At 35.8% G+C, this 144,179-nt stretch overlaps 1 protein-coding gene across 2 annotated transcripts; it reads left to right on the top strand.

The window, feature by feature from the left end:
• Positions 1–26,286: 26,286 nt before the first annotated feature.
• LOC123868877 (lachesin-like) lies at positions 26,287–140,233 on the top strand. 2 transcript variants are annotated; one of them, XM_045911536.1, is made up of 9 exons: positions 26,287–26,418; positions 47,716–48,073; positions 74,502–74,629; positions 75,091–75,276; positions 107,157–107,346; positions 137,034–137,165; positions 137,903–138,031; positions 138,571–138,741; positions 139,307–140,233. In XM_045911536.1, exons 2-9 carry the CDS (start codon positions 47,962–47,964, stop codon positions 139,660–139,662), a joined length of 1,404 nt encoding a protein of 467 aa, XP_045767492.1. In that variant the 5' UTR covers positions 26,287–26,418; positions 47,716–47,961; the 3' UTR covers positions 139,663–140,233. The 2 variants fall into 2 exon arrangements, with proteins under 2 accessions (XP_045767492.1, XP_045767494.1); XM_045911538.1 differs by lacking the exon at positions 26,287–26,418 and adding an exon at positions 44,870–45,049.
• Positions 140,234–144,179: the final 3,946 nt, after the last annotated feature.

The raw sequence follows: 144,179 nt of genomic DNA, 5'->3' as shown, positions 1-144,179 counted from the left end.
TATATTTTTGATTTCTGAATTGATTAAGGTCTGGTCTACGCAGGATTATGGTGTGCTTCGTTATACCACTCTATCGTTAAAATCAGGCCACTAAGCGGTTTAGCATGCTGGCAAGATGCCGCGTAGAAACCCATATATTTATATGGGTTTAGTATAATTGCCATATTCCATCCAGGTTAGCCCTCTTCTAATTATTTATTGTCCTTATATTTAAGTTGTTTATTGTTTTACCTTTACTTCTTTGTCTTTATGATGTTGCACAATAAAGCATATTTCATTCATTCATTTATTTACCAGGTGAGATTAAAGTTAAGAGCTAAGTTATCTGTGAGCAGTATAAACCATAGCGATAGGATTAGATAGATTAGGTCCTATAGCGGATACTATAAAGGTTTCGAAAGAAGCATTGTGCCACGACAAAGGAGCGTGGACGAAGCACCATGTAGGTCTTCAATTTATCTTCACGATCTGTTATTCTAAGCACTGCATGAAAATTTCACACTATTCAGCATGATAGCAACAACGTGGTTTTTACTTAATCTCTGCAGTTTAAACACTTCCGTATTATCAGCTCTAGTGATCTTGTACAAGCAGCTTCATTAGTCTTTGCCATTCTTCTTTATTTTTGCTCAAGCCTTAAGCCAAAGAGGGCTCTTACTTATAATGTAAATATCAACATAATTATAGGCCTGTGAGTAAACTCAATATAAACGATAACGACGTACCTGTTTATTATTCGTTCAACAACTTGTAAAAATAATAATTTAATTTACATAATGAGTATGCGTAATATGTACTTAATATAAGTTTATTAAGATAAGTTTTATATCAACACTCATATTAGGCATGTAAGATAATATCAGTTCTTAAGTAGCACTCGCTGAAACAAACAATCCTACAAGTCCTAGCCTGCAATGGAGACTCTTTGCCAAGTTAAATGTTGTGTAAACAGAGCTAGTTATCACCACACTGAGTGCTACTAAATCTCAACTAGCGTTCACTACGAACTACTAAATCATATCGCGACCATGGCGAGCTTCTAATAAAATATTATTAAAATTAAATTTTACGGGTACCTACCTACTTAACGTATACAAAGAATTCATCCTATTCATAGAAATTTTAAGAATTTCGATGCCTTCATTTCAATTGATAAACGTCCAGGCTTGAACGTAGGTTTCTTATTATGCCTCTTTCGAGGGTATTCATAGAAAAGATCAGTTCCAGGTCCTTAAATGAATTTGATGGAAATCGTCTGTCCATATTGAATTCAATCATACCTAATTATTTCACAAACTGCTGATGTTGATTTGTAAGCTTCACTCGATACTTATTTTTAAAAGTAGGTTTCTATTTTCTGTGTCATTTCTTATTCTTAACAGGGCTTTCTCCGTCACTCGTTTCATACAATCGTAGTTCCAATTTCATTTGAATATTAAGCTACCAAAGTACATGAAATTTTGCAGACATATTCTAGAAACTAATATCTGTGTCTCTTAATTTTTATTGCAATCCAACAAAATCAAATCTTAATGATGAATATAATTTCTTTTCTTTCTTCTTTTTTTACAAAATAAAAAAAACAGTGTTTATAACTTATATAAACACTGTATTGAATTTACATGTTTTGAGTTTTGAACGATAACAAGTAAGCCGATGAAGCGCGTAATAATCGCAAGACAAAATATAAAGTTACGCTATTTTCGTTACTTACTTAGTGTCTGAAGTCAAGTTTTGTTCATTCACGCCACACTGCAAAGGCGCTTTTAACAGGGAGAAGTTGAGCTCTGCGCAAACATCGTCGCGAACTCAATCGACAGCTCTCAAAAATGTTTTAGAGGACATTTTATTGTTTACTAGCTGATGCCCGCGACTTCGTCCGCGTGGATTTAGGTTTTTGAAATCCTGTGGGAACTCTTTGATTTTCCGGGATAAAAAGTAGCCTATATGCTAATCCTGGATATTATCTATCTCCATTCCAAATTTCAGCCAAATCCGTCAAATAGTTTTTGCGTGAAGGAGTAACAAACATACACACACACACACACACACACACACACACACACACACACACACACACATACAAACTTTCGCCTTTATAATATTAGTGTGATACCTATGTGGACAGATTGAGTATCCTGAAATAAATGTACATGTAGATATTGTTGAGATTGTAGGACATTTAAAACTTCTACGTTTTTGTTTTGCTGCCAAGTCGTTTCAAGCTGAATTTTATGATTTTGAGCAGAAAATTCTATCAAAAACAACAAAATGTATGTTTCACATTTATATATCCGGAAAAAGCTATAATATCAAGTTATTTAGAGCTTAGCTTAGCTCATCAAAGTTATTTAGAGCATTGATTCGGTAAATTCGGCTTAGACTAAATTAAATTAACAGGTCTAAATCTAATCCTGTCTTTTCCGTTAAATGGATAGCAATATATTTAGACCTGTTATTTTAGTTTAGTTTAGACAGTGTGCACAGCAAAATTAGTCAAAATAAGTGTGTTGTTTTTATCGTATTGAGTGTCGCCTAGGCTTGCAGTTACACTACTTTACATAATCATCATGGAGTCAAGTGTAACTAAGTTAGTCAAAACTAACACTGGAATTCATAGTCAGATAATGGCCTATTTAGGGCTTTTTTCTGGAGACGTGGCGCGTTCCGCGTCGCTGTCGTGGAGTTAACTCAAACATAGTATGGCTAAGTGTGAGAGCGAGAGCGTTTTTGACGAAGCGTTTGCTTGTTATAAATATGAGACTCACGACGAGTAGCACCACGAGAATTACAACGCGCCGCGTCTGCAGAACAGAGCCCTAAGTAGACCATACAGGCGACATTGAATAATATATTTTAACCTTTGTGTAATACATTAAGGTTGAATAAGACACATATGCTGTTGGTGAATGGTCTCCTAAAGAAACCCCTATCTTGACCATAAATTCCAGTGGAACAGACACATAGGAGCAGGGTGACAGATCTTTCTATGTTCCCATGTATATTTTGCAATCTCGTTCTGATATCTTTTCGAAAGCGGAATCAAATCAGAATACAAGTTGTTGCTTCAATAGGCAATAGGGTAATATTTCTAACAGCGCGATGTAGCTGCGCATCTGTCGGAAAAGGCTGGGGGTTGGTACATAATATTGCAATCTCCGTCTACAAACACTCGCTGTGCGTTAGAAAGCAATACAGATAATGTGTCTTCCTATCATACGACACGAATGCCAAAATCGTGACGACATGAGACATGTCGTCACGATTTTGGCATTGACTCATAGGCCTAATATCGCAACACATTCCGAAATTCATCGCACTAAAAATAATAACTTCGTCGTCCAACTATAGTAGCCAAAGGTTTATATAAATACAGATTTCTGTGTGAACCTAAATGGCTCTACTTCTGCATGGAAACCTTATAGCAATAAGGCCGCCTTTGCATACAACTGTTTTTTGTTTTTTGTTTCTTTGTTTTGTGTGTTTATTTCATGTTTGTGTGCAGTTAAGTTTTCTATCTCTATATCTTATAGCTTACTACCAGGCTAGACAGACTTCGTGATCACAGACTTCGGTGATTTTATGTATGAAAATATTATGTCAGGTACGTACATCGTATGATTGTCGTAGCGGTGCGTTAAAAGGAGAGCATATCCGCGCCGGCCACTCGCGGTTGAACTTTCCAACGAACAGCAATCCCCTCTTTCGTATCTACCCACTCGCGGTTCTATCGTCTTGTTCAAATGTATCCAGTATTTACCATGAGTCAAAAATAAGATCACTGATAACATTACAGGTCCTAATCTTTTTCTCGTGTACCTTCTCTAGAGAAGGTTGGCCATCGTTTGATTTAATGCATAAACAGCGTAGAGGTTGTCTACTAATTTCTCTGAATCTAATTGATTCAAGGAAAAAGTGTTAGTCAAAAACACTTGTAGCTTTTCTAATTAAAATTAAATTATTTAAGTTTGTCAAATTATTTAGAAATTCCGACAAAGTTTTGGTAACGGGTGTTCTTTTATGACGTGTGTTATCTTTAGCGTGTGTGTATGTGGATTGTTTCCCCTAATCAAGTTAGAGGTGCAAAATTACCATTAATTATATTGAGCTCTCTGTCCTTGTGATAAGAATCATTTTATGTGAGTTCATTTGTTACAGGTGTAAAAGGGTGGTGTGTGAGACTGGCATTGTGGTAGTGCGCTTTGTTTGCGGGTGGCGCCGATATATCTCGAAAGTTATGCTGTTATTCTATGCAGCGACGCATCCCAAACTTACTCGTTGCTAGTTACTATCATAAATAAAACAAAGGAAGAGAAAATAAAAAAATGATATGCGGCAATTAAAGGAAACAGCAGACTGGTCTGGTTCATTTGTTGGTGAAAGGATCGGCCTAGCTGTTCAGTGTGGAAAAGCAGCATTTTTAGCCATAGAACCTTTTTCGTTTTCAAGGCTAGATACCTGAAAAAGAGGCAAAAGCGCGTTAAAAATCTTTTTAACTCCCGACCCAAAAAGAGGGGTGTTATAAGTTTGACGTGTGTATCTGTCTGTGGCACCGTAGCTCCTAAACTAATGAACCGATTTAAATTTAGTTTTTTGTGTGAAAGGTGGCTTGATCGGGAGTGTTCTTAGCTATAATCCAAGAAAATCGGTTCAGCTCTTTTCTAGTTACTGTAACCTTCACTTCACGGGGGTGTTATACATTTTTAATTTACTTTTGAAATTATTTAAAATGCATATAACTCTGAAACGATAAAGGTGCGTGCCCGGATTGAACATCAGACCTTCCAAATAGGAGGCCAACCGATTTTGTAATTACCGCTCTATGAACCGACTACTTTTATTTGCTTTATTAATTTCTACAGTCTCCCGGACTCTGTATTCAAATAATCTTTCTCCCCCAATATACGGCAACTTGTATCGCTGGCGGGTATATCATCTTGCGAGTTTCCGGAATTCGCAAACTCACTAGAACTTTCTCAACAGCTGTTTGCTTTTTCGGAATATGCAACTTGACCTTACCCGCATGCGTTAGTTGTACAGTCTTATTATTTATGTTTTGGAAATAAACGTAAGTATATTTTGCTTGTTGTCATTCATATCCATACTTCCATATTTTGATATTAAAAACCCGAAAGATGTCTGTCTGTCCGTCCGTTACCCTTAGACGGCACAACCGCTGAACCGATCTTGACGAAAAGCATGGAGACAGCTGACATCCATCCCGAAAAATATATGGGATGAGAAACCACGGAATTAAAAATCCAGATTATTAGGGATGTAGTTATATTTGTAGCCTGATACCTGCTGATGCACTAAAAGAAATGAATAGGAGTGTTTTCATGGGAATCTCTTATATTTTAGCAAAGGTGATAATTTCTTTTTTTTTAAGGCAGTATTAGAAACTAATGCCATGTAACTCATTGTGAAAAAATAAAGAAGAAAATGGAACTATTTAATAAAATTATCAAGGTGCAGGTGGTATACATATCTAAGTAGAATATTCTACTGGTTTCCAAACTATTCCAGCTTTAGCTCATTATGTCTCGTTGCTTCGACGAAAAGTACATTAGCTTAGGGGAGGGAAAACTCTAGATCCCGCGATATAATATTATAACACGTAAGTATTATCAGTTTCAACTTGAATTATGTTTGCCGCTGATCTACACCTTTTATAAGGTGCCAGAAGGGGCCCAATAAGAAAGACCCTATTGCTAATTCTTCGTTGTGTGTCCGTCCGGAATTTTCACTTCAAAAATACTTAAATAATAATTCATACAAAATTGAACAAAAAGATCTCATTTCAATGAATGCTGTAAAACTAGCCAATGCATTGGTAGGATTTATTAAGAGTAGCTCAGTAACGGGATGGGATTGAAAATTCCATTGAACTGTAAACGAATGCAGACCGTGGAAATGTAACTAAAACGTTGAATCGAATGTTTTTTGCTTGTTTGTCCAGTAACTCAATCCGATGGAATTCATTACTTCACTTTAGTTTTTGAACATTTATTAGCGCTTAAGGCTGGGGACAAATCTAGCAGATTCTCGCAAAAACGCAACGCGGAAAAATACCTACAACGAACAATTGTTTCGAATGTGAAACTCAATTACATTATATCACAGACATTAGATACTTATGTTACGAATTTTACTCACTGTACTCCGTGTGTGATGGGTAAGACAGAAGTTACAAAAAGTTCCTACGAGAGCAGAAGATATAGCACTTTACAAAGCCAGTGTTTCAGTTTTAAGTCTTCACTTTAGAGACTCATGTAACATACCTATATCCTATTTATTTAATCAGTGGTTGTTTGGTTGTAAAGTGATTAAGAGTTATTACGCACTGTCGACTAGTCGTCTGGTGACACAGTTGACACAGTTGGGCTTGGAGAATAAAGAGTATGTCTAGGCTGGGAGACTAAGAGTAGGTACGTACGATATATTTTCAGCGCAGACAAGACGTCGCCGACCGCGTTTATCCGCACGCCTGCGATTATACCTTGACGCAGCGGAAAGTTCACATCCTTTATTTACTGCAACTGCCACTCCTGTACCAAGGTTGTCGTAGAATTGTGAAATAGAAGTGAAATGTCCGCTCAGATTTGTCCCGTAGCGGTGGAAGTGGAACTCAGCGTGCTTAGTATGTGCTTAGTTTTATCTTTGGCCTGAAGTCTTGTTCCAACTTGGTAGAATCCAAGCAGATTTCCGCTCAGATTTGTCGCGTAGTGGTTGGAGCCGAACTCAGCGTGTTGAATTTTTGCTTCGATTTTTCTGACATTAAAAAAAATTAAAAGAAATTTAAAAATTCACAAAAATGGCGCAATTCACGTGTAGTGAATTTAATACATAGTTTAATGTTTACTATGCAGTAAACGACGAGTAACACAATTCGATGGTTGCAGAGGGATTAAAGCAAAATATGGCACACTGTTCAGAATAAGCCTTAGTTATAAACATTCCATAAAGCTTACGGAATAAATAAGAGACGAGTTTAATGAAAATTGTTGCAAAGCGTCTACCACGTAGTTTGGTGCTTTTAACTATTGCAAATTATGAACCTAAAATGAAATGGACACCTAAGTATATGAACATGCGTTGCACCATCCATATCTTGCCGCTATTACACATGCAGGCAAAGTAAACAACAACGTATGTGGTTTCAGCTAAAGTGTTAAATTTGTTACCAGGATTGTTTTTGAACTAATAAATAAAAAAACAAACCAGCAATACGCATACTATTTACGACGAACCAATACCCAAATTCGCAAAACATTAAATTGAGACCCTTGGTCCGTGGGGGTCCTAGCGCTATAAGGCTTTTTAGGGAAATTTCAAAAAGGTTAGTCGACATCACAGGAGACCGAAGAGCTGGCATTTACCTCGGACAAAGAATTAGTCTAGCCAGCCAATGGGGGAACGCTGCCAGTATCTTCGGAACCTTGCCTAAAGGGACTTTTTTATTTTAGTTATAATATTATAGGGATTTATTTTAGTTATTATATTATATTTTTTAAGGTTTTTAGTTTTAGGTTCTTTGTTTTAATAATTTATATTTTAGTTTTTAATTTAATTTAATTATTTTTATTAGTTTTTAGTTTTAACTCAGATGTAAATTACTTGAAAATAATCTCGCTCTCGAAGAATTATTCACACATGTTTTCGTGACTCTATCTTCGATAAAGAATTACATTTCTATATCGATGCTCTACCTAGTTCGGACATGTTGAATTCCTTTTTAATAGATACTTGTATCTACTGAGTGCCGGATCGGGATGTTGCAATGTTTGTTCCAATTTCCTTCGTCGGCCGACTACGCCCGTTTTCTATTTTACGGAGCCCATTTCGAAGCTAGAAACTAGTGTTGGAAGCTAATGTTTTGCTATCTGCACTGACGGACGGATTTTAATTACTAATCCTGGAGTGCAACGTTTTCGCTGTGGAATATTAGCAATTAAAATTTTTGATGCTGTTTTGTTGCGGTTGAAATAGAACGAGTTAATTTCGGATTCAACTTGAGAACACAAATTCTACGAAGCAATTTTACTAATGAATACTTCCTGAAGAAATTATTTTTAACTAGTTAAGCCTATACCTACTAGTTTAAAATAGATCAGTGTAAAAAGTGTGGTAGGTATAACCTTAATTATATTAGTTTGGTCTGCTAGGAGGTTTCGGCCGTGGCTAATTACCACCGGCAAAGACATGCTGCGTAGAAAGTGATTAGGGGTATGTGATTAATTATTGCACTGCCCATTCTGAGTAAATCTATCTACTTCCGTCTGAAACTGCACCGTCAGTTACCATCTCATCGTAAGATCGCGAAGATGGGCTAACTTGTCTAAACTCACCACGGAGAGAAGTTGATAATAGGACTCTCTCTGTTGCGTAATCCCATAGAAATGACAAAGACAAAAAGTCAGTGGGCGTTAACAAGTGGGCTGAATTCATTTAAGCGGGCTGACAAATTTATGAAAATTTTCTCTACATTGCGTTCGTATCAACCAATGTATCAATGTTCCCGCGATTGAAGAGGCGTGAATTTATGATTTCATAAATAACCGATATCAGTTCGCTAAGCGACGTGTTCCATTTATTTCCCCAGTGGTATTACAAAACGCGGAAGTATCTTGTATTTCGTGCAATTTCCATTACTGTTTAGCCCATCTCGCTGGCTACGACGATCAATCGATATCTGGATTCCGTTGTATGGTTGTATGGTTGTAATCCTCACAATATCCTTAAACCACAATTATTTCTGTTTTTTGTAGTATAAACGTAAATGTATTTGAAGAAGACGTACACTACTAGTAAGTAGATACGAGTGTAAGCTTATTGCTACGTAGCAACTGAATTCGTGGAATTCTGTGATGTGACCTTGAGGGTCGTATCTGCAAATCAGGGCTTTCTGCTCTTGTGTTTGTGCAAGACCATGCGACATTATGCTGAGCTGAGAATTTTTTTCAAGGTGTACTAATTAATATACATGACACTGTTTATTACAGCGCTTCTTCTGCTTGGGGCATTAGCCATTTAAGTCCAAGTGGTGCAAGCGTCAGGATAACCTTTAGGTAAAACTGGTGACGTTTGGCACAGTTTTTCCTGGTTTTTTTCTGGTTCCTGGAAAATCATTCATTTAATGACATGAAGCCATCTGAATTTCTTTATAAAATCTGTATTCAATCATTATATCAGACCCTTCTGCTTCTCCAAATCACCTGAGTTAGACAGATTGGAGAACTTGGTACATAAGAGGTTGAAATTAATGGTAGAACAACTAGTGAAATTGGTACAGTTTAATTTGTTGATTTAGGAATACTACTCGTACAAGCGTGGGTATACCATTGAACTTTATTAACGGAGCTCAGAAATAATTTCATAGCTTTATAAGTTTAAACCGATACAATATTCTTGATTTATCGATATCCAGATATGAAAATAAGTTTCATTCTATATAATACATACTACAATAAGATTTCCCACAGTGGACCTTTCCAGGTATAAGTTTGTACTTAGACCCTAACTTACTCTAAATACTATCATGGTTTTATGCCCATGCACAATGGCTTATAGAGGAAATTTATAGTAATATGACCGCTATTCCAGAAGTAATAAGAGCTACATGTTTCCTTTTAAGGCTGCTGTCGCTTGTCATATCGTGTACGCAGTCAGTGGAAGGCGCGTTAATGGGTCCTCAAACGATACCTGTCAGATGATTGTCGCTTCCAGGAACGGATTTGAGTCGCCAACGTAGCTTCCAGTGGAAACATTTTGCGATAATGGTAAATTGTAAAATGATGGCAAATAAATAACAATTTATAAGGGTGTGATAAAAAATGGAGTTTTTAGTAAGGCATAGATAGAGTCAAGAAGACTATGCTCTGAATCAAATCCAATCCAATTCAGTCCATCAGATTGCATGCGTTTACTGCAGGTTGGACATAGGTGAGCCAATCAAGAGCTCCTCATCACAGTTTTACTCAAAGATTCTCTACATAATTGGATTGGATATGAGAAAATCCGAGGAAGATCCAAAGTGACAGATATTCAAATTCAAATTCAAAATGTTTTTATTCAATTAGACTTTTACAAGTTCTTTCGAATCGTCAAAAGCATCTACCACTGGTTCGGAATGCCTTTCCTACCGAGAAGAACCAGCAAGAAACTCGGCGGTTGCTCTTTTCAAAGATTTGATATACAATATTATGCCATGTATAAAAGCAATTGAAGTCCTGCGCATTGCTGGAGCGAATCGAAGTTCAAATCCACGCTTTTTTATCATTTACATAATCTTCGATAGTATAATATGCTTTTCTCAGGAGCATATTTTTAATAGATTTTTTGAACCTGTGTAAAGGCAAGTCCAAAATTGACTGAGGAATTTTGTTATAGAAGATTATACCCATTCCCACAAATGACTTTTGGACCTTCCTGAGACGGAGCGTAGGAGTCGCAAGCCTGTTACGGTGTCTAGTCAGCCTGTTGTGTAGATCGCCAACCCTCTTGTAACTAAGAATATTTTGTCTTACAAAAATTATGTTGTTGTAAATATATTGAGAGGCTACGGTAAGGATACCTATTTCCTTAAATTTTTCTCGAAGTGAATCGCGTGGTTTTAAGTTATAAATTGCGCGTATTGCCCTTTTCTGTAATACAAAAATTCTCCCAATATCTGCCGCTCTACCCCATATTAAGATTCCATAAGACATAATACTATGAAAATAAGCAAAATATACTATCTTTGCGGTCTCCACGTCAGTTAATTGTCGAATCTTTCTAACCGCGTAAGCAGCAGAGCTTAGTTTGCCAGCAAGAGTTGATATATGGGTGCCCCATTGCAGCTTCGCATCTAAGGTTATAGGTAAATTGTCCTTATTTCTATCGACTTTAAAAATCAAAGACGTATCGTCAGCAAATAGTACGATATCGCAAATATTTTGGACTACATATGGTAAATCGTTTATGTATACTAAGAACATGAAAGGACCTAGAATAGAGCCTTGAGGAACACCCATTAGTGAGGCTGATCCGGATGACTTCACATCATTCACACATACTGTTTGAATACGATCACTAAGATAGGACGCAATGAGACCAAGCGCAGTGTCTTTGATTCCATAGTGGCTCAATTTAACTAAAAGAGTCTCGTGCTCAACGCAATCAAATGCCTTGGATAAATCACAGAAAATACCAATGGCATTCTGTGACCCCTCCCACGCATTGAATATATGCTTTAACAGCATTGCGGCCGCGTCGGTTGTTGATCGACCTTTAGTGAAGCCATACTGTTCAGAATGGAGTAGCTTATTTAAATTGAAATGCTGAAGCAGTTGGTTGAGCATGATTTTCTCAAATATCTTGCTCAGTGTTGGCAAAATTGAAATTGGCCTGTAATTGTTTGGGTCACTTTTGCTACCCGATTTAAAAAGAGGTATCAATTTACTACATTTCATGAGATCTGGAAAAGCGCCTGTATCCACAGACTCATTAAAAATTAAGGCTAGATATGGCGCAATAATATCAATAATATTGTTAATTATTTTTACTGATATTCCCCACAGATCTCCGGTTTTTTTGCTTTGTAAAGATTTGAACACTTTAACAATGTCATATGGAGTAACGTATTCAAACCTAAACAACACACCGCATTCAGTGACATTGGCCCTGAGAAGATCATAGGCTTCTGTTGGTGAAGAGCTAAGGGAACTAGTAGTGATGACTGGAATGTTCTGGAAAAAATTCTCAAATGTATTTGCAATTTCAATATTGGAGTCAATAATACGGTTATTAATTTTTAGCTCCAATTTATTGTTATGCACTTTTTGTTTCCCAGTTTCATCCGTGATGATATCCCAAGCTGCTTTAATTTTATTATCAGAATTAATAATTTTTTGCTTTATGCAGAGTGACTTTGCTTGTATGCAAACCTTTTTGAATAATTTTGAATAATTTTTTACATATTCAACAAATGTGGGAGTGTAGTTATATTGTTTTTCTGCATACAAGTCGAACAACTTATTTCTACTTTTATAGATGCCAACAGTAGCCCAGTCACTAAATTTAAGATTTTTAAACAGTTTTTTTTCTACAATTTTAAAGGTAGAATTAAACTGAGAGTTTATGAGATCAAAAATTACTATATTAACTTATATTATAGATATATTAACTTAGGGAGACGCAAATTAGAGGCGGTTGGTAAGAGGTGGGACAAAATAACATATAATATTCTACAGGACCCGCCCCTCTCCCCTAGTAGGTACCTATACCTAATAAATAATTAAGCTCACACGAGTTGCAGTAAACGGATCGATCACAAACGGCAAAAGACCATGGAGTGTAGAAATCCTTCCAGAGACCACGTCCAGCTGTGGACGTCCTTTGTTGGACACAAAAATGACTATGATAAAGAGTCCATATTATACCTACATAATAGGTAGATAGATAGAAAACTTTATTGCACACAAAATATGAAATAACCAAGACAAAACAAAGAACTTAAAAACAATTGCATGCAAAGGCGGCCTTATTGCTCAGAGCAATCTCCACCAGGCAACCTTTGGTGAAAGGAGAAACTTGGTAGCTTTACGTATTTTACTAGCAAGAACAAAAATCTTGTTTTATCAATTCGAATAGTAGGACAAGCACTCCGTATTCAAATAACTAAGTATTCTTGTCTCAAACTTCCGAAACATTTCGGAATCTTGTATCGCCTAAGGCTTAATAATCTCATTGGTTATATGGTTCAAACTTGTAAGTTTAATGAAACTTCTTCAAAGACTGTTTGCTTTTTGCCAATATCTTACTTGACCACTTGAGAGGCTGTGGGATCACAGTTGTGTGTTGTCAATCTTGATATTTGTATTTTGAGGGAAACTTAGATGAAAAGTAAGTTGTTTGAAATACGTAGCTTATGAGCATAAGGAGGGACTTTAGTAGCAGATATTAAAGTTATTTATTAAGTGGCTCTGATAGGTAAACAAACTGAATCAAATGAGTCGAATTGAGCTGCTCGATTCAGGAAGTCCCTACAAAGGACCTATTTCCAGCCGTTATATATTCAATTCAATTCCATTTATTTCAGATACAGATACATAAAGGTGTTCATACATCTCTACCGACGTCTATATCTATTCTATTTCCATAATATTTGGTTTTGGATCATCCACGTTCTGCATTAAATACCAAAATTTCAGGTCTGTAACTCATTTAGTTTATGAGCTAGATACCTACGACACGCGGATAGACAGACAAATGCACAGACAGACCGACAGACAGACGGACATGCAGACGGACAGACAGATGGACAGACAGACGGACAGACAGATGGAGAGACAGACGGACAGACAGAGAGCAGAGTGACATTAATATTATAGGGCTCCATTTTTACGGAACCCTGGTAAAAAGGTTCATCGACTTATTATTATTACAGTAAGAGTAGGTACATGGCAATTGGCACGCCCCTGGACTACTAATTTTTGATTCTATAGAACGAATTAGGTTGGTACTCACAAGGTACTCACATAATGAAATAGTCGGCTCATCCATACTTAATATTATAAATGCGAAAGTGTGTCTGTCTGTCTGTCTGTCCTTCTGTCTGTCTGTCTATCTGTCTGTCTGTCTGTCTGTCTGCTACATTTTCACGGCCCAACAGTGTAACCGATTCTGTCGAAATTTGGTACAGAGTTAGCTTATATCCCGGGGACGAACATAGGCTACTTTTTATCCCGGAAAATCAAAGAGTTCCAACGGGATTCCTAAAGATCCATCCACTTAACCGATTTGTATGTTTGGTACCGAAGTAGCTTGCGTCCCTGTAATCAAAATAGGCAACTTTTTATCCCGGAAAATCAAACAGTTCCCACGGGATCTATAAAAGTCTAAATTCACGCGGACGAAATCGCGGGCATACTCTAGTAGTAAATATTTGGAATTAGCGTGTCCCGTATATTAGATACCTGTATCCACTATTCACTTTATGTTTACCAGAAGCCTAGCAACGGTGCAACTATTTTCATTATCCGAGGTGCCCATTTATTTGTTCCGTAAGCTGCATAGAGCTTATTTTGACTAGTGTGCAGTATTTGGTCTAAATGAAACAAACGGGTAATGAACAAGTGTAAATTAAAAATTTATAACACCCCCGACAAGTGAAGTTTACACTTTACAGTAAATAGAAAAGAGCTGATAACTTTCAAACAGCTGAACCGATTTTCTTGGATTATAGCTAAGAATACTCTCGATCAAGCCAAGCCACCTTTCAAACAAAAAAAAAACTAAATTAAAATCGGTTCATTAGTTTAGGAGCTACGATGCCACAGACATATACACAGATACACACGTCAAACTTATAACACCCCTCTTTTTGGGTCGGGGGTTAAAACATTTTTTTTCTTTCTTTCAATAATTATGGAAAAATAACTAAATTATAAATACCAAAATTTCAGGTTTGTAACTCTCATTTCATAATTCCACGCGGCCGAAATTCTCATCATCTAGTCTGTTATATTATTTTTCATGTGTGTAAGTATATAGGTACATTACAACTCTTACGAAGTTTGGGTTCCCTCCTTCGGATCAGATGCCCATTATTTCCAACAATCTAACCGTACAATTTTTGCGACCAAGTAATTCGGTCCTGACCCATTCGCGGCATTTCACTGGTTGGAATAAAACATTTGATCATAGACATCAGAACAAATGGAACGATCTTATATTATATTACTTTGAATTGCTACAAGAATTAGCTTTATAGCTCTATAAAACCTCTAATGATATACCCCTAATTCTAATAGCCTGTTCCCGTATACATAAACAAATGCAATACTATTATTTATTTGCATAAAATAATATAATGTTTGTAGGTAGGTACATAAGATGTTAAATCTAGAAACAGACTCCAGCATATTAGTCATGTCAGCGTATAGCTATTAAGATATTATTGAGATTATGAAAACACCAACACCCAGCTCAATAAACTCAAAGCACTTGTAAAAGTTTAATTGAATAAAACCATTTTGAATTGAATTTGAATTGAATTGCTGAACATCGCTGAAGGTATCTTATTTGTATGACTAACCGACATGCTTAGATATCGAGAGAGCGAGGATAGAGTCGTGATTTTGTATGCGATGCCACAATTTGGGAACACAAAGCGAAGCGTTAACAACTAGATACACTAATGGACTTAATACATAGTTCGACCTAATTCCGAATGCACGATGCAATGTTACACGCGTCGGTGATATGAATTCACTGTTATCGCAAACAGTTGACGATTGTGTTTAGTCATAACATTATTTTATTTAATCGTAGGTATCTATATAAATATGAGTACAGTCAAGTACAGTGAACGGCTGTAAGTAGTTTAGCATATTGATGAACATATTCGCGTGGCACGGTTATGCATATGCGTTAGGCGTGAGTGGCGTTTTTATAGAAAAAGGTCATTAGTGCGACAGGTTTTTTGATACAATAGTTTCGTGGAATTGCTACTCGAATTCTGAGGCCGACCGTACAAGACACTCTCATCAGTTTCAAATTCAAATTCAAATTCAAATGTTTTATTCAAAGTAGGTACACAAATGGTAAATGGTAAATGGTATGGTAGGTAGGTGTACAAATGTACACTTTTTGATTTCTGTTCTATTTATAACGTAAAGCTCTAACTGCTTGGTCTACAAACCTAAGAATTTGCATGTAGATTTCTCTTTAATATACTAGGTATATGAGAATATAAAAAGACCACTAAGAAAGGATTTTGTGAAATTCTTAAGAGGTCCTTAAAACACCTAAATCTACGCAGACGGTGTCACGGGTGTCGTTTAGTGATAAGTAATTAAAGTCTTATAAATTCGTACAGAGTAAGTACATCCTCAGATCTTCTTTTAAGTAAGGCTCGATTTTTAATCATCAAATAACCTTCAAATAACTTATAACAAGCTTAAAACTTAAAACTTAATTATAATTTTTGTGACAGAGTTTTTGTAAAAAAATCTGTCAAAACGTCAAATCTATTCGTCAATTAAAATCTGATGATTAAAAAATCAACCCTAAATTATTTAAGTAAAGTAAAATTGTATTGGGGCAAAATATTCTTCTTGATTGCTTAACCTTTCTGCCTTTACTTAGTATACTTTTTTACCTTTTTTTATTTGACTACGTGGTTTGGAATGTCTCTTCTAGTGTGATGCAGATGTTCAGTGATTCCGGGCTACTCGGTCACGTTCCGAAGTGCGGAGCGATGTACCGCGCAACCGCCATTCCATTGTAAAAAGACCTCCGCCATTCTGATTTGAATAATATATAGCAACTCTTTAATTCTTTGCAGAACCTACCTACCCATATACGTACGTACGACTGTGCGTTGCAGACATGTTTAAAGAATACTGCAAAAAAACCGATCAAGTGCGAGTCGGTTCGCACACGAAGGGTTCCATTACAAAAGTATGGGTCCTGTTGGAACCCTTTGGGTACAGAATCCTAAAAATATGAAGGCACGCAAGAGCTATAATATATCCGTATAAATAACTATCATGTTACGAGTACCTTAATGTGAGGCTCCGATAGACACAAAACGCTAAAGGCACGTGACGTAGAAGTAGATCCAGAAGAAAATTAGTAGCAGTGCGTTGCTTCTTAGATTGGACGGAACAGCCAAGCCAGGGTACGGGCCTCAAAGCATGGCTTGCTTACCCGGGTGGGGCGCACCGCGCAGGGCAACTTAGTGACCTGGTGATGGACTTCTAGCGGGACTTCGCTGGCTATAGGACACGCTAACACACACGGGCACAGAAGAACATGTACGTCAGCCATGCTGTTGCTTTCGTGCGTCGTGTGCACTGCCATCCTATATCTAAAAAGCGAATAACTGCAAAAAAATTGTTTTTGAGTTATCACCAAAAATTTTCGAAACGAATCTTTCCAAATATAATGCTACGAAGGTTTTTAGTTAGTTTTAAATTTGGTCCAACGTAGTAAATTTTTAAAAAAAAACAGGTTTTTTCTAAGTTCTTGGTTTTGGCGATAACTCTTTCTTTACATCATTTATTAATATAGGACGGCAGTGCATCATGCCTGAATACTATTCATAATTTACTATTATAAATGCGAAAGTTAGTTATTCTGTCTGTTACCTTTTCACAGTTCAACCGCTGAGTGATCTTAATCTCATATAATATGATAGCTAGCATCTTGCATACTGACATAGAAACCTTTTTATCTAGGAAAATCATAAAGTTTCCACGGACTCCACGGTTTCGGTCTCACGAATGAAGTCACGAGCATCAGAAAATTGATATTTTTTCTATAGAGTACACTTTTTCTGGAAGTATAAGAATCCAATATGGAAATTCAATAATGCATCTCCCATATCAGACAATAAAACGAAGCCAAAGATATGAAAGGACACCATAAATAAAAGGCTTGGGTATAAAAGTATTCTTTATGAAGTGTCGCCGTAGTCGGCAGAGGCCACCGCCGCCTGTCGTTGATACCTATTTGAAAGTCCTGTAATATTGGGTGTTGCTGCAAGTGCGGACTATCGACAAATCTCTTTTGTTTTTAGTTTACTTACTCTATTTTGATGTATTCAGACGTAACATGTACGGTCGGCCTCAGAATTCGAGTAGCGATTCCGCGAAACTATTGCATCAAAAGCCTGTCGAACTCATGACTTTTCTTTTCTGGTGCTGTAAATTGGCATAGGCAGCAGTAAAAATTTAATAATGATAATATAGTACAGGAGCAAAGGAAATTGTCATATGTTGCCATACAATTTCAATCTTTTCTGTTCCTTTTAATAATAATAATTAATGACAGATTTACAAAGTTTACGTTAACTTGAAACTCTTATGTTAACTTGAGATTATGGTATAATATAAGTAAAATTAATTCTATAAGAACTATAGTGTCGTAGAAATATTATATCGATGTCGAAAATATTGTTTTTAATAATAAGGAACATCCCTTCGAACGATCGGACCCAACCGACAGCGGAGGGTCGAAGTTGGAGGGAGAGACTAATAAAATATGTAGATTTGATGACTTGTCACATTTTTTGCGACAAATCTCAGATTCAATGTTTTTACCACTTTACCAGTGCCGCCTTTTCTTTTATTAAGAACTTGATAATGAGTTTCTGTTATTGTGCAAATGTCAGCAGCTGTTCCAAAAATTTGTATTTGGATGAGTTTGGACAATGGACCTCTCCATTTAAATACGCTTTACTAAAATTTTATTTTCTTTAAGTTAATTGCTTTATTTACCTTTTTAGGAGTCCGTGCCCGAAGGGTGCATATGGGACTCTATTACTAAACCTCAGCTGTTCGTCCGTCCGTCTGTCTGGGCTGTATCTCGTAAATCGTAAAAGGTAGACAGAATGTGTATTTCTACTGCTGCTTTAACAAAAAATAGTAAAATTTTCAAAATGGCCACCACGAAAATTAAAAATAAAATAAAAGTGTTATTTCATGTCATCGAATAGTTGAGGTGTGATTCAGCAGCCTAAGCACAATCAGGGTATCGACGCTGTCTCGCGGCATTGCGATCGTTATAGTACCTACCTATGGCAAAAGCAGTAAAAATGGACCAATAAAAATGACGTAAGCAATTTGATTTGTCATTCAGATTCCTACATCAATGCAATGGTCTCATCTTATCGCGTGGCTATCGTTTTGGTCGCGTGTTATAATTATTATCTTTTATAACATAAATTTTATATACCAAAACATACATACAAGGAAATGTGAAATGTAAGTTGTCAGATGTTGGAAAAGGCCAAGTGCCCACCAGACCATAACTAATCGCTGATAGAGTGGGTAAGCGGTGGCTACCGACTGAAACTATTGATTCGTTTCAAGGCCTTTCATGCAGGAATATGGAAGAAATATAATATCTACTAATCTCTATAACGTATAAGTATTTAAATATTATGCTTTTGAAGATTAATTATTTTCTAAGTGTCTGCCAATACATGAGGTGATTTTTAATACTATTCTAAAGAAAATATATAAAAAATTAGACTTTATACTTTGAAATAAGATTTTTTTGATGCTTATTACCTGTTTTCTCCCAAAGCTACCATGATCCAAACTTTATACTTGCTGACCGTTATTCTCTGTGCTGGGGTCAATACGCAGAGAAACTTTCAGCTTTTATAGGATTCGATTTCTTTTATAATGAAAGAAAAGGCTTCATGCTGAGTATTCAGGCGTTAGTAAGCTCGAAGCACCCACCTGGATGAAAGTAGGGCGCTCCTAAAAAGTGGGTGCCGTCAATTTAAAATAAACGTCTATCCATACTTAAGCGTTAGCTCCAATCTATCGTCGGTTCACCAACAAAGAATCGGGCAGCCCCATTATGGTAATGAAAGTGACTCCCGTTTGTCTTAAAGTCGTAGCTCAATTTGCAAGGCGAGAGATAAACGCTGTTAAACTGTCGAAGTTCGTGACAAAGCCTGAATAATGCAGATTACACCGAGAAAAATACGGCCGCAGTCAAATCTACATATTTTATTGGTCCCTTCGTCGTATCCTTTATTTCTATCACCGTTCAAAGGACGCGATGGCTGCCCGCGAGTCGCGCTCCCGTGAAATTATGTATTTGCTTTCATATTAAATTTTTGTTTATTAGATGAAAGTATTTGTTGGTATAGCCAGCCCAATGACTTCCGTGTAGTACAAGAGTAGGTACCTACCTACGGTCGGCCTCGAAATTCGAGAAGCAATTCCGCGAAACTTTTGCATCAAAAACCTATCGCATTTATGACCTTTTTAACCAAGGCCACCACCCAAAAAGAGGGGTGTTATAAATTTGACGTGTGTATCTGTTTATCTGTGTATCTGTCTGTGGCATTGTAGCTCCTCAACTAATGAACCGTTTTAGTTTTTTTTTTTTTGTTTGAAAGGTGGCTTGATCGAGAGTATTCTTAGCTATACTCCAAGAAAATCGGTTCTGCCGTTTGAAAGTTATCAGCTCTTTTCTAGTTTTCTTATAGAGGTTTTTGTGTCGGGGGTTTTTTAAATATTGAGTTATTGATTCAAATATCAAAATCTCACAACCGTATGTTTTATATTTCATATAGAATTTATCACACTAATATTATAAAGCCGAAAGTTTGTATGTGTGTGTGTGTGTGTGTGTGTATGTTTGTTACTCCTTCACGCAAAAACTACTGGACGGATTTCGCTGAAATTTGGAATGGAGATAGATAATATCCTGGATTAGCACATAGGCTACTTTTTATCCCGGAAAATCAAAGAGTTCCCAAGGGATTTCGAAAAACCTAAATCCACGCGGGCGAAGTCGCGGGCATCGGCTAGTAAATTATATTATTGTTATGTGATTTACTGCAACTAACAATATTTCACAAATTCACATTATCGAAAGTAATTAACATTGAAATCGGTTTACCCAATAGTACAAATATATTTGGGATCTATTTGCTTATTTACGTTTGATTTCACCGACCTGTGCCTCCCTGGACCCTTTCAATGTAGTTAAATTTTACGAGTAATTCACTTCAAAGGCATAGGTGTGTAGATATAGGTCTATATTATTACATTCGTATTATATGGATTTAATTGTAGCTTCTGAAAAAATGTGAGGTTTCAAAATGTACTAAGTGTAAATGTATTTAAAAATCGCTTGATTTATTATTTATCAGACCTTTTCTTTTCATTTGTTTCTATTTCTTCATCTGATATGATATCTACTCTCTTTTATATTATAGAATTACTAGATTATGCCCCACGACTTCGTCCGCGTAGAGTAAACCAGTTTCAAATCCCTCCTGGGTTGAATTTTCAAAAATCTTTTCTTAGCGGATGTCTATGTTATAATATATTCTATCTGCACAGCTTTCAGCTGATCCGGCCAGTAGTTGGAGCTGTGCATTGATAGATACCTTAGACTTAGATTGAGACTTACCTATATTAAGATTTTTGATTTTATAGACGGAAATTTATAAATAAAATGTAAAGATAAATCTCAAGAAGAATAGTAGGTATAGTCGTTATCTATACCTACTCGTGGATGATTATTCAAAATTTTATAATCAGTTTTTAACCCCCGACCCAAAGGAGGGGTGTTATAAGTTTGACGTGTGTATCTGTGTATCTGTCTGTAGCATCGTAGCTACAGACAGATACAAGTTTAATTTAGTAATGAACCAATTTTAATTTAGTTTTTTTTTGTTTGAAAGGTGGATTGATCGATAGTGTTCTTAGCTATAATCCAAGAAAATCGGTTCAGCCGTTTGAAAGTTATCAGCTCTTTTCTAATTACTGTAACCTTCACTTGTCGGAGGTGTTAAATTTTTTTAATTTACAGTTGTATACTGGTTCATTTCATTAGGTATACATATACCAATTTGACATGTTTGCAATATTATATCCATCAATTTCAAGGAACTTTTGGAATTAAGTAATATAACTACACTCTTAGTGATACCTACGTCATTCACCTTTAAACACGTACTGATCCGCTTTAATGATACTTTAAACTTGAAAAGGCCAAGGACTTCAAAGTTGTTATTCGATTGACTTTTAACATGACTTTGACGAAGGTTCAGAGCCGACCTAATTTGGTTGAAGGGTTACCTGTTTAATCGCTGGACTAACTTGTCGCGTTAACGTTAATCTAATTCGGGAGCCAAAACGAAAATAAATGGACCATTCAAATGTGGCTCAATGAATAATGTGACGTGGTTTATAGGTTTTACTCTCATTTCAACAGATTGTACCCTTTGCCGCATTTAATTAAATCAGTATTTTACACAATAAAGTCTTTATACATTCAATTTCTATACAAAAATCTTTTATACGATACGTTTTCAACACCAGCAAGCTCGTAGTAGTAAAATTCGGCATATTAATTTCTAAGTAATTAATGTGAAAGTGTGTCTGTCTGTCTGTTCATTTTGCATGGCCCATTTGTTTAACCAATTTTGACGGATTCAGAGATAGCTTGCGTCCCGCGGACGGATCTTATAGGCTACTTTTTATGCCGGAAATTCAAAGAGATTTTAAAAGCCTAAAACCACGCAGATGAAGTAACGGGCAATATCTAGTTATTTGTATAAGAAAAGAAAATGTTTTTAGTATCATTACGTTTTTTGTTGATTTGCCAACATTTTGAAAAACGTCAGGCCTCCTTTGTAAATATTCAACGCAAGTAGCCTTTTATTTCTCCATGCGAGTATACAGCGGACAGCAATTTAAGGCTAAAAGGTATTTCGCAATTCGATGTACTTTTTTGCTGCCTTTTCATCTTTTAATAGGATTTACTTAATATTCATAACAATATTATAAACATTTCAAAGGGATTCTTCCGAAGGTTTTGGCGGTATCATTCTTCAACGCGCGCCTGCTGTCCACATTTTTCTTTATCTTCACAATCTCCTCTCAAAGGACGTCAAATGCTCAAGGGCATTTATTTATCCGATTATTTCTTTTCCAGAAAGTCAGTAGGAGTATTATTAAGATTCTAATATCGTGTTTTTCCTTATAATATTTTTATCACACGACTGCCAAAAAAAGTGTATGTGAGTATCTTTATTCCACCATAACTTCTGTCTGAAAATATTTGGATGTACCTACTCACGGCATTTAAAAATCCTAAATCCACTTGAACGAAGGCTCTGATGTCATCGGTTTGGCACAGCCTTCTAGCCTCTTAGTATACCAAGCGACAATTCAAGCGACAGAGAAACAATTTTACTCTAATATTTCAGCGTTTATTAAGGGCTCTCTCCGTCACTCGTTTCATACAATCGTAGTTCCAATTTCATTTGAATATTAAGCAACCAAAGTCCATGAAATTTTGCAGACATATTCTAGAAACTAATCTATGTCTGTGGTTTTCCAGATTTCTGTTAAAATATTCGGTTTCAAAGTTACGCGGTCTTAAAAATTTTCATACAAATCTTTGAGCCCATGTAATTTTAAAACTACATATTTTTAGAAAAATCTAAAACACCACAGACACAGATATTAGTTTCTAGAATATGTCTGCAAAATTTCATGGACTTTGGTTGCTTAGTATTCAAATGAAATTGGAACTACGATTGTATGAAACGAGTGACGGAGAGATCATTTTAGTCCCTCGGGCCTTCACGTGTCTTAGTGTTTTAGTTTTCAATTTTATCTTGTTTAAAGTTATTGTAATGCAGACGTGACTCTTTTTTCTGTAGTCTATATTTCTATCTATCTGCGCTTTTGTAATTGGGTCACTTTTAAAGGTTGTTATGTCTAGCTGTGGATGCAAATAATTCCTTCTATATCTTGCACAAGTTTATTAAACTTTTCCATTTAGTTCTAGTGAGTAACTTTTTATTAGGGACTTATGTTTCACTCAAATTAAAATTGAAGTGCTTTTAGGGCCGGGGTTCCTATTTGGTAATCTATGTTGTACTGTTACCAATTCTGCTGTACACATTCTCTAAACCTAAACTAAAGTGTTATGTCTAAATCTGGTGCCATCATTTTCCTCAGGGAGCATTATGAAAGGGATAGCAATTAGCAATGTATTTACACTTGTGATTTTAGTTTAGAGATTGTGTATAACAATCGCAAATCTGAAACGCAGTTGACGACGATACATGGCACATACATACAACATAACCTGCCAATTTGGAACAGATCGAAAAATAAACAATTTCATTTCATTTGTAAACAGAATTAGCCATACCTATTATTATATACTTTGTGCGTGTGATATATAGTCTTAAGCTTTCTTTTTAAATTCAGACCCAAAGAACTTCGAACAAAATAAATCTTTGTAATATTTAACACGTGAAGGCCTGAGGGACTGTAAAGAGCAGAAAATACTTTTTAAATAAATTTTCTGCCCGTATTTTGTATCTTTCTGGCATAATGGTTTTCTGTTCAATTTTCGGTAAAGCTCGGTCTTGGGTTAGATGCTATTAGCCCAGCTATAAATAAGGTCTTACATGTTTCAAAGGATTAAGTATTAGCTTGTACTGCTCTGATGAAGGTTCATGGCGATTAAGCGTAGATTTTATTTTCACAAGGCCTTTGTTAAAATTATTTAAATATCAATATTTACTAACGGTAGAAATATATTAAAAATATGTTTTAATCATATATTTTACTGTCGTAAAAGCGTGCCTACCTACCTAATGATATATTTACTAAGCGGTTATGTGATACTGACCATCCAACTTTTGAAAACCATGGTAGGATTGCTTATATTCAAATTCAAATTCAAATTATTTTTATTCAATTAAACTTTTACAAGTGCTTTTGAATCGTCAAAATAATCTACCAATTATGATAGCATATTATGATAGCAAGGAATATACTACTCCCTAAAGATATCTGGTACAATTTTCAAACCTAATAATAAATGGCTCATTGGATAGATACGAGGCAATTTCCGTTTAGCATGTGAATTTGTGTTATTGTTATGTCCTGCAATTAGCTATGGTAAAAAAAAACTAAACGATATTAATAATACATATGTATAAACAGTCTACTTTTTCCATCTTTTTGTTGTGCGCTTCCTGCTGTGCAAGTAGTAAGTAAATCATACCTAAGAACTACCTATATTTTCTACAATCGGATACAATAACCCAAATACGAAAGCTTGAAAGCTAATCTATTCTCGGACTCGAATTATCAGATCGAGTTAACAGAATTCGGAATATTATGCTGTCGGATGCATAGTCTGAATACAACTGATTTGAAATTCGATCTAACTTTGTATCGAAAGGGATAGAACACCCAAGTAATCATCTTACACAATAGTTATAACGAATATTATAAATTGTAGAAGTTTGAATTTTTCGACGTTTTGTTTCTCCTTCACAACGATTTGGCTGAAAGGAATGAATATAACATGATCTTAGATTCAGGAACTATATACCAACAATATTATATACCACTGACGCCCGCGACTTCGTCCACGTGGATTTAGGTTTTTCGAAATCCCGTGGGAACTCTTTGATTTTCCGGGATAAAAAGTAGCCTATGATATTATCCATCTCCATTCTGAATTTCAGCCAAATCCGTTCTGTAGTTTCTGCGTGAATGAGTAACAAACATACACACACACACATACATACACACATACACAAACTTTCGCCTTTATAATATTAGTGTGATAAATCATAAATTAACTTTTTATCGAGGAAAATTAGTTCCTGTGTAATTAAAACCTTTATCCACGCAGATGAACTCGTGGGCACCATTTATCACACTAATAGTATAAAGGCGAAAGTTTGTTTGTATGTGTGTATGTGTGTGTGCAAAAACTACAGGATGGATTTGGCTGAAACTCGGAATGGAGATAGATAATATCCTGGATTAGCACATAGGCTACTTTTTATCCCGGAAAACCAAAGAGTTCCCACGGGATTTCGAAAAACCTTAATCCACGCGGACGAAGTCGCGGGCGTCAGCTAGTTAAATATATAAATATTAAAAAAACTCATTTTGGGATCCGGCTGCGTGATATTCTGAAAAGCTGTAGGTATACTTAACTACCTACTTTTGTTAAAAGCGGTTATATTATACTAAAGAGTAGATTTTTTTGACTAATGTATTAATAACCCGCAAAAATTGCTTGATTGATAGAAAAAACGCATGTTCTAAGTAAGTTTGCTCCATACTTATGAGAAGGACCGAACTAAAACCTTGGAAAATCTCAATCAGTATTTGAAAGTCTCCACTGTTTTAGCGATTAAGTACTCAAAAACAGTACTTTTTGGGAATTAACCGTTTTTTAGGAAAAGAACGTCATTATTCAAGTCTACAATCTACATGTACTTATGATAATTTAATCCGGGATCTAATATACAAATTCAATGATAGTTAGAACAGTAGTTACTTATGTACTTAATATGACTAAAACAATTTTATTTTACGAACTGCAAAAGTTCAATCTCAATCAGCCCTTGTTAGATACACGCACTAGCATAATATAAACAGACAACCATAACAATATTAGGTATAATAGTAGAGAGAAAAGATAAGAGGCAATTAAAATCAGGATTATTAAAATATTTCGGTAATCGTCACAGAAGTAGGTATAGGTATAGCAGCGAGAAAATTAATCAAATTCAAACTCAAGTGCGCTCCATAATATTCAAGGCTGCGAAATCTCGCGATGGCCGATTGTCGCCAGATTCAGCCGATTAACCGTATTCATAGCCTTTACGTTTTGACGGCGACGTCAGATGCAACAGGACGGCAGAAGGCCGCGGCGCATGCGGGAACGGGGCGCGGGGCGCGGGCGGCGTGCAGCCTCCACGCTCGTTGGTAATGAATCGCCGGTACCCGCGGGTCGCGCTGTGTTCCAGCGAACTATAAGCGCTGGCAAAAAAGTTGAGAACCGCTGTCTCCCTCACGCCTCGAGCCACGAGCTACGACCGCGGGTGTTGCAGGCGCCGTCGATTCCGAGGTAAGAATTGCTGTTCGATTCACCCCCATAACCCTTGAGCACCACCGAAAGTTGTGATTAAGTTGCTTTGTTAGTAAACATTCGTTCACATTTTTTTGATTACCTACCTATTAAGACTAACTTTGTTTTTTTATTAAGTTTACATTTTAAATTATAAGATAATATTACAGTTTTTACATGACTACCCAAAAAAGGAGTGTATTGTTTCTAGGGTTCATTGTATTGTGTATGTAAACTTTTTTTAATTCCATCATAACTTCTAAATGCTCAACTGAACAGATTTGGATGTATGGGGTATCGTCAGAATGCTTACTCATTTCGAGTCACACAGGAATCAGGATATCAATTTTGAAAAAAAAAAAAAAAAAAATTTACAGGGCACTCGTGTTTTTGATTTTTTATAATTCAGTAGGTATTTTTTGTTAAATGAATAAGAGAAAAGGAAGAACAATAATCTTTTTTTGCGAAAATAATGTTTACAAAAACTTAGCTTGACTATATTTTTGTGTACCCTCTCTCTCTCTATTATAATAACACTAAAAGTGATTTTTTTCAATACAGGTACCTGTTGTAAAGGAAAATTGAATTGTCATTCACCTCTGAACGTTACAGGGTAGTTAAAAGGTTCTTTCAGAGGGCTTCACAAAATGATTGTAACAAATTTGTGTGGTGGTTATTGTTCGCGGTTACAATAGATCTGTCAATGCTTCAGTTGAGATGAATGAAGTGCCGATGAGCAACAAAAACCCTCCACTCACTCGTGCGACAGTTTTATGCAAAAAAACTGGCCAAGTGCGAGTCAGACTCGTGCACCGAGGGTTCCATACTCGGGTATTTATTCCGACATTTAGTACGATAAATCAACAGCTTATTATGCTTAAAAATAAATTAAATCTGTTTCAGAATGTACAGGTAAAGTCCTTTCATATGATACCCCACTTAGTTTAGTTATTTTAGGATTTCGTGACAATCAAGACAGACGGACAGACGGACAGACGGACACACACACAAAGTGATCCTATAGGGGTTCCGTTTTTCCCTTTGAGGTACGGACCCCTATAAATAAGCAACAAATGACATTCAATTTTATAATTTTACGCTGGGGTCCAGAAACTTTGTTCTGAACTGGTACGAAATGACCCAAATGACTTCCCAAATTCTGGCACCCTTTACACTGGTAGCCATGACCAACCCGATTCAGATTAGCTTGAACTTTTCTAAAGTTGAGCGCATTTGTCATCGTTATTTAGCACTTGGTTGTACGATTTCCATCAGCATCCGAATGCTGGTAAATGTCAGTAAACTATTTACCATAGATTATTATAATTAGAGCTAGAGCACATTATCTACATAGACCTTAGAGTACTTCAAAGATGTACTCCTATAGTAATCACGAAATTTTCCGGTGCTCTATGCACGAAATTTTCCGGTATTTACTCTATAGAAACGTTTGGTCTTCCCGTAGGACGTAAGAGACACCCTACGGGTAGCGATATCTAGCGATTTTGGGCGAGATGTTTACTCTCTAATACCCTATTAGCTTCTAATTGAAGTTTAACACTTGACCACAGTCACACCTGATGTAAAGTAATGGTATGGTCTAAGATGGGACGTGTTAATCTAGAAGTAATACCTCAACGTCAGCCATAAACATAGTCGAGTAAAATTCTGATGACTCTATATTTACGTTAGCCTTTTTAGCGTAGAGTCGTTCAAGGTTGTTTATTACCATATACCAAGCAATAATACGCACTCCAGGATTGAACATAGGAAGCATAATACTTGGTCTGTCAAACTAAACAGTTTATCTGTTTATCATCTGCAGATCTAGAATGTGATGATTGTAATCACCTTATATTAACTGACATTTGCTTACTATATTTGGCAAATGCACAATTTTAGCAAGAATACTACAAATTCAGCCAATTACAACATTTGCAATTTTTTTTACTAGGGTGCTACAGTAGGTATAGTGATGCGAATATAAAGATGAATTCAGGTAATAATATTCTAGCTCTATGATTCACGTTCATTTGTGGTTCGAAAAAATCTTAATTAACATTAGCCTGGGTCCTATCGGTGGCCTAGTTACGTTACCGCCTTCCACCGATCCACCTTTGCCGATAAATTTCCATGAAATGGGTTATCAAATGAAATGCTATTTCACGAGCAATGTTAGAATAATTACGTTTATACAGCTGCGTAATATTATTGTTTGTGTTCTCGGATGGAACTCTAAAATTTCCACGGGTCATGGATATTCAATCAAAATTGGAATCGGTTCATCTTCAGGGACTTACTTACTTTGCCGTATCTACATTCTACACATCATTAATAAAAACTTGGACTCAGGGACCGAATTACTGGTATTTTTTTCTCCTTCATTCAGCTTCACTTACTCGTTTTTACGTAACTAATTTTCGTTTCGCTATAATTGTAAGCAGTTCACTTCGCTCGCCACTTCAACCCTTCACTCCATTCGGCTTCGTAGGTTTGCTTGATTCAGCAATTTTGTGTGCTCCAGGCTTCGCGCTTTGCAAAATGCTCAAGAGATAAGATAGACAAGATTGTGTGGAGTCGGGGTGGTCAGTTTTAGTTCTTGACCGTATTCGACACATTATTTACATAATGACGATATTTTACTTTTGTGAAGTACCGATTTTCTTCACTATAACAGTTTATCCTTAGATTGCAAATTGCCTAGGAAATCGACGACAAAAAAACTTTTCGTACTTTAGCGGTCTCAGAGTTGGGATTTACGAGTAAATGTCAATTCTAAACGGTTTACGCGCTTCACCGGTAACACCTATTCTAGTTGAAGAATTTTTGAGTTAGAAATCTACTTTCTAGACTGTAATACGACTAAAATAATCCTGTGTTCTGTATTCGGTCAATTGAATCAAAATTCAATAGCAGACAAAAGCCTAGAGGCTTTTCGCTGTGATACCATTGACCGGAACAACAGTACTATAGTGCAATAACCGTTGAGCCAACCTCAAGCTAAATGTACGAATAGTTTCTACAAAGAGTACTCTTGCAAACAAGGGAATTTCATAAACTTTTAGAACCGTAAATCCATACAATTAACAATGTTATAAGTGTTTCTGTCTGTCTGCTAAGTTTCACGTCCTATCCATTAAACCAATTTTAAGTGCAGGGATAGCTTGTATCCCGCGGAAGGGTTTTTATCTCGGAAATTCAAGAATTTCCAGGGGAAAAGAATTTTTCCCGAAAAGAATTTTCCAGAAAAGAATTTTCCAGAAAAGAATTTTTAAAAACTAAACTTAAGCGGACAAAGTCGTGTGCATCATCAATTATATTCTTGGTAATATTCCTTTGCTGGCTAGTACCTGAAAATGATTATCTAAAAAACCAAGTTGACGAAGGATAGGTGATTTTCTAGGTTAGCACATTGTCACCGTCAGTGGTAGTGGTCACCATGTAAAGAAACATCGTTGGTCTCCAGAAAGTCAAAAGGTTTTCCAGTGAAAACTGCATCTTGGTTATCAGTATGGCACGCTCCAACTAGATGGATGGCATCGATCGGATGTGAAAGCCGAGGAAAGAAAGTGTTTACGCTACTTAAAATACGTTTACATAATAATATTGTGTCCAACAGTGGCCATACAACAGTAAAAGCTGGTAATGATAATATGGCAGTAATCTTGTGAACAAGGGAATTATAAATTCTGCAGTGCAGACATATTCTAGAAACTAATATCTATGTTTGTGGTTTTCCAGATTTCTGTTAAAATATTCGGTTTCAAAGTTACGCGGTCTTAAAAATTCACATACAAATCTTTGAGCGCCTGTAATTTTGAAACTACATCTTTTTAGAAAATTCTTAAACACCACAGGCACAGATATTAGTTTCTAGAATATGTCTGCAAAATTTCATGAACTTTGGTTGCTTAATATTCAAATGAAATTGAAACTACGATTGTATGGAGTAAGTGACGGAGAGAGCCCTGTTAAGAATTAGGTGCGCTTTTGTCATCGCTATCTTAATTCACCGAACAAAATTCTCTTTTATTATGAAATCTATTTCATAATAAAAGAGAATTTTGTTCGGCTGAAACTATGAAAACGGGGTTCGCCTTAAAGGACATAACTGCTTTTGATTTTTTTAACAATACCGTCTCTATCGCTAGACTATTTAATTAAGATAGCGATGACAAAAGCGCACCTAATTCTTAACAGGGCTCTCTCCGTCACTTACTCCATACAATCGTAGTTTCAATTTCATTTGGCAACCAAAGTTCATGAAATTTTGCAGACATATTCTAGAAACTAATATCTGTGCCTGTGGTGTTTTAGAATTTTCTAAAAAGATGCAGTTTCAAAATTACAGGCGCTCAAAGATTTGTATGTGAATTTTTAAGACCGCGTAACTTTGAAACCGAATATTTTAACAGAAATCTGGAAAACCACAGGCATAGATATTAGTTTCTAGAATATGTCTGCAAAATTTCATGGACTTTGGTTGCTTAATATTTAAATGAAATTGGAACTACGTTTGTATGGAGCGAGTGACGGAGAAAAGCCTCTTAATTTAAAACAAATTTTAAGTTTACTTTAGAAATGCTGTCTTGATTTGACTGACAATTCTCTATTGTAGTACATCTTGTTAAAACTTAGCTGTAGCGGATGTAAAATAAAACTAAATTGCTAGTGGGTGCTTATTAGTAGCTGTAAAAGGGTCATATATTTTTGAAAGCATTTTTCATGAAATTATTTGTCTTTATTTTACTCCTTTATTTAAGTTCATCTACTTGAGTAGAAGCTGCAATTTTAAGCCATTTACTAGCTAAACTCTTTAGCGGTGACGAGATGTATGGATCTTTTGCTTTTAGTATAGGATAAGTTTGTTACTTTTTGAAAAGGAACTATATTATTCTTAATAGGGTACAATACAAAATTTTCCCTGTATTTTTGACAGGAATCTTTAGAAAATACCGAGCCTCCGAAGTTTAAATTTACTACATCATGATATCTTGCATATTTATCATAGTATTATTGTTTCAGACATTCAGAAATTTCTTCATTCTATCAGTTTAGATTACATTTTAGGTATAAATGAAACTTCGTCTGTGCCATTAGCTTTTAAAACAAAGTCTTAGAGAAAGCTTTCTTGATAAGCTTCAATGTTCAAAGAAAGCTATGTAGAGATGCACCGTTTAATCTGATAAAACTAAAGGTGAATTGTTCAAAGTGTAAATAATATACAAGTATGTACCAATAGCATGCTCTTTTGTTTGTAATAAAAATAAACTTAGTATGAATATTACCGTTTTCAAGCGGGCAGTAAACATGAATATGCGAAAAACTGAAGTTAATAATGGCAACTTTTATATTCGCAATGTTCGCAGGAGGATTTTATTGAGGCGAATGTAAAATTTATTTCAATAATTCCATGGTATATGTGACTCTGAGCTGATGCTATATATCAGTGGTAAGTTATACCAACACCAGCAGACATCTGATATTTAATGTTATGTAAATTTTATGAACATTTGTCACCCTCAAGAGCGTCTGTCTGCTGACTGGGATAGACTTCAAAACACTTGCGAATGGCTTTATACTTACGATAGGTTTGTTCACGCTACATTGAGTTTTAGTAGTGCTAACCGTTCTTAGTGGTGATGGTGTTTAATCGCAAAGTGCAATAGCGTGATCGGAAAGTAATGAAGCTTGTCTACGTGTGGCTTATACCGACTTTAAATTGTAATTCGGAGTAGGTACTACTCATATCGTAGACAAAGTCGATTAACTCGCTATTCGGTAGGTATATAATGCAAGTACGTATCTCCCGCGTGCTTCAGTATGACGTACTTATTAGGTATGTATAGTTCCTTATTGGTATAAGCACTGCGTGACCCAAATTCACACTACAGTACCCTAATGCTTATCTGTGTCTACTTTAAAGTTATTTAAATATTCCTGCTATATTTTTAACCCCTGACCCAAAAAGAGGGGTGTTACCACCGATGAACAGGTATACATTATATTATAACGTTTTTTTCTTCTTATCATCTAAGCTTTGCAACCCAATAGAACTCTATGACGCTCGAGTTAATCCCCATTTAGCATCGTGGGCTCCCCTACTATAAGTGTGTATCTGTGTATCTGTCTGTGGCATCGTAGCTCCTAAACGAATGAACCGATTTTAATTTAGTTTTTTTTTAGCTTGAAAGGTGGCTTGATCGAGAATGTTCTTAGCTATAATCGAAGAAAATCGGTTCAGCCTTTGAAAGTTATCAGCTCTTTTCTAGTTTTCTTATAGAGGTTTTTGTGTTGGGGGTTTTTAAAATTTTGAGTTATTGTATTATTATTATTGAGAATTTGTACCTAATTAGTTTTTCTAGAGCATTTCGTAGATATTCAAACTAAAGAGTATTAAAGTTGGGTTTATATTTTTTTGTATTATATAACCTACATCCTCAAAATATAGCTCATCAGAGTTTGTACAATGTACAAGTTCAGAATTGCAGTAAGTAATTTGTTTGGACTGCAGCCGCTTTTAAGCTCCAGTAACGTCTCTTTGTCTAGCAGAGCAAGCATTTTAATTATGGAAAATTTTAAAGATAACGTTGTACTCATTTTTGTAGATTTTAGTTAAATGCCAACCGTCTGGTGTAGTGGTCAAATTGACAAAAGGAAAATATAGATATAAGTACCTACAGTGCCTGGCAAACAACTTGATTATTGACGCGATTGGCTGGCGAACGGCGGGTGCACGCGATTGGTCGAATAGTCGGCGCGGGTGCATGCGATTGGTTAATACGTCGACTTTCGCATCCCGGATTCGCCAACTTTCTCCCACTAAACTGCTCCAGGTCCATGTTGTTTGCCGGGCACTATATTGAGGAAGATGAAGGAACTGTAGGAAGATGATCACATTATACTGCGGAGTGTGCGTAGCGAGGCCGGTGCTGCCCTCCGAATCTGCAGAGACTTATCTGAGTGCAGACTTCTTTCATGTAGTTCCTCATACCTGTATATATATTTCAAGTAGAGCTAATAACTGGTATACAAGTATTTCCATTATTTCCATAAGTTACTTATTTATATCTGTGTAAAAGGTTCTCTGTAATTTTATGTTTCCATTTACAGCATCCATTAACTTATTATTAAGAAGCGCAATTTGTTAATGAAAACCGTTATCAGGAATCCGGTTTAAGATAAGTATTAAAAGCTGATAAAACAGTATTTAAGACTTATAAATTCAGCGATCATTTCCGACTAAGCTGAAATTAACATGAATTTTCATTAACTCATTATCATTTATATATAAGTTAAACTTTTTGTCGAGTTTTCTAGATGGATGAAGCGTGTAACTTGCGCGTGGTTTGTTTGCTCTTAGTAGAGTCAATTGGGCATTAAAAGTGATAGCTTTTAGTGTCTGAAGTCAAGCTGTTCGATTGTACACCAATCTCTAAAGAAAATTTAAGTAATATAGGAAGGTATAAATGAAGTGCCATTTTTTCCGCTTTGCAAAACGGATAGTGCTTATTTGAGACTTATTACTTCAGTTTCGTTAAAAGATTTTTTCGACACATTAGGCACCAATATCCTCTTTCAAATACTAAGCCAACGAAGTACATAAATAAACAATTTTATGCAAAAGATATTTTTAATCGTAAAGATACTTTCAAAGTCCAAATTACATTTAAATTAATAAAGCATTGAAAGAAAATTTCGTATTGTTTAAATTTTTGTGAGGAGAAATACTCGTGAAAGAATTCACAGCCTGAGGATGATTTCATAAATGTTTGAATTGCCAATTTCGGGCCGAAACACGAAAAAGAACAGTGAATAAGAGTTTGTTTCAAAAAATACCGCAAACATGAAATAGCACTACCGAACATCTATACAATGTGGAAACAACACGATTTAATCTTGAAATCCCGCCTAAAAGCAGGACTATAGCATTTGCCCGGAATGTTTCGGATGTTGAACTTGGTCGGCCTGTGTGTACTGTGTACTATGTAACAAGCAGTATTACTTGTGGACTATTGCGTCCTACATACGCAAATACTGCCTAAAAGCCTATTTGTTGTACTTAATTAACATTTGACGACTCTGTAGCCAAAAGATGTGAATACATCCATATGTATAAGTCTTGGCTTTAACTTTTAGTTGGAGAAAATATATACAAAGTATATCTCATCTACAAAATCAATAGAATTTGTTTAAAATTCTTAAAAAAATAATATTCCATTTTTTTAGAAGTACTTTTGAATCGTTAAAAGTATCTACCACTGGTTCGGAATGCCTTTCCTACTGAGAAGAACCAGCAAGAAAGTTAGGCTTAGAATGAAATTATATTTCTTCATCAAACGGATTATTAAGTTAAAGACAAAAATAATAGGAGGAATTCCTTCCGGGCTCAAGTGAAGATGGTATTTACTAATAAAACTTCAATAAGTGTACACGGGATGGGTATTAGCGCTGTGAATTTTCCTCCTTGTGTTAATAATAACTCAGACATTTTCCAATACATGCCCCTATGAGAGGCCCCTACGGCAAAGCTTCTTCCCTATATCGCAACATATATTCACAAGCTTCCGAACTATATACATGTATAATGTATATAAAAGGATATGTGAGCAAAATGTGTCTATTAACATCATTATCACATAAAGCAAACTTTCTTAACCTGGGGTCCCACGGAGAGGTCCATGGAATAAGTGCTGGGTATCCATGTCAGTTAGAAATAATGTTGTGTGATGTAAACAAATCATGATTAAGTTCAGCATAAATGCATCACAGTTATGTGCGTAGAATGCAGGTTGCTATTTTTCAGATGAAACTACCAATAATCCATACTAATATTATAAATGCGAAAGTGTGTCTGTCTGTCTGTCTGTCTGTCTGTCTGCTACGTTTTCACGGCCCAACCGCTGAACCGATTTGAATGAAATTTGGTACAGACATGGGATACATCCTGGGGAAGGACATAGGCTACTTTTTACCCCGGAAAATCAAAGAGTTTCCATGGGATTTTAAAAAACCGAAACCCCCCCGGGCGAAGCCGCGGGCATACTCTAGTTACTAATAATATTAATAAGTACTAAACAGCTTTCATTCAAGTCTTCAAGGTAGGTATGAAATACGAAAAGTCTGGAATGAAAATGGTATAAGGAGTATGAAAACGTGATACGGGATTTCTCCAAACGTAAGAACAATGATTAGGTCCATTGTGTTCCGAACAAACAGTGTCAACAGAAATAAAGGACGAGTCTGGGTTTCACCGCGGACCTATTATTAAGCTCCTAAATATACCGTTATACTACTGGTACCTACAACTGGAAAAACGAGAAACTTACTACTAAGGGGGCGCAAATACTTTTGAAAGATTTGTTAATTTTATGGACCCTATTTTGTGTAATTCCTAGAGCGTGATGAAGTAGATATTTATTGGCAGGTTACGATGGTAAAATTAAAAAAAAAAGTGCCGAATTAGTAAGCGGCACTCCCAATATGATCCACCTACTAGCTGATGCCCGCGACTTCGTCTGCGTGGATTAAGTTTTTGAAAATCCCGTGGGAATCTGAGTTTTCGGGATAAAAAGTAGCCTATGTCAATCTTCAGGTCTTAAACTATACCCATGCAAGAAATCACGTCGATCCGTTGCTCCGTTGTGATATGATCGAAGGACAAACCAACAAACAAATAAACTGACAAACTCTCTGAAGCTCGTTACTAAAACAATAATATCCCACGATATGGGGAACTATGCTTTTTGATTTTGGTGTAGTCATTAATATTTCAATTATAAAATAGTAGATGATTTCAACCACGTGGATTTAGGTTTTTTAAATATCCGATGGGATGGGAAACTCTTAGATTTTTTGAGATAAAAAATAGTCATCTCTGTACCCATCTAAATTGGTTAGTAGACTATTAAAATGTGAAAGTTAGACAGACAGATACAATTTAGCTTTCATAAAATTGTAAAGGTTAATGATCTGGATATAATATGTAAAAATATAGGTTTGTAAATAAAATTTCAAATTGGAATTTACATGGAGTCGGGATGCTTAAACTTTTGTACATGTTTTTTTAGCTCGACCCATTTACATAAAAGAATGTGTCCCTCAAGTATATTGCTTCACAGAGGGCCGATTAGAATGTATTTTCTGAATTGTCGATAGGAAAATTGTGGAAAAACAACGTTGACGTCGGTTGGCGGAAAACAATAAATTTTCTGTATATGTTAAAGACAGGCAACCAAATTACATATGTTACAAGTGTAAATTAGAAATTTATAACACCCCCAACAAGTGAAGGTTACAGTAACTAGAAAAGAGCTGATAACTTTCAAACGGCTGAACCGATTTTCTTGGATTATAGCTAAGAACACTCTCGATTTAGCCACCTTTCAAACAAAAAAACTAAATTAAAATCGGTTCATTAGTTTAGCAGCTACGATGCCACAGACAGATACACAGATACACACGTCAAGCTTATAACACCCCTCTTTTTGGGTCGGGGGTTAAAAACTTCTTTAGATTGCTAAGTTCATAATATGTTAAACTCAGGTTGAGTACAGACAAAACATTATTACCTATATGTTAATTTTTGGAGGCAACTAATATTAGAAATTCTTTTAAGTTAAGAAGATCAGTCGAGTTCTGATCTTGTTAACTTAAAAAGAATTTCTGTAAATAAGCAATCATAAAAGCTATATTATTGTAACAAAGGTCATAACGTTGTCATTGTAAACTTTTACCTTGATTAAAATTCATTATTCCGTATGATTAAAACCGCCGCATTGTGTATTGCTGTACATAATAGACTTTACGATTGGCATTGTGTCCTTTGTTTAGGCTCTAAAAGAGCTATTGTGGTCGTCTAGACGAACCCTTATACAAACGTATCCTATATTTTAAGTATAAACAATTTAAAGACTTTTTTATACTTTACTAGCTGACGCCCGCGACTTGGTCCGCGTGGATTTAGGTTTTTCGAAATCCCGTGGGAACTCTTTGGTTTTCCGGGATAAAAAGTAGCCTATGTGCTAATCCAGGATATTATCTATCTCCATTCCGAATTTTAGCCAAATCCATCCAGTAGTTTTTGCGTGAAGGAGTAACAAACATACACACACACACACACCTACAAACTTTCGCCTTTATAATATTAGTGTGATACCTACAGTTGTGTTTTTCATTTTGTCTTTCAATGTACGATTCTAGCTAGTATCTAGTAGATACGTATTAGAACTTAGCGTGAGTAGATTTGTGAATTTTGTCAAATAATTATGTTATTTACGTACGGTTTATACAGAAGTGGCAAGTGGCGGAGACATGATGCGATCACTTTTTCGTTAGAGCGCTTGCTTGTAATGTTACAGCTCGGATTAGAGTGTTACACAGAAGAGTATGTCAAGCTGAAAATACATTGCGCATTATTAGGGTTCCGTACCTCAAAAGGAAAAATGGAACCCTTATACGATCACTTTGTTGTACTATCTGTCTGTCTGTCCGTCCGTCCGTCGTGTCTGTCAAGAATAAATTAAACTTTGTTTCAATTTTCAAAGTAAGATAATATACCAAGTGGGGTATCATAATATGAAAGGGCTTTAATAATTGTACTATACATTCTAAAACAGATTTTTATTTATTTTTAAGCATAATAGTTTTTGATTGTTCGTGCAAAATGTCGGAAAAATATCCGTGTACGGAACTGTCAGTACGCGTGTCCGACTCGTACTTAGCCGGTTTTTGTAAGAATAATGAAAGTACCTACTTCGAAAATTGCTGTAGTGTGTGTTATGTGTTATTATAAGCGAATGTCAGTACTGTACCATTATAATGTAATCCTCAATGCTCAAAATCAAATTTCAAACTCGTTTCTTAAGAGAGCTCTCCATCTCACAATTATTTAAAAAAAAAAAGATTTTTAAATAAATTTTCGTATGCAAGTGACAGGGCGGCTCTTTATAAAAGTTTGGCAAAGGGATTCATCAGTAAATTGAATGAGAATTTAAGGGAATTGTTGGTTAACGAGCGAACTTCTGGCCAAAATGAATCTAATTAATTGAGAACTTTTTAAGTTCGTCACTGTTTGTGATAGCTGATAGTGGTTAAAATTTGAACGATTATAGTATCTATCGGAAACTTGAGTATCGTAACTTGTAATAATCCTAATTAGTCCATTGTTTCCTCGGACGAAAGAAGAGTTGAGTTTATCAGCTGATCATCGGTTTTCTCATTATTTTGCCAAACTACTCTTTAGATTTTACTAAACGAGTAATAGCTGGCTTCATAATAGCTATCATGCAGATAACCGATCCGTCCAGTGGTTTGAGCTGTGTTTTGATAGATCACTCAGTCAGTCAGTCAGCTTTTCCTTTTACATATCGTCGTCTTAGAGTGAAAACCTCGGGAATGCATTTTTGCTCAAATTTATTTTATTGCGTTTCTAGGAAGAAAACCTCGCAACGCACATCCTGATCTGACTAATTTGTTCATTCGATACTCGTGAAGCCATCTATGACATTAAATGAGAAACTCGTAAATACTCGCTTCTGTCAGTTTGGCGTGAAAACCTTGGAACGAATGTTTCGTTTCATATTATTATATATTTAAAAATTGCTTACTTGAGTTTATCTTGCTGTTGCTGTATAATTTAGTGTTTTTCGAAACAAGGTAAGTACTGTTCATGTTTGAAACGTATTTTTATACAGATATAACTAAAGTCCTCCTGAAAAGTTACTTCTTTTACACTTACGAGGTTTTCACTCTAAGCCGTCGATATGTGAAGATAACTATTGAGAAAATTACAAGTTTTTTTTATAGTAGGTAGGTACATTATTAAATTTTTTAACCCAATAGGTATAATGCTAGGGTATGTATCTACATACTAATAGTGAAATCACTTCTGCATTGTATGGGTTGAATATGTATGAAATGTGCTTGCTACACTACTTAGGTGTAGACTGTAGACTGCTTAGTCAGTAAGTCCTTTGATGCTGAGTCCCTCACTTTATCTATCAAATTAATTCAAGATTACTACCGTCTTAAGGAAAAACGTGAACTTCCTCCCGTTTTTATTCAACCCGCGTGACGGAAAAAGATAAGCTAATTACGTATTGTGATTTACTAGGTTCGTGGGAAAACCTGTTTTTCCTGGCAATTATGAATGAGTACCGCCTCTCAAAACAGTTGCTGAGTTATAGCTGGATTTTTGAACGGTGTACCTAAGGTTTTTAAATTAGTTAGCACTTATTATAGCCGTTATAATACCGGCAACGACATTGACCTGAAACTGGTTGAACATTCACTGGGTGATTTAGCCAGCTGCGTTTCATATTATGCTATCCAACGACTTGGTAAGGAGGCGCTGTTTTGAAGCATGCTGGTAGATGTCGTTTTATCCATAGGCGAGTAAACACCGCGTCAGTATCGATGTAGGTACTAGGCACCAACTTACCTACGGTATTATGTATTTTGAGCTACTATGTCGCTACGCACAGGTGTGCCACCAGGGTGTCACAACGCACTTTTTTAGGAGTAGGGGAGACCGGGGATGGTTGACTATAGGAGCAAGTTGCCTATCTTGGACTTTCATAGTTAATATCTTTGACACTATCTCACAAAATGTGCGTCACCCACCACAACACCATTGTGCTATTTACTCGGACAATTTAACTTTTTAATTACGAATTAAGATAAAGTGGGCCGCAGGGTGCAAAGGTTGGACACGGCATCGCAATTAATTCTATGAAAAGGTTTTTAATGTTTCAGGATAATAGCTTGAAGAGTTTAAATGAAATTGTTTATTATGAAGTATTTTTCTCTATGCTTTTAGATTAGCTCAATTAACACTGCGTCAAATAACTCTTTCTACAAATAATTTTATATTTTTTCATACCCTTTTACATAAAAGACGAAGTTATTTTATACTAGCTGTTTGCGCCCGCAAGTCTACGTGCCACGAGAGCTGTCTTTTCCCGTGAATTTTCCGATTATCATCTATATACCTTGTTCATTTACAATTAATAACAAACACTATAAAAAAGAATTATCCAATTTGGTCTAGTCGTTCTCAAATTATGGCGTGACCAAGGGAAATAGGGATTCATTTTTATATATAAGTCTAAGTAGATGATACCCCCAATTTCGTCCACGTCAATGTAGGTTCAATGCAAAATCCCACAGGTATTCTTGATTTACCGGGATAAAAGTAAGGTATCTTATTGCCCTTCCCCGGGATACAAGTTGTAGATTTCTTTACGATCACTGCTAAAGGGATCTGCCATGAAAAGTTAGCAGACAGGCAGACACGCTTTCGCATTATTTATAATATTGGCATGGATTATAAGTAAATGTTTACTATTACTAGCGAGTCAGTGCGACTTTTATTTTATCTCACTTTTTCATATCAAAGAAATTTAAGATTTCACGTTATTATACGTATCTACCTATCAAGTAAATAGAAGTACCTAATAGAAATAAATAGAAGTTTCAGTTCAAAGTAACTAGTACAGATCTTATTGCGGTCGCTTAATAACATGTCTTTCTATGAAACTAGCATTTGCTCGTAAGACAAGTTTCGAGTTTTAAGCTTCTATCTCATTTCAAGTTAGGGGAACTCAGAGAACTGAACTAGTGGGGAGGAACTTTTTTAAGCCAAATAAAGTGTCTAGAATACTTCTTTTGACTATTACGTTACTTTGGCCTCCTGCCAGGGCGGGATTTATGTCCCAATCGTTATTTCTTTGGATATTTTTTAATTTCCGGGTGGAGGCTTTATTACTTTGTCGGGATATCAATGTCTGACCTGATGATGTTAGCACATGTACAAGCTACTTGAATTCTCGGCTCGAGCTTAATCTCAGTGAGCTTTTTTTGATTTTTATTTCTTCAGATTTACCGTGAGAGTACCTACTATATTATTATGTAGTGTACTATTTTCTGAATGAAGAATAAAGAAAATAAAAATTTAAATATGGGCACTCGGTTATTTTCCACTAATTTTAATAACTGAGCTTTAGTTATTAAAATTGATAAGAAAATTGCTGTCACTGTTAAAAGTGAGCTAGTTCAGTCTGGTCACGCTGCACAGCATTTTTAACCCCCGACCCAAAAAGAGGGGTGTTATAAGTTTGACGTGTGTATCTGTGTATCTGTGTGTCTGTGTATCTGTGTATCTGTGTATCTGTGTATCTGTGTATCTGTCTGTGGCATCGTAGCACCTAAACGAATGAACCGATTTTAATTTACTTTTTTTTGTTTGAAAGGTGGCTTGATCGAGAGTGTTCTTAGCTATAATCCAAAAAAATTGGTGCAGCCGTTTAAGAGTTATCAGCTCTTTTCTAGTTTTCTTGTAGAAAAGAAGGTTACATAGCCGTTAGGTTCATAATATTATGTCAATTGACAAAATATGTCAAGCTGTCAAGATGGACGTTGCCTTGATACATAATTATTTATTTGAAAATGATGTTTTGGAAAACTCAGATACTTTGTCGGGGGTGTTATAAATTTTTAATTTACACTTGTTAACCCTCGACTCAAAAAGAGGGGTGCTATAAGTTTGACGTGTGTATCTGTGTATCTGTCTGTGGCATCGTATCTCCTCAACTAATGAACCGATTTTAATTTAGTTTTTTTTTGTTTGCAAGGTGGCTTCATCGAGAGTGTTCTTAGCTACAACCCAAGAAAATCGGTTCAGCCGTTTGAAAGTTATCAGCTCTTTTCTAGTTACTGTAGCCTTCACTTGTCGGGGGTGTTATAAATTTTTAATTTACACTTGTAGTTATCAATAATGATTTCGATCGAGTTATGAGCAACGAAAAATCATTTTGTTGAAAAAAGTCTATGAACAATTCTATGATTCCTTCTTTATGCTATTAAAATTTGTAATCCAAATTTATATTAATTTTGGTTATATAAAAATAATAGAATTGTTTCTTAAAGACTGTTGTTAAATCGTCTTTTTGTGACTGGAAAAAAACATTACGAATAGCTTTAATGATTGAGGTAGAACCCATCATCAAACTTACCTAAAAATCGTGTGGATTCCCAGAGCAAGAGTAATTAATGCAATCAAAATCTGTGTATGAGCAATGTAATCCCTTGACGAACTTTGTACAAATGGTATTTGAAATAGTTCCATTCCTAGCTTAATCTTAATTCTGGTTTGAACATATTCAATGTAAATATGACAATGGAATGAGGAGCGGGGCTGGTTGGCCTCGTATCGGTGTATGGCACTCGTGAGATAACTGAACACGGCGTCTTTGTATACAAATGTAAAATTATTAAGCGACGAAGTGTCTTAAAGGAGATACCGTCCCTAATATTAAGGGTTAATACTCATTTTATGAATATAACGATCCGAGGGATGAGTAGGTTGGACGTAATCTCGGATTCGGATTTGAAATGCGGAGACATTGCTACGTTGGCCTACAATATTTTTTAGATAGAATATTACTCTTGTTTATTCGTATTCCACCTTTTGTAAAAATGGCACTAAATAAGTTTAGCGATACCAACATAAATCTACTTAGGTCAGTTTAATAGAAACGAGCTGATGGCCGTGACTTCATCCGCAAATTAAAAACCGCGTGGGGATGTTTTGATTTTCCGGGATAAAAATAGCCTAGGTCACGTGATGCTCCAGGTATTTAACTGTATAGGTATCTATCCAAAAATCACGCCAATCCATTGCTGTGTGATTAAAAGATAAAATAACAAACAAACACTTTTGTAATACTTAAGTATGGATAGTAGTAATGTACGTTTTAATTCACGAGCACTCTGAGATTACGAGGAGTTGGATAGGAAGGTTTCGGTCTGATTTTGCCGTTTTTGAATTTTATTGTCTCATAGCGTACCTATCTATTTCGTTACCATGCAACTTTGTCCGATGAAAATATTTCGACTCGTCGTTTTCATTAAAATTCGTGATGAGATTTCCCTTCACTTTCCGTGCGAGAATTTTTTCCCCACATAATTCAAGGGAAATTAAATCGTTCGAAACTTTGTTGGACACTTTTGTAGAATGAGTGCAGGATCGGCTGACAATACGAATTCGAATAATATAAAAGTTTATAAATTGAATTACTCGTACTTCTGTGAGAACGGCGAACGGTTTCGTATAAAGTAACCGCAGAGTAAACGCCATTCAATTTTATTAGGAAAAGAACGGGCTCCCTTCGAAAATCCCCGGGAGGCAATCCCGTAAATCTCTATTTGTCGCAACTAAAACAGGTCACGGCGGCAGGCTATTACGCTCCCTAAATGCTGCCGAACTCCCTGTAGAGCGCTCTAATCCACTTCGAACGGGCTGGTGTCAAACGCAGGGCAGGGTTGTTTGTATTGTTTATTGTCGCGATGCCGTACGCCAAAGACGTCGCCGCCACGAGAGCGTGTTCCAATTGATAGACCCGACCGCCCACTGTAAACTATTATATGCCTCGCCGCAAACGATACTTATCCGCACTTTACGAGTCTCACAACGCTTATGCCTTCGCACACCTACTACAGAGCTTAATACAGAATTTATTTTAAACTAGGTGATGCTCGCGACTTTTCCAATGGATTTAGGTTTGTAAAAATCCCAAAAGAACTCTAAAATATACAAATTACCAGCCAATGTCCGTTTCCGACGAATGACGAAAAAATAATTCAGACAGATACACTTTCGCTCACATTTTCGCATATTTTGTAATATTCGTTACTACATTATAATAATATACAGTATGAAGTATGAGAATATTATATTGAAACATGTTAGTCTGTAAAAAATCATAGCCGAGGAGAAAAATTACTTTTATACAGATGAAATATTAATTTAACAATATTCATTCAATCATTATTGCCGCTGAGCTAGTAACGCTCAATATTGTTTGAAATGATTCGATTGATTTCCGAATTCCCAAATATACAGAATGTAGATGATTTCACTTTGCTCAGATTTGAGTTCCAGTAAAAAGGAGTCAGATTTACGAGTATGTCAGCGATATAACGCTGTCTCGTTTTAACAATGTTTTTGAGCATAGTAAGTATGCTGTACAGATCGCAGCCTTGAAGTAAATCTAGTTAGCCTTGAAGTAGGTAAATCTAGTTAGCGCTTTTTGCCGTCTAGTTGAGGCTGCGATAAACCATAATTATACATATATAAGTATACATATAATAACGTTTTAATTACTAATCTGAAACCCTAGGAAGCTGATATTAATTAAGCAACTTACTGGGTCGTGCATTCGTTATTCATATTGCAGATACGCGTTTATACGCGGGGCGTACGTTCAACAGATCGGCATTTATACGAACACATCGGCACAGAAGAGCTGCAATGGAACAAAACACTTAAAACAATATACCGACAGAGCGGCAATCATTTCTGTTTTATCTCAGTTTGCTCACGCTACGCCGCGGAAACTGGGTGTAATAAAAAAATACTGCGCGCGCGTAGACGTACGTACGAGTATTTAAAATGTGCCTTGTATCCTTGTATGGGGTTGAATGTTGTTGTCACGTAGCGTAATACAAGTGATAACTGGAATGAAAGGAGGTTGCCAGAATCTGAAATCTGAAATCATTGTTGAAATATGCAATGCAAACATTGAAACAGAACATGAAAAATCAATTTTTGTTATAGCATATTTTATATTAAGTAAGTATATTATATTATGTTTATTTGTTATACTGTATTTCATAAGTGGGCGTAATGTCCCAGTTGTGGGCAATATTGTAAAGGAGGTTATTAGGATATTGTAAAGGAGGTATCCTTTACAATATCCTAATATTCTCCTTTACAATATTGCTATCTGTTGGTACGACAGCAGTGAAATCCATTTGTGTTTTACTATTGTAAATGTGGAAGTTTGTTGGTCTGTCTGTGTGCTAGTGTTTCACGGTCTATCCGTTCAATTCTGATGTTTGGTACAGATATAGCTTGCATCCCGGGAATTGCATATTTTATCTCAGAAAATCACAGTTCCCACGGTGGGTATTTTAAAAAAAATGTAAATCCACGTTGACGTAGTAGTGTCCCTGATATGGAGACGATCATTGAATCAAGTAAATTATTAAATTATACCCGTATGATCTCCTTGATATGGAGACGAACATCGATTACCTACTTTTTATCTCGCAAAATCGAAGAATTCCCGCGGATTTTTAAAAACCTAAATCCACGCGGACAAAGTCGCGGGCATCGTCTACTTCAAGAATACGGAAAATTTTCAGAAACAATCAGAACTCACAGAAGCTCCTTGTTAATTTAAATGGTATAAAATATCTTTCTGAAATATTTCATGTTTAGAAAATTTGCTAAATATTTATTTATTACTCGGCACTCAAATTAATTTGAACATCTCCCAAAAATGTAGACTCCTTATTTCATCGCTAAACCTCTTATATTGTCTGTTCCCTTTTTCGACCTCTTTATTCCTAGTGAGATTTAATATTTCATTTTTAAATTCTACGAAGCTAAGTATTCACTCGTTTAATTTAGTACCTACTGATCTAACTCAAATGGATTTTTATCCGCCGCTGGGCCTGATTAAAAGGTGTATCTGGATTAGGCAACCATTATAATGCAATTACGTTAATAATTAAGATTTTAGACTTAGATAAAACTAGAGGATGCCCGCAGCTTCGCCCGCGTGGATTTCAGTTTTTTTTAATCCCCTAGGAACTCTTCAATTTTCCGCGATAAAAAGTAGCCTATGTCCTTCCCCGGGATGTATCCCAATTTTGTATTAAATTTAATTAAAATCGGCTCAGTGGTTGAGCCGTGAAAACGTAGCAGACAGACAGACAGACAGACGGACAGACAGAAAGACAGACAGACACACTTTCGCATTTATAATATTAGTATGAATGAATAATATATGAAATATTTACGCTTAATATTATATCCAAGGTTGGATAAGGACCACTACAACAAAAGAGATATATCTAGATATTAGCACCGATTCTGTTGTCTTTCTCTAAACTATAAATTTAGAGTATCTGTATCCTCCTCCCGAGGTTTGACAGTTCTAAATGATATTTAAAACAAATACATGGGACTTTGTCTGTGGTGGCGTTTGTTGGCGCGCGTGTTGTGAATTTTTGGAGTGTTTTTTTGTTAGAAGTGGCCGGTTTTTGTGTCCCGCTGGTGTTTATTGGTGGTGGAACTGACCGAGGAACTGACTGAGAAGCGCTCTAAAGGGGCGCCGCGTGTATGTCGGCGGGCGCCAGCACAGACGAAGTCCATACTTATACATATAGTTTTCCTAACTTGTAAATAACTACACACTTGACATTGGCTAATCAGTGTAAAGCCAGACCAGAGAAGAAAAAAAAAAAAAAAAAACAAATACATAGAACAATCACATGTCGGTAGGAACATAATAAATGAATGGCAGGGTACTTACACACTCACTTATTTGGTTGCTTGGTACACGATCAGTAGTATTTTATGGTGCTTGGCACAAAGGTGAGATGCCCACTAGCCTAGTTGTCCGGACTCATTATAAAACTATTACAATACAACAGATAGGCAAAGCTCATACAGTTGTGTATTAAAAGAGTGCTTGTATGTCACACACACATAATATTATATCTACGTGTAGCAACACACTCTTGACCACGTAGACATTGGGGCGAGGTTAACGCACCGTTTGACGTCTACGGAGTGCTACATAAAATAGCTGCCGGTTACCTGGGTTGTTATTAATGAAGAGCCAATTCAAAGTATTATTTATGTAGTTATTACCTTACATTATAAATCCAAGACATTATAATCTAAATTAATATGTCTAGGTCAAGAATATAATAATTGCTCTATAGGTCAATAAAAAAGTCTCAGTAATAAATGAGAACAACAATTATTATTCAAAAAACAATAGATGTAAAATGAAGAAAGAATATTTGGATTGGAGTGTACTGGTTTTCTTGATAAGAAAAACTTGTTTTATTGTTTCAGATCAAACAAAGAGCAAGTTCTACAATGTGACAATAAAAATGTCTTCAACGTAATACTTGTATTTTGAGATTATATGAGTACTACGATGATCATTTGTAAGAACTTGAAATCCATGCTAAAGAAAACATTGTTATATAAACTTTTAAATTCTCGTGTGTTGACTTAGTTATTATTTATGTATTGTAGAAAACTTAGCGATCTACATATCGAGTTGTGAATTACTGACTTATTTTGACGACCTTTATATCATAACAATAATAATAAATAACATAAATAATAATAATTATAAATCTAAAATGAAAAGTAAAATTAGATTTTTGTAAAATTTTAGAATTAATATGTACCCATTTGTTTTATTGTTTCAGATCAGACGAAGAAAACAGCTAAAATATGACAACAATAAATCTTCATTATACTTTAAGATACGATAAATAAATTGAAATTTGATAAAAATGACAAAAACAAAGAGAAACACATAAAAGTAAGTCTTATACTAAGTAGTGATCTCGACGAGTTCCAATAAATATGTATGGAAGAAGATACATTTTAAATAATATAAAAGAATTCTTAACGAGCGAAATGTAAGATTCGGCTGGATTTCGAAATATCAAATGTCTGTTGACATTATGGCTGGGGAACCACGAAGACGAACGAGAGCCGTTGCCATGGAAACAGGGGGACTACCACTGGTTTCCACGTTTGCACTTCTCACTATAGTTGCAGGTGAGTGTCAAGTCGTAGTTTGAGGAAAGTTTTTCCATTTGTGGTTGGAAACGTTATTGGATCTTTAGGTGACATTCAGTTAGAATAACGATTATATTAATAGGCTTTAGTGTTAAGTTTCAAGTTAACTACGAATTGATTTCGTCCTTTAGTATATATAGAAAAGGAAAAGATAAAAAATTTTCAAAAGAAAAATAAAACCGACTTCAAAACCACAAACACTAAAAAGTAAAAAATAACTTTTGTTTAGCTACACTTGTAATGTGCCTAGGTATGAAGTCGAGCGAGCATATTATTGAAACAAAATTAGAAATCCAAGAGTGAAGCTCGCCCGACTTCATACCTAGGCACATTACAAGTGTAGCTAAACAAAAGTTATTTTTTACTTTTTAGTGTTTGTGGTTTTGAAGTCGGTTTTATTTTTCTTTTGAAAATTTTTTATTTCACAATTTTTAGTGGCCCCACTGTACTATAATATGCTATGCCCAGTTAAAACCCTACTGTTTACTAAGCTATTACACTGATCGCAAGCAATTTGCTCCTATCCATTGAGGAGTTCTGTTCTCCATCTCCAAAGATATTCATCAGATCTTCACCAAATTTATATGGGACCGCCTGCACAGTATACCCTTTCAAACAAAAAAAAAATTTCCAAATCGGTCCAGGGGTCTTTGAGTAATCGGGGAACATACATAAAAAAAAAAAAAAAGATTCCGACGAATTGAGAACCTCCTCCTTTTTTGGAAGTCGGTTAAAAATATTCGAAGTTATGGAGGGAGGGGGGTTGAAAGTAGCGTGAAATAGTTCGTGTAAGATAATTTGCACGGCTGGTGCTTCGTCCTTTTCTTTGAACTTGGCTTGACACTCTATGGTGTGTCTAGATTATAAATAAGTACTTAAATCATAAAGGGGGATGAAGGAATCAAATTAAAAAAATATTGTTATTTTCCTAAACAATGTTCAGGGTTTTGCGTCTCAATTAAGTTCTTTAATAAGTCAAAGGAATTCCAGTGAAACTGCCTAAATTCGTTAATTAATTTTATTTTATTACATCCCGTCGTTCAATATTATTTTTTAAACAAAAGGATATTGGTTTTATATTTTTATAAAGAAAATACTCTGTAATGGAAGAGATCTCTGTTTAGTGATAAGCATTTCCAATGTAACTTAATTAATTATTTATTACTTTGTAATTACAAATTTGCTACATGAAAAATAAAAATAAATAAATAAATACTTAAATGAGTAACTATAAAATATATAAATAAATAGGGTTACTTTAAGTGACAATTATCGAAAACCCTAAAAAAACAATTTTTCTGTAAATTCCTTAAAATGTTGTGATGGCATTGTTTTGTAATCTACTGAGTATATTTCATCGTCCTTGCCTTATATGCTTATATTATAATTAATCATTACTGCTTTTATTTTAACATGAACAACATTTTGTTCAAACATTGAGCCCACAGTTGCTAATAAAAAGGCTAGATCAGTTAAACAAAAAAAAATGGTTTTTTCCATCTTTAAAAGGACTAGTTTCCTTTATAATAATTACCTATGTGCACGAAATCTTATCGTTAATATTATGCTACGGGTAATGCCATAAGAACCAATAAATCTAGGTTTTTACGAACGTAAGTACAGTACAGTTTTTTAGAAATAAATTGGGCGTAATGACAGTTTTTGTATTGAAAACCTGCCAAAATATCAAAACTCTGGGATAAGACTTATTTTACGTTGGTGAAAATTCCAAACATTAATTTCAGAAACGCCCCCTATTCCAAACGTAAGAATTTTGACTGTCCATGAACATAAAACCGAAAACTCACTGCTTCTCGGTTCTCACGAATGCATGAATTGCAATATCGTAGCCGACAGCCTTCCTTTGATTCTAATAATATTATATTTATTTTCGAAATTCTTTTGCGGATTGTACTGAAGCTGCTGCAGACGGCGTTTGTGAGTTGAGAAATTATTGGATTTACAATGTTAAGAATTCATGTTTTTATTTAAGAAAGTTTCTTATGAATTATATTAGTAAAATTTTGCAATTATTACCTACCTCTATAAACCAGAACGGGGACAGAAAGGATGGACTTTACCAATGGGGGTTTTTTTTTTAGAATTTATTTATTTTTTCTGATAGCTACTGGACCTACATTTCTTCAAAATAAATTGATTTAGATGAGGATTTTCAAGTTTTAATAACTTTACTACTTACTTACTGTAGTTTTTAAAACACCATATTATGACGCTGTGATAAATCAAGAAGTTTCTCTAGAAGTTGACTAGTTGTCTACAAAAACTATTGGACTTCATTATTGTTAAGTATGCTATTTAAGGAATACATGGGAATTATTCTAAAACAAGTATAAAAATATTTTCCGGCTAAATTCCACCTGCAGCGGCGGTGGTCATGGCTTTAAAAAATATTAACAAAATTTTCAAGCTTTGCTAGATATGATGAAAATTTTAATTAATTGAATCACATTGAAGTATTTATTAATACTAATTTAGTTTTAAGACTGTTGAGATCCCTTTATAAGCGGGTATACTTAATATAATACTTAGCTTGAAAAAGACGATTTGAATAAAGTATATCTTAATTCGTTCGTATCTTAATTCCTAAAACATTTCTAATATTTCTTAATTAAAATTTCAAATAGAAACTAAAGCTACTCGGAATTCCGTAAATTGAAATAGATTCTAAGTAGGTGCATTAGAAATAGATATAGAAGCATAAAATTCTTGTTATTAAGCATCGAACACCTTTACGTAATTAGGTACATAAGATTTTTTTTATAAAAATGCAACATATTTTTTCTTGGATTCGCCTTTGTGCTTCCTTGAAACATATGTTTTAGTTTCTAAATTAAAACTATTATTTTACTTTACAAGTTTGTTTTAATAAACACAGTCGCTTTGAGGATTTGTAGTCGCTTTGCAGTAGCTGAAGAATATTATATTTAAGTAAATTTTAGGTACATAATATCACCGCTATCGTTAGGTATCTTTTCGAAAAATTGTTTATGTTGAACTATAGTTCTAACTAGCTGATGCCCGCAGCTTCGCCCGCGTGGATTGGTCAGATCCCCTGCAGCATCACGATTGAGGAGTTGGACTCCAAATTTTTTATGAAACAATGTCGCAAAGTTCCTCTATCGATTAAAAAAGAAATGACGCAAATCGGTTCAGAAATCTCGGAGATTTCGATGTACATAGGTAGAAAAACACAACTCCCTTTTTGAAAGTCGGTTAAAAAAGTAGCCTATGTTACGCCCTGGTCAATCCTTTACTTGCCTGTGAAAGTCCCGTCCAAATCGGTTCAGCCGTTCCAAAGATTAGCCTTTTCAAACAGACAGACAGACAGACAGACAGACAGACAAAAATTTTAAAAACGTGTGATTCAGTTATGGTATCGTTCAAATAACCATATGAGCTTAATATGAGGTAGTTATTTTGAAATTACAGACAGACACTCCAATTTTATTTATTAGTATAGATTAATAGTGTCCTTCATTCGTTTTCTTAAATTAACGTAACTTTTTAAAATATTTTGAGGAGTAAAGTAACTAAAGACGTTTCTTACTAATATAACCAGTACGACGAAAATCTTAATACCCCAGCCGGTACGTCTTGGCGCCTCTTTGAAAACATTCATTACATTTCCTAACGCTGAATAAATTAATGCGGGTAATGTGCGGATATTTTGAAGCTGTACACGAATTCCCAATAATATTCGTTTCAAGGCTTTAAATTTAATATCAGATATACACCGTTTCATTTACGTACCTAAGAAATTAATGGAACAGTTTTGTCTAAATCCATACTATCCACACTTATATCTTCTATCTTCGTCTGTCTGTCTTTCTACTAGCTTTTCACGGCACGTTCAACAGTTTTTGATGAAAGGTACAGAGTCCCAGAGGACATAATATGCTAGTTTTTGTCCCGGAATCCAAGAGTTCCCATTGGATTTGAAGGAAACCCGAAATCCCCAACGAAGAAGTCGCTGGCATCGTTCTGTTTAGTATAGACACGGCTTGAATCTTAGAGACGAGTATAGGCTACTTTTTATACTGGAAAATTAAAGGATTTTCACAAGATTTGAGGATTTGAAGAGGATTCAAACGGGGTTTGAGAAGTCACCGGGCGTTATGTAATCAGTTACTCGTTAGTTAAAAATTATAATTAATTATCATTTCTACATATATTAGCCTTGACATAATAAGTGTCTTTTACAGATTATTTAAATTGTAGGTAATAGCAAATCTAAAAATCCTTATGGAAAAATAATTATTATAAAACGTGACAAAGTATTTCTGTACTTTGCGTAGACAATATAGCGATGTAACCACAGTTTATGACGGTTTCTACTAAGTCGTATTTGTGTAGGGAAATACGTGCTCTTAATCACCACACAACGTAGATTTACACTAGTTCCACAAATGTGCCAATAAAACTAACTCCGCTCTACATGATCGAGCAAATTGTTGCACTTTAATGACTGTCTACACTCTACACGGACGGAAGCATTGCAGTTTAAAGCAATACTCCAGATTCTCTCACGTTGCCGGCACGCCTGACGTTAGAAACCCGCACGGAACCGTTGCCATAGCGGATTCCAAGTTTAATTGAAAACACTTTATATAGCGTTTTCTTTTAATTGTTTAAGGCCCTCAACTCATTTCTGCACCGTAAAAAACCCCACATAGTTTCATTATCGCACCAAAATTGAAACGACTTTAACACGCAAATTATTTAGTCCGTTCCACTTTGGATATATTTAGTAGTGGCTATAAAAGAATTACAAGGACCTAGGTATATCCAATTTCGATCAATTTAATACTAGGCATAAGGTTGTCAAGTATTTTACATGTGCTAACCAGTACACCTGCTTCGTCGTTTCGTTCAAATTCCCATTATAGTCGACTTCGCTAAGATTGTAGCTCAATTCATCAATGGCGTGATACATTGTTTTGTTATCGCACCAAAATTGAAACAGCTTTAACACGCAAATTTTTCGGTCTCTACCTGTAGGTCATGTAGGTAATCTTAACAAGATTAGTCCACTTTGGTTACAATCAGTTTTGGTTTTTGAATTGTGATTGACGTGTAATGTATATTATGAAGATTAAGAAAGGAAACTAGGACTAGATATACCCAATTTCGATTCATTTGATACCAGACATAAAGACTGTCAAGTGTTATGTCCCGTGCTACATGAATACTTAACATCGGTATATTCGAATACCCATAGTAGGACACCGCTAAGATTGTAGCTCAACTCATCACTGCACCGTGGAAATTCCATGTTGTTTTGTTACCGCACCAAAATTGAAACGGCTTTAATACGCAAATAATTCGGTTTGTAATTGATAGACATTAAAAACCGCACTGAATTAAGGCTAATCATTGGATAAATTGAATGGAAATTAGTAAACGAACGCGTTGGATTTAATGCAATTCTATCAGAATGTAATTATAGGCGTCGATGGGCGTGAAATACTGAATAATTGGAATGCGTAATCGGATACAGTTCCAACCAAATACGAAATGCGTTCAATGATATATTTTGATTAAACGTGTCCTACCTTATGGCAATAGGTGTGAATAGATGTGATTATGTGATATTGGATACCTTCGCGTTATATTAAATGTTAGCTATTACTTTTTAACCTCCGACCCAAAAAGAGGGGTGTTATAAGTTTGACGTCTGTACCTGTATATCTGTCTGTGGCATTGTAGCTCCTAAACTAATCAACCGATTTTAATTTAGTTTTTTTGTTTGAAAGGTGGCTTGATCGAGAGTGTGCTTAGCTATAATCCAAGAAAATTGGTTCAGCCGTTTGAAAGTTATTAGCTCTTTTCTAGTTACTGTAACCTTCACTTGTCGGGGGTGTTATAAATTTTTAATTTACACTTGTTCATACACACATTATTTAATAACGAATAATACTGAGTAGATACAATTGTTGAATATACTGAGTTGAATATTATTCAAAAGATTTCACTTTAATTCTATTTATTATGCATGTAAATAAAACTTTACATGTGTTAATATGACACAATTATTCAGTGTCACAAAAATCCGTCCTTTTGCCTCAGATTATTTTTCTTATAAATTTTAATAAAATAAATGAATATTTTATAGGTATTTTATTGACAAATATAAATGAATGTTTTATAGGTGTATGTAAAGCATATAAGTTGGTATATTTTAACTTTTAACTCAGTATATAAACGTTATTTTATCTCTCTTAGTCGTAGATCAAGACAAACGGGGTCGTCGCTCGTTAAAGTTACTGGGCCAGCCATTGCCTAGGGTTATTAATTTTCATTCGATGGTGATAAAAAGTTCTCTCGAAATGCTCTCTAGTTTCCAAAAGACATATGGTTCATGTTACTTCAATGTTTTAATAAATGGTTTTACATATTAACATTAAGGTCAAAACTAAAACTTGATTACTTTTCTTGTAAAATTAGCGACACGGATTTTTTAAATGTAAAATATTTGTTTTTCTATGTACAGTGGGAAAATGGATTTGATTTACTCATTACGGAATAACGATTCATATAATTATCTACATAATATTATTTTTGGAATTTATCTAATAACACAACTCTCCATACATTTATTTGCCTCAGTTATTTTTCTTACAAACACGTTCGCACGCACGTTTCAAACTGCAAGACTCGTGCACTTTCCGTAGTCAAGAAGATAACAACAACTTAAATAAGGCATTACGAACCAGTGGTAGATGCATTTGACGATTCTGCATTGCGTTCCTCATCCCGAGTTTATGACACGCAGTTGTGGCCGCTGCTTTATTTTCTCTAAAAATATCTGCCTGTTACCAAGAAAGCGACAATCTACTTATCTCTATATCGCATATCTCATTACTGAGGGTCATGACTCGTTTCCATTCATCACACAATAGTACAAGTTTTCTTAGGATAATAATGCCGTAGCGTGGGTATCTGACTATCAAAGTAATTAAAATACAACAAAGGTTTATTTAACTGATGTAGACATGTGACAAAGAGAAATTGTTTTTAAAATGCATACAAAGTTTTTCAATTTGCCAAGCTTTTTTATAAATATATCAAAAATTTTGCGCTCGCGCTTTTATTTTGTGTTAACGCGCTCGCTTCTTAGGTAGGTAAATTCACCCCGTCGAGTAAAAGTTTTTTTTCTCTTGAAAAGATTCGATTAAGACCCGGATAACACCCCCCCCCCCCCCCCCCCCAAACCAATTCCTGGCTACGGCCATGCCTATTATTATTATTGTTCATTACTGCAAGGTAGTAAATAAGTACTCACACTACGTAGAAGTATCCACAGCGACAAATTCAAGCTTTTTGGCTAAACATTTTGGACCATTTAGTTGTATTATCTTCATATTAAGTATACCGGGATTGTTGGCTAAATTGTGTTTTTAATAGACTGGAGTAGTTAGTTTTTAGCTCTAAAATTATAAGAATTTGTATTTATGGTAGCCTAGTGGTTAAAACATCGGTCTCCTATTTGGGAACTTGGAAGTTCGATTCCGGGCACTCACCTCTAATTTTTGGAGTAAATATCACTTGCATTAACAGCGAAGGAAAACATCGTAAGGAAACCTGCAACCTGACAGATAATGTTCTCAAAGATGTGTGAAGTCTATTAATCTGCACTAATTGGCCAGCGTGGCAGATTATGGCCCAAACCCTTCTCCTTGGGAAAGGGAATGATGATGATGTATGTGAAATCCACTTATTCCTAAGGTCTTGGATTCGAAATCAAACCAATTATTCAGTAAGCAATTACACCAATCGACGGTAACGTTCGCTCACCGCCGTGACAACAACAGAATGCCAGCGTAGCGTTACCGCCTATTTGTGCAATATAATTTATTAGATATCACATCTCTTCCTTTTTATAAATTAATTATTTATTTTAAAATCTAAATCAAAATCATTTATTCAAAATAGGTACTGTACACCTTTTGTTTATCCGATTTGTTAGGTTTGAAAGATGATATTATAGTGGTGATAATTAATTACGTAAACTTAAACTAAAGCTACGAGGGTTCCAAACGCGCCCAAGTCTGAGAAGAGCCCACAACAAACTCAGCCGGGTATTCTTTTTTACTATCACCACTTTACAAAATCACTTATATTCATTAGAACTATCAAAGCTGTTCTTTAAGCAAATGACAATATTTAGCATTTAGAAACAAACAATATTTTATACTTGAATCTACTTATCAAACTAAACTTCTTTATCGAATGTTTCTTCATAATTGATGATCTTCCATTGACCTTCTACTTTCTGTAGGTGTACATTACAATATTCCTCCTGTACTTCAGACCAGTTTTATAATTCTTTACATTAGTGTCGCTTCCTTCAGCGCTTATGACTGTATGAGGTATTGGATTAAATTCAGAACCTAATTTATTTATTTAATCATATTCTTCACTTACACTTTCTCTCCAATCACCAATCCTCTATCCTTTCTTTTTCTATCTTTTATTAATTTGTTCTTCTCTTTTTCTCTTTGTCTTACTTCAGAATTATTATAATTTTATTTTCAAAGTCCGTAAGAAAAGGTAGCTTGTCTCTAAGTTATCTTCCATAGAATAACTCTGAGGGAGATTTTCCCGGCAGTGGACCCAAGAAGTCAACAACCGTATCAACACAGGCTTTCGAAGGCAGTTCATGTCTTGTCATGGGTACTGACTACTGATGGATTGGGAGCCGAGACTAAAGTACACCCTCTGCAGTTTTTACAGTATTTCCGGCATCTTTGTCTTTTCAAACTATCAGACTTTTGTGCGTAACATAGCTATTAAGACTTATTTCCTCAACCTAGTGGGAATCACTATTTTATTGCCCCTTAACAAAATGCCAACTTGTAACCAGAGTTTATGTTGAAACATCTTGTAATTATATACTGAAGCATCCCACACGTTATTTATCAAAGCATTTTTTGACTAATTTAACTCATCATCATCATTAGATGCTTCAATAATCGATTTAATGGATAACGCTACTGGACGCGCGTATTAAACAATCTGGTTAACATAATGTTCATTTCAAAAGAACTATTTTGTGCACTGATACCCGTTGGTTGTTTGGTTGACTGGTTGGATCGGTTATATTAGATTTTCCAGGTTCATATATTATGACTTTATAATCATATGCTTGTAAACGGAGGACCCAGCGCTCGATGATTGCGCAAAGCCTTGATTTCATGCCCAAAATCGACCTCTAGAGCTTATGGTCTGTGACCAGCTCAATTTTATTACCATATGAAAATGTTCAATGGCCCACACTAAAGGCAATGCCTCTTTGTCTAGTTGACAATACCGATTTTTCACAGATGTCAAACTTTCATTTCCAAAAGAAATGAATCGTCGTCGTACTGAGTTAGTACAGTTCCTAAACCCACAGGACTCACATCAGCAATTACTTGAGTACGATCTTTTGGGGCATAGAAGTCAAGCGTAGGGATCTTTGAGAGACACTTTTTAATTGTCAAAAGCTTTTGATTGTTCTCTTTTCCCAAATTCCGTCATATTAGCATTTTGTTGAAGTAATTGCCGAGTGGGTCCCGTTAAGGTTGACAAATTAGGAATCCATTTCCCAACAAAATTAACAAATCCTTGAAAACTTTGGATTTCCTCAATGGTTTTCGGTGAACTAAATGTTTCGACGACTTCCATGTATTTATTGGGGTTTAATGCCTAATGATGAAAGTTTGTGACCAAGAAAATGAATTGTTTGTGCATATAAAACACATTTATTATTATTTAATAAAATATTGTTGTCCTTGAGAACTTTTAATAGGTGTTGAAACCTAGTACCATGTTCTTTTTCATCACGTCTAAAGACAACAATATCATCTTTAAAGTTTATAACTCCTTCGCATGGCAATAACATTTCTGCATAATTTTTTTAAAATGTTCAGGTGCGCACGATATTCCAAAAACCTTTTGTTTCGATAAAGCCCTTCGCTCGTTATGAAAGTTGTACTTTCTCTACTATTTTTGAGTTCAACCTGATATTAATTAATTAGCGTTCTTAATATCTAATTTTGAAATAAAATTTGCCAAATTTGCGAATGAATTGCTCCATGGTGGAGATTGGATGGTTTTCTTTAATGATGGCTTTGTTAGCAGCACGCATATCCCAATAAATACAAATATCATCGTCAGGCTTAAGAACCGGTACCATTGGAGAAACCCAAGAAGATGGTTTATTTACATTTTCAATGATGTCCAATTTTACCAGCTCGTCTATTTTTTATTTATCTTTGATTCCAAAGGAATTGGGACTCGTCTATAAGGTTGATAAACTGGGGAACTGTTTTCTCAATAGTAATCTCTAATTGGACATCTTGGAACTTGGAAAATTGTTTTTGTTCAATGAAATTTACATCAAAACTTAGTTTTAGTACTTTTAATGACTTCATTTTTAATCTTTATTTTACTATTATTTTATACTTTGCTAATATAAAGTCTATGTATGTCGTTCTTAACTAAATATTTTTTATTTTATTTAATTTAAGGTAATATTCAAACACCAGTTAGAGTGGTAAAATGTATGAGGCTCATCAGAGATTATTTCAACACATTGTATATATTTTATCGAATAAATCATTCATTCATTCATTTAATCATGACATAAAGTTTTCTTGACAATGATTTAGAACCTACTTTAATTTCTGTAAATGAACCTAATACTTTTGTGTAGTGGGTGGGTGTTTAACACCATACGCCATAAAAGTTTTGTCTGAAGACATAACCGTTTCATAAATTGCCAAGTTATATATTATACTATATTATTTATAATATTGGATTCACTACCGGAATCAATGAGCATTTTGATGTTGGGTAGGTGACCATTTATTTTTGCATCGTTGTCGATGTGGAAAATATAGTCTATCTATTGTTGCATCGTTGTCGATGTGGAAAATATAGTCTATAGATGTGATAGACTCTTTATGTTTTGGGGTTATTTTGGGGGTTTCCACTTTGGGTTTTAGTTTTAATTGTTGTCATTTGCAGAGGGGTTGGAATTTTCTTTTTATTTGCCCTAGTTCTACGGGGTTTCTGCCAATGGGCTTTGAAACCACATTTTACGCAATTTGCGTTTATTGTAGGGTAGGAACTGCTATCACTTTTGTGATTTTTAGTGCCACATCGGCAACAGATATAAACCTCTGTTTCAGAAAATTGTTTTGGTGTCAATTTTATTAAGGCTGGTAACTGTTGTATTTGCTCTCTGTCTATCGCTTTCAATCGTTGCTGTATCGCCAAGTAATAAAATATTCTTCCTTAACTTAGTCGAACTACACTTTCCTGTAATTTGGTCGATAAGACTTTCTGCCTCCTCAATCGAAATATATTCTTAAAAGTACGTTTCCAACTCCCCCAACGGGAACTAAAGGAAGTTGGATCACCTTCACAATCGAATGGTTCTGATGTCGGAACTTGTGATTGGTGCATGTTGGACGATTTGTAAACAAGGATGAGAGGAACTCGTTACTAAATACGTCCTATTTAAAATAAGTTAGATATAACTGTATATTTTTTTTTATAACTATTGTACAACATTTAAAATATCACAATCCATCACTGAATCCAAAGTGAGTAATTGTTATAAGTTTGACTAAAATAATCAAGTAAGGATACAACTTGTTTGAAGTAACCGGCTTTTGTTTAATAATTGCTGTCTACGAATGTGATTCTGTTATAAGATGTATTTACATAACGTAACTTAAACTGTAGAAATTTGGTGATGGTTGACGAATTACGTCATTGATAACGATAGACAGTGCAAAATACAATCGATTCGACTTAAATTTCATTAAGTAGGTACTATTGGCCTTAACAGGTTTTATTTTGGTTTTGTGACACTTCATCTATCTATTTAGTTTAACTATCGTAATACATTTATTTATCACTTCAAAGTTATTGAAGTGGTAAATCGGTACTTAGAGTTAAACCAGGTAAACTAACGATATTATCGTTGGAACATTTGGATAATTGATCGAATATTTCGATAGGCACTGTCGTATGTATTTAGTTTAACCATAGTACATTTAGTTTTGACTCCAAATTTATTGAAGTGGTAATTAGGTACTTAGTTAAACCAGGTACATTAACGATAGTAATATTATCGTTGGAACATTTGGCTATTTTGATCGAATTTTTCGATAGGCACAATGTAGGCATTAATTTGCGAACAGATTTGGTCAACAATACGTAAACTATAATCCTAATTGAATACTTCCCAAACACTGTTTTGAATACCCACCTATTTGTCTTATTAGCTTTTTTCTTATTATTTTACTGTCGAAATGTAGGTGGATATGAAATGGAATGCCGTGATATACCGACACGAACGAGTATTGTTTACGAATTTATGTTGTAAGATAAATAATTACTCAATTGTTGATGTATGAAGTAGGTACCTCTTTCGCCCAACGCCGAGGCTGATCGCGTATATGTAGGTACTCGTACATAGAAAGCCATACATAAATAGTAACGAACTACTCACAACATGATTTTTAAATGTAATTTAAACATAATTTCTAATGATTTTAAGCTTATTTCGTGGTTTAAAGACATATTATATTGTAGATAACGTAATTTTTTTTTTATTCTATGTTCTTTATTTGTATTCATGTCTTACATCATAAAAAATATTATAATATTACGACATGAAACCCCATCAGGGCGTTGCAAAGTATAACATTGGTAATAATTAAAGGTAATATTACAATTCTAGTGTTTCACTTAGATTGTGTCGTTTTAAACCGTTAGCTACCTACTTATCTATTTCTTTTCTTTTTCTAAACAGTTTGTGAAATTCTAATTTTATTGTTGACCAATTTCTGCAAGCCGGTAGGTAATTTGAGCGGTAAAATTTACTTACTGCGCTTTTACTCGTCGCCATGTGAAATCCACTTATTCCTAAGGTCTTGGATTCGAAATCAAACCAATTATTCAGTAAGCAATTACACCAATCGACGGTAACGTTCGCTCACCGCCGTGACAACAACAGAATGCCAGCGTAGCGTTACCGCCTATTTGTGCAATATAATTTATTAGATATCACAATGTATAATTATAAAAAAAATAGTATTTTCAAAATTTTCAAAATATCTTTTTTAAAATGTACAGGTACCCTTTCATATGATACCCCACTTTATATAGGTATCTTACTTTAAAAATTTAAACACATTTTAATTTTTTTTAATGATGTAACTACAAATTCACGGCTTTCGGATTTATTCCTTTCCTTGTGCTATAAGATACCTACCTGCCAAATTTCATGTTTCTAGGTCAACGGGAAGTACCCTATAGGTTTTCTTGACAGACACGACGGACGGACGGACGGACAGACGGACAATAAAGTGATCCTACAGGGTTTCCGTTTTTCCTTTTGAGGTACGGAACCCTAAAAATACTTTTTTCCACATTTTTTTGGCAACCGATGCATTTTTATCTCGGATCGGTGAAGTTTCAAACTTTAAAGTAACTTTTAACGACTCCAAACTTTAGTACCCACGAGTACCTTGTCGAGTTGCAGAGCAAACTAATCTTGTAATAGCTGTGGCACTTGGTGATATCAGCTTTTGGGAGAAACACTTTTAACGTCAGCATAATATAATTAATTCAAGCTATATAACACTAGGTGACCTGCCACAGTTCCAATCGAGTGGAATGAAAAAATAGTGAGGGAGTGAAATTTCCAAATACCCTGAAACACACAATTTACATGCAGGTATTTTTATAACTTAAAAAAAACGAATTTTTATACAAACTTACATGCCCTATTTAACCCAATAAAGTTATGAGTGGAATTTCCAAAAACTCTTTAGGAATAACGTTAAAAAATAACAATAATATAATGAAGAAGAACGTTATAAAAGAAGATTACTGTCATTTCATTTTTTTTAATTTTTTTTGAAATATAAATCCAAGTCTGTTAGGTTGTGATTTCTTTGCGTCTTAGTACTGAATCGATTTCAATAAGCACTGAGAAAAAGCTTGCATCTTTGAAAAGGACATTGGATACTTTTGTTCCAGAAAAACAAAAAGTTTCTAGGGATTTTGATAACCTGCAACCAAGCTGGATGAATTCGCGGTGAAAAGCTAGCCTTCACTCGTAATAACACTATAACTGGACGATTTCTGTACAATAAACATATTTTGAAAATTTTAATCGCAAAAGCTATATTATTAATTTAGGCCGAAAACAGTATTTAATATTTTTGGTTTGTGTTTGTCTGTATGTTTGTGTTTCATGCTAAAACTACTGAGCGGATTTGAATGTGATTTAGCATATTTTTAGCAAATAGACTGAATTAATATTTAGGATATTTTTTATCCTAAAAAAAATTGTGTTTTTTTTTAGGTTAGAGGATGAAATTTTGTATCGATATATAACTCTATTAAACCAAACAATAATTTCAACAATTCACTTTCATTGGAAAGCCTGTAGTGGTGAGGATTTGTGAAACATTATCGGAAATGGAGAACAGAACTCCTCAAAACAATTTCGGCTCTTAGGTTTCTACTACCTATTAGATGTTAGTTATAGTAGCCGGAATCGATGGGCGCCAAATGTCCAAACCAAAGTTGGCTATTCCAAACCACTAAGTCGATCACCCATCTATTAACTGACTTACGTCAACGTTGCTATAACAACCTACACTAAGAAAGGATTCCCGAATATTCCCGAGCGAAGTCGAGGCGATTCTCATAGTTAATTGATATTGTAATCTTTCCAAATATGTACCTATTATCTCCACCCACGAGTTATGAAATTTTTCCATAACATAAAGTGATTTAATTAACGCTCATTGCATATCAGTAGTTGATCCGGAAACCCATTAAGTGCCAGTGAGTTGACACAGTTTTAATTTTCTGCTTGTTTTATATTCTCGAAACGGTACGCTGCAAGTAAATTGAATAATTTTACGCATCCATAGCTCTTTAATAGGGGTCTCTCCATCACTCGCTCCATACAAACGTAGTTCGTCTCTCATTGGAATACTAACCAATCATATTCAATGAAGTTTTGAAGAAACGTTCCGGAAACTAATATATATGCCTGTGGTTTTTCAGATTTCCGTTAAAATATTCGGTTTCAAAGTTACGCGTTCTTAAAAATTCGCATACAAATCTTTGAACCCCTGTAATTTTAAAACTACATATTTTTAGAAAAATCTAAAACACCACAGGCACAGATATTAGTTTCTAGGATATGTCTGCAAAATTTCATGGACTTTGGTTGCTTAATATTCAAATGAAATTAGGACTACGATTGTATGGAGTAAGTGACGGAGAGAGCCCTGTTAATATGCACAAGTCACATATTAAATATCAGTTTTGGGGCCGTCACGTCGCCAGATTAAATTGTCATTTGAATGGCAAATAGGCAGGGTAAAATACTGATTAATGACTACTGACGCAGCTTTAACATATTATAATATAGCACCTAAAACTGCATAACACACGTGAAGGGAATCACTTCATATGCATGTCTCAGTAGCAAAGGGAAAGCAATAGGGAACTTTTTTAGAGGTGACTATCTATGATGTTTGGTAAGAAATTCACGCATTGGTTATATTCTATATCATACTGAATCACACTTACAAGAAATTTCTGCTTTTATATTTATATTATTTATTTTTTATATTATTTATATTATTTACACCATTCTTCAATATATTTAATTAAATTTTGTGGAACTGATATTTTTTGTCTCGGTTTTACCAAGATTAGTGATAACTATACGTTTACGACTCGTTACAGATTACTGAGACGTTATATAATATTTATATCAGGACTGCCAATATTAAAATGATTAAATAACATTGTTGTAAATGATGCGGAAACTCTATTAATACTTAATACTCTCTACTATTGGCGGTGACATTCGACAAGATAACACATCAACAGCTTGAGGTGTTAATTGATGCGGGTAGGTCAAAGATGATAATCTTGATCAGTCTCGATTCTATGAGCTGTACAAGGATTTACACCAAGACATACAGATCAATAGGTATTAGGATTTATTTGAGGTTGAACAGACACGGTTATACAACATTCAAATCATTGAAATAAATTTAGTAACTATAAAAGGTCTATTTCCATAAATTTAATCATGTCACTGGCTATTTCCAATAAAAATTGGGTTCTATAAAAATGTCAAAATTAGAATGAAACTGGATATCAAGTGCACAATTTTTATTTCAGAATGATTCATCCCTTGGTTGTACTATATAGAGGTCGTTGATTCATATAAATAAATAATATGGCCGGAAATAGGATATGGAACGAGTACATCGCTGATTACTCCGTATCATCGAAATGCGGGTAGGATAATAATATATTGATCACACCGCAGTTCCGTATCGGATTAATTAAACCCGAGCAAATACTGTCAAATGAAATTATTATTATCAATTAAATGTGACGTTCATAATTCATACATGTCCCTCGCTCTCGCCACAATTTAACTTACTTTAACGATTCAAAAGCACTTGTAAAAGTTTATTTGAATATAATCTATTCTATTCTAACTGAAACTATTTTATGTAATATCTACTTACAGTGTTTTTAATGTCAAAAGCCAGATAGGCAAAGCTCTTAAATTCGTATTTTGAAAAGGTGAAGAAAAATCCTTACGCTTGTGTGTGACGACACTCATGCTCGCAATGGCACAGACTCTTAGGTACATAGATACTGGCACGGTGCTTAACTCACCTTTGGGTAAAGGTAAAAGGACACCTACGAGCGTACTTCAAAATATGCGGCTTGCTACCTAGTAACAGTCTATAGTTAAATCGTTGATAAAAAGTAGCTGATACCCGCGCCTTAGATTTTGTCAATAAATTATTGACAATCAATCACTTACGCAGGCAAAATTGTACAACTTGTAACACCGGCGCATATTGTCAATTTTTTATGGGCTTTATTTTGGAGAGAGGAACTTTCCAATCATGTTTTTTCTTCACTATTCTACCACAGAAAAGAGTGAGAAACCGTGAATAGTGGCACTCTTAATATGTGGTCGACATCCAATCTATTCGCACAATTTTTTTTTAACGTTTGTGATACGAACCGTTAAGGTGTGGAATGCCTTTCCGGCGTGCGTGTTTTCTGTCACGTATAGCCTAAATTATATCTTCAAAACGAGAGTGAAATAGGCATCTTCTAGAATTTAGACAAACGCGCACATCATAGCTTTTTTAAGCATGGTTGTCGTGAAGCAAAAGCCTATCACGCAATAAAAAAGGATTTAATTTTTGTAGTGAACAGGATGTCATTCCCCACAATCTCAGTTGTTATTGAATCGGTTCGTAGTTTCGTACAGATAAAATTGTGATTAAAACGCTGCAAAAATTCCGATGCAGCGATAATGATTTCATATTTCATTTTGTAATGAAACAATTTTTCCCCCAAATTAACGACCATGTTTAATTTAATTTTAAGCTTATTTCAACCTTTGTGTGTATAGCTTGTTACTACGAGTAGGGTTGTATAAACATTGGAATTCCTGAAGATAGAAGAATACTGAACACAGTAGCCTAGCATTTATATTATCTTCTGATATTTAACACAAGGACATACTCGTAGGTATACACATACAGAACACACAATCCATGCTAATTTGTAATTTTAACCGACTTCCAAAAAAGGAGGAGGTTCTCAATTCGTCGGGATCTTTTTTTTTTTTTTTATGTATGTTCCCCGATTACTCAAAGACCCCTGGACCGATTTGGAATTTTTTTTTTGTTTGAAAGGGTATACTGTGCAGGTGGTCCCATATAAATTTGGTGAAGATCTGATGAATATCTTCGGAGATGGAGAACAGAACTCCTCAATGGATAAGAGCAAATTGCTCGCGATCACTGTAATAGCTTAGTAAACAGTAGGGTTTTAACTGGGCATAGCATATTATAGTACAGTGGGGCCACTAAAAATTGTGAAATAAAAAATTTTCAAAAGAAAAATAAAACCGACTTCAAAAACCAAAAACACTAAAAAGTAGAAAATAATTTTTGTTTAGCTACACATGTAATGTACCTAGGTATGAAGTCGGGCGAGCTTCACTCTTGGATTTCTAATTTTGTTTTAATATGCTCGCTCGACTTCATACCTAGGTACATTACATGTGTAGCTAAACAAAAATTATTTTCTACTTTTTAGTGTTTTTGGTTTTTGAAGTCGGTTTTATTTTTCTTTTGAAAATTTTTTTCTCTCGTCTGGCTTTACAAAGATTAGTCAATGTTAAGTTTGTAGTTTTGTAACAAGTTAGTTTAACTATACAAGTATGGACCCCGTCTGTGCCGGTGCTCGCCGACAAACGCACGGCACCCCCTTAGAGCGCTTTCCAGTCAGTTTTAACAAAAAAAAAAAACACTCCAAAAAAGCAGAGCACGCCCGCCAACTAACACCAACACAGACAAAGTCCTAATTTTGTATTTATCTGTAGTTATGTTTGTTGAAAAGATTTATGTTTGTGACAAAGCAGGAAGAACGGGAACTCTGTTTTCACTTTAGGGTTTCGACAAGAGTGTGAACTGTGAATCGACTTAAAAATAAAGTAAGAACACCTAAATTCATCTACCGTCCAAAATGTGAGCTGTTGGTGGATTTCCATTAGTCTTCGATGTACAGTTAAAGGCCGTAAGTAGTTTAGCACCTAAATGATCATATTCGCGTGGCACGGTTATGCATATGCGTTAGGTGTATGTGGCGCATTTATAGAAAAAGGTCATCAGTGCGACAGATTTTTGATGTAATAGTTTCGCAGTATTGCTACTCGAATTCTGAGGCTGACCGTACTAACCTAAATGACTTTAATGAACTAATTTCATTGTGGTTTACATCAAACCGTGTTCGAAAACAATTCGAGTGGGGCGATTATTTAAATGAAACTTGATTTATATTTAAACCAACGTGTTTTGGATATTTATACTGGTTTACCGCATACAAATACCTACATCATTATTATTAGCATAAATAAAAATCCTTGATGGCTTATTCAAAGTTTTTGTCTGTGTATTTGTCCTGTTTTCTACTTACATGTTATATGAGTAGGTAAATAGGTTTATCATTCACAATGCAAGGTAGTCGGCGCTCTGTATCTATACATAAAAATTAAATTAAAAATTTAAAAAACCCCCGACACATAAACCTCTAAAAAGTAAAAAAATAATAGGTAAATATGTATGGGCCCTTTAAGAATAGTATAAATAGTAAAGTTTTATCCAAGCGCTCGTTGCGCCAGGGGACCGCTACCTATCATAAACTATGAAAGTCATCTGTTGTAGAAAGAATAGTCTTTAGCGGTCCCCCGACGCAACGAGCGCTTGGATAAAACTTTACTATTTATACTATTCTTAAAGGGCCCATACATATTTACCTATTATTTTTTTACTTTTTAGAGGTTTATGTGTCGGGGGTTTTTTAAATTTTTAATTTAATTTTTATTTCACGCTTTTTAAACTTTATTCATAAATTACCGTTTATTTGTGCCATTCTAAAACCCAATTTCTATAATACTATAAATCCAATAAGGCAGCTAATATCTCTTCAAAAGTAACATCAATGTTATGTTAATTATACGTTCCATGAAATATTTTTGACCGAACATCACTAAATCAAGAATTATCTGAATGACTCACATAGTTTAACATGACCAAAACGAAATATCTGTTTCTAACATGTCGTTGCTTTAAAAATGTACCCATTTTACGTAGTCGTATAATAGTTCGCTTTTCAAGATATACCTACGATTAAATTGAAATCGACTTTCACCCGATGAAATAAGGAATAAAGTGGCGTGTATTTCATTTTGTTTGTTATTGCATGTCAAATTTTTATTTGACATAACTTTCAAAAACCGGTCAAGTGCAAGTCTGCCTCACACATGAAGAGTTCCGTACAAGTTTTTTTTTATGTAATGACAATTCAGTTGTCGGATTTTTCTCTTTACTTGGGCCACAGGAGTAGAGTGCTTGGGCTATAAGATATTGCTACCTGCCTTTCATGATTCTACGTAAACGGGAAGTACCCAATTTATAAGTTTTGATTCTCTTGAAAGATGACACACAGACAGACAACGAAGTGGTGAAGGAAAACACCGTCAGGAAACCTGCATGCTTGAGAGTTGGCCATAATGCTCCCTCAAAGGTGCGTGAGGTGTGCCAATACGTGCTTGGCAAGTGTGGTAGTTTTCCATTCTGAGAGGAGACTTGTGCTCAGTAGTGAGCCGGCGATGGGTTGATCCTGATGATGATGAATTTTAAACGTATTTTGTCAAAGTAAATAAGCTGAGTTCAAGCAGATAAAATAAAAAGAAGGTGCGCCTAATGCATCATCCAAACCTGCGCGACAAAGCGACTACGATGCGGGAACCTCAGCCGCGCGGAGGGTCATCGCCTCCTACGATATTTAATGGTGCCATGCACACCTACGCGACTACAACAGTCGAGGCTACCTACAACATCTTTTTTTTTCTACAGATACCTACTGAACCCTAAAAATAGTTTGACTATGGTTTGGGTTTGGGTTGATTGTTCGTGGCCTTTGGTTGACTGTTGGATATTATAATTGAATTGATGTTTTCTCGTTTAACTGTGATTATAATATTTTATAAATTAGAAACTCCGCGCCTACGATCCAAAGTATCGGAGTTTCCCAAAACATTATTTTCAAATAAATAATTATGTATCTAGGCAACGTCCATCTTGACAACTTGACATTTGCCAATTGACATAATATTATGAACCTCTGTTACAATAGTGAAAGATCCTAGGGCCACCAGCCGTCACGTATTTTCTGACGAACGAAATGTGGACGATTGAGTAGTGTTACTATGTACTAAGAACACATGCCTACAGACCTGCTAGCTTGCTTAGATGGCCAATTTTCAGGTATCAGGTAATCAAGGTACATAAAAACATTACTTACCTCACGTAAATTCTCCAATTTTTTTAATTTTTAGCAGATTTTTTTTAATATTAATAATTAATTGACATAAGTAAACTATAAGAGAGTGAGAGAGAAGTCAATATATCCTAATACATGTCTTACTCAGTCTCATGCGCGTAGATAATGATGCCCTCGCGCTCAAACCCACAGAGGCATTAAAATTGAATTTAGGGGATGATTGGCCCTCTGGATCGGTCTGTCTTCTTGTAAAAGGTTTTAAAATAGTTGTCTGGTGGACATATATAAAAATGGAGCATCAGAATTTACGTGCAGTTAAGTAATTACTTATTTTGGGAGCTTTAAAGCGTCTGCAAAGCAATACGGCCGACGCGGGAAGTGTCTGGGAGTATTGGCGACATATTTTTAAGGATATTGCCTAAAATATACGTAAAAATCAGTTTGGCGAATTTACGTGAGGTAAGTAATGTTTTTATGTACCTTGATTATCAGATACCTGAAAATTCGCCGTCTAAGCAAGCTAGCACGTAGGCTAGGCATGCTTTCTTAGTACTTACTAACACTACTCAATTGTACATATTTCCTGTGTCAGAAAATACGTAACCTCTGGTGGTCCTGGGATAAAAGTAATAAGAAAACCAGAAAAGAGCTGATAACTTCCAAACGGCTGAACCAATTTTTTTGGATTATAGCTAAGAACACTCTCGATCAAGCCACCTTTCAAACAAAAAAAACTAAATTAAAATCGGTTCATTCGTTTAGGCGCTACGAGGCCACAGACAGATACACAGATACACAGATACACAGATACACAGATACACAGACACACAGATACACAGATACACACGTCAAACTTATAACACCCCTCTTTTTGGGTCGGGGGTTAAAAATCATTAGCATCAATTTCGCCCCTTATGTATCATTTCATTACCCATTTTATAAATGCGAATGTGTGTTTGTTTGTTGGTTTATCCTTCAATTACGCTGCAACAGAGCAACGAATCGACGGAGTTTTTTTAATGTGGATATGGTTAAAGATCCGTAGAGTGACAGGCTACTTTTGATTTCGGAAAATCAAGGAGTTCCCACGGAAAAAGCATAAATGCACGCGGGCAAAGTCGCGGACATCAGTTGTATCTTATAAAGTAAACGGCACTACCTAGAAACGTCCAACGAATTACGTTATATATCATTCTTTAAATCATCCAGGCTTAGAATTCAGGTCAGTAAAAAAAGTATAAAAAGTAAAAATCCGAGCTCCGCATTAGCCGAATTGAACGAAAATATTCGGAGTTCCGAAACCCGTACGAAGCCATTAATCGTTTTGATGTCACAGTATGGGACATTTAGTGTGACCCTTTTTAAGCGAGCCCGTCCCTAATCACCGAAGGCCGAACGCCGAAAACCAAATCACTGGTGTTCCTACAACGGTACGCCGAATTCTAATAGCTGGTACTAGCTGTGATCTACTGGTCCATTGCGGAAAAATTTCATCAACCATTATCACAGTCTCAATTGTAGTGATTGGCTGAATTGATGGTATTCTTGTTGAATGCATCGTAGCCAATATTGAGCGAGCATCAACCAATCAGAGGTGATTGCGATCGTGACATTGTAGCTGTCTTTTTACCTTAATCGAGCCACTGTTTATCGTGGAGGTGCACGAGTGGTAAGGACGCAATATCATTTACACATTACGCAAATAACGACAGTCACAACTTAAATTTAAATCAACAACAAAAGAACAACAAATTTAAATCTGGGCTTGATAACGTGGTTTTAATATCTGATAATAACTAGCATAAAAATAAATGAAGTTTCATACAAGTGTAAATTAAAAATTTATAACACCCCCGACAAAGTATTTGAGTTTTCCAAAACAACATTTTCAAATAAATAATTATGTATTTAGGCAACGTCCATCTTGACAGCTTGACATTTGTCAATTGACATAAAATTATGAACCTAACGGTTATGTAACCTTCTTTTCTACAAGAAAACTAGAAAAGAGCTGATAACTCTTAAACGGCTGCACCAATTTTTTTGGATTATAGCTAAGAACACTCTCGATCAAGCCACCTTTCAAACAAAAAAAACTAAATTAAAATCGGTTCATTCGTTTAGGCGCTACGATGCCACAGACAGATACACAGATACACAGATACACAGATACACAGACACACAGATACACAGATACACAGATACACACGTCAAACTTATAACACCCCTCTTTTTGGGTCGGGGGTTAAAAATATGCACGAACGATGAATAATGATTGATAATATTATAAATGCAATGTAGCACATGGCTTGGCAAATACAAAATTGATAGATATGCTTGGACCCAGATATATTATTATGTTGATAGGTCGCGTTGCGATATCTCGGATTCGCTCTATATTCATATCAGTTGTAACTTACAGTATATTGTTCGGTGCTCATAAAGGGTAACCTCCTCGAGTCTACAAAATTGAGTTCAATGGGTTGATATTCAAACGAGAGCCAAACTACATTTTGTTTAGAGCAGCAGTTGCAATTAAGCTCCTCTTAATTATGTATCAAATAATTTACTCTTATTAATTATCATAATATACAAGGTATAACAAAACTAGCAAAACCGTAGGGTTATTATTATACTACCCAAACACAATCCAATGCCAATAACCATATTTTACCTTAATATGTAGTTTTAGTGATTTAATATTTATCAAACCCGTAATGTATTGCGTGCAAAACTCAATGGCCAACCTACGACGCGGCATTGATCCCGAGTGGTCTATTTACGTAACGTTTGTTGACCTCTAGCGTCAGTTAAATGTTTTATTTGCAATATATTGTGAACTTTTAAAAATATAGGATTTTTTCAATTTTTTTTTTCGATTTGCTTTCGTGGTAGCTGGTCAGTAATCATCAGTAGATACTAATCACTTCTTTTTTGCTAGCGTTCTGAATACGCCTTGTATAGATGCTTTTAAAAGTAAACTTTTATTAAAAAATCAGTGAAGAACAAATACGAGTGTAAACATACAGTTGAAATGAGCAAAAGTAAATCAATTATTATACATATTTGTGATTGGATTCAATAACATCGGCAATTATACTTTTGTTTGTGCAAGCTTGACCCGATTTTCACCGTTTTGAAAGGCCAATTTGACTTTTGTTTGAATTTGGCTACGTGGAAAATAAAGCTGATTTATTCATCTGTTAATAATAATTAATTTGTTGTGCCTCTGAAGTTTTGCAGCTGACTTGTCTTATTATAATGGAAATCCAGGCAGGTATCTACTCTGATTTTAAGTTCTAAATAATTTACAGCTCTTATTCAGTTGTCCATAACATCCCAACATCTTAGTACAGAACATTACTTAGTAAACTTCTGAACTATAGATAAGTTTAAGAAAATAAATCACAACTTTTCCTCATGAAATGTCACTTACTATGAGAATAGATTAAGGGGTTTCTTTTCAATATTGCTAAAAATGGACGGAAAATTAACTTTAAATTAAAGATTATGAAGTTTAGTGAATTACAACTTACATATCAACTGACAGTTCAAAATAAACTAAGTTTGTCTATCCTTTTCTTATTACATTGGTAAGAAAAAGATGCTAATGCTCTTTTAGTTGCGATCAGTACCAATATTTTTTGTTGATAAGTCCGAAAAATACAGTTTAACGTTAGTTTTATAGTTAAACAAAAATAGCCTTTTGTAATCGAAAACATTTTTTTAAATTTTTTATTCAGATACAAGTTAGCCCTTGACTGCAATCTCACCTGGTGGTAAGTGATGAAGCAGTCTAAGATGGAAGCGGGTTAACCTGGTAGGGCTATGGCAGTTTTCATTAAACTCATACTCCTTTGGTTTCTACACGACATCGTACCAGGACGCTAAATCGCTTGGTGGCAAGGCTTTGCCGGTAGAGTGGTAACTAGCCACGGCCGAAGCCTTCCACCAGACCAGTCCAGAAATTTGGAAATTACATAATTCCAAGTTCCAGCCTGGAATCGAACCCGGGACCTCCCACTAATACTACTGCGCCAACGAAGCCGTCAAAACTAGCAAATAGTTTAGTCACATAAATCGCAAACCAATAAAATTAGGAATAGCGCCAAATCGATTACCAATATCAAAATTTAAATCCGTTTTAGAACGCCGCTAAATTAACACCTATTGCGGTAAATGGCGGAACTCGACAAAACAGGAACAACGGAATGTACCATTAGCAATTTTAACGCAGGCTCTGATATTAAAGTGATAACTTAACGGTCAAGTGCTAGGGTCGAGGTAGAGCAAAATGTTCGGAATTGTAATTAGTTTCAAAAGATATAGAGACTGCACCATAATATACAAAAGTAGTTTATATTATGAGTTCAAAATCGGACCACGACAGATATGCTAGTGTGCAAGTCATAAAATGTATGGCTACGCGATCTAGCGGTCATAGCCTTGTGGTTTTTTTTCCAACATTTTTTACCTGTTGCTATTCATATTGCAATATCTTTAACGCTAATTCATAATATTCTAATCTAGTCTTAACTTAACTTAAACCTAGTTTTTTTTGCCTTGTGGTTAAGATGTTCGCCTTCTTTTTGGGAGGTTGGAGGTTCGATTCCGGGTACTATCTCTAACTTTTAGAAACTATGTGCGTTTTCTAAGCAATTAAATAAAACATCGTGAAGAAACGTGCATGCCTAAATTTCTCAAAGGTGTGTGAAGTCTGTCAATCCACAATCCACACATGCCCATTGCCACTTCAACTCCTAATCAAAAAGTGTAGAGCTATTTTGCTAATTTTTAATTCCATTTGACCACAAATGGCTTCTAAGAAGGAAGGCACAATGGAACGCATTTCTGATATTAAAGTGATAACTTAGCTGGCCGGCTCACGGCTGCAACAGATGCGTTCCTGAATTTCTGTCTTTTGGTGTACAAGCTTTCGTGTTTATTATAGAGATAAAGGTACAAACCCTGTAAAATTTTAGCTTTAATAAATATGTACTATGAATTCCCAAACAAGTTATTTTATAACATTTCATATAATACGTAAAACAAGTTGAAAATAAGCCTTACTTTAAGATAATATATCAAGCCAAATCGCCAAAAGCTTCCTAATAAAAAGAAATAGGTTCTTTTATAGCCTAGATTAAGATTTGTCCATCTATTCGGGAAGTCTGAGGTTCGATTATCCCGAGTACGCACCTCGGAGTGTCATCCTCCCTGGCGCTGTGATCTTATTAGTGGGAGGTCCCGGGTTCGATTCCCGATTCGATTCAATTTCTACAGACGAGATCGATTTTAGGTGGCGATCTTTCTATTACTAAAACATACTTCTTATCTTTCGGATATGTACCAGAACGTCTGTAGTTAAAAATTATAAACATAACAGTTAGTTTTTCTCTTGAATATTAGTGTTATCTTTGTTTAGTTGTAGTCAGTTAAGGTGAACACTCACCCGGTCATTTTGCAGGTCAACTCCAGGGCTCGGGCTACAGCGACCCGGAGCCGGAATTCCTGTCCCCATTGGAGAACATAACCGTCGCTCAGGGACGTGACGTTCATTTTACGTGCACCGTCAATCATCTCGGCACCTTTAAGGTAAAGTTAGGAGATTTTTTTTTCCAAAATAGTCAATGTTTAAAGTTTTTTTTTTATTCAGGTACAAGTAAGCCCTTCACTACAATCTTACCTTGGTGGTAAGTGATGATGCAGTCTAAGATGAAAGTGGACTATCCTGCAAGGGGTATTGTAGTTTATATATTAAACCCATATAAGTACCCCTTTCGCTTCTATACGGCATCGCACCAGAACGCTTAAAAAATCGCTTATAAATCTGTGCTCATGCCATTTCTCCACTATAATTCACCACTTCTGTAAAGCGCCACTTTTTCTTCTTGATTTTTAGTATCACAACTTCCGCACAATGCTCCTCCATTTTTGACAACTGGTAGTGTTGTGAGAACAATCCACCACAGATTCTATAGAGTATAACATCTCTACCACTTTTTATTCCATTTGAATGTGTAGAAATGAAAATTTAAATGTAGCTCCTTTTGCAGGTGGCCTGGTTAAAATCTGACACGAAGATGATTTTGGCGATGCACACACATATGGTGAACATCAACCCGCGGCTGTCGGTCACACACAATGGTCACAACACTTGGAAGCTGTACATCAGCAATGTACAACCTAAGGACTCTGGCACGTACATGTGCCAGATCAACACGGACCCGATGAAGAGCCAAGTAAGTGCAATGTTGAAGAGGTCTTAGAGTGAGATCTATAGGACGCACTCTGACTTTGCTTAGACTTAAGACAGAGTTAAAACGAGACAGATAAATCTCTCACATAAATCTGTCTCTCCCTTATCCGCAGTCAGTCAAACCATGTGACCTCTAGAAGACCATGGAGGGAGTCAAAAAGAAAATGTCTTACTGTGATGATAGCAAAGATTATAACAACTTATTTTAAAATCAATATTTAAGTTGTTTTCAAAATAACATCCGCCATTTACCTTTTAGCAATTTAAAGAACTTTATTTTTAAACATGATTCATCAATAGTAAATGAAATAAATAGGTTATAGGTCACATTTCAGCTCAACTTTCGACCATTAAAAAAACGTTAGGCGTAGGGTTTCGTGCATAATGTTTCCTTTTTTGGTCTCAGATGGAGTGAGCCAATACATTAGTCAGCAGCCAGTATAAATTGATGCCGATACGAGTATGATAATAAACATATTTTTTACTAAATAATGTTCGTGACTTACACCGCGTGGAAATAGGTTTTTAAAAATCACGTAGGAACTCTTTGATTTTCCGAGATGAAAAGTTGTCTATGTCAGTTTCCGGGATGCAAGTAACCTCTGTACCAAATTACATATAAATCGGTTAAACGAATGGGCCTTTAAGAATCCCATAGTTACTCTTTGATTTTCTGGGATAAAAAGTAGCCTAGGTCCTTCCTCAGGATGTAAGCTAACTCTGTACCTTTCATCAAAATCGGTTAAACTGTTGGGCCGTGAAAAGCTAGAAGACAGACAGACACACTTTTGCATTTATAATATTAAGTATGGATAATATGGATTGCGAGATAATATGCTTGTGCTTGACGACAAACTTGCTTATTGGAAAGCAATGATGCAGTCGAGATTGTAACGTGCTTGGCTAAATATTAAAGTAAACACATCGAAAAATATTCGCTCTTAATTTTTTTACCCAAAATCTTGAACTAAGCTTCGAGTATCCATTAGCCACTCAAACAAATACGAGGACCATTGCCGGGTAAAAGGGATTGTTTAAAACCATTGCAAAATAATATATTATAGGTATTTGTTTTACTTCTTTTTATTTGAGTTTCAAGTTAAATTGATACTAATTTTACAAATGACTAAGTGTGTCTGTCTGTCTGTCAATTAGCTTTTCACGACCCATCCGTTTAACCAATTTTACCGAAATTGGGTGCTTACCTTACATCTTGGGGACGGACATCTGGGTCACTTTAATTATTTATTATGTCCCGGAAATCAAAGAGTGCGTAAGTTGGTTTTAGGTCATCGTCGATCTATGTTGATGATCATCATTTTCTTCGATCCATCCGTTGCAGCCAAATCTGACGCACACATTTTCAGTAATTTAATGTATTTTATGATAACCTCATCTCAATATTGTGGCCCATTTTTAATTTAATATTCTAGAGTACGGTATGGGCTTTTAGGAATATGGGTTAGTAATTTTAGTATTTCCCAAGGGCTCGAGGAGTCGAGCTCACGAGCACTTTAGTTAATTACTTACAGCTTGGTCAGTATTCAGTGTCATTGTTTATCGTTGTCTCCCAGGCTAAGACTTGGGAATAGTTCATGTAACTAGAAACAACAGCTGATTTCTTTAAATTAATTGTTGAAACTTCCCTGATCGTCCACTGCTCTTTGCTGTTTTATTTTTTACCTAATTCGTCCGAGTGTGTCTTGACCTTCATATAAAATGTAGCCATATGCTGAAAATGATCAAGTTTAGCTCAAATGTTATAGTTTACAATTTCAGGCACAGCCTTAAATTAAGTGAAAATATAAAAATAAATTTTACAACATAGACTCCTAGTAGAAATCATCATCATCATCATTAACCCATCCCCGGCTCTGAGGAAGGGTCTTCTCTCAAAATGAGATGGCCAATAGTCCACCATGCTCACCGCGCGCTCTTTGGCGGACTTCACACACCTTACAAGAACATTATGAAGAACTCTCAGGCATGCAGGTTTCCTCACGATGTAAGATGCAAGTAGAAATAATTTATACATAGAAATTCCACTTAAGCAAACGAGATGGATCATCTAATTTTAATATTGTACCAAAGTTTGACGACTTCTGCAAGCCAATGTATATATAACTAGCGACCCTCCCCGGCTTCGCACGGGTGGACACTACCACGAAAAATCCTATCTATTTTCCGGGATAAAATATAGCCTATACGGATTCGGAAGAATCCTTCTAAGTAATGGTAAAAGAAATTTTGAAATCGATCTAGTAGTTTTTGAGCCTATTCAATACAAACATACAAAAATACAAAGGTTTCCTCTTTATAATATAAATATAGATAAATCAATGTCATTACAAGGGTTCAGCAAAATGCCACAGCTTCGCATTTTCCTATAGTTTTTTTTCAATTTTCATCCTCCAACCGTAGAGGCAGCTCGCTTTGTGAACAGAAATGCTGCAAAAACCCGTAGTTGGATCATGGGTCATGTCAATATTCCGTGAAAGATATTTCATAACAGAGCGCTGCTGATGATAACAAAAACGCCTTCAATCTTGTAAGACTCTTTAAAAGAAGCTTGTTCTGGAATTATTAATATACTTAATTCATTAAACAATTTCGTATTTATATTTAGGTACATCTTAACTTACTTAGGTACAATATTATATTATATTACATCTAAGTGTGAACAGTGACATTTAAGAGTAGGGTGAGCGATATTTATACATTAAGTTTATTATATTCCGTAGTTTGAGTCAGTGATACTCATAAGAAGAGAGATTGCGCGTTTTAACGATAACATCGATAAAGATCGAACTTCCGTGGGTTGCGGCGAAAGCGAATGCCGTGCGCGACTTACGCGCTGCGACTGACGCTATTAATAGTTCAGTACTGCCGCGTAGAATCCTTTCAGGGGTATGAGCTTAACGAAACTTCTATAATTCTTCCAAGTTAGTCCGTTTCCATCGTAGGCTGCATCACCACTTACCAGCAGGTGAGATCGCAGCTAAGGGCTAACTTGTATCGGAAATACATAGACTGCTAAAATCATAACCCTTCCTTTTGGTTTTGCCGCAGTCGGGTAATAAAAAAGGGCTCAAAGACTTTAGATCTAGAACATAATATGGAGAAAAGTATGGAAAATGGAAAAGTCTAATCATAACTTCTTCCTAAGAGTTAATCTATGTACCTACCTAGTACCAAAATGAAAGATTTACGCACACTTGAATCTCTGATGATAATAAGTAATATTTTCTTTTAAAATGTAACTTAAATAAACATGAAGTCCCTCGCTTCTTCTAGTAGGTACTTATTGCACTCTCCTTGACTATATAAAATGTCTACAAAAGGCACTCTACTCTCTAGGCAAAGCAAATAAAAAGCTTATGCAACTCTTTGTAGAAGCTTTTTATTTAAATCACAAGTGCGTAATGTAATTGACTGATCCTTATTTCTTGAGTAGGCACCTTTTGCTTCTAAAACCTTATCTTACTATTTAATTTTGTATTTATTAGCAGACCCGATTTCACCATACTCCGTCTGTTAATTAACATCCTGTCAAGTGGTTTAACAGACTGTTAATGTAAATGAGTGTTCCAGCATGCACTCCCAAGGCATTAAATTCTTTAACAAGGCATTATATTTAACCACAATATGCATAGAGGTCCGTTAGCTTTGTAACAGAAGCGAGTAGATGAAGAAAATATGTTATACCGAAAATTGTTTTATTAGCTGCATGTTGTGCCGAATTGTTAGTAGCAGCATCATTGTGGAGCTGGGAAGTTGGAGATATTACATCCCCATGCCTACGAAAACACGTAAACCCGTTGGTTCAGCTCCTGATCTTTTTCCGGTCGTGTCGGATTGTAGTTCCATTGGAGTTTGAGAGTAAGGGAATATACATCACACTAATATTATAAAGGAGAAAGTTTGTATGTGTGTATGTGTGTGTGTGTGTGTGTATGTTTGTTACTCCTTCACGCAAAAACTACTGGACGGATTGGGCTGAAATTTGGCATGGAGATAGATAATATCCTGGATTAGCACATAGGCTACTTTTTATCCCGGAAAATCAAAGAGTTCCCACGGTATTTCAAAAAACCTAAATCCACGCGGGCGAAGTCGCGTGCATCGGCTAGTAATATAATATCTCTTGCGTAGTTGACCAGTCTCAGTATTTTTATTTTAACCTCTAAGCTATCATCGAGCAAGTTCATCAAAAAGCTCTATTTCTTATCTTCATTAAGATAGACGATAATAAACCTTAAACTTTTAAGCAACTTGAAATAGTTAGAAGCAAAAGACTATAAAATCTCGATAATATTATTCATTAAAATAAATTACTGTTATAAAGTTTTGTGAATAAAGTTGCTCACAGTTGTTGCACAGACTTTCAGTTGAATTTTACGTTGTTAGAGTACTTTTTTTAGTCAAATTATTTGGTTTTTGTATTGGGACATGTAGTTAATATACTGCCTGTGGTTTTTCTCACGCGGAAATTTCGGGAAAATCGGCTTTATTTCTTGTTTACGTTATAAAGGGGACTCTTGTGCAATATTTCAGCTTTTTAGATCCAAGACCTTGGATTGGACGTTAATGAATCAGTCGTTGAGTGCGTCAAAACTTTTCTTATTATGGCCCGTACCCCCGCTTGGCCTTTCCGGCCAAACGGAGAAGACCCGCATTCTTCTTTTTTATCTATATCTATAATATTTACTCATAAATACTATATTAAAGCTGTAAAAGACTTTAATAATATCTAATAACTACAAACTTACAAAGGTTCATTAGGACTCATATTTTGGTTAAAATAATAAATAGTTCCCACTCTTAACACTCCAAGTAAATAGGTAACAGGAATAGTCTAGGACAAAGAAAAATCTCTTTACAAATGAAAGCTATTTATCTCTTAGTTACAAGAAAATATATACTGGAAGCTGTCCGTTTTTACTGTACAACCAGTAAACATTGAACGACACTAGCGCAAAGCTTTTTCTTTTTCATTACGGCCTTTTTACGCTAAATCTAGATCAATTAAAGTTAATTGCATCTTTAAATGAATCGTAACTAAATTTTGCAGAAACTACTTAAAATTATAATAGCTAGTAAAATTTAATTGTACCTGACTCTTTTTATTGTTAAATCTATTAAGATTATGATTTCTCTATCGCGTCATTGTTTTTATGCATTCTCCAACTTCTTACCTTAAGCCTCGATGACACGGGGCGAGTTTACAAGCTGCTAGCGAACTCGCTGCCTTGTAACTTGTAAACTCGCCACGTGTCATCGAGCTTTTTCACAATCTGCTTTTGATTATCAGATTGTAAAAACGCTGCTTGAAAAATAGAAAGCCGGGCTAATTTACTCGCCATTCGCTGGCGTGTTGGCCTGTAAGCTAGCTAGTAGCCACGTGTCATCATCACTGCTAGTAAAGCCTCGATGACACGGGGCGAGTTTACAAGCTGCTAGCGAACTCGCTGCCTTGTAACTTGTAAACTCGCCACGTGTCATCGAGCTTTTTCACAATCTGCTTTTGATTATCAGATTGTAAAAACGCTGCTTGAAAAATAGAAAGCCGGGCTAATTTACTCGCCATTCGCTGGCGTGTTGGCCTGTAAGCTAGCTAGTAGCCACGTGTCATCATCACTGCTAGTAAAGCCTCGATGACACGGGGCGAGTTTACAAGCTGCTAGCGAACTCGCTGCCTTGTAACTTGTAAACTCGCCACGTGTCATCGAGCTTTTTCACAATCTGCTTTTGATTATCAGATTGTAAAAACGCTGCTTGAAAAATAGAAAGCCGGGCTAATTTACTCGCCATTCGCTGGCGTGTTGGCCTGTAAGCTAGCTAGTAGCCACGTGTCATCATCACTGCTAGTAAAGCCTCGATGACACGGGGCGAGTTTACAAGCTGCTAGCGAACTCGCTGCCTTGTAACTTGTAAACTCGCCACGTGTCATCGAGCTTTTTCACAATCTGCTTTTGATTATCAGATTGTAAAAACGCTGCTTGAAAAATAGAAAGCCGGGCTAATTTACTCGCCATTCGCTGGCGTGTTGGCCTGTAAGCTAGCTAGTAGCCACGTGTCATCATCACTGCTAGTAAAGCCTCGATGACACGGGGCGAGTTTACAAGCTGCTAGCGAACTCGCTGCCTTGTAACTTGTAAACTCGCCACGTGTCATCGAGCTTTTTCACAATCTGCTTTTGATTATTAGATTGTAAAAACGCTGCTTGAAAAATAGAAAGCCGGGCTAATTTACTCGCCATTCGCTGGCGTGTTGGCCTGTAAGCTAGTTAACTAGCCACGTGTCATCATCACTGCTAGTAAACTAGTTACGAGCATCTGCGTTTTGGCAGTTAAAGCTAAAGTTCCAACACGCTAGCTAGTTGGCTACTGAGCGAGTGGAATGTTTTGTGTGTCATCGACACTCGCTTACTCGCTCACTCGCTAGCTTTTAAACTCGCCGACTAGCAGCTCGTAAATTAGCCCAGTGTCATCGAGCCTTAAACTAGTTGCGAGCATCTGCGTTTTGGCAATTAAAGCTAAAATGTCAACACGCTAGCTAGTTGGCTACTGAGCGAGTGGAATGTTTTGTGTGTCATCGACACTCGCTTACTCGCTCACTCGCTAGCTTTTAAACTCGCCGACTAGCAGCTCGTAAATTAGCCCAGTGTCATCGAGCCTTTAGGGCGATTACGCACTGCATCCGATCCGAACCCGTGAAAATACGTTCCGAAGTAGTCATAGACCTATTTGTATGGTAGCTTACACACTAGCTGCGACTTCCGCTATCCGAGTTCTCTCCGTGAAAATATCTTGGATGTGCCTCGGATTCAAATCTGACATAATATGACGTAGATGTTTCAAAGATGTCCACTGAATAGCTTGGATTTGGATCAGGATTAGTGCGTAAGCAATATCTGAGTTCGGTCCGAGTTTTTCATATCCGTATTTTTACGGCCTCGGATTGGATGAGTGCGTGACCGCTCTTACTGTGCTTCTCACCTATTAAGAAAACTGTGTAGTTTGTGACAATCACTGTAATACAAATACTGTACAGTTCTCATTTGAATATTATCCAATCAAAACTCGATGTAATTTTGTAGACACGCTCTAGAAAACTAATATATATAGCATGTCTGTGGTTCGCCAGATTTCTTAAAAATAACTAGTTTTAAAGTTACACGGGTTTGAAGATTTATATGTAAATTCTGGAGACTACGTAATTTTGAAACTATATGTAAAGGAAATCTGAATAAACACAGATAAGTATAGATATTAGTTCCTAGAATGTATCTACGAAATTCCATTGAGTTTAATGGGTCAGTATCCAAATGAAAGCTACACTTCGTTTGTATGGAGCGAGTGACGGAGATACCCTTCTTAATAGTAGCTGAAAATACCAGACAAGGGCTTGGACATTGACACTTATTAAGTTATTTACCTTTGCAAAGTTGACAATGGCAGGCGGGACGTGGAATTTCGTTTGAGAATGCAAACGCAAAGGCTGGAATGTGCCTGCGACATCTTCATGCGAAACAACTTTTGAAATGTTCACTACACAGCTGTAATGTCCCCATTCTCGTTTGGAGGTTGTGCGAGAAGCTTGTTTTTATAGTTACAGCTAAAAACTGTCGCTCTTTTGTTTTTATTATATTTCTTGGCTGTAACAACTGCACCTGATGGAAAACGATGCTTAAACAATAAAGCTCGCTTGAGTCGCTCGCTCAGTGTTGGTTTAAAAGTCTGAAGGTAAAAATATAGCGAGGATTTGATTTGAAGCTCGCCCCAGCAATGCGCGGGACTGCGTAATTACTTTTACACATGGCTTAGTATTATTTTTGAAAATAGAATCTCGTGATGCTAGAAAATGCTAATCCAAGGTGCTAGAATGGCAAATTCGGACCGAAAGCGCAGCGTTGGAATGGAATACTAGCTGGTGGACAGGTGACATCAAACGAGTCGTAGGGAGTCGTTGGATTTAGGTGGCGCAAGACCGTGTCGTGTGGAAGTCCCTGCAAGAGACCTAAGTGTCGTCAGTGGACGTCTAGCGATTGATATTGATGATGATGATGATGATGATGATGAAATCGAATCTTTGAAAAGAGCGACTGCTGGTTCTTTTTGGTAAAAAAGGCGTTCCGAAACAGTAGTAGATGTATTTGATGATTAAAAATTAGCTACTTGCAAAAGTTTATTTGAATAAAAAATCTTTCTGTTTCTATTTCGTACCGCAATCTGTTGCTAATTATAATGTAGAAAATATTCGGACAAAAATGTGTATAATATTTGAAATTTTATGTGTAATTAACATATTTTTCAATCTAGGCCATACTTTACTGTTAACGTGGACTACTTCGAGCAAAATCTCTTTGCTCTTCCACATCGAAAAGCCTACTTTCATCTGAGTTAACATAAAACATTTTTATATGAAATATGGTTGAATACTATACTTCAAAATGTGTATCTGTATTGACTGAGCCTCGGGAGACGGATTGCTCATCTCACTCAGCCGCATCGTATTTGCTTAGGTTCCGTACAACAACGCAGAAAAAGGTTCTCTTCTATTTGCACAACGGGGATGTAACATTTGTTAAGTGTAAAAGTAAATTTGAGAGAGCCCGCACAATTACACAAATATTTTCAAAGTAAAAAGATGTTACTCTGAACACTTAAGTATGCGCATTGTTGCCTTTTATTTTTTCCGAACTTATTTGCTAACTCCAACATGGGGCGCTGAAGTTTTTAAGTGAAAGAGCACAATTAACATTCCTTCCACACGAGTGGAATTGTTTACAGAATTTTTACTTCTGCAAGTAAGCGAGTTAAACAAAAATGCCTCGGGAGGTTTTATTCTTCTATATTTTCATTTGATTGTTTGTAAAGAGCATGCTTTCTAACTGCTGCTTTTAAGTATATGAAGCGTCAGTAACATTCTACTGATATAATTTTATACTTATATAGAGAAAAAACCTCCCAAATGCGAGTCACACTCACGCACTGAGGGTTCCGTACTCAGGTATTTTTTTCGACATTTTGCACGATAAATCAAAAATTATTATGCACAAAAATAAATAAAAATCAGATTTAGAATGTACAAGTAAAGCCCTTTCATATGATACCCCACTTGGTATAGTTATCTTACTTAGAAAATTTAAACACATTTTAATTTTTTACGGACGGACGAACGGACAGACAGACAACAAAATGATCCTATAAGGGTTCCGTTTTTCCTTTTGAGGTACGGAACCATAAAATATAAGAACGATTAAATGCTGAATTATTTTTCGGAGTTATTCAATTGGACAAGAAATCGACTTTCCGCTAACTTCAGATATGATGCTTGATCACAAAAATACACACAACACACAAAAATACTTATACATATTTTTTACACAAGAAGAATTACACCAAACTTTTACACAAGAAATATAAGAGAAATGTAAGCTTTATAATTAATCTAGAAGATTTATATCGACGATCAAATTGATGATGAAGGTTTTTCTGTAAATAAATCTTTATCATAGATTCATCATACTGTTTGATCATCATGATTTTGAATAGATTTTGTGAAAAGGTTTAGGTGTATTAGTAGGTATACTATTTACTAAGTGTACTATTATTTAAAAAAATGACCAACCTATTATGATTATAACTGTTGAAAAGGTGGGCAAAATTCGCGTTACTCGAGAGCTTTATTGCCGAACGCTACTTTAAAGTTGCCTTCGAACTACGGAAATATAATATAATATATAAATATCGCTCACCCTACTTTTAAATGTCACTGTTCACACTTAGATATAATATTATTACATCTAACAGTGTGAACAGTGACATTTAAAAGTAGGGTGAGCGATATTTATATACTCGTATTACTAGCTCATGCCCACGACTTCGTTCGCGTGGATGTAGGTTTTTTTAAAAATCCCGGGAACTCTTTGATTTTCTGGGATAAAAAGTAGCCTATGTGCTAATCCAGGGTATAATCTATCTCCATTCTGAATTTCAGCCCAATCCGTCCAGTAGTTTTTGCATGAAGGAGTAAGAAACATACACACACACACACACACACACACACACACACACACACACATACAAACTTTTGCCTTTATAATATTAGTGTGATATTATATTCCGTAGTTTGAAATCAACTTAACTGTTAGATTCATATTTGAATAAAAACAATTAATGTTGGAAATTCTTTTTTCAAAAAGATAAAAAAAAATCGCAATAATAATTTTATCTTCAAAGATATCAAATGAAAATCTGTTCTTGTTTAGCAATCTGTGCGAACCCAGGTCGCTAGTATATTAGAAGATAAAGGGTATGAAAAAATATTGACCTATTAATTGTTTTTGCGGCGTTGATGGCAAGCATGTTGACAAAGTTGTGATCGATGACCTTTTTCAAACCTTTTTCTCTCGTTTCAGTAGGTCCATTGTTGAAATGTCGATATATCAAAATAATATAACGCAAGCGTTCTGTCGACAAAAAGACAGTTTCAATGCTTTTTGAATCATTCAAACAAAAGGCATTTAAAATCAGATCAAAATAAAACGATGATTAAGTACCTATATTTTAATAAAATGCTAACATAGGTAGTTCTAGGTGCATAAAATTCAATGAATTTTTGAGATTTTAGATTAGAGAAGAGATTGAGTTATACAACACTAGCAAATACTTTTGGCAAACAATCCTATGATATTATGTCCCCACAATCTTTTGTTTAAAACTAAAAATAGGTATACTTCCAAATCTAGAAATACTTCTGCTAAAGTTGGTGGTGTTTTTCACAATATTAAACGAAACTTTTCACTTCGCATCGAAAAAGTATTTGTAATTCAAAATGTTGCTTTCATAACAGACGAAATTATTTGCGTTTCGAGTTTTAAAACTCAGATTTCACTGTATTACCTAGTAAAGGGCACAGAGCTAAAATAGTATTTTATACTTTTTATGAATTTGCCTTTGCCGTGCGTTTTATTGTCGTGAGTCCATTGAAGGGAAACTAAACTTTTATTTTGAACAGTCTGTTTCAGCAAATAGACTAAGCCCTCGTATCTGGTGCATAGGATATAAATAAATTCTCTGTTCACTTTTATCTTTCTGGGCTTTGCGTAGTTTGCCTGCGACTATGGCAGGATTCATGGCTTCGGTGTATTAAAAGCATGGGAGCTTTTTAAAAACAATAGTCTCCCGGTTTTTCTTTGTGAATATAATAGGTACAAAACTTGCAAATAACTAAATTATAATACTCATACTGAGTTGTGCCATTTATTAGAATTTTTCTGTACAAATAATGACCAACGAGTAATATTGCAGCACCAAAGATATTACCATGTACTATCGCTTTTAGATAATTTGTAACAGAAAATGTATTTTCTCACAATCAACAATCATATCAACTAAATAATCCAACTTTTTTCTGATTGATTTTTGAAAATCTATCTAATGTAATGGGGGTCTACCTTTACCTAGAGAAAACCTACATGCAAAATCACAAGTTTCCAGACCCCAGTGGTCAAAGGTGGTTGATGTTATGTTAGTCAGTTAGTTCATTGTTTTACTTTGTAGCTAAGTATATTGATAAAAAATGATTTAAAAATGAAAAGTACATACAGTTCGAAAGGTCATTACCGCCATTATTCTTGTGTTAAGAACAAACACAAACAGAAAGCCAGTCAACAAAATGTTTACGAATTCAATTATCCTCAAGCTGACTATGAATACGATCGCCATTTTTCTCGGTTTCTTCGGATTATCGCGTTTTTCTGGTGATTATTTTTAAAACATAATCCTGTTTTTCTCATAACATGGTTTTCTGCTACTTATTACTAGACGATACTAGTGGCTTGGTCTGCATGGATTTAGATTTTTTTTAATCTCAAGGGGACTCTTTGTTTTTCCGGGATAAAAAGTAGCCTATATCTGTATACGGCATTCAAGCTGTCTGAATTGAAGCTGAATAAGGTTTATAAAAATCTCGTGGGAACTATTTGATTTTCTGGTATAAAAAGTCTCATCTCCGGGATCAAACACAAATTCAATTTTTTTTTTATTCAATGAAACTTTTACAAGTACTTTTGATTCGTCGATAACATCTACCATGATGATGTAACAAGATTTAACTCTCTACCAAACGTCAAAATTGGTTAAACAGGTGGCTCCTTAAAAGCTAACCGACCGACAGACAGATAGATAGACAGTCAGACACACTTTCGCATTTATAATTTTAAGATAATATTAGATATTGTATAGATAAGTGATTGTTATTTATCGATTGAAGCATTTTAGTCAACAGTTATCCAATGACCCATGTGTTCACTGTTTTTCTGATTTCTATCGTCGATACCACAATAGATGCAATTTTCCCTCTAGTTTTTATGGCTTTTGTCCCGATTTGGTTTCATAGCAGGATGGTTAACACATATAATATTAAATACTTACTCAATAAACAGCTGTTAAGATTTATTCTAAATATTTTGCGCAGTCAATCTAAACAAAAGCGATATTATAATTGCAAATCGATATCGAGTCCGTAAGTCTATTGAAACTGTATCGAGTCGGAGTAGCTCGAAAATACTCCGGAATTTAATGTAAGCAGTTACTTAGCTTTATAGAATAAGGTTCGCGGGAGCACGTCCGTATACTGTAAGGATATTCTTTAATAATTTTTTGAACCGTTTATACGTTTGTATTTTCAATCCAAACTAATACAATAAACGAGAAAGTGTGTCTGTCTGTCTGTTACTTTTTCACGCCCAATCCTCTAAACCGATTTTGGCCGAATTTGGTACAGAAATAGCATCTCGGAGATACATGTGTTACTTCTTATTCCGGAAAATGAAGAACTCTCAAGGCATTTTTGAAAAACGTAAATCATCTCGGGTATTAGCTAGATTTTATTTACTTATTTGTCTAGTTTCCATGGCCCAGTACGTATGGAGATAAATACCTACCTTTGGAGCAATAGACCATTTCCAATAGGCATAGGTATAATTATATCCCACTCACCTTGCTTTTGATATACTACCGAAAGATTTGTCTGTTTTATAATAATGATATTCACAGACAAAGTAAATGCAGGTTCATCACCAATTAACTGCATAAACAAGTGTAAATTAAAAATTTATAACACCCCCGACGATCCAAAGTATCTGAGTTTTCCAAAACATCATTTTCAAATAAATAATTATGTATTTAGGCAACGTCCATCTTGACAGCTTGACATTTGTCTATTGACATAATATTATGAACCTAACGGTTATCTAACCTTCTTTTCTAGAAGAAAACTAGAAAAGAGCTGATAACTCTTAAACGGCTGAACCAATTTTTTTAGATTATAGCTAAGAACACTCTCGATCAAGCCACCTTTCAAACAAAAAAAAACTAAATTAAAATCGGTTCATTCGTTTAGGCGCTACGATGCCACAGACAGATACACAGATACACAGATACACAGATACACAGACACACAGATACACAGATACACACGTCAAACTTATAACACCCCTCTTTTTGGGTCGGGGGTTAAAAACACGACTGGTGTAACACTGTCAGTCAGCTTAAATCCACTTGAAATATATAACAGCTAAGTATTATGTATGATAGCATATACTAATAATATGTTCTTGCTTCTGTGTGAATACTCGTAGTAGGTAGCTAGGTTACATGCATACTACAAAGTCGCAAAGTACAAAAAGTACAGTAATTACTTTTAAAATTCTTACAAATTAAAATTACGTAAAAGCACAAGTAGGTACTTTATTTCATGATGATCATTTTCAAAACTCTTTAAATCTACATTTCGGTATATCTAGCAACACTTCAGTTTTCAAAGTACAATTTTACTAAAGTCGATGATATCCATAACCGTAGAATTTAAGTACACGAACGGAGTTGGGAGGGATCTGCTAGTGTTTAAATAAGCCTTTAGCCGGCTGTTAGCGCCGAAGGGTATTTTCAATATGGGTAATTTCGCCTGGAACACAAATACTTTAGCAGCTTTATTGCATACTCGAGGATTAACTCGCTATGAGCGTTGAAAAACGAGTAGCTCCGGTTACGTATAAAACTCCTGGCATTTTATCTTAATTACTTCGAAATCTTCGTGCGAGCAAATCCCTACCCTTATGTTGTCCATCGTCGCGTAACTTTATGTGGGGATTACTTTTATGACCAGGATTAGCGTCCGTTTGCGAATGTTTACTGCCGAAATCGGGCCCATCTGCGATAGATGCCCGATTTAATATGATTAAGAGTTTATTTCGTTTCTTATTGCTAAGAGCGCTTTAAAAAGTGAAGTTTACTGTCGTTATCGTTAACTTAGCTTAGCTTTACCGTATTGAATCAAGATCGCTTAGAATACTGCATGTTAGAAGATTTTACTTAGAGCGTTCGTAATCTGGTCTTCACGAGCAATTTAAGATTGTGACTAATTGAATGTTCATTTATCAATTATTTATCAGTATCTTTACCATTTTGTCAATCGATAGACGCCCTCTGGTGAACATAGATCTCTTGTAGATACTTCCACAGCAGCGGCACCCTGCGACTCGTTTGATGTCGTTTGTCCTCCTTGTGGGTGGGTCTTCCAACCTACGTTTTCCGGTACAAGGTCGCTATTCTAGCACTTTGTCAAAACAAACAAAATCCAATTATGTCATCAGTGAATAATATCTAAATCTCGAATATCCGAATTCGGTCACCCAAGGTTATCTTAAGAGGAAAACCTATGCGAATGACATTGACGATTTCCCCTTCAAACTAGCAATTTCGACATGTCATGACCCTCTATTGACAATTAATCAAGCAGACATTTCAATCTGCGAAATTTACGCGGACTTTTAGTATTTTGACGTAGGAGGGTAAAAGATCCAGTAAATGAATGACTACCCTGACTTTGACCTAAAATTAAGATATATGAGAATCGTTCTATATATAATTTTTATATTTTTTTTTATCTGTGTCTATACACAGTAGGTATACACTCTTAAATTATTTAAATATCAAAAACGCAAAAAAATGCGTGGTATTAATTATTATAAATTATTTTATTTAACAAAAGGATAAATTGCCAGTAAATGAACTGGGAATTTCAGTGAATGAACAAACTCTATCTAGTGCATAAACTCTCGATTCCTATTAATAAATTCTTAAGTATATTTTCGGCTTGGAATTTAAAAAAAATGTCAGATTTTCAGTTTTTGACTTATTGTATATTTTTTTCTACATTTTGCGCGATAAATCAAAAACTCTTTTACATAATAATAATAAATAAAACCTGTTTTAGAATGTATAATAGAGCCCTTTCATATGATATTATCCCCTTTGGTATAGTTATCTTAGTTTGAAAGTCACCTAAATTTTCTGGAAAACAGTCCAAATGACTACAGAGATAATGAAACTTAACGCTCTTGTTGCATCCAAGTCGCTGGAAGTGCAACATCAGCTACTGAATGTGTTAAGAGTAGTGAGAATAATATACCGTAACACAAGTGTCTGATGTTATCAGATTTGTTCCTTTGAGCCACATGTTCTGATGCTTTTTAGACAATCTAAGATCTCTCATTAAGTGATCCAAATAATTTTGATTGAATGGTCTAAGTTGAGATGTAAAAAAGTCACTACATCGTCACTACCTTCTGAAAGTTCTTGAAATGGTAGATTAGAGGTACTGGGTTGGGGCTGAGGTACAGATTTATCACCAGAAGTCAGAATCGTTCAAATTGCAGACTGCAAGTTACAATAGAGCCGCTTGGAACAATTTTTTTTGCTGTTTCTTCTGGTAATATTCACAACGCAGAAATAATAATCATCATGGTGTTTAGATGGTTCGCGCCAAATTATAAAATTTTTTTTAGTAAAAGTAGTTAACTATTCTTATTTGCTCATAAACGCATCGAGGAAATACAGCTTCCACATATAAAAATTGGAGTCCAGGCCTTGCTGTTAGCTGCTAATGGGTTCTCAAAGTAGCCCGATTATGCTTGTTTTACTGGGCACAAAAGGAAAGAATGAAAGGAGCTTACCCAGTACATCTTAAAAGATCCGTTATAGATACATGCATCCTGCCATGCCTTACCTATGCCAGCCAAACATGGGTCCAGACAAAGAATATAAAAAGAAATAGTGACTTGCTAAAGGGCGATGGCAAGGTGCATAAATTAAGCAAAAAATATTCAAAGTGAGAATTGAAGACATAAGAAAAAAGACAAAGCCTACAGACACCTTGAGACATGCCCTAAAACTGAAATGCAAATGGTCATATTGTATCGATTTTTACAGATGAAAGAAGAACAGGTAGGTAGACCGAAGACGCGTTGGTCTAATGCTATTGTGCAAATCGCGAGAGAAAATTAGCTTGATAGTACCAAAGACAGAGAGAAATGGGGATACCCAAGAGGGATCCATATCCAAGAAAGAAGAATACCAGAATAAATATAAAAAAAATTCAAATCAAGAAAAATAAAACCGACTTCAAAATCACAAACACTAAAAAGTAAAAAATAATTTAAGTTATTGTGGTTTTTGAAGTCGGTTTTATTTTTCTTTTGAAAATTTTTTATTTCAAAATTTTTAGTGGCCCCACTGTACTATAATAATGTGCCATGCCCAGCTAAAACCCTACTGTTTACTAAGCAATTACACTGATCGCGAGCAATTTGCTCTTATCCATTGAGGAGTTCTGTTCTCCATGTCAGAAGATATTCATCAGAACTTCATCAAATTTATATGGGACCACCTGCAAAGTATACCTAGCTTTTCAAAAAAAAAAAAATCCAAATCGGTCCAGGCGTCTTTGAGCAATCGGTGAACATACATTAAAAAAAAAATTGAATTTGCTCTTATCCATTGAGGAGTTCTGTTCTCCATCTTCAAAGATATTCATCAGATCTTTACCTTTATATGGGACCACTTGCAAAGTATACCCTATCAAACAAAAAAAAATCCAAATCGGTCCAGGCGTCTTTGAGTAATCGGGGAACATACATAAAAAAAAAGATACCGACGAATTCAGAACCTCTTCCTTTTTTTAAAGTCGGTTAAAAATATACTAAGATTTACTAACATGGTGTTATACCACAGAGTAGCAAACAGAGGCAAAATTTATAACTATTTTGGTAGGGTTGGCACTGGAGGATACAATTTAATTAACAATAGTTATTTGTTCAACAAGATGGTAAAGTTTGTTTTTGTTGTGATTGCCTAGTTTAAATATCGATCGATAGATCTAAATATCGATTTTGAACGAAATCAGTCAATTTAGAAAGAATTATAAATGGTGCCAACTTTTTTAAATTTTGGTTACAGTTTCCTATTTTGTGATCCCAGGGAGCTCTAAATATCGATTTTGAACGAAATCGGTCAATTAACAAAGAATTTCAAAATGGCGTCGACTTTTTTAAATTTTGGTAACAGTTTCTTATTTGGTGATCCCAGGGAGCTCTAAATATCGATTTTGAACGAAATCGGTCAATTAACAAAGAATTTCAAAATGGCGTCAACTTTTTTAAATTTTGGTAACAGTTTCTTATTTCGTGATCCCAGGGAGCTCTAAATATCGATTTTGAACGAAATCGGTCAATTAACAAAGAATTTCAAAATGGCGTCGACTTTTTTAAATTTTGGTAACAGTTTCTTATTTCGTGATCCCAGGGAGCTCTAAATATCGATTTTGAACGAAATCGGTCAATTTACAAAGAATTTCAAAATGGCGTCGACTTTTTAAATTTTGGTAACAGTTTCTTATTTTGTGATCCCAGGGAGCTCTAAATATCGATTTTGAACGAAATCGGTCAATTAACAAAGAATTTCAAAATGGCGTCGATTTTTTTAAATTTGGTAACAATATCCTGTTTTGTGATCCTAGGGATCCTCAGATATTGATTTTGAACAAAATCTATGACAGTTCAAGAAAATAGATTTTAAACACTATTTAAATTATTATCATTAACATTAAATTAAATGAAAACACGACGCGCGACGTGTACTGCAGCCCCTGAGCTTGAGCACAGGCCGAGCCGGTATAAACCGATTTCTCTCCGTACGCGACGTAGCGCCTGTGCTCACGCACACACGCGCCTCAAGCTTGTAGTAGTGTACCTATCGTAGCGCGCTTGTATGAAGCTTTGACTCTGTTCGCTACTCATGTGGTTATACAACGCAATACCACACTAACAAACACTCGTACAAACATACAGACAAGTATATACTCACACACACTCACACACACACATGGACGCACGCACACGCACTTTTGAACGGTTTGAACGGAACACGGTTTTGAAATTGAAATTGAAAAAAGTGTAAGAATTTGTAAGAAAATATTTAAAAAAGGTATATCAGCTGGTTTTTTATTCCAGCTCTTAATACATGTAATAACGTCCAATCTGTTCATTTACTTGAGCCTTTACCCTAGTACCTAATTATATCGACCGCCCCATATCAAAACAAAGTAAAAGTCATTTTTCCGAAAATCGTTTTATGTCATAAGCCTAACTTTCATAGTATGTCCCGTTGTATTGTAAGGACACCCACATTAAAGTAAAATTAAAAGCTAGTAAGTCGCTTTGACCATTTTAAAACATAGTAAGTCTATGAACTGGCTAGGTTTTTTATAGATTAATGCGCCTTACTAAGTTTTTCAAAGGAATTAGATTAAATAAAATAAATATCACCCATTATCTAAATACCATGTCAAAACAGTAAATACTTAATGATGCATTAAAACTTAAAAGTAAGATAGGAAAAGTCAATGACCTCTACATGTCAACTGTTAAATATGGTTTGCAAGGGAAATACTTTGCATACTTACATAATGTTTTTAGGGTTGCATATCTCAAAAGGAAACACGGGACCCTTATAGGATCACTTTGTTGTCTGTCTTTCTGTCCGTCTGTCCGTCTGTCGTGTCTGTCAAGAAAACCGATAGGGTATTTCCCGTTAACCTAGAATTATGGGCAGGTAGATAGGTCTCAACTCTCATAGCCCAAGTAAAGGAATAAATCCGAGAACAAATTTCGTGATACTAGATCAACGGGAAGTACTGTATAGGTTTTCTTGACGGACGGACGGACAAATGGACAGACAACAAAGTGATCCTTTAAGAGCTCCGTTTTTCATTTTGAGGTACGGAACCCTAAAAAAGAAAGTGATGCACATCTAATGAATAAATGTGTAGGCCAGTCTTCACACTAAAATATTTAAACCCCTTTAATTTAAAAACTGTCATAGCCTAGTGGTTAGAACGTCCGCCTCCTAATCGAAGGTCGGGGGTTCGATCCTGGAATCACGCACTACTAACTTTTCAGTTATGTGCGTTTTAAGCAATTTAATATTGTATATCAAATCTTTGAAAAGAGCAACCGCCGAGTTTCTTGTTGAAGACTACGGCCTAAACTTCTCTTGAATTTAAACCACTTACTAGGTTTTGATCTGAGAAAGAAATTTGACATTAATTGACAAAATTGAGAGACCTAAGCTTGTATAAGAACACAGAAGTGTCATAATTCGTGTTCACTTTGCCTAACGTCTCTCGGAGAGCAGAGAGAGATTTAAACTGTTTCTTATAATTATTGGCCATATTTCAAATGCGAAAGTGTGTTTGTTGGTTTAATATTCAATCACGCTGCAACGGAGCAACCAGTCGACGTGGTTTTTTGCATGGATACATTTAAAGACCTTGAGAGTGACATCTCTCTCCGCATCGTATTCTTTATTGCTGAGGGTTGTGACCTCTTTCCATTATTCCTACATCTAATGGTAGGTTTTCTTGGGATGCGATGAGTTCAAAGAGCCTACGGAACTCGACTAGAAAAACGAGATTTTGACTCTTAGGTTTAACGGTTATGAATTAGTTATTATTATCAGTGATAAAATTGATTAGGGCTGCCAGGTAAAATGACATTTATCTCGGAAAATCAAAGAGTTTCCACGAGATTTTTTCCAAGTTTTCGCTACTAAGTACATATATTATGAAGAGGAAAGGTTTGTTTGTTTGTTATCGATAAACTCTGAAACTACTGAACTACTTGCATTAAAGACATAATCATCAACATCAACCGACAGACGTCCACAGTGAACATAGGTCTTTAATAGGGTCTTCCACATGCTACGGGTTTGCGCCGCCTGAATCTTTGCGCTTGCGCTTGACGACAATCATGCTTTAAAGAAAGCAATGATGAGGTCCAAGTTGGAGCACGCTTACCTGGAAGATGCCTATTCACTCTTGGCTTGCAGGTATCTATGGTATATATGGCAGGAAACACGGCCGCAGAAATGGCGTTCCAACCTTTAGGCTCTCCCCATTGCCCGCAGCATGAATCTGAGCTTCCTTATGATGGTTATATTATGTACATATAATATCTCATAAGAAATCTCTAACACACAATCCAGCTAAGTAGGTCCAATTTCAAAAAAAGCTAGCTAGCCGACAAATCTAACTCAGTTAGGCAGCCTTCGGGAACCTTCGAGATGTCTCTCGTCCAAAATTCCTCAATGCTTGAAGACCAGTCTTTGAATAGTGCATGATGTCAGTGATGAAAAATGGATCCGAAATATAGGTCTTTTTTTGTACACAGGAAATGCCTGACGCATACCCCTCCGTCATGTGGGACTTACACCAAACTTGCACTACTACGAAATCCATTTCGGAACACGGCGCCCGAAACGAGGCGCGCTATCTCCTAAAAAACATAGGTATAATACCTATTTAGAACACTTACTATCTGTCATCATAATCTATGACAACCTCCGAGTATTTACCTGGTAAAACCGTAACTTTCGAATAAATTTTAGTATATAAGCAGGCTTCATTTAGAAATGAAAAAATCCCTATTTTATTTTTCAACGATTATAAACACAACTTTCATTCAAAAATAATAAGCTTAAATTCATTTTAAATAATATTTTGCGACGAAATGACGCGCACAGTCCTTCCGCCATGACAGTCCAGTGGACACTGAATTCCATAGAGCGCCTGCAAGAAAATAAATAGCACAGGAAGTTTTTTGGTTAGTTTTAGATTATTTAAGAAACGAAAAACATTTAGTATAAAACTAACAGTTAAAATTGATTGCTAAACCTAAACATATCATTTTCTGGAGGTTGGCTTCAAAGTATCAAGATGTTAAAGAAAACTTTTACAGAACAAGTTGCGAACAGCAATGTTTTCAACTTGGTTTTTTTTTTTATTGGGATAATGTATACTAAATAAAAAGAGGCCCTTATAATCTTCACAAACTGAAGTTTTTAATTGCATGTATTTAATAGCTGTTAATGCTTTAGAAAAATAAACAATTTACTTCAAAGTACAGCATTTTTGCGATTTGTCAAATAGCAATTACCTTAAAGTAGTATTATTATCATTAGAATAGATATTTATCCAAATAAACTTTTACAAGTGCTTCTGAATTGTCAAAATAATTTACCATTGGTTCAGAATGCCGTTCCTACCAAGAAGAACCAGCAAGAAACTCGGCGGTTGCTCTTTTAAAATAATTAAGAAGATAATAATATATGAAGCTACAAACATAAAATTATTAAGAGATACCAAAATCTGAAACTTAAGTCTTTATACTGGCGCGTTTATACTCAGGAATGTTTGGAAGTGCTTGTAATAACATAATATATTATATTCAGAAAGTAAGCCGAACACGAGGTATGACCTGAGGAATCTCCGCTAAAGAGCCTGGGTACACGGCACTATAAACACATTGTTCGACACATACTTGCCGTATTGTCGCAACTAGCTAAGCATTTAGTAGGAAGCTACGGAATTTATCAGACTGCTTGGAGGAATTCACCTCGCAAGACATGAACTCCGAAGTACAGAATTATTTCGTATTAACATATTAACACAAAGCCGAACAATGCGGCCGAAATTTTGAGTATTGCAGGGGCTATGCTTCCTGTATGGATTTGGTGATTTATGATATTATCTTTAAGCCCTTCTGCCCTTTCCAAGTTGTACTCCTCATTTCTGAGCGTCGTACCCCTCTCCATTAATCACATAATGGCACGTAGTTTCCTTGTGATAATAATGTGGTGGGCTCTCAGACCCATTAGGAAAACTCGGGATTTCAACTCTATGTTTAACGATTATCAAATGATAGTGATAATAGCTAGTTTAGCTTAGCTAGATAATAGCTACCTTTGCAAATGCTTTCTATGGATTAAAAATGCTATCGAAGTAAATATTAAGTTTGGGATAGAACAAGATTTACTGTTGTTAAAGTGGAGTTATGGCGTAAACTAGTCTATTTGTATTTTTTTTTAAATTGTCGAAAAATATTTTCCTATAAGCAAAAAGCAAGTGGTCCTAAGTGGAGTCGCTTCAAATTAGCTTCAAAGCTAGAATGACGTTTTAAATGAATTAATTTATCACAGAGTGAGGCATAAACAGTAAATTGTAAGTACGAGTATAACCTAAGGAATCCCCGCTAAAGAGCTCCGCAATTGGCACCGTAAACACATTCCTCGACACATAGTTGCGTTGTCGCAACTAACCTTGTAAGCATTTAGTTTGAAGCTTAGGAATTTATTAGACTGCTTTGAGGTATCCAGCCTGAGAAATGTGAACCCTGCGGTTATCACTCAATTATTTTGCCTCATTGAGCATTTGTTACCCTGCATTTATTCACCATCGCGATGTGTCGCGCATCATGTCATTAGATAGAAATGTTTAGGGCACGGTGTACCTAATCCTTTATGTGAATTAACTGGCCAACAAACTGCTGTGCAGTTTGGCAAGATGTAAATTATACTTAAACAATTTGTGTTAGTGCACTAAGTATAATAAAAAAATAAAAAATAGAAATAATAATGTCATCGATTGTTGTTCATAATTTTGCCATTGCGTGGTTCCAAGACGAGACATAAGCAAATGTGACGTGAACAGACTAGGCCCTGTAAATTTTAAAGTTAACTTAAAATAAAGTTTTTTTTTTCTATTACATACTAAATGACATGAGAATTGACAGATTTATGCACAGCTTATGTAAAGTTGAAAACTTACACTAGAGCCTCGGCAGGTCACGTTTCGGCTCGCCACTCGTGCCCTTTTTTGCGAATATGTAAATGCACCATTAGAGCCGCCGTTCTCATACTAAAAACTTACTGTCAACAACTTAGTTTCTTAGCACTAACTTATATCGACACATATACAAAGTTTTTACATACTTATACAAGATTTTAAGAAAGAGGGTTTTAACTTTAAAACCCTCTTTCTTAAAATCTAACGCATCAATCTATATTATATAGATCGCAATCTATATTAACGCATGTTAATATTGACTAGGTAGGTAAGTTCATAAACGAGTATAACGAGTATTATTCATTTAGTACTAGCTGATACCCACGACTTTATCCGCGTGGCTTTAGATTTGTAAAATCCCGTGGGAACTCTTTGATTTTCCGGGATAAAAAATAGCCTATGCCACTCTGCAGATCTTTTACTATATCCATGCAAAAACCACGTTGATCCATTGCTCCGTTGTGACGTGATTGAAGGAAAAACCAATAAACCAGCAAACAAGCACACTTTCGCATTTATAATAGGTATGGGTAGTGATGGCATTGGCCATCACTACGCTACACTATGCGCTGATCCAAGGTCCAAGGCAGAAAATTGCCAGGGCATTTTAAAGCAATAAGCGTATGAGCTGCTATGCTCGATATTACACGAATAATGATAATAATAATATAATAACACAAAGCCAAACAATGTGGCTAAAATTTTGTCACTCCTAAATTGTGGAAGCTCTTATATCCTATATGGGATTTGCGATTTATAGGATTATATTGGTTAAGCTCGTGCGGCATTATCTTATAATTTACTTTAGTCTTATCCCGAATATAGTACCGTAACTTGCTTAGGGATACCTTTGTAGAAAATGTAAATACTCTAGAAAGTACATTGGGTCTAGTATTTTTTTTACAAACATGACATATTATAATCACGATTATTTTTAAAAATCTGTGGGATTTAACTGATTTTCTGGGACAAAAGTAGCCTATGCTCATCCAGGGGATGCGACCTATCTCTGTGGCTACCAAATGGCCTGTTCCATTTTTCGTCAATGACGGTTCTGCGGATGCGCTGTGAAAAGCTAACAGACAGACAGACACATAAAGACAGAGAGACATTCTTTATACAGTCATACTTCGCATTTGTTATATTAGTCATTTTGGACGTTAAGAATATCGACTCATCAAATTAGCTCGAGCTACGTGCATTTGTTTTGCTTTTTTTCTTCCACTCTTCAACTGTTCAGACTATTGGACTCTTCCTAGAAAACTTAGCTATTAATCATTTTTTGCTTCAATTTATTAATTAGGCTTTAAAACATTAGTCAGGTGAAACGTTTTAGAAAATTGAAATATTGTAAGAAAACGAGGAAGGTCGAGGACTGCGAAAGAGAATCAACAAGTGAGTTATTTCTTAGCCGAAAAATCGAGAGGCATTAGTCAGCGTTCCTTTGTTATGTGCCACAGGTGCGTCCTCACGACGTATTTGCTTTTTCATAAGGGTCTCGTCTTTTGGATAAAACGTTGCACAATAGATATTATGGTGAGGGTAAAATGCTGTTTATTTGAAGAAGCCTCTTTCGGTATAGCATTAACATATAACTGCGTATGGAACTGTTAAACACTGTTCATAAAGCCTGTTTGCTTGGACTTTATTGTCATCGAAAGTGACTAAGTTGTGAAACTCAGGTCACTTTCGATAAAAGTAGTAAAAATAAATACCTAGATACATAATATGTTAGGTATCGAATAAAAGTAGTAGAAATAAATATATTTAACTACATTAAAATTAGTTAAAAAATATGTATTGGTCTACTTTTCATCTCTCTTTGTTTATAATAATGTTTCCGTTTCCACATTAAAAAAATATCTTCATAGCGCGTTGTTTATGCATTTTCACAAGAAGTTAGCTGAAGTTAGTTACTTTCTAGCGATTGTTTGTACTTTTGTCTTAGTTAATATAAAATGGACTAACAACTGTATCATTAATATATCGAAGTAGGAGCCTTTTATTATCTTAAACATAATTTAAAAGTCGATTTAGAAAAATATAAAAACACAAAATTATGTCTGTCGATCGTTTGTCGAAGAAAACGCTAAGCCCTTTTGAAAATAATTGGGCTAACATTTCGTATCTAAACGTAAAATGCTCTACTAATTGGGTTCTCTACATTTTATACGAACATCATTATCCATACATAAATTAAGCCACTTACAAGAAATGTATTGAATTTTTCTTCTCCAGATTTATGAATTATATTATCTCTCTACATTGTATGAGATATAATTACGTTTCATATTTTACGACAATAGTGGGATAAAAATAAAATATACTAAGTAATTATAATAAATTTCTTTCAGTTGCAACTACGACCATTCATTGTCTTCCTCATCATTTCAGCTTGTGGACGTCCACACTGCTGAACATAGGGTTTTCGCAAAGAGTGCCACCACATCCGCTCTTCGGCTTTCCTCATCCAGTCATTTCCCGCCACCCTCTTTATATCTTGGTTCCATCTTGCTGAATGGCGCCCCGCACTATGCTTACTTGTTTGCGGTCTCGCCTCTAGAACTTTCCGGCTCCAGCGGCCATCGTTCCGATGGCAAACATGGCTTGCCCACCCTTCTTCTACTGGCCTTGGTTCTCCTGCGAATCTGTTCATTTCAGACCTTCTCCTACAGATAGATAGTTATCCTACTTGTGTGTTATAGTGAATTGAAGTTAAAATTATTGCCTGATTTTTTCAAATTGTAATAGATATAATTTTTTTTTAAGTCTATCAATATTTTTAGTGACCTCATCAAAGCAAACGATACCGAAAACCAAAATACGCCGGGTCTTCCTCACATAAACAGGTCAATGGCAAAAAACGTAATAAACAGCCGGCCATCCATCATAGCGTATGTCAGCTCACCCTCCGAATAATTGGTCTAACATAACGCGGTTTATATGCCGCCTGAAAATTGTATGTTATTATAAGTGAATAAGGTTCCATTTATTTTGCAGTGAAACTTTACATTTCGATACGGTTCTCTATTCTCGGGAATGACCAAATAATAAAATAATGTTTGAGTGATCGAGCTTTCCTGGGACTCTACCGCATAATAATATTTTTCGAAGCCTTGACCAATAGAAGTAAATCATGTTTTTTGTTAATTTTGCTATCCTTTTCCATAATTCATAAGGCACAGTTATTATTGTGTTGTCATTTAGGTTTACTTTCGATTCAGTGACATTGTGAAAATGGTGAAAATTATAACACGAGTTACATCAAAAATTCAGCTTAGAAACCTGAATCCTGAAAATAACTTTTCAAAATTATATCGGGTGGTTAAAGTTATGGTAAGGTTTTGGTTAGTGTTTAATATTAGCAACCAATTCAAAGTAAAGTGTACAAGTCAGTATTCTTTTCATACCTCAGTAATAATTAAGATTTCAGGTAAAGTTTCGGTAAAAAGTTTAATTAGTTAGTACCACCAAATAGGTGTCGTTAAAGTGGCATCTAAAGTCACGAGGTTTGACAGTTTTAAATAAAATTAAGTTCATCTGTCCTTTTCTTACTACATTGACTAAAATTTAGTTGCCATATGAATCAGTGCCAATGTATCTTCTCTAAAATAAAAAAGTGCACAAAAATGATCTAACTCAAAGAATTTGTGAAGGATTATCATATTATTATTATAATGCTGATATTGCGCGACCCGCATGCACCGTCATCTTGTACTAAGAAAATCTGAATATTCCGCTCTGGACGTTCTCGTACTTTGACAGAATTCCTAGCAAGCGACCCGGGCACAACTGAATGGGTCACATTCCCTTCTCAAATATGCAAAAGTTATATTTGAGCAACATTTCATACCCGACTGGGCTCCTGAACAACTTTGTTAGCTACTCTTAGCATTAACGTATCTTTTTTGTTAACCTTTTTCCTTTTACGAGCCGAAGCGAAAAGTTTATCTGCGAGTTTGAAGAGAACACATGCAATAGTTTATAATATCTATACATAATATAGGTAGCTTTCAATGAAGTCCTAACGTTCAGCAAAATTAAAAGTGATCAAAACCTAAAACAATCGATGACTAACTTTGGTGGTCTGGTCCATTACATTTTATCCATGTCTCAGAGAGCATGTTAAGCTGTTGGTTTCGATTATTCTATTCGTACTCCATATTGCTGAAGGTCATAACCCCTTTCCTATTAATCACATTATGGTCAAGATTTCTTGGTAGAATAATGCGGTACGTTCTCAATTCCTTCTGCATAGAAATTCATTTGAATAATGGAAGAGGTCGCGACCCTCAAGCAATGAAAAATACGATAAAGAAAGGGTGAAATCTATATTATACTCATTAGTATATCAGATTGGAACAAAGACTGCAACGTAGAATATTTTTCGTATTATAAATTCATGAAATCGTAGTTCGGAGCTAAGCTAAAATAGCCAAGAGCTGCAGACGTTCAATCGCTAATAAAATGTTAACGTGGATAGTAGGTATGCAAGTCATGGTATTCAAAAGCGCTTAGGAATAGAAAAGTAAGAAAATCCTTTGGAAAATCAATATTTTCTAAAATATTTTCTTGCTTTTCTACAATTAACAAAACAATACAATTTCTTACAATTAAAAAAAAAACTTATATTGTGCTATCGTATCTAGTGGAATATCAAATGAACATTGATATCATTCATCCAAGGATATAAAATACCTACTTACCTATATAAGTCAACGCAAATGAATGAAAACGAAATTCTAACGTCCTAAATGTAGGTATATTAAAATATGCCAATATATAGTATAGTACAATATTAAAATATAGGTAGGTACCAAGCGAGAGTGACAGTAAAACAATTTTACTAAGTATATATTTTTACTGTTTGAAATTGGAACTACGATTGTATGAAACGAGTGACGGAGAGAGCCCTGTTAAGAAGAGTAGTTGGGTTTTAGTTTTGAATTATCTTGTTAAAAATCTAGATTTAAGAGCTAGTATTATAGACTTCCTTACGATTTTTTCTACATTGTATCGAGTGGACCAGATTGTAATGACGAAATTCGATCACGTACGTAGACGTTGGAGAAAATTTATTGTGGAACAAAACTAACCCGTACGGAAATCCTAATACGTAAAAGGAAATAATATTTCATTTGAAAATAGTCCTTAGACTTAACAAAATACAGGCTAAAAAAGCTTGCAGTGTTTTGTATACGTTGAGTTATATTGATGATTGTACCTGGGACTTGATAAATCTCTGATGCGCTCCGTCTCTCCAAATCTATTGGAATTTTGTCAAAGTCTGTCTTGAGCGTCTCTCGCTGAAGGAGTCGTACGTCTTCATGCTACATTCACAAGCCTGTTGCTCTGCATCATTAGTTTGAAGATCTTGGTAGGCTGCGTTGGCATTTCTTTTGGAGAGTTCTTGAGGATTTACAAGACTTTATCGTGTGCGCCGGCTGCGCGATGTCGAGTCATTGCTACATACTAGCCGTATAATTATATTAAATTATTAAATTAATCATCTTAGCCTTAGATGATTAATTTAATACTAGATATAATTTTAAGACTTAGATGATTAATTTAATAATATAATTTTAATTTAATAACTTGGATTCTAAGTGATTCTCTAGTCGTATAGGTGTATTTATCTATCTGCTTTTTTTAAACTAAGTATAATAAGCATTCTTTCGAGCACCGTTTATCGGTTTGAGTTGATACTTTGTGCAGTTGTTGTTGGGACTTGCAGGAAGGTTTTGTAGATAGTGCCATCAATCTATTTGCCGTCAATCTATTTTTATATTTAGAGATCCCTACGAAAATAAGTAGGTAGGTCACTAGTTATAATAAGTGACGAACGTTATACGGTAATATGACATACCTAATAAGGTAATCAGATAAAAATATAAATATCTAGATAAGAATTAGCACTCATTAGTTATTTTACCTGGTATCCACACTAGGTAGGTACCTAATCTGTGTCGTGGAGAACCGCAAAAATATTTCCCTAAAATTCTTCCATTACTATGCAGAATAACATTTTTAGAAAATATTATCACAAACACGACAGAAGCTACATTCACTGGCGTCTTGTAGAAAGTCATCGGATATATTTTATCGCTGAGCATACTTTGACAACATTCCTTGCAAGCGAAACGTGCGCGGCCAAACTGAATAGCCACATTCCCTCCAAAAATATGCGAAAGTTAAATTTTAGCAACATTATATTCTACTGACGCCACGGTACAAGATATTTTTTTGTAAGCTAAGCTAACGAAAATATGATTAGATTATATCAACAGCTCCAGTTGTGAGGTCTGCATTGATGTATTTTTAAAGTTCCGTACCTCAAAAGGAACCCGTTTTTCCGGGTCACTTTGTTGTCTGTCTGTCTGTCTGTCCGTCTGTCCGTTTGTCCGTCTGTCGTCAAGAAAACCTATAGAGAGTAGGTATTTGCCGTTGACCTAGAATCATGAAAGGCAGGTAAATAGGTACGTAGGTCTTATAGCACAAGTAAAGCAAAAAATCCGAAAACTGTGAATTTTTCAAACGAACGAAACTAATTCAGAGTATTTCAAATGGACTAAACTGTGTATTGAAACACAGCGAGGTTATCAAATCAATTTCCAACTGAGCTTTTACATCTTTTTGCATCTACGAGTGCTTAGAATTGCTCACGTGTCTCAGCGTACGAAGATAGAAAGGGTTTAAGGTATTCACAGTACTCCTTATGTTATTCACTGCATTGTATAGAGTGAATTCGATTCTGTTGACAAAATTCGATCACGTACATACGTAGAGGGCGGGGAAAATGTATTGGGGGACTGAACTATCAGATACAAAAATCCTTTACACTGTAAAAGAGGTAGAATTTCGTTGCAAAATAGTTTCTATTCTACACGTTTTTAAAGGAGGTTTTTGTTTGATAGTTATTTGATAAACTAATATTATAAAAGCGAAAGTATGCCTGTCTGTCTGTCGATCTGGTAAGTTTTCACGAGCCATTCGTTTTACCGATTTCGACAAAATTTGGTACAGATGTAGCAGGGATACATAGGCTACTTTTTATCCCGGAAAATCAAAAAAATCCCACGCAGTTTTCAATAAACCTAAATCCACGCAGACGAAGTCACGGCATCATCTTGTTTAGTATAAATACTGGTACCTAAGTATCAATCATTCAATGTTGCCTCTTCATATGAGTTTTTATTTTGTTGAAGCAATTTATGAAGAGCTTGTTCCCAGTATTTGAAAGTTGAAAAGCTGTGAAAATTTTAATATTATTTTATTAATAAACTAGCTGATTCTCGTGATTTCATGAGCGTGATTGACTTCAGTTCACATAATCATCAACGTCTCAACAACACAAACATATTGTAAGAGTATGACTTCATTGGTCAAGTCATTCACAAGATACACGATCAGTTACAGACGCATCAACGAGTAAATATTTTATATTTAAATATAAGTATATAGGTTTTTTCTTAGCTAAGTATATTAATATATCTATCGTTTTTACACTGCAAGTTTTCTACAGTTAAGTAAGTATAATAAATATATAGGTTAAGCAGGTTAATCATACACAGTTTACTGTAAACTATGGCGTTATTCCATTTAAAACGGCCCACGGACCACGACAATCCATTTATTCACGTCAAACAGCTCCAGACTCGATATCAAGCCGATAGTTTAATACCAATAACTATCTTGTCCCAGTTATAACAACAATGTTGTGAAATAGGAAACTAATAGTTTGAGCGTAATACCCAGTCTCCCAGATGCGGGGTTGATAATAATATCCTAGCTCCTAGTTATCTCATCTCAATACATTTGTTAGTTAAAAAATAAATAAACAAATAAAGTAGGTAGGTACATTAATCAACCCTACAATTACAGTTCTGGCCTGGATAAATGCAAACAATTAAGTTAATAATATGTTTTATATCTCGTTAATTATAATTAATGTAATACAATATTATTAATTATTAGATCTTTTGGCTCAATAGATTTATCAGTCGCTAAATATGTATATTGTTACACCATGTTAGCAGTAAACAAAAGATGCCACAAGCACTGACAGATTGGCAAGTTATAATAATGGTTTGTATTAATAACATAGGTGCCTATTGTGGTTTATGTTTATCTAATTTCCATTTTATTTATAAATTGATTAGGTAACTACTGATAAACAACAGGAATATAAACATTTCATTCCTATTTCTTATTCTAACATGTCTCAATCTCAGTACATATCTGCATTTACTTAGCTTATTAGGCAGTACTTTTTCTCGTCTTCATGATGAGTATACATATATGTCTATAGTCCGCGACATGTTGAGATGGCAATCGGGGATAGAATGCCCCGCACATCCACATGTCACCCGTACTCGCCCGCATTCGGTCAGCGCGGGGGCTGTGCGTATGTGTGTAGTTATGTATGTTTATTACTCCTTCACGCAAAAACTACTGGACGGATCTGGCTGAAATTTGGAATGCAGATAGAATATAATATCCTGGATTAGTACATAGGCTACTTTTATCCCGAAAAATCAAAGAGTTCCCACGGGATTTCGACAACCATAAATCCACGCAGACAAAATCGCGGGCATCAGCTAGTAAGAAAATTTAGCCATGCTAATCATGTCTAATACTCCTCTTTCCCCTCCAATTAAGCGTAAAGCCTATGCCAGGATTGGGTACGCCAATAGTGCAACGGGCGGTGCGGGTTTGAACCGCCGACCTTTCGGAATTCAGTCCGCTCCTCAACCGTTGAGCTATCGAGGTTATATCTATCTATAATTATTGTTGTAAACATTTTTTTATAAGTAATTGTTTTAAACATTGTTTTAGATGGGTCATCTGTCGGTCGTGATACCTCCCGACATCGCCGACGACAACGGCTCCGAAGCCAGCGCGCCAGAAGGAGGCTCCGTAGAGCTGCGTTGTACAGCTACTGGCGTACCAGAACCTACCGTGTCCTGGAAAAGAGCCGGTGGACGAAATATTATATTTCGGGACGAAGGTGGAAGTGAAGTGAAAGGTAAATATTGAAAATTGTATGTTTTTGATGAATTTCTTAATAACGACGATGTTTACGAAGCTAACATGCCAGAAGGAGGATCCGTAAAGTTAAGTAGTACAGCTACTGGTGTACCAGAGCCTACTGTGTCCTGGAAAAGAGCTAATAGACCAAATATTATATTTCGGGCTGAAGATGGAAGTGAATTGAAAGGTTTTCTTATAAATTGTAGTAGGTATACAATGAGTGTTTTTTGATGAATTTCTTGGTGACGATTTGAATGAAGCTACATGCCATAATATGGCATGCAATACTTTTAAAACCCTTAATTTTTTTCAAAATTAAGTAAAACAACTTTGTTTGGTATGCAAACAAAGAGAACAGTCTCGTAAGACAAAATATTTATCCTTGTATTATATTATTCAATTTGTGATACAGAAAAACTCCTACAAGAATATGCCAGACACGTTCATCGGAATATCACTTTCGTGCTTGTACTGAACGTGAAAATACTTGAGAACTGCCGCAGGTTTTTTATAATGTTCCCTTCCTTTTACTCGATATTATAGGAAAATTGAATATAAAACATCAATTTTCCCTTCAATTCTATTAATATCGGCGGATTCTGTTAAGTGGTAAAAAAGAAACAAGGCTAATTTTACATTCAAAGCCCGCCCGAAGCGGGCGCAGGTGGTTTCGCGGTTGAAACATTGGAGTTTTATGGGATTTATTAAAATATCTCCTCAAGATATTGGAAAGAACTCACAAAATATATGATAAATATGCCATCAACCTTGTGGAACATCTGAATAATGTCAAACCGAGTAAAATGAATGTATGGCAGGTTATCTTGCATTTCTCATTTTAACATTGGTTAATGTTTTGTAGCGTATCATTATACATTTTATGTATGACGCGAAATTTAAGTTCAGGCATAAAACTCGTCTTTATACCTTTAGGATAGACTTTACTTGTCAAAAAATTTTAATTTACGAAAGTAAGAGTTCTCCAACGTCGGGATTGGTATTCATTTCCTCAAAAAGAACGTCCTCAAAGAACTCAATTACTGCTTAAACAAAGTGATGTAACAATCGGGGTTTCGGTCAGGAAATTAAATGGATGCCTAAGTGAAAATCGGCCCGACTGAGCTGTTATCTTTTCTAGTTGTAATACCTACTACGTAGACTGAGGTAAAAAGACAGCAGGTTGACGCGATTACGGGGTGTTCTGCAAGTAAAATACGAACTTACGTGAAATTGTTTTAAAAGCTTTTATTTGGTGGCATAATTTATACCTTAAAGCTTTGTTTTAAAGTGTAAATTAGAGTGGATAGAGTTAAGTACTTTAAACCTTTTCAGGAGACTGTTTTACGTATTTGACCCGTTTTATTTAAGCCATTAAGCGTAAACAAAAGACCTGCGGTCGTGGGGTGGATGTAATAGTTAAAGAGTGGGGGAGCACTGCCTTAGTATTAATTGGACGTGTTATATACGCTTCAACAAATCAGAATTGCCATTTGGGCAGTTATTTCCTACTGTTTTTCATTTCCTTATTATTACTTGCCAGTTGCAAAGAAAGTTCAAGTCGTTTATCACACTAATATTATAAAGGCGAAAGTTTGTATGTGTGTGTGTGTGTGTGTGTGTGTGTGTGTATGTTTGTTACTCCTTCACGCAAAAACTACCGGACGGATTTGGCTGAAATTTGGAATGGAGATAGATAATATCCTGGATTAGCACATAGGCTACTACTTTTTATCCCGGAAAATCAAAGACTTCCCACGGGATTTCGAAAAACCTAAATCCACGCGGGCGAAGTCGCGGGCATCGGCTAGTAAATAATAATAATCAGCGATGCTTATAATAATTTTTCGTGTTTATTCTTTATTTATATATTACAATTAGTAAACGTTATAGCTTTTTATGTTCAACATACAAGGAACAACAAGCTTAATTTACTATAATCTTTAACTTTTATTTTCATCTGATTTTGAGTTTCAATAGAATTTATAAAAGAACTTAACACCACGCGGACAAATCGCGGGAATACCTAAGCAAATAATCACCTGCTAGCCACGGCCGAAGCCTCCCCCCAGGACAGACCAGAGACAAGATCTATCTATATAGTAGACTAGTATTTGCTCGGTGCGCGAGCTGCTAAAGCAGCTCGCGTGACGTGGTAAGGTTAACTTTTATTATATAAAACCAAATTGATTTATTAAGATACATAATTCACCCCGAAATTCACCATAAAAAGACACCCATATCGATTTTTTTCTTAAAAAATGCATGTCCGCCATCTTGGATTTCAAAATAAATGTCGTTATCAAAATCAGCACCCTGGGAAACTCTGAAAACGACATCCATATCATTTTTTATAAAAACCGGGTAGTTGAGGTTAATAAAGTAGGGTGCGTGGGTGCGCGGACCACTAAAGTGGTCCGCGAGCATGCAGAGTTTGTTCCATTGAGTAGACCTCCGGACCCTGATCATCTTTTGCGAAGAAACCACTCTTCCATCTTTTATAGCCTCCGAGATAGACAACGACGAAATTTGTACGGCGGCCATCTTGTTTTTCCAAAATTTTCCACTTTTTCTATTAATCGTTTACTACGTTCTTCAAAGATTGCGAGTTTCAATGAATTCGGTTGGAAAACAAAAGAGTCACAAAAATCATATAGGCCGCCATCTTGTTTTTCTGAAATGTCATAATTTTTCCCTACTCGCCTCGCCCACCCGAACACATCTCCCCTACATTATCGTATCGTTTTCCGTCTCTTTCTAGGAGAATGAGACATTCAATATTCGCCATACAAAACGTATGGGAAAATAAATTCCGCCATTTTGAATTTTTTTTCTATTCATCAATTAGACCTTTGGATCCTGATCCTCTTTTGCCACGAAACCGCACCTCCATCTTTTATACCCTCCGAGCTGGACGCCGGCGAAATTTGTATGGCGGCCATCTTTTCTTCGCCATTTTGAATTTTTTTTCAGCTTTTTGGCAATTGGATGATGTCATGAATGACATTTGGTCGAGCACCCCCCACCTATCTTCAATACCTTGAGCGGACCTTTCACCCGTCTCCGACATCCTCGATCATCAGCTATTTCCAAATTTTTCCTCGATTTTTTTTTTGTTTTCTATACGAAACCATCAGTGAAAAAAAAAAATTTCATACAAAATTTTACAGGAGAAGTTTTTGGGGAAAATCTCGAAAATCTCCCCAAATGTGGCAACACTGTTTACATATTTCGATACTGCTGGTTGAGTCACACAATCGATTGATACATGTCGACTTTCCAAAATGTTGCCAACTGCCTCAAAAACGTGATCAAAATTTCGGAAAATTTGAAGAAAATACAAAATGGCCACCAACTCTTTTTGCAGAAGCAAATTAGATAATTTTACAAGTTTCCTATTAACTACAGGATATACCGCTCCCGATGACGTTTCAATCTCTCCTCTCGCTCGCACCCACGCGAAATGATCGTCCCTGAAAAAAGACAATGTCGAAAATCACTTTTATTTTGATAAATTCCAGTGTTGCCAGTCTCCGGTGACAAAAATACCCAAATGTCATTTGTACGGGCAAAACACATAATCGCTCATACTCGGATTTTGCACAAAGTCCTTATTTCGATTTTTTACAATTTCCCGAAAATCTTGAAATTTCCCTAAAAATGGGGTAATTTTTTCCCACCGATATATACCTCGAGTCTATACGTACAACCGCTTCATAGAAACCGAAACGGTCCGACGTCGTCGACTGGGAAAAAATTTAATTTTAAAATTGGGATTTTTGGTACCTCTAACTTAACGGCCGCCATGACAGCCGCCATCTTGAATTTTTAAAAACCACTCCCGTTTTGTCAAAATACAGGATAATCGTGGGCGAAACACGAAAAAATAATTATCCTCGACTTCTCCGTTTCGGATCTGTGGCGCCGCGGTTAGGGATCGAAAAATGAAAATTTTGAAAACGCTCCAGCTCGGCCGCCATTTTGTTTTTCCAATTTTTTCTACCTTTTCTATTAACCGTTTACTACTTTCCTAAATAGTTGCGAGTTTAAACAAAATCGGTTGGAAAACAACGGAGCTGCAAAAATCACCTCGGCCGCCATCTTGTTTTTCTGAAATGTCATAATTTTTCCCCAGAGGGTTCCCGAAACCGAACGCAACTCCCTCACATCACTATATCATTTTCCGTCTCCTTCTAGGAGAACAATTATGTCAATGAGTGAGTGAGTCAGTGAGTGGTAATTGAGCTATATATAGTATAATAACTAGCTTTTGCTCGGTGCGCGAGCTGCTAAAGCAGCTCGCGTGACGTGGTAATGTTTAGCTTTATTGTATTCAACCGAATCGAGTTATTAAAATACACAATTCACCCTGAAATTCACCATAAAAAGACACCCATATCGATTTTTTTCTTAAAAAAGGCATGTCCGCCATCTTGGATTTCAAAATAAATGTCGTTATCAAAATCAGCCCCTGGAAAACTCTGAAAACGACATCCATATCATTTTTTGTAAAAACGGGGTAGTTGAGGGTAATATAGTAGGGTGCGTGGGTGCGCGGACCACTAAAGTGGTCCGCGAGCATGCAGAGTTTGTTCCATCGAGTAGACTTTCGGACCCTGATCATCTTTTGCCAAGAAACCATTCTTCCATCTTTTATAGCCTCCGAGATAGACACCGACGAAATTCGTACGGCGGCCATCTTGTTTTTCCAAAATTTTCCACTTTTTCTATTAATCGTTTACTACATTCTTCAAAGATTGCAAGTTTCAACGAAATCGGTTGGAAAACAAAAGAGTTGCAAAAATCATATAGGCCGCCATCTTGTTTTTCTGAAATGTCATAATTTTTCCCTACTCATATCGCGCTTCAAAACATATCTCCCCTACATTATCGTATCGTTTTCCGTCTCTTTCTAGGAGAATGAGACATTCAATATTCGCCATACAAAATGTATGAGAAAATAAATTCCGCCATTTTGAATTTTTTTTCTATTCATCGAGTAGACCTTTGGATCTTGATCCTCTTTTGCCAAGAAACCGCACCTCCATCTTTTATACCCTCCGAGCTGGACGCCGGCGAAATTTGTATGGCGGCCATCTTTTCTTCGCCATTTTGAATTTTTTTTCAGCTTTTTGGCAATTGGATGATGTCATGAATGACATTTGGTCGAGCACCCCCCACCTATCTTCAATACCTTGAGCGGACCTTTCACCCGTCTCCGACATCCTCGATCATCAGCTATTTCCAAATTTTTCCTCGATTTTTTTTTTGTTTTCTATACGAAACCATCAGTGAAAAAAAAAAAATTCATACAAAATTTTACAGGAGAAGTTTTTGGGGAAAATCTCGAAAATCTCCCCAAATGTGGCAACACTGTTTACATATTTCGATACTGCTGGTTGAGTCACACAATCGATTGATACATGTCGACTTTCCAAAATGTTGCCAACTGCCTCAAAAACGTGATCAAAATTTCGGAAAATTTGAAGAAAATACAAAATGGCCATCAACTCTTTTTGCAGAAGCAAATTAGATAATTTTACAAGTTTCCTATTAACTACAGGATATACCGCTCCCGATGACGTTTTAATCTCTCCTCTCGCTCGCACCCACGCGAAATGATCGTCCCTGAAAAAAGACAATGTCGAAAATCACTTTTATTTTGATAAATTCTAGTGTTGCCAGTCTCCGGTGACAAAAATACCCAAATGTCATTTGTACGGGCAAAACACATAATCGCTCATACTCGGATTTTGCACAAAGTCCTTATTTCGATTTTTTACAATTTCCCGAAAATCTTGAAATTTCCCTAAAAATGGGGTAATTTTTTCCCACCGATATATACCTCGAGTCTATACGTACAACCGCTTCATAGAAACCGAAACGGTCCGACGTCGTCGACTGGGAAAAAATTTAATTTTAAAATTGGGATTTTTGGTACCTCTAACTTAACGGCCGCCATGACAGCCGCCATCTTGAATTTTTAAAAACCACTCCCGTTTTGTCAAAATACAGGATAATCGTGGGCGAAACACGAAAAAATAATTATCCTCGACTTCTCCGTTTCGGATCAGTGGCGCCGCGGTTAGGGATCGAAAAATGAAAATTTTGAAAACGCTCCAGCTCGGCCGCCATCTTGTTTTTTCAATTTTTTTGACATTTCCTATTAATCGTTTACTATTTTCTTCAAATATTGCAAAATTCAACGAAATCGGTTGGAAAACAACGGAGCTGCAAAAATCACGTCGGCCGCCATCTTGTTTTTCTGAAATGTCATAATTTTTCCCCAGAGGACTCCCGAATCCGACCACATCTCCCCTACATCATTATATCATTTTCCGTCTCTTTCTAGGAGAACAATTATGTCAATGAGTCAGTCAGTCAGTGGTAATTGAGCTATATATAGTATAATAACTAGTTTTTGCTCGGTGCGCGAGCTGCTAAAGCAGCTCACGTGACGTGGTTAGGTTTTACTTTATTGTATTAAACCGAATTTATTTATGAAGATACGCAATTCACCCCGAAAACCCCATGAAACGGCACCCATATCAATTTTTTTCTTAAAAAATGCATGTCCACCATCTTGGATTTCAAATTAAATGTCGTTATCACAATCAGCACCCTGGGAAAACCCTGAAAACGATATCCATATCGATTTTTGGTGAAAAGTGTAAGTCCGCCATCTTGGATTTTAAAATGAATGTCAGTATTAAAATCAGCACCCTGGAAACCCCTGCAAACAACATCCATATCAATTTTTGTAAAAATGGGGTAGTTGAGGATAATAATTTAGTAGGGTGCGTGGGTGCGCGGACCACTAAAGTGGTCCGCGAGCAAGCAGAGTGTTTATTTTTAGTAAAAAGTATAAGTCCGCCATTTGGGATTTGAAAATGAATGTCATCATCATAATCAGCGCTCTGGAAAACCCTGAAATCGACACCCATATCAATTTTTTTCTTAAAAAGTGCATGTCCGCCATCTTGGATTTCAAAATAAATGTCGTTCTCAAAATCAGCGCCCTGGAAAACTCTGAAAACGACATCCATATCATTTTTTGTAAAAACGGGGTAGTTGAGGTTAATAAAGTAGGGTGCGTGGGTGCGCGGACCACTAAAGTGGTCCGCGAGCATGCAGAGTTTGTTCCACCGAGTAGACCTTCGGACCCTGATTATCTTTTGCCAAGAAACCACTCTTCCATCTTTTATAGCCTCCGAGATAGACAACGACGAATTTGTACGGCGGCCATCTTGTTTTTCCAAAATTTTCCACTTTTTTTATGAATCGTTTACTACATTATTCAAAGATTGCGAGTTTCAACGAAATCGGTTGGAAAACAAAAGAGTTGCAAAAATCACGTCAGTCGCCATCTTGTTTTTCTGAAATGTCATAATTTTTCCCTATTCATATCGCGCATCCGAACATATCTCCTATACATCAATGTATCGTTTTCCGTCTCTTTCTAGGAGAATGAGACATTCATAATCGCCATACAAAATGTATGGAAAAATAAATTCCGCCATTTTGAATTTTTTTTCTATTCATCGAGTAGACCTTCGGATCCTGATCATCTTCTTCCAAGAAACCATACTTCCATCTTTTATACCCTCCGAGCTGGAGACCGGCGAAATTTGTATGGCGGCCATCTTTTCTTCGCCATTTTGAATTTTTTTTCAGCTTTTTGGCAATTGGATGACGTCATGAATGACATTTGGTCGAGCACCCCCCATCTATCTTCAATACCTTAAGCGGGCCCTTCACCCGTCTCCGAAACCCTCAATCATCAGCTCTCTCCATAATTTTGGCTTACTAACTTTTTGTTTTCTATACGACACCATCAGTGAAAAAAAAAAATTTCATACAAAATTTTACAGGAGTTTCTTAGTTGAAAATCTCGAAAATCTCCCCAAAAGTGGCAACACCGGTTGCACATCTCGATACTGCCAGCCGAGATACACAATCGATTCATACATATTGACTTTCCAAAATGTTGCCAACTGCTTAAAAAACGTGATCAAAATTTCGAAAAATTAAAAAAAATACAAAATGGCCGCCAACTCGTTTCACAGAAAGATTTTACACGGTTTCATAATTTTCCTATTAACTACAGGATGTACCGCTCCCGATGACGTTTCAATCTTTCCTCTCGCTCGCACCCACGCGAAAGGGGATACCGTGAAAAAGACCGTGTCGAAAATCACTTTTACTTTGATAAATTCTAGTGTTGCCAGTCCCTGGTGACAAAAATACCTAAATGTCATTTGCACGAGCAAAACACGTAATTGCTCATACTCGGATTTTGCTAAATGTGCGTATTTCGATTTTCTACAATTTCCCGAAAATCTCGAAATTTCCCTAGAAATGGGGTAATTTTTTTCCTCCAATCTATACCTCGAGCCTATACGTACAATGGCTTCATAGAAACCGAATCGCACCGATGTTGCCAACTTTGAGATATTTAACTTTTAAAATTGCGTTTTTTCGTACCTCGAACAAAACGGCCGCCACGACAGCCGCCATCTTGAATTTTTAAAAACCACTCCCGTTCTGTCAAAATACAGGATAATCGTGGGCGAAACCAGAAAAAATAATTATAATCGATTACCCCGTTTCGGATCTGTGGCGCCGCGGTTCGGGGTCGAAAAATCAAAATTTTTAAAACGCTACGGCTCGGCCGCCATCTTGTTTTTCCAATTTTTTCCACATTTTCTGTTAATCATTTACTACTTTCTTCAAAGTTTGCAAAATTCAACGAAATCGGTTGGAAAACAACGGAGCTGCAAAAATCACATCGGCCGCCATCTTGTTTTTCCGAAATGTCATAATTTTTCCCCAGTCGAATCCCCCACCCGAACACATTTCCCCTACATCATTATATCATTTTCCGTCTCTTTCTAGGAGAACAATTATGTCAATGAGTCAGTGAGTGAGTGAGTGGTAATCGAGCTATATATAGTATAATAACTAGTGTTTTGCTCGGTGCGCGAGCTGCTAAAGCAGCTCACGTGACGTGGTTAGGTTTATGAGTTGTATTAAACCGATTTTTTTTATTAAGATACACAAATTACCCCGAAAACCCCATAAAACGACACCTATATCAATTTTTTTCTTAAAAAGTGCACGCTCGCCATCTTGGATTTCAAAATAAATGTCGTTATCAAAATCAGCACCCTAGAAAACTCTGAAAAAGACATCCATATCATTTTTTGTAAAAACGGGGTAGTTGAGGTTAATAAAGTAGGGTGCGTGGGTGCGCGGACCACTAAAGTGGTCCGCGAGCATGCAGAGTTTGTTCCACCGAGTAGACCTTCGGACCCTGATCATCTTTTGCCAAGAAACCACTCTTCCATCTTTTATAGCCTCCGAGATAGACACCGACGAAATTTGTACGGCGGCCATCTTGTTTTTCCAAAATTTTCCACTTTTTCTATTAATCGTTTACTACATTCTTTAAAGATTGCGAGTTTCAACGAAATCGGTTGGAAAACAAAAGAGTTGCATAAATCATATAGGCCGCCATCTTGTTTTTCTGAAATGTCATAATTTTCCCCTACTGATATTGCGCATCCGAACATATCTCCCCTACATTATCGTATCGTTATCCGTCTCTTTCTAGGAGAATGAGGCATTCAATATTCGCCATACAAAATGTATGGAAAATTAAATTCCGCCATTTTGAATTTTTTTTCTATTCATCGAGTAAACCTTTGGATCCTGATCTTCTTTTGCCAAGAAACCGCACCTCCATCTTTTATACCCTCCGAGCTGGACGCCGGCGAAATTTGTATGGCGGCCATCTTTTTTTCGCCATTTTGAATTTTTTTTCAGCTTTTTGGCAATTGGATGACGTCATGAATGACATTTGCTCGAGCACCCCCCACCTATCTTCAATACCTTAAGCGGACCCTTCACCCGTCTCCGATATCCTCAATCATCAGCTCTCTCCATAATTTTGGCTTACTAACTTTTTGTTTTCTATACGATGCCATCAGTGGAAAAAAAAATTTTCATACAAAATTTTACAGGAGTTTCTTAGTTGAAAATCTCGAAAATCTCCCCAAAACTGGCAACACCGGTTGCATATCTCTATACTGCCAGCTGAGATACACAATCGATTCATACATATTGACTTTCCAAAATGTTGCCAACTGCCTCAAAAACTTGATCAAAATTTCGAAAAGTTAAAAAAAATACAAAATGGCCGCCAGCTCGTTTCACAGAAAGATTTTACACGGTTTCATAATTTTCCTATTAACTACAGGATATACCGCTCCCAATGACGTTTCAATCTTGCCTCTCGCTCGCACCCACGCGAAAGGGGATACCGTGAAAAAGACCGTGTCGAAAATCACTTTTACTTTGATAAATTCCAGTGTTGCCAGTCTCTGGTAACAAAAGTACCTAAATGTCATTTGCACGAGCGAAACACATAATCGCTCATACTCGGATTTTGCTAAAAGTGCGTATTTCGATTTTTTACAATTTCCCGAAAATCTTGAAATTTCCCTAAAAATTGGGTAATTTTTTTCCTGCAAACTATACCTTGAGCCTGTACGTACAATCGCTTCATAGAAGCCGAACCGCTCCGATGTTGCCAACTTTGACATATTCGAATTTTAAAATTACGTTTTTTCGTACCTCGAACAAAACGACCGCCATGACAGCCGCCATCTTGAATTTTTAAAAACTACTCCCGTTTTGTCAAAATACAGGATAATCGTGGGCGAAACACGAAAAAATCATTATCCTCGACTTCTCCGTTTCGGATCAGTGGCGCCGCGGTTAGGGATCGAAAAATGAAAATTTTGAAAACGCTCCAGCTCGGCCGCCATCTTGTTTTTTCAATTTTTTCGACATTTCCTATTAATCGTTTACTATTTTCTTCAAATATTGCAAAATTCAACGAAATCGGTTGGAAAACAACGGAGCTGCAAAAATCACGGCGGCCGCCATCTTGTTTTTCCGAAATGTCATAATTTTTCCCCAGTCGACTCCCCCACCCGAACACATCTCCCCTATATCATTATATCATTTTCCTTCTCTTTCTAGGAGAACAATTATGTCAATGAGTGAGTGGTAATCGAGCTATATATAGTATAACTAGTGTTTTGCTCGGTGCGCGAGCTGCTAAAGCAGCTCGCGTGACGTGGTTAGGTTTATGAGTTGTATTAAACCGATTTTTTTTATTAAGATACACAAATTACCCCGAAATTCCCATAAAACGACACCTATATCAATTTTTTTCTTAAAAAGTGCACGCTCGCCATCTTGGATTTCAAAATAAATGTCGTTATCAAAATCAGCACCCTAGAAAACTCTGAAAAAGACATCCATATCATTTTTTGTAAAAACGGGGTAGTTGAGGTTAATAAAGTAGGGTGCGTGGGTGCGCGGACCACTAAAGTGGTCCGCGAGCATGCAGAGTTTGTTCCACCGAGTAGACCTTCGGACCCTGATCATCTTTTGCCAAGAAACCACTCTTCCATCTTTTATAGCCTCCGAGATAGACACCGACGAAATTTGTACGGCGGCCATCTTGATTTTCCAAAATTTTCCACTTTTCCTATTAATCGTTTACTACATTCTTCAAAGATTGCGAGTTTCAACGAAATCGGTTGGAAAACAAAAGAGTTGCAAAAATCATGTCGGTCGCCATCTTGTTTTTCTGAAATGTCATAATTTTCCCCTACTCATATTGCGCATCCGAACATATCTCCCCTACATTATCGTATCGTTATCCGTCTCTTTCTAGGAGAATGAGGCATTCAATATTCGCCATACAAAATGTATGGAAAATTAAATTCCGCCATTTTGAATTTTTTTTCTATTCATCGAGTAAACCTTTGGATCCTGATCTTCTTTTGCCAAGAAACCGCACCTCCATCTTTTATACCCTCCGAGCTGGACGCCGGCGAAATTTGTATGGCGGCCATCTTTTTTTCGCCATTTTGAATTTTTTTTCAGCTTTTTGGCAATTGGATGACGTCATGAATGACATTTGCTCGAGCACCCCCCACCTATCTTCAATACCTTAAGCGGACCCTTCACCCGTCTCCGATATCCTCAATCATCAGCTCTCTCCATAATTTTGGCTTACTAACTTTTTGTTTTCTATACGACACCATCAGTGGAAAAAAAAATTTTCATACAAAATTTTACAGGAGTTTTCTAGTTGAAAATCTCGAAAATCTCCCCAAATGTGGCAACACCGGTTGCATATCTCCATACTGCCAGCCGAGATACACAATCGATTCATACATATTGACTTTCCAAAATGTTGCCAACTGCCTCAAAAACGTGATCAAAATTTCGAAAAATTAAAAAAAATACAAAATGGCCGCCAACTCGTGTCACAGAAAGATTTTACACGGTTTCATAATTTTCCTATTAACTACAGGATATACCGCTCCCGATGACGTTTCAATCTCTCCTCTCACTCGTACCCACGCGAAAGGAGATTCCGTGAAAAAGACCACGTCGAAAATCACTTTTTCTTTGATAAATTCCAGTGTTGCCAGTCTCCGGCGACAAAAATACCCAAATGTCATTTGTACAATCAAAACACGTAATCGCTCATACTCGGATTTTGCGAAAAGTCCGTATTTCGATTTTTTACAATTTCCCGAAAATCTTGAAATTTCCCTAAAAATGGGGTAATTTTTTTCCTCCAATCTATACCTCGAGCCTATACGTACAATCGCTTCATGGAAACAAAAACGGTCCGATGTTGCCAACTTTGAGATATATAACTTTTAAAATTGCATTTTTTCGTACCTCGAACAAAACGGCCGCCATGACAGCCGCCATCTTGAATTTTTTAAAACCACTCCCGTTCTGTCAAAATACAGGATAAACGTGGGCGAAACACGAAAAAATAGTTATCCTCGACTACCCCGTCTTGGATCTGTGGCGCCGCGGTTCGGGGTCGAAAATTCAAAATTTTCAAAACGCTACGGTTCGGCCGCCATCTTGTTTTTCCAATTTTTTTCACATTTCCTATTAACCGTTTACTACTTTCTTCAAAGATTGCAAAATTCAACGAAATCGGTTGGAAAACAACGGAGCTGCAAAAATCACGTCGGCCGCCATCTTGTTTTTCCGAAATGTCATAATTTTTCCCCAGAGGGTTCCCGAAACCGAACACAACTCCCCTACATCATTATATCATTTTCCGTCTCTTTCTAGGAGAACAATTATGTCAATGAGTCAGTCAGTGAGTGGTAATCGAGCTATATATAGTATAATAACTAGTGTTTTGCTCGGTGCGTGAGCTGCTAAAGCAGCTCACGTGACGTGGTTAGGTTTATGAGTTGTATTAAACCGATTTTTTTTATTAAGATACACAAATTACCCCGAAAACCCCATAAAACGACACCTATATCAATTTTTTTCTTAAAAAGTGCACGCCCGCCATCTTGGATTTCAAAATAAATGTCGTTATCAAAATCAGCACCCTGGAAAACTCTGAAAACGACCTTCACATTATTATTTTTAAAAACAGAGTAGTTGAGGATAATAATTTAGTAGGGTGCGTGGGTGCGCGGATCACTAAAGTGGTCCGCGAGCATGCAGAGTTTGTTCCACCGAGTAGACCTTCCGATCCTGATCATCTTTTGCCAAGAAACCACTCTTCCATCTTTTATAGCCTCCGAGATAGACACCGACGAAATTTGTACGGCGGCCATCTTGTTTTTCCAAAATTTTCCACTTTTTCTATAAATGGTTTACTACATTCTTCAAAGATTGCGAGTTTCAACGAAATCGGTTGGAAAACAAAAGAGTTGCAAAAATCATATAGGCCGCCATCTTGTTTTTCTGAAATGACATAATTTTCCCCTACTCATATCGCGCATCCGAACATATCTCCCATACATCAATGTATCGTTTTCTGTCTCTTTCTAGGAAAATGAGGCATTCAATATTCGCCATACAAAATGTATGGAAAAAAAAATTCCGCCATTTTGGATTTTTTTTCTATTCATCGAGTAGACCTTCGGATCCTGATCATCTCTTGCCAAGAAACCCCACTTCCATCTTTTATACCCTCCGAGCTGGAGACCGGCAAAATTTGTATGGCGGCCATCTTTTCTTCACCATTTTGATTTTTTTTTCAGCTTTTTGGCAATTGGATGTCGTCATGAATGACATTTGCTCGAGCACCCCCCACCTATCTTCAATACCTTAAGCGGGCCCTTCACCCGTCTCCAATATCCTCAATCATCAGCTCTCTCCATAATTTTGGCTTACTAAGTTTTTGTTTTCTATACGACAGCATCAGTGAAAAAAAAATTTTTCATACAAAATTTTACAGGAGTTTCTTAGTCTCGAATCTCGAAAATCTCCCCAAAAGTGGCAACACCGGTTGCATATCTCCATACTGCCAGCCGAGATACACAATCGGTTCATACATATTGACTTTCCAAAATGTTGCCAACTGCCTCAAAAACGTGATCAAAATTTCGAAAAGTAAAGAAAAATACAAAATGGCCGCCAACTCGTTTCACAGAAAGATTTTACACGGTTTCATAATTTTCCTATTAACTACAGGATATACCGCTTCCGATGACGTTTCAATCTTTCCTCTCGCTCGCACCCACGCGAAAGGGGATACCGTGAAAAAGACCGTGTCGAAAATCACTTTTACTTTGATAAATTCCAGTGTTGCCAGTCTCCGGCGACAAAAATACCCAAATGTCATTTGTACGAGCAAAACACATAATCGCTCATACTCGTATTTTGCGAAAAGTCCGTATTTCGATTTTTTACAATTTCCCGAAAATCTTGAAATTTCCCTAAAAATGGGGTAATTTTTTCCCACCGATCTATACCCCGAGCCTACACGTACAATCGCTTCATAGAAGCCGAATCACTCCGATGTTGCCAACTTTGAGATATTTAACTTTTAAAATTGCATTTTTTCGTACCTCGAACAAAACGGCCGCCACGACAGCCGCCATCTTGAATTTTTAAAAACCACTCCCGTTCTGTTAAAATACAGGATAGTCGTGGGCGAAATCAAAAAAAATAATTATCCTCGATTACCCCGTTTCGGATCTGTGGCGCCGCGGTTCGGGGTCGAAAAATGAAAATTTTGAAAACGCTACGGCTCGGCCGCCATCTTGTTTTTCCAATTTTTTCCACATTTTCTGTTATTCATTTACTACTTTCTTTAAAGATTGCAAAACTCAACGAAATCGGTTGGAAAACAACGGAGCTGCAAAAATCACCTCGGCCGCCATCTTGTTTTTCTGAAATGTCATAATTTTTCCCCAGAGGGTTCCCGAAACCGAACACAATTCCCCTACATCATTATATCATTTTCCGTCTCTTTCTAGGAGAACAATTATGTCAATGAGTCAGTCAGTGAGTCAGTGGTAATCGAGCTATATATAGTATAATAACTAGTGTTTTGCTCGGTGCGCGAGCTGCTAAAGCAGCTCGCGTGACGTGGTTAGGTTAACTTTATTATATAAAACCAAATTTATTTATTAAGATACACAATTCACCCCGAAAAACCCATAAAATGATACCCATTTCTTTTTTTTGTAGAAAATGTAAGTCCGCCATCTTGGATTTCGAAATGAATGTCATTACCAAAATCGGCACCCTGGAAAACCCGGAAATCGACATCGATATTGTTTTTTGTAAAAACGGGGTAGTTGAGGTTAATAAAGTAGGGTGCGTGGGTGCGCGGACCACTAAAGTGGTCCGCGAGCATGCGGGGTTTGTTCCGCCGAGTAGACCTTCGGACCCTGATCATCTTTTGCAAAGAAACCACTCTTCCATCTTTTATAGCCTCCGAGATAGACACCGACGAAATATGTACGGCGGCCATCTTGTTTTTCCAAAATTTTCCACTTTTTCTATTAATCGTTTTTTACATTCTTCAAAGATTGCGAGTTTCAACGAAATCGGTTGGAAAACAAAAGAGTTACAAAAATCATATAGGCCGCCATCTTGTTTTTCAAAAATGTCATAATTTTTCCCGACTCCTATCCCGCACCCGAACATTTCGCCCAAACATCAATGTATCGTTTTCTGTCTCTTTCTAGGAGAATGAGACATTCAATATTCGCCATACAAAATGTATGGGAAAATAAATTCCGCCATTTTGAATTTTTTTTCTATTCTTCGGATCCTGATCACCTTTTGCCAAGAAACCACACTTTCATCTTTTATACCCTCCGAGCTGGACACCGGCGAAATTTGTATGGCGGCCATCTTTTCTTCGCCATTTTGAATTTTTTTTCAGCTTTTTGGCAATTGGATGACGTCATGAATGACATTTGGTCGAGCACCCCCCACCTATCTTCAATACCTTAAGCGGACCCTTCACCCGTCTCCGACATCCTCGATCATCAGCTATTTCCAAATTTTTCCTCGATTTTTTTTTTGTTTTCTATACGAAACCATCAGTGGAAAAAAAAAATTTCATACAAAATTTTACAGGAGGAGTTTTTGGGGAGAATCTCGAAAATCTCCCCAAATGTGGCAACACTGTTTACATATTTCGATACTGCTGGTTGAGTCACACAATCGATTGATACATGTCGACTTTCCAAAATGTTGCCAACTGCCTCAAAAACGTGATCAAAATTTCGGAAAATTTGAAGAAAATACAAAATGGCCACCAACTTTTTTTGCAGAAGCAAATTAGATAATTTTACAACTTTCCCATTAACTACAGGATATACCGCTCCCGATGACGTTTTAATCTCTCATCTCGCTCGCACCCACGCGAAACGATCGCCCCTGGAAAAAAGACCATGTCGAAAATAACTTTTTCTTTGATAAATTCCAGTGTTGCCAGTCTCCGGCGACAAAAATACCCAAATGTCATTGTTACGAGCAAAACACATAATCGCTCATACTCGGATTTTGCACAAAGTCCTTATTTCGTTTTTTTACAATTTTCCGAAAATCTTGAAATTTCCCCAAAAAGTGGGGTAATTTTTTTCCTCAAATCTATACCTCGAGCCTATACGTACAATCGCTTCATAGAAGCCGAATCGCTCCGATGTTGCCAACTTTGGGATATTTAACTTTTAAAATTGCGTTTTTTCGTACCTCCAACATAACGGCCGCCATGACAGCCGCCATCTTGAATTTTTAAAAACCACTCCCATTCTGTCAAAATACAGGATAATCCTGGGCGAAACCAGAAAAAATAATTATCCTCGATTACCCCGTCTTGGATCTGTGGCGCCGCGGTTCGGGGTCGAAAAATCAAAATTTTGAAAACGCTACGGTTCGGCCGCCATCTTGTTTTTCCAATTTTTTTCACATTTTCTATTAACCGTTTACTACTTTCTTTAAAGATTATAAAATTCAATGAAATCGGTTGGAAAACAACGGAGCTGCAAAAATCACGTCGGCCGCCATCTTGTTTTTCTGAAATGTCATAATTTTTCCCCAGAGGGTTCCCGAAACCGAACACAACTCCCCCACATCACTATATCATTTTCCTTCTCTTTCTAGGAGAACAATTATGTCAATGAGTGAGTCAGTGAGTGGTAATCGAGCTATATATAGTACTAGTGTTTTGCTCGGTGCGCGAGCTGCTAAAGCAGCTCGCGTGACGTGGTTGGGTTAACTTTATTATACTAAACCAAATTTATTTATTAAGATACGCAATTCACTCCGCAATACCTAAAAAACGACACCCATATCAGATTTTTTCTTAAAAGTGCATGTCCGCCATCTTGGATTTCAAAATAAATGTCGTTATCATAATCAGCACCCTGGAAAACCCTGAAAACGACATCCATATCATTTTTTGTAAAAACGGGGTAGTTGAGGTTAATAAAGTAGGGTGCGTGGGTGCGCGGACCACTAAAGTGGTCCGCGAGCATGCAGAGTTTGTTCCATTGAGTAGACCTCCGGACCCTGATCATCTTTTGCGAAGAAACCACTCTTCCATCTTTTATAGCCTCCGAGATAGACAACGACGAAATTTGTACGGCGGCCATCTTGTTTATCCAAAATTTTCCACTTTTTTTATTAATCGTTTACTACTTTCTTCATAGGTTGCGAGTTTCAACGAAATCGGTTGGAAAACAAAAGAGTTGCAAAAATCACGTCGGTCGCCATCTTGTTTTTCTGAAATGTCATAATTTTTCCCTACTCATATCGCGCATCCAAATATATCTCCCATACATCAATATATCGTTTTCTGTCTCTTTCTAGGAGAATGAGATATTCAATATTCGCCATACATTTTCTATGAGGAAAAAAAATCCGCCATTTTGAATTTTTTTTCTATTCATCGAGTAGACCTTCGGACCTTGATCATCTCTTGCCAAGAAACCATACTTCCATCTTTTATACCCTCCGAGCTGGACGCTGGCGAAATTTGTATGGCGGCCATTTTTTCTTCGCCATTTTGAATTTTTTTTCAGCTTTTTGGCAATTGGATGATGTCATGAATGACATTTGGTCGAGCACCCCCCACCTATCTTCAATACCTTGAGCGGACCCTTCACCCGTCTCCGACATCCTCGATCATCAGCTATTTCCAAATTTTTCCTCGATTTTTTTTTTATTTTCTATACGAAACCATCAGTGAAAAAAAAATTTTTCATACAAAATTTTACAGGAGGAGTTTTTGGGGAAAATCTCGAAAATCTCCCCAAATATGGCAACACTGTTTACATATTTCGATACTGCTGGTTGAGTCACACAATCGATTGATACATGTCGACTTTCCTAAATGTTGCCAACTGCCTCAAAAACGTGATCAAAATTTCGGAAAATTTGAAGAAAATACAAAATGGCCACCAACTTTTTTTGCAGACGCAAATTCGATAATTTTACAACTTTCTCATTAACAACAGGATATACCGCTCCCGATGACGTTTCAATCTCTCATCTCGCTCGCACCCACGCAAAATGATCGTCCCTGAAAAAAGACCATGTCGAAAATCACTTTTTCTTTGATGAATTCCAGTGTTGCCCGTCTCCGGCAACAAAAATACCCAAATGTCATTTGTACGAGCAAAACACATAATCGCTCATACTCGGATTTTGCACAAAGTCCTTATTTCGATTTTTTACAATTTCCCGAAAATCTTGAAATTTCCCTAAAAATGGGGTAATTTTTTCCCACCGAACTATACCTCGAGTCTATACGTACAACCGCTTCATAGAAACCGAAACGGTCTGACGTCGTCGACTGGGAGAAATTTTAATTTTAAAATTGCGATTTTTCGTACCTTTAACTTAACGGCCGCCATGACAGCCGCCATCTTGAATTTTTAAAAACCACTCCCGTTTTGTCAAAATACAGGATAATTGTGGGCGAAACACGAAAAAATAATTATCCTCGACTTCTCCGTCTTGGATCAGTGGCGCCGCGGTTAGGGATCGAAAAATCAAAATTTTGAAAACACTACGGTTCGGCCGCCATCTTGTTTTTTCAATTTTTTCGACATTTCCCATTAATCGTTTACTATTTTCTTCAAATATTGCAAAATTCAACGAAATCGGTTGGAAAACAACGGAGCTGCAAAAATCACGTCGGCCGCCATCTTGTTTTTCCGAAATGTCATAATTTTTCCCCAGAGGGTTCCCGAAACCGAACACAACTCCCCCACATCATTATATCATTTTCCGTCTCCTTCTAGGAGAACAATTATGTCAATGAGTCAGTGGTAATTGAGCTATATATAGTATAATAACTAGTTTTTGCTCGGTGCGCGAGCTGCTAAAGCAGCTCACGTGACGTGGTTGGGTTGACAAGTATTAAAACGATAGTATTTATTAAGATACAAAATTAACTGCGAAAACACAATAAAACGACACCCATATCGATTTTTTCTTAAAAAATGCATGTCCGCCATCTTGGATTTCAAAATAAATGTCGTTATCAAAATGAGCAACCTGGAAAACTCTGAAAACGACATCCATATCATTTTTTGTAAAAACGGGGTAGTTGAGGTTAATAAAGTAGGGTGCGTGGGTGCGCGGACCACTAAAGTGGTCCGCGAGCATGCAGAGTTTGTTCCACCGAGTAGACCTTCGGACCCTAATCATCTTTTGCCAAGAAACCACTTTTCCATCTTTTATATTCTCCGAGATAGACACCGACGAAATTTGTACGGCGGCCATCTTGTTTTTCCAAAATTTTCCACTTTTTCTATTAATCGTTTACTACATTCTTTAAAGATTGCGAGTTTCAACGAAATCGGTTGGAAAACAAAAGAGTTGCAAAAATCATATAGGCCGCCATCTTGTTTTTCTGAAATGTCGTAATTTTTCCCTACTCATATCGCGCACCAAAACATATCTCCCCTACATTATCGTATCGTTATCCGTCTCTTTCTAGGAGAATGAGGCATTCAATATTCGCCATACAAAATGTATGGAAAATTAAATTCCGCCATTTTGAATTTTTTTTCTATTCATCGAGTAAACCTTTGGATCCTGATCCTCTTTTGCCAAGAAACCGCACCTCCATCTTTTATACCCTCCGAGCTGGACGCCGGCGAAATTAGTATGGCGGCCATCTTTTTTTCGCCATTTTGAATTTTTTTTCAGCTTTTTGGCAATTGGATGACGTCATGAATGACATTTGCTCGAGCACCCCCCACCTATCTTCAATACCTTAAGCGGGCCCTCCACCCGTCTCCGAAACCCTCAATCATCAGCTCTCTCACTAATTTTGGCTTACTAAGTTTTTGTTCTCTATACGACACCATCAGTGAAAAAAAAAATTTTCATACAAAATTTTACAGGAGTTTCTTAGTTGAAAATCTCGAAAATCTCCCCAAAACTGGCAACACCGACTGCATATCTCTATACTGCCAGCCGAGATACACAATCGATTCATACATACTGACTTTCCAAAATGTTGCCAACTGCCTCAAAAACGTGGTCAAAATTTCGAAAAATTAAAAAAAATACAAAATGGCCGCCAACTCGTTTCACAGAAAGATTTTACACGGTTTCATAATTTTCCTATTAACTACAGGATATACCGCTCCCGATGACGTTTCAATCTTTCCTCTCGCTCGCACCCACGCGAAAGGGGATACCGTGAAAAAGACCGTGTCGAAAATCACTTTTACTTTGATAAATTCCAGTGTTGCCAGTTTCCGGTGACAAAAATACCCAAATGTCATTTGTACGAGCAAAACACGTAATCGCTCATACTCGGATTTTGCGAAAAGTCCGTATTTCGATTTTTTACAGTTTCCCGAAAATCTTGAAATTTCCCGAAAAATGGGGTAATTTTTTTCCTCCAATCTATACCTCGAGCCTATACGTACAATCGCTACATAAAAGCCGAATCGCTCCGATGTTGCCAACTTTCAGATATTTAACTTTTAAAATTGCGTTTTTTCGTACCTCTAACAAAACGGCCGCCACGACAGCCGCCATCTTGAATTTTTAAAAATCACTCCCGTTCTGTCAAAAAACAGGATAATCGTGGGTGAAATCAAAAAAAATAATTATCCTCGATTACCCCGTTTCGGATCTGTGGCGCCGCGGTTCGGGGTCGAAAAATCAAAATTTTGAAAACGCTACGGCTCGGCCGCCATTTTGTTTTTTCAATTTTTTCTACTTTTTTTATTAATTTTTAACCAATTTCTTGAAAGTTTGCAAAATTCTACGAAATCGGTTGGAAAACAACGGAGCTGCAAAAATCACCTCGGCCGCCATCTTGTTTTTCTGAAATGTCATAATTTTTCCCCAGAGGGTTCCCGAAACCGAACGCAACTCCCTCACATCACGCCATTTTGTTTTTTCAATTTTTTCTACTTTTTTTATTAATTTTTAACCAATTTCTTGAAAGTTTGCAAAATTCTACGAAATCGGTTGGAAAACAACGGAGCTGCAAAAATCACCTCGGCCGCCATCTTGTTTTTCTGAAATGTCATAATTTTTCCCCAGAGGGTTCCCGAAACCGAACGCAACTCCCTCACATCACTATATCATTTTCCGTCTCCTTCTAGGAGAACAATTATGTCAATGAGTGAGTGAGTCAGTGAGTGGTAATTGAGCTATATATAGTATAATAACTAGCTTTTGCTCGGTGCGCGAGCTGCTAAAGCAGCTCGCGTGACGTGGTAATGTTTAGCTTTATTGTATTCAACCGAATCGAGTTATTAAAATACACAATTCACCCTGAAATTCACCATAAAAAGACACCCATATCGATTTTTTTCTTAAAAAAGGCATGTCCGCCATCTTGGATTTCAAAATAAATGTCGTTATCAAAATCAGCCCCTGGAAAACTCTGAAAACGACATCCATATCATTTTTTGTAAAAACGGGGTAGTTGAGGGTAATATAGTAGGGTGCGTGGGTGCGCGGACCACTAAAGTGGTCCGCGAGCATGCAGAGTTTGTTCCATCGAGTAGACTTTCGGACCCTGATCATCTTTTGCCAAGAAACCATTCTTCCATCTTTTATAGCCTCCGAGATAGACACCGACGAAATTCGTACGGCGGCCATCTTGTTTTTCCAAAATTTTCCACTTTTTCTATTAATCGTTTACTACATTCTTCAAAGATTGCAAGTTTCAACGAAATCGGTTGGAAAACAAAAGAGTTGCAAAAATCATATAGGCCGCCATCTTGTTTTTCTGAAATGTCATAATTTTTCCCTACTCATATCGCGCTTCAAAACATATCTCCCCTACATTATCGTATCGTTTTCCGTCTCTTTCTAGGAGAATGAGACATTCAATATTCGCCATACAAAATGTATGAGAAAATAAATTCCGCCATTTTGAATTTTTTTTCTATTCATCGAGTAGACCTTTGGATCTTGATCCTCTTTTGCCAAGAAACCGCACCTCCATCTTTTATACCCTCCGAGCTGGACGCCGGCGAAATTTGTATGGCGGCCATCTTTTCTTCGCCATTTTGAATTTTTTTTCAGCTTTTTGGCAATTGGATGATGTCATGAATGACATTTGGTCGAGCACCCCCCACCTATCTTCAATACCTTGAGCGGACCTTTCACCCGTCTCCGACATCCTCGATCATCAGCTATTTCCAAATTTTTCCTCGATTTTTTTTTTGTTTTCTATACGAAACCATCAGTGAAAAAAAAAAAATTCATACAAAATTTTACAGGAGAAGTTTTTGGGGAAAATCTCGAAAATCTCCCCAAATGTGGCAACACTGTTTACATATTTCGATACTGCTGGTTGAGTCACACAATCGATTGATACATGTCGACTTTCCAAAATGTTGCCAACTGCCTCAAAAACGTGATCAAAATTTCGGAAAATTTGAAGAAAATACAAAATGGCCATCAACTCTTTTTGCAGAAGCAAATTAGATAATTTTACAAGTTTCCTATTAACTACAGGATATACCGCTCCCGATGACGTTTTAATCTCTCCTCTCGCTCGCACCCACGCGAAATGATCGTCCCTGAAAAAAGACAATGTCGAAAATCACTTTTATTTTGATAAATTCTAGTGTTGCCAGTCTCCGGTGACAAAAATACCCAAATGTCATTTGTACGGGCAAAACACATAATCGCTCATACTCGGATTTTGCACAAAGTCCTTATTTCGATTTTTTACAATTTCCCGAAAATCTTGAAATTTCCCTAAAAATGGGGTAATTTTTTCCCACCGATATATACCTCGAGTCTATACGTACAACCGCTTCATAGAAACCGAAACGGTCCGACGTCGTCGACTGGGAAAAAATTTAATTTTAAAATTGGGATTTTTGGTACCTCTAACTTAACGGCCGCCATGACAGCCGCCATCTTGAATTTTTAAAAACCACTCCCGTTTTGTCAAAATACAGGATAATCGTGGGCGAAACACGAAAAAATAATTATCCTCGACTTCTCCGTTTCGGATCAGTGGCGCCGCGGTTAGGGATCGAAAAATGAAAATTTTGAAAACGCTCCAGCTCGGCCGCCATCTTGTTTTTTCAATTTTTTTGACATTTCCTATTAATCGTTTACTATTTTCTTCAAATATTGCAAAATTCAACGAAATCGGTTGGAAAACAACGGAGCTGCAAAAATCACGTCGGCCGCCATCTTGTTTTTCTGAAATGTCATAATTTTTCCCCAGAGGACTCCCGAATCCGACCACATCTCCCCTACATCATTATATCATTTTCCGTCTCTTTCTAGGAGAACAATTATGTCAATGAGTCAGTCAGTCAGTGGTAATTGAGCTATATATAGTATAATAAATACTAACTACATATACCTAATAAAAGTTATACAATATGCCCTACCTTATGTCTTATATAAGCAAGTAGCTATTTGTACAATATCCTCGTGTAGCCGTGTATCGTATAATTGATCAAACACACACGGAGTCTGATTAGTTAATTACAATTAGTTATCTTCGTTGCCTTGCGACAGCGCGGGCGGTCTCGCGTCAGTTAATTAACTTACTCCTTACAAAATACCACGAAACATTCATGCGAAGCGTTGTTAGTATTAAAATAGTATAAAAATCTCTCTCTGTATCCTATTCCTCATTGCTGAGAGTGTTGACCCCTTATCTATATACATTATACATAGAGTGGTTCATCTAGTAATAATAATGATAGTGGTTTGTGTTGCGGTTGGCTTCCTGATTCCTACATAATTTAATATCTATCAATACAATATACTTTTTTTTTTTTTTGGAGCAAACTGAAAACTAGCGCTGAGCATTGCCATCAATGCTCGGCCATGCTGAGTTTGCGGCCTATTGCTAATTGTTAGTTTTTATTTTTATAGATTGAATGTACTTATAACACATGTTTATGTCACTACTCACTAGCAATAAGAAAGCAATAAAGCCTATTTATTATTATTATTATAAAATAAAAGTCCTGGTTCACTCACTGACTAGCTCACGACTGCTCAACCCTAACCATTGAACCTAGAAAGCTGAATTGTTGCAATTCCCACGGGATAGGAATACATAGGATTTATATTTTCACAGAGCGAAGCTGTAAGCTGGTAAAATAACTTCATTATCGTCCTTCGTGATGCAAACTTTAGTGTGCCATTGCCTGGTTGAATGCATTTTTCCATCCCCTTCTATCTTTTCTATCTTTCGCGGTCTTTCCTAAGGTGCCAATATCAGCTGTTTTTCCATCTGCCATAAACACAAAGGATAAATTCGTTGGAGCATACTAAATATTTACATGATTTGTCGCTCACTGTACCTAATAAGTTTATATAAAGTTGTACTCTTATCCCGTTTATTTCAAAAAGAAAAGTGCTCCCAAGAAAACGCTGCGTTATAAATGAATCGGAAAACAATTTGCCAGTAAGTAATAATTAAGGCGAATGGCTAAATCGCGGGCGAATCGAGTAACAAGTTGCCAACGACGTGTAGCGTTCCGACTTTATAACCCGTTAATAAAACACAATTTCATACAGGCGCTTTTGATATTATACACGTACACCTAAACACGTTCGTAATATAATATAGTTAGGCCGTTGATCCTTATCGCGTTAAAAATAAGGATTATATTCCTGCAATAACGTTTCAAAATGGGCTGCTCTGTACGTAACGCAGTATTTTATGTCTGCGCCCGAGATTTAGGTTCGGGGTCGTATGCCATAATAAAGTTATAAATTGTTTCCATTTAAATTTAATTTGACAGTCTCCGCTAAACGGCGAATTGCCGGGGTAATGTTTTGATTAAAGCACGCCTGATTAGCGATGCTTAATTAAGAGAAATTTGTGAAATTCGTTCCGAAATGCTAATAACGTTTAGTGCAGTTTTGCTTCCATGGTAATTGCACATCTATTTGGGCTGGTTGTAATAATGTCGCATTTGCTTTCTGCTTGTTACTATGTATTTTAAACAATATTTAAATGATACTTAGAAATTGGGGTAAGTTCGTTTATTCCGCTTTTACCTTTTAGCTTTGACGAACTTAAGTTGCCTGGTAGAGATCGCTAGTAAGCGATAAGACTGCCTTTTGTATCCTACTTCTGTGTTTTCTGTTCTTGTATTGTTATTATTCCTTCTTGTGGTGGTACAAATAAAGTGTATAATAATAAAATGTACCTACTACAACATTAAAATATACCAAGCGACAGAAAAACCATTTTTTTAAGCGTTTATTAAGACGATCGCAGTCGGGTTTTAGTTTTCAATTTTATCTTTATTTCTGTACTAATTTTGAAGTGTACAGTAAAAGTATATTCATACATTCATTTTTCTCATCTTTTTGCAATTCAAAATATCCTATTTCATACTAGGTTTCATACTAGAATACTTAGCCCATTCATATTCAAGCCATTTTTGAATGTCGCCAAGAAAATGCGCTAGAATTACCTACCTTATACCAAAAATGCTTGCTGCATTTTCAACCTAAATCGTTCTTTCGTGTACACTTTTCTCTACGGTAACAAGGTAAATAGGTTGATAGTTTAAGAGTCGCTTTCGTGTATACAATTTTTAACGTCGTTAAGGTTACATACATAATCGGTTTAGCATCGATACTCCATCGTGGCTGCGACGTAACTGAATTACTCTTCGACGTAAGGTTTCGTGGCGACCGTGGGATGTATGTAAATTATTATACAGTTTTTGTAAACTCGCTAAAATATTACTATGTAGCTTCAATAATAATAACTATTGAGTAAAAATGTAGATTGAATTTACAGGGATTGCAAATCAAAGTTATAAGTTCTATTGTCAAAAGCGCAACTGAAGTTCTTTGTTCATTTATTGTGTGCAAATATTATTTATGAGAAAAACTTGTAGGTGTGATTATATCATGGCCTTCTTTTTAACCCCCGACCCAAAAAGAGGGGTGTTATAAGTTTGACGTGTGTATCTGTGTATCTGTGTGTCTGTGTATCTGTGTATCTGTGTATCTGTGTATCTGTGTATCTGTCTGTGGCATCGTAGCGCCTAAACGAATGAACCGATTTTAATTTAGTTTTTTTTGTTTGAAAGGTGGCTTGATCGAGAGTGTTCTTAGCTATAATCTAAAAAAATTGGTTCAGCCGTTTAAGAGTTATCAGCTCTTTTCTAGTTTTCTTGTAGAAAAGAAGGTTAGATAACCGTTAGGTTCATAATATTATGTCAATAGACAAATGTCAAGCTGTCAAGATGGACGTTGCCTAAATACATAATTATTTATTTGAAAATGATGTTTTGGAAAACTCAGATACTTTGGATCGTCGGGGGTGTTATAAATTTTTAATTTACACTTGTTATAGTTTTTATACAGAAAAATAAGTTTTAAAAAAAATGATGAGTATAATATTCGTTACATAAAACCTGCTTATTTTACCTGCGTTTACGCATCGTTCATCGAATGAGTTGAAACTTTGTATTGTAGGCACGTGTGTGAAGATTTTTGAATACTACCATCAGCGGAAAAATGGTGCGTGAGTCACCACGACTGATGATGTAATCCACGGTGGGCGAGTGATGGGCATTGAGGTCAAACCTTCATAGTTTTTTTTTCAATATATGCACTTTAACGAAATGAATATTTTAAGTTAGTAATTCGTTTTAATTTAAAAGAAAAAATTAATAGGAAAGTTTTTAAAATCCTTAATGTGTATCTACTGTATAGGCTACTTATATCTTAAAGAAATAGAATAACTTGATGGATAACTTTTATACAAAAGCTTTCGACTAATACATAGGTCGGTGCTTTATATAGGTAGGTTTATTTATATATAGTACTAGCTGTACCCGGTATGCGTTGCAATGCCGTAAACAAACATGATTTTTTTATTCTTATATACTTAGTTTTTTTGATGCAGGGACCATCTCGGGCGCCCTCAGAACACCTTACCAAAGTTTCATAAAAATCTGATCAGTGGTTTAGCCGCCTATAGAACACAAATATACAAACATTGATTTTTATATTATGTAAGATTCAATTAAAACAACTTTATTGCAACAATACAGGAACAAGTATAATGGATACCTTTATAGGTATAATTTTAAAGTGGAATTGATATTGTTTCGACGCGATCTGAACAATATCGTGTATCAAAAGGCTCGTATAAGTGAGTTAGTCCCGGATAGTTTACATCCGGTGACGTCGGTTTGGCAACGCTTCGCCGTACAGCTACGTTCACGCGGTTTTTCCTTTATGGCTTGACTATAAAATGTATTTATTCAGTACTCAAAACTTTGATTTTCCGAGATAGCCTATGTCACTCACCAGGTCTTTAAGTAGGTATAACCAAACAAAAATCACACTAATCCGTCCCTCCGTTGCATTGCAGCATGATTGAAGGATAAAGATGCCCACGTACTCTCCAGCCGCGACGCGCGTCGCGTAACGCGTTACTGCCGCGCGTCGCGGCTGGAGAGAATATCGTGCGGGGCGCTGCCGCGACGCGCAGATCCGCTGCAGTTCAGTTCGAGTGCGTGGGCACCTTTAATCATCAAACAAACACACTTTCATATTTCATATTTATAAAACGGTTATCGAAAGGCTCGTATGAGTTAGTCCTAGATAGTTTACATCCGGTGAGTGTTGGTTTGGCAACGTTTCGCCGTAGGCTACTTCACGCGGGTTTTCTTTTGTGGCTCGACTATAAAATGTATTATTCAGTACAGTCCCACATAGTTTTTCTGCGGCTATGTTTTTTTTCTTAGGTTTTTATTGCGATATGACCTGTCACCTTATGTGCAATTGAATTGGGTTCTGGAATTGGCGCAATCTCTTTGATTCATCATCACTATTTCATGACTTTTTCAATTTTCTTATATCCATGCAAACAGACACAACTATGGCGTGATTGAAGGATAAACCAACACACTTTCTTATGTGTATTCATATGGGTAGTGATATAAAAATTCAAGAGAGGCCTATCGCTAGAACTACTACGATTATTCAGAGCTAATCCGATAATTTTGACGATTATATTATCCATCACAGATTGGCTGCACTCTCTCACTACTAGCTAAAATTCAGCCAATAATAACAAGTGCGATAATATTCAATCCAATCCCACTGTGTGTGTCCATGGCTGGTCATAGACCTTTTCAAAAACACGCCACCAAACATGACCCTCCGCCTTCCTGAACCAATCGCTTCCAGCTACCTGTTTCAAGTAATCGGTCCAGCTGCAGCTGGCTGGAAATCCTATAATCACGCCGCATCTTAGTTACGGATCAACGTGATTTCTGGCAGATATAATAAATAAAATAAATAAATAAAGGAATGTGATACAAACTACTTTTTATCCCGGATTATAAATAATTTCCCGCGGGAAATTCAAAAACCTAAATCCACATAGATACTTACGTCGCGTAGCAGCAGCTAGCTTTCAATATAAATAAACTCTAGAACGTTATCAAATTTCAAAACAAACTAGTAAAAGTGAGTTATTCTTGGATGGTAGGTACATCTGGTGAACAACGTTTTGGCAACGCTACCCCGTAGTTGGCACTTCGCTCAAGCGGTTTTTCATTTATGGCCCGGCTATAAATGAATGAACTATGACCCACGAAATACGCTTGCGGTTACGCTCGCTTGAAATTTATAATTTTAATGGGCTACTTCATCATTATTTGAGACGAAAGCTATTGGTTTCTCTCGCGGTCCGGTTCGGTATCATGCTGCAGGCAAGCAAAGCTGTTCTACGGGTTGATTTAGTATTCCAGTAGGCACAACGTTGCATAAAAACAGTTGATCATGACGTATGGCTCTTTAGTCAATCTCATTCATAGTCCGTTATTTATTTTAATGATTATAACGTATAATTTCTTTGTCACCCAGTGGTGGACAGCTATGTAGGAGAAACGTTGTCATTAAAAGGATTGAAGCGGAGTGACATGGGCACATACCTTTGCATCGCTGCAAACGGCATCCCACCAACCAAGAGTCGACGTTACGAGGTTTCCGTACTGTGTAAGTATAATTTACTTCATATTATATTAGCTATATCTAATAGATTGTCAGGTTTACATTTCACTAAGTACAATCAAGCCTTTTGTAAGGCAAATGCCTTCCAATAAGTGATCTAGTTTCCTTTCTAGTTTTAAAGGAATGGGTGTACCACAAAAACAATAAGATCAAAAAAGTTAAACGCTGTTTGAGGTTCTACAATCTGCTATACATAAAAATCTATAGTAAATAACGAAAATATAGTCCAGCATAAAGCTAAGCAATTTTTGTAGGTAAATTTTGTTTGTATGAGCACTACGTAAGCAGGTATGTTGCACTCTGCCAGCGGACGTGCAGAAGAAAGTCAATAAATTAATCTTTTTACACTATTAACAGGGGATTCATAGGAAAAATTATTGGGTTCTTTTTCGATGTAATTTTGTAGACACGGTCTAGAACCCAATATTTACTCGTCAACCAATGTCTGTGGTTTTCCAGTTTTCCGTACAAAGATTGTGTACCTTTGAAACTGAATATTTTATCGGAAATCTGGAAAACCACATAATTCTGTAGATATTAGGTACAACGTACTTTCAAAACGTATCTACAAAATTTCATCGAGGTAATTGATTGGTTATTATTCAAATGAGAGCCAAACTACGATTGTTAGGAGTGCACTAAGGGTCACAACCGATTCTAAAACCGATGGTCCCAACGCACATGACCCTCACTTAATGTTTTGTTATTCTGTTTTGCTCTAGTTGAGCCCATTGTGCGAGCAGCTAGTATGGTCGTGTGGCGTTCAGCGGACTTGCAAGTATCTCTTCAGTGCTACGTCGAGGCCTCTCCCAAGGCACTGACTATGTGGCAGCGAGGAAAGTCACAAAATGGTAAATATACATTAAATATTGACAAAGCAAGTCTAGTAATTTTAATTAATATTAAATTTAATTTAATTTAATTAAAAATACTGAGACATCTTAAAGTTAGGTTTAGGTTTTGAAAATTTTGTGGAAACTATGATTTTCCGGGATAAAAATTAGCCTATGCATTAATTCAGGGTATAAGCTATCTTCATTTCTTTCAGCCAAATCAGTGCATCGTTGTGGCGTGAAGGAGTGGCAAACTTCCAAACTCTCACTTTTATAATATTACTAAAATTTACTTTTAGTTTAGTTAGTTTTAATATAATTTTAAACCAATAAAATTAATTAGTATTATAGTATAATTAGTATTAGTCCTTTTGCGAACACGGCAGGAAATATGCTTTTGCAAAAAAATTCAATTTCTGCAATCTTTTTAAATCGTCAGTTTAGCATAAAAATGTATGTGGTCAATTAAAAAAAAAAAAACTTTATTTTTTAGACCTTTTAGGATGTATAATCTATCTTAGTTGTCATAATAATTCATTTTCTTTGTTATTTCATAGGTGCCAAGCTACTAAACAGCTCAAAGTATGTCATATCCGAAAATTACTTGAATGAGTACGCGATGCGCATGAACTTGACGGTCAACCGCCTCAAGAAGAGCGACTTTGGAGAGTACACTTGCTTAGCTGGCAATGCTTATGGGAAAGCCAATGCAACTATAACGCTAAAAGGTTAGTATACAATATATTTCTACTATTTTAATAGAAGTGTAGTATTTTCTGGTTTCGTCCGTACGACCTTACGTTAATAAGTCAAAACTTATTGTACCTAATGTCTTGATGGAACTTGACACGCCTTTCTCTACTTTCTAATGAATACAATACACAGGTGCCTACTCGTATATAAAAGTAGTTGTGTTTTCGTAGATTTTTTTAGAATATTCATGGTGGAGTCATCATTATCAATCCTTTCGCCGGACCACTATTGAGCACGGGTTTCTTCTCAGAATGAGAAGGGCTTAGGCCATAGTCCATCACGCTGGCCAAGTAAGGATTGGCAAGATTTCACACACCTTTGAGAATTATGGAGAGCTCTCAACTATGCAGGTTTCCTCACGATGTTTTCCTTCACCGATAAAGCGTGATATTTAATTTTTTTAAAGGCACATAGTTTCGAGGAGGTAAAGGTGCGTGCCTGGAATCGAACCCCCGGCTCCCCTGAATAGGTGGTCCAATCTAGGCCATCACAGCTTGTTACTGGACTTTTATAATATAGATGTATTTTCATTTTCACCAGAAACGCCACAGAAAACTACAACAACGACCACGACAACCACGACAACGACAACCGAGCGCACGACAACGACCGTCGTAGCGACGACTCGGCTGCCGAAACGACACTACAAGAAGCAACAAGACAGGAACCAGAACACACTCGATGTGGAACTTCACGGGATCAACAACGCACTCAATCTGTACAACGTGAACGCGTATGGGTCCTCAAATAGTACGCACAATGAATACGCCCAGCGAACTGAAAGGCAGAAAGTGCGGCCGTCTGGCCCGCCACGACACACCGTCGTTTACAACAAAGGGACACGATCCTATTCGCATGTTATCATCTCTATCATAATTTATGTATCAATATTGTAAACCAAAATTACGATTTTATAATTTTTTCGAATTAGGTGATAAAACATGGCTGTTGAATTTTTTAAGAGTAATCTAATTTGGAGGTTGTTGTAAACGATTTAGCCTGTACATTACGATGTTGAGATTGTTATATAAATCGTAAATCAGTAAATTATTAAAAAAGTAAATATCAGCTTTAATGTAAGTGTAATATAAGTAAATAATGACAATAAATGGGACAAATAATATACTTACAGACAGATGTTACCGTTAATCCTTTGAAAAGTTGGATTAAAATTATCTCGAAAATATCATAATATCATATCATTTTGTATTTCAGCAAATTATAAAGTTTGTGACAATTTGCAACATATTACTTTGAATTCAAATTTACAAATATTGAATTAAATTTTGTCTGCAATTGTAATCATAATAAAATGAATATTCATACAAATATTTATTTTAATATTAGTAGGATTTAAGTAGATTAAAAACAAAATCATGAGAGATGAATAAATAAATAAATTAACCATTCGTAATGTAATATTTTAAAAATATCATGTTGATATGACATTTAGTCGTAATTATATTGCAAAAATGTGTATTCGTAAATATAGAAATTAAGAACGTAGTGGTATTTTGTACATGACAATAAGGATGTAAAGACAATAATATAGACCAACCTAAAAACGAGGGCAAGTATATTTGTGTAACATAAATAAATGTGTGATTACAAAACATTTACAATATAATTATTTAAGCAGTTTGTTATTTAAAATAGTTAACGTTATATGTTATCCAGGTTCAGAATCTGATTTCTCGCTATTGTTGTTACGTAACGTAAAAATGCATGTACCCACTGTATACAATATACATATTATAAAAATACACGACCAACAAGGTACTCTTATCTCTAGAATATATGGTATCCTTGACGGTACAATATACGAATGATCATAATAAAATAATTAATCATTGACTGAAGACATGATTATCATGTAGTTTTACCCACGGTGGTTTCAGATAAAAGGTTAGCATCTTCAAAGAACAGGTCTTTGTGTTTATGAATAAGCCCTGAAATTCTCTACAGCTTTAGTTCCCGGATAAAAATGCAACTACCTACTCGTATGAAAAACGCTAATATTTCCAGTTGATTCACGGCATTACACCTCAGTGCAAAATCGTTTGACGTTATAACGTTGTTGGTAATACTTTGCATGTAGAGTATTTTAAATAACTAGCATTGGCTTCATAGACTAAACCTTAGAAAAAGTTATTATTTAACATAAATGTTATAGGCTAAAAAGTTTCAAGGATTGCAGAGGAAAAAAAAATGTCAAAATCCTAGTAAGGAAGATGGTTAGAGAAGTTAAAGAAAAGATTTCCTTTTAATTTTTTTCATAAACAGCTACCATTTACATATATTATTATATCAAAGTAAATTTAATAGGCGCATTTTCATTTAAAACAATAAGGTAGGACAATAACTTATGAAATGTGTAAGCCTTTGGACTGATTTCTATCTAACATTTAAATTATAATCGTTCATTTGTATTTATAACATAATATATAATTAATTAAATTCAACATTGGATAATAAATAATTATGATACCTAATAAATTTGTCTTCCGTGTAGCTGTAAAGTGTTTCGGCTCATAACGTTATAGGCGAGCCAAAATAATTATTAGCAATTGAAGTTTCTTTTGAACTTCAAAACACGTAGTTTGTAATTTATTGTTCGTAAAACGTATGTACGAATAAGTAAAAGAAAGAATTTATTGTAGATTTAGAATAACGCTTTTGTATAACAGTTCTGTAATGTTATGACAATACTATTATTAGATTTACTAACACAAGTATTATTTTACAGAAAAATATTCTTTAAGGATGAAAATACATTATTGTATCGAATACCTTTTTATATACAAATAAATCTAACATTTTCTCCATTACACATTTTATTACAATTGTGCAGGAATACTGAACGTTGCTAATTAGGCTGGCAGGATAAATAGAACGAAATCTCACCAGTTTTATTTGCACTTTTTCAGTTTACTACAAGTCATTTTACAGTAGCAACTACTATGTATTGCTAGTATGCTATAGTACAGATACACATTGTATTATTAATGTATCAACATTTTTCAAGTTATTTTGACTATAAATTGATATTTCTATTTTAAATATCATAAAAGTGGTTTTCATTATTTTAATAATATTTAAATCATAATGTTTTATCGATGAAAAAAACCATTTTGGTTATTTATTTTTATAATATTTCTGATACTTTTTATTTATTAATGTACCTATTGTAAATTGTATTGCATTCAATGAAACCATTAAACCAGACGACGATAGTAATAATAGTATTACATAAATGCCAAATTAGTTCTTAAAATATTTCCCTGTATTACCTATATGTATTTCAGATGTATGCATTTATTAGAAATTATGTAGCGATTTTTGATAATTTTACTTATATATCATATAATATGATTTAAGCGGCCATTACGATATTACCAAAGCCATGAATGGAAGACTTAGCAACGGAAATGTAATTGTAATAAAAATAAGTTATGACAATAATATCTGACAATTTTAGTAACTTTGTGTAAATATTTTTAATATCAAGTTAACACATTTCTAGTATGAACGTAATTCTATATTTATCAATGTTAAAATTAAGATGTTGATATCATTTTATGATATTTTAAAATAAAAGATATTAATATATTCTATTGGGTGCATTTTTAATATCACCTTTTTGATTTTCAGTAGCGAAAGGTATTTATTACCCTAAAGATCCTGAGAGAAGATTAAAAAGCAAGAAGTGAAAATTCTTCGTAACATGCATGGGTATGCTCTTGTATTGTATTCGAAAATATTCTGAACACGTGAGCGCATACCTATATGACTTGCATTTGCGGTAGCTACATATCGGCATTTCACAGCGTGTAGATCAAGATAATATTATTTCAAAAGCAAAAATACCATTATAATTACCATTGCATTATAAATCAACTCGATTTAACTAATAATAATAATCGAATCTTTGTTGAAACACTTGTAATCTGGATAGTACTTATATTATTATGATGATAATACCGGGGTGAGGTACACTCAGGCAGATAGAGTGGGGATCTGCAGCTTCCGTTATTTAAATTTTAAATGGTCCCTTTTGCCTTTGAGTTACTAGAAACTTTTTTAAATATAGTATCAGTAACTAAATAAAAGGTACCTGACTGACAAACTGATCTATTACTATGGATTAATAATAAATTCTACAAATTTTTATTGGCACATCATACAATCAACCCACCGATAACTCACTGCTGACGGGTCTCCTCTCAAAATTAGAAAGGCTTAGGCTATAGTCTACCACGTTAGCCCAGTGTGGATTGAAAATATTACCTACCCAAAATTTCAGGCATGCGGGTTTCTTTCACGTTAAAGCAAGTGATATTTAATTGCCGTATAACTCCAAAAAATTAGAGGTGCGTGCCCACGCGGTGCTCGTGGTGCATTTATAACTGACTTAAAAAAAAAAAAAAGATTCCGACGAATTGAGAACCTTCTCCTTTTTTCGAAGTCGGTCAAAAAGGAGGAGGTTCTCTATTCGACTGGATGTTTTTTTTGTATGTTTGTTACTCCGCCAAATATCAACCGATTTTTAATGGTTTTTTTGGTTGGTAGGTCATACAAGCGAGGTCTTATTTTAGTTTGGTGAAGATCTGATGAATATCTTTGGAGATAGAGAACAGAACTCCTTAATGGATAAAAGTAAATTGCTCGCTATCAGTGTAATAGCTATATTATACAAACAATATGAAGAGTATAAGGCTCGTGCTTCTAATTGGCACCGGCCTCAAAAATGTTAGGATAGAACTATATGAATGTATACATAACATAGTCGGTAATAAATTTAATTATTTTTTACTTTTTAGTATATTATGTAGTTATTGATTTCGGTTTTTTTATTTTTTTTTATTTTAGAGATTTAAATTCAAATGTCAGAACACTTCAGCGTTAAAGTAAAATAGATCTTAACAGTTTCGTTATGAATCTTAAGTTCGTCCACATATTTACAACCAGCACTCAAAATAGAAATTAAAATCGGTGATACTTACTGAGTTTTTGACTTACAAAAAAATAGATCAATTTTTAATCCCCGACCCAAAAAGAGGGGTGTTATAAGTTTGACGTGTGTATCTGTGTATCTGTGTATCTGTCTGTGGCATCGTAGCGCCTAAACGAATGAACCGATTTTAATTTAGTTTTTTTTTGTTTGAAAGGTAATGATCGAGAGTGTTCTTAGCTATAATCTAAGAAAATCGGTTCAGCTGTTTGAAAGTTATCAGCTCTTTTCTAGTTACCGTAACCTTCACTTGTCGGGGGTGTTATAAATTTTTAATTTACACTTGTATTACTCTCAAGTCATTGTCTTTCGATGCTCGAATACAATCAACGTTGTGAGATGTGAAATCACATAATAAGCACACTGCATGCGTAGCTTCAGGCAGTCAGCCGAAAGCTATAT

This window comes from Maniola jurtina, chromosome 10 (genome assembly GCF_905333055.1).
Source record: "Maniola jurtina chromosome 10, ilManJurt1.1, whole genome shotgun sequence".
Taxonomy (NCBI): domain Eukaryota; kingdom Metazoa; phylum Arthropoda; class Insecta; order Lepidoptera; family Nymphalidae; genus Maniola; species Maniola jurtina.
The sequence above is the reverse complement of the archived record's forward strand: the minus strand, read 5'-3'. Positions and strand labels throughout refer to the sequence as shown.

Excerpts from the sequence above, each read along its gene's own strand:
- LOC123868877 (XM_045911536.1), top strand. The coding sequence starts at position 47,962 with ATGTCTGTTGACATTATGGCTGGGGAACCACGAAGACGAACGAGAGCC. Across the intron at positions 48,074-74,501 it reads ACTTCTCACTATAGTTGCAG|GTCAACTCCAGGGCTCGGGC; the intron begins GTGAGTGTCAAG and ends GTCATTTTGCAG. Across the intron at positions 74,630-75,090 it reads ATCATCTCGGCACCTTTAAG|GTGGCCTGGTTAAAATCTGA; the intron begins GTAAAGTTAGGA and ends CTCCTTTTGCAG.